This window comes from Coregonus clupeaformis, chromosome 11 (genome assembly GCF_020615455.1).
Source record: "Coregonus clupeaformis isolate EN_2021a chromosome 11, ASM2061545v1, whole genome shotgun sequence".
Taxonomy (NCBI): Eukaryota; Metazoa; Chordata; class Actinopteri; order Salmoniformes; family Salmonidae; genus Coregonus; species Coregonus clupeaformis.
The window spans coordinates 47,025,359-47,169,537 of NC_059202.1; positions in this window are offsets into that span (position 1 = coordinate 47,025,359).

A 144,179-nucleotide genomic window follows, 5' to 3' on the forward strand; every position below is an offset into this window, starting at 1 on the left:
TACTTTGGTCCCAGCTCTCTGCAGGTCATTCACTAGGTCCCCCCGTGTGGTTCTGGGATTTTTGCTCACCGTTCTTGTGATCATTTTGACCCCACGGGGTGAGATCTTGCGTGGAGCCCCAGATCGAGGGAGATTATCAGTGGTCTTGTATGTCTTCCATTTCCTAATAATTGCTCCCACAGTTGATTTCTTCAAACCAAGCTGCTTACCTATTGCAGATTCAGTCTTCCCAGCCTGGTGCAGGTCTACCATTTTGTTTCTGGTGTCCTTTGACAGCTCTTTGGTCTTGGCCATAGTGGAGTTTGGAGTGTGACTGTTTGAGGTTGTGGACAGGTGTCTTTTATACTGATAACAAGTTCAAACAGGTGCCATTAATACAGGTAACGAGTGGAGGACAGAGGAGCCTCTTAAAGAAGAAGTTACAGGTCTGTGAGAGCCAGAAATCTTGCTTGTTTGTAGGTGACCAAATACTTATTTTCCACCATAATTTGCAAATAAATTCATTAAAAATCCTACAATGGGATTTTCTGGATTTTTTTTTCTCAATTTGTCTGTCATAGTTGACGTGTACCTATGATGAAAATTACAGGCCTCTCTCATCTTTTTAAGTGGGAGAACTTGCACAATTGGTGGCCGACTAAATACTTTTTTTCCCCACTGTAACATGTGTTCTCTCTCTCTTCCCTGTGAAACAATATGCATGTGCCCTAGACCAAATTCGGGAGATTTCTAGAGATGCAGAGAAAATTGGCAATGCTAAAACAATTGCGTAAATTGGCTCTGCAAAACATAGAGGCTCTTGACTATCTTTTGGCAGGTTAAGAGGGCACTTGTGCAATCATTGGCGATGAATGTTGTACTTTTGTCCCAGATCACTCTTCTAATATGATTGCTCGCCGAATACATTGCCACTGTTGCTAAGAATAATTCCCCACAACCAGAGCGGACGCTTGCAACTTGGTTGGAATCGCTGTTTGGAAGTTGGGGATCCCAAGTTGCCAAATGGGCTGCAGGGGGTGTTTTCTTTGTTGGTTTGTCTAAATTGTGTTATTTCTCATGTTGTGTATGTGTGTGTATTTTGATAAATTCACTCCCGTTCATAGAAGTATAACCTTTATTATGATGATAGTATTACCATACTAATTAGATTGTATAACCCAGAATGAAGGGTTTGAAATGATGAAGTGTTGATTTCCCTTACTTTAATAGGGGTGTAGCTAAACTCTTAATGCTTACATAAAAACTGTATGATCATTATCACACAAGTGATAAGAGTTTGGAGTGTGATGGATATTTTTTTTTTGAGAACGAAAGATATCTGTTTCAAGGTCACAGCTTAGAGAGAAGAAGCCTCGTGAGGTATTGGTCTGTCACATGCATGACCCAGTATTGGTCGGTCACATGAATGAAGCAAACATTAATGATGACTTAATTATGAATAAGCTAAATCATGCAAATATGACTTGTCTGCGGTATATAAGAGAAATAACGGGACTGCCCCGGGAGAGCTCCTGACAGAAGTTCACTGTGGTGCATCAAGTTTGGTGGAACCTATCCAGCGCGCTGATAATAAAAAATGATTAATTTAAGATTGACTTTGAGTGTCCCTGTGTAGCATTTCCACGACGTGATATTTCTGTTTGTGATACAATTTCTAAAAACCTGTTTCTGCTTTGTAATTATGGGGTATTGTGTTTAGATTGATGAGGGGGGAAAACAATTTAATCCATTTTAGAATAAGGCAGTAACGTAACAAAATGTGGAAAAAGTCAAGTGGTCTGAATACTTTCTGAATGTACTGTATTATAATACGCTAAGCATTTTGAAGCTTTTCTTCATTTTAGGCTCAAAGGAAGCATGTGGTCATCTTACATCCGGCAGGCTACTATGACATCACTGAAGACAGTAGTTTTCCAAATTGAAACTGTCATTAATAATTATTGTATCATCATTTATCCCATGATGACCTCACTCCGCCCCCCTCAAATCAAATCAAATTTTATTAGTCACATACACATGTTAAGCAGATGTCATAGCGGGTGTAGGGAAATGCTTGTGCTTCTAGCTCCGACAGTGCATTAATATCTAACAAGTAATATCTAACAATTTCACAACCCAATACACACAAATCTAAGTTACATTTTTACATTTTTACATTTTTAGTCATTCAGCAGATGCTCTTATCCAGAGCGACTTACAGTTAGTGAATGCATACATGTTTTGTTTTTTTATTCATACTGGCCCCCTGTGGGAAACGAACCCACATCCCTGCCGGCCAAACCCTCCCCTGCCTTGGACGACGCTGGACCAATTGTGCGCCGCCCATGGGTCTCCCGGTCGCGGCCGGCTGCGACAGAGCCTGGTAAGGAATGGAATTAAGAATATATACACATATGGACGAGCAATGACAGAGCGGTATGGACTAAGATACAGTAGAATATTATAGAATACAGTATATACATATGAGATGAGTAATGCAAGATATCTAAACATTATTAAAGTTACTTGTGTTCCATTTCTTAAAGTGGCCAGTGATTTCTATAGGCAGCAGCAGCCTCTAATGTGCTAGTGGTGGCTATTTAACAGTCTGATGGCTTTGAGATAGAAGCTGTTTTTCAGTCTCTCGGTCCCAGCTTTGGTGCACCTGTACTGACCTCGCCTTCTGGATGATAGCAGAGTGAACAGGCAGTGGCTCGGGTCATTGATGTCAATGATGATATTTTTTGCCTTCCTGTGACATTGGGTGCTGTAGGTGTAATGGAGGGCGGGTAGTTTGCCCCCGGTAATGCGTTGGGCAGACCCCACCACCCTCTGGAGAGCCCTGAGGTTGCGGGCGGTGCAGTTAAGAGCATCCTGTCGGTGATACAGCCCGACAGGATACTCTCAATTGTGCATCTGTAAAAGTTTGTGAGGGTTTTAGGTGCCAAGCCAAATTTCTTCAGCCTCCTGAGGTTGAAGAGGCTCTGTTGCGCCTTCTTCACCACACTGTCTGCGTGGGTGGATCATTTCAGTTTGTCTGTGATGGGTACGCCAAGGAACTTGAAGCTTTCCACCTTCTCCACTGCAGTGCCGTCGATGTGGATAGGGGGGTGCACCCTCTAGTGTTTCCTGAAGTCCACAATCATCTCCTTTGTTTTGTTGACATTGAGTGAGAGGTTATTTTCCTGGCACCACACTCCCAGAGCCCTCACCTCCTCCCTGTAGGCTGTCTCGTCATTGTTGGTAATCAAGCCTACTACTGTTGTGTCGTCTACAAACTTGATGATTGAGTTGGAGGCGTACTTGGCCATGCAGTCATGGGTGAACAGGGAGTACAGGAGTGGGCTGAGCACGCACCCTTGTGGGGCCCCAGTGTTGAGGATCAGCGAAGTGGAGGTGTTGTTTCCTACCTTCACCACCTGGGGGCGGCCCGTCAGGAAGTCCAGGACCCAGTTGCACAGGGTGGGGTTCAGACCCAGGGCCTCAAGCTTAATGATGGTGTTGAATGCTGAGCTATAGTCAATGAACAGCATTCTTATATAGGTATTCCTCTTGTCCAGATGGGATAGGGCAGTGTGCAGTGTGATGGCGATTGCATCGTCTGTGGATCCATTGGGGCGGTAAGCAAAGTGAAGTGGGTCTAGGGTGACAGGTAAGGTAGAGGGGATATGATCCTTGACTGATCTTTCAAAGCACTTCATGATGACAGAGGTGAGTGCTACGGGGCGATAGTCATTTAGTTCAGTTACCTATGCTTTCTTGGGTACAGGAACAATGGTGGCCATCTTGAAGCATGTGGGGACAGCAGACTGGTCTGCGCATGCTCTGAAGACGCGGCTAGGGACGCCGTCTGGGCCGGCAGCCTTGCGAGGGTTAATATGCTTAAATGTCTTACTCACGTCGGCCGTAGAAGGAGAGCCCACAGTCCTTGGTAGTGGGCCGCATCGATGGCACTGTGTTATCCTCAAAGCTGGCGAAGAAGGTGTTTAGCTTGTCCTGAAGCAAGACGTCGGTGTCGGCGACTTGGCTGGTTTTCCTTTTGTAGTCCGTGATTGTCTGTAGACCCTGCCACATACGTCTCATGTCTGAGCCGTTGAATTGCCACTCCACTTTGTCTCTATACTGACGTTTTGCCTGTTTAATTGCCTTGCGGAGTGAATAGCCACACTGTTTACATTCTACCTTATTCCCAGTCACCTTGCCATGGTAGAATGCGGTGATTCGCCCTTTCAGTTTTGCACAAATGCTGCCATCTATCCATGGTTTCTGGTTAGGGTAGGATTTAAAAGTCACAGTGGGCACAACATCTTCCTATACACTTCCTGATAAACTCACAGTTTCAGTGTATTCGTCTAAATTATTTTCGCAAGCTACCCAGATCATATCTCAGTTCGTGTGATCAAAACAATCTTGAAGCGTGGATTCCGATTGGTCAGACCAGCGTTGAATAGACCTTAGCATGGGTACTTCCTGTTTCAGTTTCTGCCTATAGGAAGCTAGGAGCAAAATGGAGTCATGGTCAGATTTGCTGAAAGGAGGGCTCCTTGTAAGCATCCCGGGAAGTTTGAATAGCAGTGGTCGAGATGCAGTGCCTTAGACCGCTGTGCCACTCGGGAGCCCCTGGCCGCTCCGAGCTCGTCAACTTTTTTATCCAAAGACTGAATATTAGCGAGTAATATACTAGGAAGCGGTGGGTGGTGTGTGCGCGTCCTAAGTCAAACCAGCAGGCCGCTCCGAGTGCCCCTCCTCCGCCGGCGATGTTTTGGGTCGGCCTCTGGAATCAGTCGATTGCCCTGGGGAGAGCAAACAAAGGATCTGCTTCGGTAAAGTCGGATTCCTGGTCGTAATGCTGGTAGTTCTGGTGAGTTACCGCCGCTCTGATATCCAATAGTTTTTCCCGGCTATATGTGATGGTACAAAACATTTTCTAAGCTAATAATGTAAAAAATAATACATTACAAAACAAAATACTGCAAAGTTTCCTAAGAGCTAGTCGCATGTCCGCCATCTTCGTCGGCGTCAGGTTCATACCTACAGACCTATAAAAGGGACCCCGGCCCGTCTAAACATCATTCATAGTCTTATCTATCAATCACAATGTCCAGAAGACGTAGAGCATCAACCGAGCCGCCCTGTACGCAGACGCTCCCGCCCCAGGGTGTCCTGGCGTCGCAGGAGAGGAGGCCGCAGCAGGCGTTAGATAGGCAGTGTAATCTACCTGACTGAACCGCCCCCTCCCAGTTCTCCCTCCCTCCTTACTCCTGGTAGTGTAGAGATGTTAAAGTCTGCTTAAATAAAATATGGGCTTTTAACTAAAACTGTTACGACTATTAGATGGTTTATACAAGTTTTAGGCAGAAGAGTTAGTAGATAATAATTGCCTAATCTGTTAGGGATAGATACAATTAAAACATTGAAACATTGTATCTGTCCCTAACAAATAAATCAAAACATTAAAACAATGTATTTATTTAAAGGTGCAGTATGCAGAAATCGCTCTGCCATTTCCTGGTTGCTAAAATTCTAATAGTTCGCCTAATTTCAGTTTATGTGAAAAAACAAGTAATCTATAGTGTAGAGAATCCTTGTAAATTATCTTTCCTATAAAGAAAAATATTGAATTGTTGGCTGTTTGAAACTGGTGTTCAAAAAGTAAAAAAGAAAGTAAAAATGAAACTTAAATAGGTGAAGTGTGGAAATAGAGCACATAGAACAGATCTATTGCTTCTTCATTTCACGGTAATGTCTACACGTGTTGTATTTGGCGCATGTGGCAAATAAAATTTGATTTGATTTGATTAGACTTGCTTTCAATGAGAATGACATATATAAAATATAACTCAGATTTCTATGTGAATTTAGTCGGGACGCCCAAAAAGTGACATATTGCAGCTTTAAAACATTGACACATTCAGTCATCAACAGTCAAGTCACCATTATGGTTTAGTTTGTGGTCATTTGCGGCCTACAATCATTTCTTGATCCAACTGTTGGATTCAAACCATTATAAACGTCAACCATTAATTCATAAACATTTACTATAGCTATAACACTGCACAACATTGACAGACAACTAAGGAAGAGAATAAACACAGGAATATACATTGATAGGCTATTAGTTTAAAAGTATTACATTTATAAGATCATTTCAAGATCTAACCATTATAAACGGTAAATCATCTGCACTGAGTATTCAAAACATTAGGAACACCTGCTCTTTCCATGACATGGACTGACCAGGTTAATCCAGGTGCAAGGTATGATCCCTTGTTGTCACCTGTTAACACCACTTCAATCAGTGTGGATAAACGTGAGGAGACAGATTAATGAAGGATTTTTAAGCATTGTGATAATTGAGACATGGATTGTGTATGTGTGCCATTCAGAGGGTGAATGGGCAAGACAAAATATTTAAGTGCCTTTGAACGGGTTATGATGGTAGGTGCCAGGCGCACTGGTTTGAGTGTGTCAAGAACTGCAACACTGCTGGGTTTTTTACTCTCAACAGTTTCCTGTGTGTATCAAGAATGGTCCACCACCCAAAGGACATCCAGCCATCTTGACACAACTGTGGAAGCATTGAAGTCAACATGGGTCAGCATCCCTGTGGAATGCTTTCAACACTTTGTAGAGTCCATGCCCAGGCGAGTTGAGGCTGTTCTGAGGGCAAAGGGGGGTGCAACTTTATATTAGGAAGGTGTTCCTAATGTTTTGTACACTCAGTCTATATGATTATACCGTAAGCCTCTCAGCTGTAGGAAGTTCTACACCTAAAATTGAAAGTGCTGGTCCCATGTTTCATGAGCTGAAATAAAAGATCCCAGAAATTTTCCATACGCACAAAAAGCTTTTTTCTCTCAAATGTTGTACAAAAATGTGTTTATGTCCCTGTTAGTGAGCATTTTATGCTTTGTCAAGATAATCCATCCACCTGACAGGTGTGGCATATTAAGAAGCTGATTAAACAACATTATCATTACAAAGGTGCACCTTGTGCAGGGGACAGTAAAAGGCTACTCTAAAATGTGCAGTTTTGTCACACGACACAATGCCACAGATGTCTCAAGTTTTGAGGGAGCATGCAATTGGCATGCTGACTGCAGGAATGTCCACCAGAGCTGTTGCCAGAGAATTGAATGTTCATTTCTCTACCATAAGCCGCCTCCAGTACGTCCAATTTGGCAGTACGTCCAACCGGCCTCAAAACTGCAGACCACATGTAACCACGTTGAGTATTTCTGTCTGTAATAAAGCCCTTTTCTAGGGAAAAACTCATTCTGATTGGCTGGCTCCCAAGTGAGTGGGCCTGTGCCCACCCATGGCTGCGCCCATGCCCAGTCATGTGCAATACATAAATTAGGGCCTAATGCATTTATTTCAATTTACTGATTTCCTTATATGAACTGTAACTCAGCAAAATCTTTCAAATTGTTGCATGTTGTGTTCATATTTTTGTTCAGTATAGTTATATTTCAAACTTTTGCAACCAAATTATTTTACTGTGCCCGGTAAACCAGTGGTTTTAAAATGAGTAGCCTAACCATTATTTACATGGCCCCAGTTGCAATTGACAGTTGGGCAGTGACCAAAATAACTATCGATGTGAAGTTGACAATGACTTATTAATAGGCAGAAATGAATTGTATTTCTATGGTTGCAGTCCTCAAAGATTGAATTGCATTTAATCAAATTGATCAGATCCAATGATTTACCGCCCATAGGGCGGGGTGGCGCTAGTACAGTATATATGCCTATTTTGTCATTATCAAACTTGGCACAGAATCAGTTCCGTGAACACCATTAAGGAAAACTCTTCTGTCCGCAGTGTAGTCGACATTGGGATCCTTTCGGAATTGCTCTTTTTGGAAATGATTGTGACTGACAGAAATGGTATTGATCTACCTGAATCTGGTGGAGTCGGTGGACTTTTATACAGAGCCCCAGACCCACGTAGCACCTGAGACAATGTAATGCAAATGCATGCTGACAGCATGTCAACCAAGCGGACAACCGTAAACACTTTAAGTAGGTATTGATCTCTTGGTGACACTGGATTTAATAAGCTTTGCGGTTGTCGACAGAGCCACTCTGGAATTAGGCTTCACTTGTCCCTCTCCAAGCTCCCTCTCTAACTAAAATTTGATGAAAGCTTGTCTCAGTCCAAAATCTCTGCTATAGTTGGCAGTGAGCACAATCAAAATCTTTCCTTGTAATTTTCAAGAATTTTGTTTCTTCCGAATCTTTCATCAGGAGAGGGCTAGAGGTGTGCTGCCTGTGTCTCTTTGAGGGGCATTTGGGGGCTACCTAGCTAACAACAAAAGTTCCCACAACTTTAGAGAACGTTCTCTTAAGAGTCTCATTAGGTCCTTAACTAGGAATGTTCCTGTGATGTGCAAGGAATGTTTCCAAGAGACCATTCCCTTAATGTCAAATAGAATTTACCCAGAATGTGGTTACCATGTTCTCAGAACTTAGGATATTAATGTTCTAGACAGATTTTATGGGAACGTTGCAAGAACATTAATGTGTCCAGTTTTCTGTGGGTTAGGAGAATATTCCATCAACGTCCCACCAAACATACACAGAACATGGTTGCGCTGTTCTCAGAATGTAAGATATTAATGTTTTAGACACATTTCATGGGAACGTTGCAAGAACATTTATGTGTCTTGTTACTGTTGACGACCCAATGAAGCCCCTGATTGGTGAACCACTGATCCATTCATAGTTTGCAAGGTTAGGGATACACACACAGTGTTACTAATGTTTGGAATACTCAGTGTAAATCTATCTATTATGCGTGGGAATACTTTGGAACAGACTTCCTCAACTAAAATCACTTGGAGCTGATTGCTGGTGTTTTTACAGTCTTTTATGTTCAACAATATATATATGTTTTTTATATATACAGTGAGGGAAAAAAGTATTTGATCCCCTGCTGATTTTGTACGTTTGCCCACTGACAAAGATATGATCAGTCTATAATTTTAATGGTAGGTTTATTTGAACTGTGAGAAACAGAATAACAACAAAATAATCCAGAAAAACACATTTCAAAAATGTTATGAATTGATTTGCATTTTAATGAGGGAAATAAGTATTTGACCCCTCTGCAAAACATGACTTAGTACTTGGTGGCAAAACCCTTGTTGGCAATCACAGAGGTCAGATGTTTCTTGTAGTTGGCCACCAGGTTTGCACACATCTCAGGAGGGATTTTGTCCCAATCCTCTTTGCAGATCTTCTCCAAGTCATTAAGGTTTCGAGGTTGATGTTTGGCAACTAGAACCTTCAGCTCCCTCCACAGATTTTCTATGGGATTAAGGTCTGGAGACTTGCTAGGCCACTTCTTGAGCCACTCCTTTGTTGCCTTGGCCGTGTATTTTGGGTCATTGTCATGCTGGAATACCCAATCACGACCCATTTTCATTGCCCTGGCTGAGGGAAGGAGTTTCTCACCCAAGATTTGACGGTACATGGCCCCGTCCATCGTCCCTTTGATGCAGTGAAGTTGTCCTGTCCCCTTAGCAGAAAAACACCCCCAAAGCATAATGTTTCCACCTCCATGTTTGACGGTGGGGATGGTTTTCTTGGGGTTATAGGCAGCATTCCTCCTCCTCCAAACACGGCGAGTTGAGTTGATGCCAAAGAGCACGATTTTGGTCTCATCTGACCACAACACTTTCACCCAGTTCTCCTCTGAATCATTCAGATGTTCATTGGCAAACTTCAGACAGAGAGGCCTGTAATTTTCATCATAGGTACACGTCAACTATGACAGACAAAATGAGAATTTTTTTTCCAGAAAATCACATTGTAGGATTTGTTATGAATTTATTTGCAAATTATGGTGGAAAATAAGTATTTGGTCAATAACAAAAGTTTCTCAATACTTTGTTATATACCCTTTGTTGGCAATGACACAGGTCAAACGTTTTCTGTAAGTCTTCACAAGGTTTTCACACACTGTTGCTGGTATTTTGGCCCATTCCTCCATGCAGATATCCTCTAGAGCAGTGATGTTTAAGGGCTGTCGCTGGGCAACATGGACTTTCAACTCCCTCCAAAGATTTTCTATGGGGTTGAGATCTGGAGACTGGCTAGGCCACTCCAGGACCTTGAAATGCTTCTCACGAAGCCACTCCTTCGTTTCCCGGGCGGTGTGTTTGGGATCATTGTCATGCTGAAAGACCCAGCCACGTTTAATCTTCAATGCCCTTGCTGATGGAAGGAGGTTTTCACTCAAAATCTCACGATACATGGCCCCATTCATTCTTTCCTTTACATGGATCAGTCGTCCTGGTCCCTTTGCAGAAAAACAGCCCCAAAGCATGATGTTTCCACCCCCATGCTTCACAGTAGGTATGGTGTTCTTTGGATGCAACTCAGCATTCTTTGTCCTCCAAACACGACGAGTTGAGTTTTAACCAAAAAGTTATATTTTGGTTTCATCTGACCATATGACATTCTCCCAATCCTCTTCTGGATCACCCAAATGCACTCTAGCAAACTTCAGACGGGCCTGGACATGTACTGGCTTAAGCAGGGGGACACGTCTGGCACTGCAGGATTTGAGTCTCTGGCGGCGTAGTGTGTTACTGATGGTAGGCTTTGTTACTTTGGTCCCAGCTCTCTGCAGGTCATTCACTAGGTCCCCCCATGTGGTTCTGGGATTTTTGCTCACCGTTCTTGTGATCATTTTGACCCCACGGGGTGAGATCTTGCGTGGAGCCCCAGATCGAGGGAGATTATCAGTGGTCTTGTATGTCTTCCATTTCCTAATAATTGCTCCCACAGTTGATTTCTTCACACCAAGCTGCTTACCTATTGCAGATTCAGTCTTCCCAGCCTGGTGCAGGTCTACAATTTTGTTTCTGGTGTCCTTTGACAGCTCTTTGGTCTTGGCCATAGTGGAGTTTGGAGTGTGACTGTTTGAGGTTGTGGACAGGTGTCTTTTATACTGATAACAAGTTCAAACAGGTGCCATTAATACAGGTAACGAGTGGAGGACAGAGGAGCCTCTTAAAGAAGAAGTTACAGGTCTGTGAAAGCCAGAAATCTTGCTTGTTAGTAGGTGACCAAATACTTATTTTCCACCATAATTTGCAAATAAATTCATTAAAAATCCTACAATGTGATTTTCTGGAGAAAAAAAATCTCAATTTGTCTGTCACAGTTGATGTGTACCTATGATGAAAATTACAGGCCTCTCATCTTTTTAAGTGGGAGAACTTGCACAATTTGTGGCTGACTAAATACTTTTTCCCCCCACTGTATATGTGCTTTCTTGAGCCAGGGGGACCTTGTGTTATGATTTAACTGGATAGAACCCAAATGCAGACAAGTACACCAAGCCAGAGAAGTTTTAACAGGTTTATTATAATGTTCAATAGTCCAGGTTTCCAATAAATGGGGAAGAGCAAGTCCAGGTTACAGGGAGGGTACAGATCCAGGTCAGGGCAGGTGTGGTACCATAATGTCCTAGTGTCCGTGGTGAGTCCAAAGGAGAGGCCCGATAGTGGAGAGCAGGATGGTGGTGGCAGGAGTGAAGCGGAGGCAGGAGTCAGGTTCCAAATATCTGTGGCACAGGAGAAAAAGTAAATAAACAGTCCAAAAAACACAAGAGCGAAAACAGACAGGTTGAGTCGGCAGCGAGACTAACATGGTTGTCTTGACTATGATCTGACGATGAGTGGAAAGTTTGACCGGGTCTTAAAGGCTGAGGTGATTATGGTGAATGAGCTGCAGCTGGAACCCTGACTCCCGCACACCAGACTTCACTCCTGCAATCAAGGACAGACAGAGGGGAGGGGGAGAGCAGAGAGAGAGCTACCTAGCAGCAGTCGGCCTAACACCTTGCGGGCGCTGCAGGATTTCAGTCCTTCACGTCGTAGTGTGTTATCAATTGTTTTCTTGATGAATATGGTCCCAGCTGCCTCGAGATCATTGACAAGATCCTCCCGTGTAGTCCTGGGCTGATTCCTCACCGTTCTCATTTGCATTGCAACTCCACGAGGTGAGATCTTGCATGGAGCCCCAGGCCGAGGGAGATTGACAGTTCTTTTGTGTTTCTTCCATTTGCGAATAATCACACCAACTGTTGTCACCTTCTCACCAAGCTGCTTGGCGATGGTCTTGTAGCCCAATCCAGCCTTGTGTAGGTCTACAAGCTTGTTCCAGACCTCCTTGGAGAGCTCTTTGGTCTTGGCCTTGATGGAGAGTTTGGAATCTGATTGATTGATTGCTTCTGTGGACAGGTGTCTTTTATACAGGTAACAAGCTGAGATTAGGAGCACTCCCTTTAAGAGTGTGCTCCTAATCTCAGCTCATTACCTGTATACAAGACACCTGGGAGCCAGAAATCTGTCTGATTGAGAGGGGGTCAAATACTTATTTCCCTCATTAACATGCAATTCAATTTATAACATTTTTGACATGCCTTTTTCTGGATTTTTGTTTTGTTATTCTGTCTCTCACTGTTCAAATAAACCTACCATTCAAATTATAGACTGATCATTTCTTTGTCAGTGGGCAAACGTACAAAATCAGCAGGGGATAAAATTCTTTTTTCCCTCACTGTATATATTTTTAAACTTTGGTGGCAAAATAAAATCACCACCGCCAGTTGGGGAACTCTGGTTTATGGTTTATTCTGGACCGGGCTTAACTATACTGGCACAATAAGCACAATCCTTAGTGATATCCCTTGTTGGGACAGTGGTTAGGGCATTTGTTATTGGGGCTGGTGGCCTGGGTTTGAGTCATTCTACTCTCACATTCTTAGCAATATACAATACCTTTCAAAAGTTTTAGAACACCTACTCATTCAAGGTTTTTCTTTATTTTTACTATTTTCCACATTGTAGATAAATAGTGAAGAAATCAAAACAATGAAATAACACATATGGAATCATGTAGTAACCAAAAAAGTGTTAAACAAATCAAAATATATTTTTTTGAGATTCTTCAAATAGCACCCTTTGCCTTGATGACTGCTTTGCACACTCTTGGCATTCTCTCAACCAGCTTCACCTAGAATGCTTTTCAAACAGTCTTGAAAGAGTTCCCACACATGCTGAGCACTTGTTGGCTGCTTTTCCTTCACTCTGCGGTCCGACTCATCCCAAACCATCTCAATTGGGTTGAGTTCAGGGGATTGTGGAGGCCAGGTCATCTGATGCAGCACTCCATCACTCTCCTTCTTGGTAAAATAGCCCTTACACAGCTTGGAGGTGTGTTGTGTCATTGTCCTGTTGAAAAACAAATGATAGTCCCACTAAGCCCAAACCAGATGGGATGGCGTATCGTTGCAGATTGCTGTGGTAGCCATGCTGGTTAAGTGTGCCTTGAATTCTAAATAAATCACAGACAGTGTCACCCCCACACCATAACACCTCCTCCTCCATGCTTTGCAGTGGGAAAAACACATGCAGATATCATCCGTTCAACCACATCGCGTCTCACAAAGACTTGGTGGTTGGAAGCAAAAATCTCCAAATTGGACTCCAGGCCAGAGGACAAATTTCCAATGGTCTAATGTCCATTTCTCATGTTTCTTGGCCCAAGAAAGTCTCGTCCTCTTATTGGTGTCCTTTAGTAGTAGTTTCTTTGCAGCAATTCGACCATGAAGGCCTGATTCACACAGTCTCCTCTGAACAGTTGATGTTGAGATGTTTCTGTTACTTGAACTCTGTGAAGCATTTATTTGGGCGGCAATTTCTGAGGCTGGTAAATCTAATGACCGTATCCTCTGCAGCAGAGGCAACACTGGGTCTTCCTTTCCTGTGGTGGTCCTCATGAGAGCCAGTTTCATCATAGCGCTTGATGGTTTTTGCGACTGCACTTGAAGAAACTTTAAAAGTTCTTGACATTTACCGTATTGATTGACCTTCATGTCTTAAAGTAGTGATGGACTAACGTTTCTCTTTGCTTATTTGAGCTGTTCTTACCATAATATGGACTTGGACTTTTACCAAATAGGTCTATCTTCTGTACAGTGCCTTGAAAAATATTCATCCACCTTGGCGTTTTTCCTATTTTGTTGCATTACAACCTGTAATTTAAATGGATTTTTATGTGGATTTCATGTAATGGACATACACAAAATAGTCCAAATTGGTGAAGTGAAATGAAAAAAATAACTTGTTTCAAAAAATTCAAATAAATAAATAACAGAAACGTGGTGCGTGCATATATATTCACCCCCTTTGCTATGAAGCCCCCAAATAAGATCTGGTGCAACCAATTACCTTCAGAAGTCACATAATTAGTTAAATAAAGTCCACCTGTGTGCAATCTAAGTGTCTCATGATCTCAGTATATATACACATGTTCTGAAAGGCCCCAGATTCTGCAACCCGACTAAGCAAGGGGCACCACCAAGCAAGCGGCACCATGATGACCAAGTAGCTCTCCAAACAGGTCAGGGACAAAGTTGTGGAGAAGTACAGATCAGGGTTGGGTTATAAAAAAATATCAGAAACTTTGAACATCCCACAGAGCACCATTAAATCCATTATAAAAAAATGGAAAGAATATGGCACCACAACAAACCTGCCAAGAGAGGGCCGCCCACCAAAACTCACGGACCAGGCAAGGAGGGCATTAATCAGAGAGGCAACAAAGAGACCAAAGATAACCCTGAATGAGCTGCAAAGCTGCACAGCGGAGATTGGAGTATCTGTCCATAGGACCACTTTAAGCCGTACACTCCACAGAGCTGGGCTTCACAGAAGAGTGGCCAGAAAAAAGCCATTGCTTAAAGAAAAAAATAACAAACTCAGGGAAACATTTAAATGTCTTGGAATGGCCTAGTCAAAGCCCAGACCTCAATCCAATTGAGAATATGTGGTATGACTTAAAGATTGCTGTACACCAGCGGAACCCATCCAATTTGAAGGAGCTGGAGCAGTTTTGCCTTGAAGAATGGGCAAAAATCCCAGTGGCTAGATGTGCCAAGCTTATAGAGACATACCCCAAGAGACTTGTTTGTTTGTTTCACAATAAAAAATATTTTGGATCTGTGGTAGGCATGTTGTTTAAATCAAATGATTAAAAAAAAAAAATCCAGGTTGTAAGGCAACACAATAGGAAAAATGGGGGTGAATACTTCCGCAAGCCACTGTAGCACCCCTACATTGTGACAACACAATTGATAGGCTCAAACCCATTAAGAATGAAATAAATTCCACAAAATAACTTTTAACAAGGCATACCTGTTAGTTGAAATGCATTCCTGCTGACTACCTCATGAAGCTTGTTGAGAGAATGCCTTTAGTGTGCAAAGCTGTCATCAAGGCAAAGGGTGGCAATTTGAAGAATCTCAAATATAAAATATATTTTGATTTGTTTAACACTTTTTTTTGGTTAATACATGATTCCATATGTGGTATTTCATAGTTTTGATTTCTTCACTATTGTTCTACAATGTAGAAAATAGTATAAAATAAAGAAAAACCCTGGAATGAGTAGGTGTGTCCAAACTTTTGACTGGTACTGTATTTTCCTTTATTATTTTCCCCTAACCCTACCATCCTACCCCTTATTGGAGAAAACTAATGGACAACAACACTTAGGCTTCTACTTCCAGCTTATACTGTACTATATACATTTTACGGACACAGTATATTTTACATTAGTTATCTTGTTTTTTTGTGTTTTTGTTGTCCAACCCTTCAGCTCCCGTCAACCCTGCCCATCTATCTCTGAACACCATCCAGTTTTGATTTCTATTTGCCATATATTTTTCAACTGTGCTGTGATGTTTCACAAAAGTTCTGAACCTTTCTATTCTCATAGTTTTTACAGATTGTAAATGAAAGTTAAATTTTTTTGCTAAGAGTGTTATTATATTATTGATTGATTGACTATGACTTTTCAAATCACCCAGCAGTGCTATTTGCAGAGTTAGCTCCAGGTAAATGTTGCAATTCTTCAGCCATTCCTGAACCTGCGAACAAAAACAAGCTACATATGGACAGTACAAAACAAATCATCCAATGATTCTGTCTCTTTGCAGCAAAATCTGCAGAGCTGGGATGGTTGTATCCCCCCTATACTGTATACAACCTTCTTTTGGTTGCAAGAATTTTGTATAATTTAAATTCAAAAGCTCTAAGTTTTGAATCCGGCTTCGTTTTGTGTTTCAGTTCATAAACCATGTGCCAAGAAATCAGTACATCGAAAATCTCTTCCCAACAATTTAGCAATCTGTTTGGCACAGCTGTCAATTTTTTGGTCCTTAAATTCAACTGGTACACTTTTTTATTTATCACAATTTTCTTTAACCAATTTTGGTTTTTAATGCAGGGCCGACAAACAAGTTCCTTACTTTCTCCCCCTTCCAGCTGTCTCTTCCATTTTTTGTGGTAATGCTGCAATTAGTTGGTTGTAATATTGGATAGAGCAGACATTCCATATATTTTTGTTAGCTGCATGTATGAAAAAAACTCCAGTCTTATTTATGATATACTTTACAAAGATTATACAGTTTACACATTTTGTCCAAAAATAATGTTTAAGCATAATATTTGTTGTAATATTTGTTTTGTCCATTCTGGTGGATTAAACTGAAATTGCAACCAACTTTCTATGGCTTGTTTTAAAAATAGCTCACACTGTTCTCGGTCGAATTATCCCTTTCATGCATCTAGATACCATCTGTAGTCACCTTCACCATAACCTTGAGATGACAGATCAGAACAACAGTTTAGTTCAGTTCATTTCGGATTCAGGAAATCCAGAAGAGCATTAACTGTATGACAAATTATCACTTTTACCAATATTCTTAGTACAAAAAATTATAATAACAACACATTCTGTTGAAACCATTTTCCAAATTAGCTTATACTTCCTTATAATACTGTCGACCACATCGCAGAGTCACAAGGTCAGGAAGTTAGAGGGCTAATCCTTAGGTAGAAATCCCGATCATCCAGCAGACCCAATATGGTGAGATTTGTATCGAAACAAAACAAACAACACAACAATGCACTCCTTCATATATCACTCGATACACTCCTACATATCACTCAAGGTGTGTACAACCCCAATCCAAAAACCTTCAGAGGACTGGTAATTCCTCCATTTTGACATGACTCAAATCATGATTAATGTGTAAAAAACAACATTACTGGTTAAAAAATAAAACAATTCAACATAAGAAATCACTACCCTTAATAAATGCATTAAAAATAAGTTTTACCCATAAGATCGTTCAAGGAATAGAAAAATAGACTAGAGACAGGTCTATCCTTCTCGTGGTCCGAATCACACATATAACTATTAATCATAAACTTCTCCGTAATAATGAGTATTTACAAATGACCTTCATATCAGTATTACATATTGCCTTTAAATCATCACCCAACCATCTCTCGGCTTCCCAGTGAGGGTGATCAAACCACACTAGAAAGTCAGGACAGAGGTCAGAGGTCAATCAAACCCTTCAAATAAGTATTTATTTCTATATTATACTAATTATTTAAACAGTCAAACATTTCATACATTTCGTATCCAAGAGTTACAGTAAGTTTCTTCAGTACATTTCTTATCAAAAGAATTAACGTATTCAATTGAAACTCAGAAAATAAAACTTCAGAAAATTCAATTTGTGTGTCTCTTTAAGGTGCATTCTGTCTAACCTGTGAAAAACCCACTAACAAATATTCATTACAAGTGTGTTGTGTGTGAGTATTTGCAAACCATATGGCAAAAACAAACAAAAATGGCCATGGCTTATTTAATTTGGTACCTCCCTTTACGGCTGAATCCAGATACCTTTATACTTATAAACTGCCGAATTTCACTAACCGCTCTCCCAAGACAATAGTCCTGGGAAACATTTCAAAGAGAGAGAAAATGATTACCCCCATTCTCCTGGAAGAGAAAGTGTACATTTCATTGGTTTCCATTTTGCTAACTCTTAATCAGTCCAAACAATTCAAATTCTAAATTCTTATTTTCCAATGAATTTACATTCCTTTGTTACCTTCACTAGTCTACATCTCTGTTTCCTTTAACTCAGAAAGCCCTCAACAAAACTATTCGTGACCCCTCCTCCCTTTTGTCAATTCTATAATCTAGTTTAGAATAAAACAGAATAAAGTGTCTCACGAGATTAAAACCCCTAGGGTTTTCCTGAGTTGCATTGTTCCTACTCGATCACGTGTAATGTGCTTTGTGTCTTCCGAAATCGAAACCCCAAAATATGTTATCTCTTGTTTCGCTGGTTGTGCTTTCCAACATGATGCCTTGTGACCCCTCTCTAACAAATAGTTTACTAATGTGTTGATGTCTGGCATATCAGTTTCTTCGTCTTTTGACGCCAATAACAAATTCACTACATATTGTATCAACACAAAACCCTCAAATTTACACCCTTTAGCGATTGTTTAAATGTGGCGTGATACAAAGTTTGACTATTTGTAACCATCATTCGTGCTCTCGCCCATATATGCTGCCAATTTTAATATGTCAGCTTTTAGAATCCACTATCTTTGATTCTCACAAGGATTATCCAACCCCAAAATTGGCTTTCGAGTCTTCCCATTTTGATAACAGGTTTCAAACCTGCCATCAAAACATACGTTGGATAGCATATAGTTAATATACTAGCAAGTTTGATGCAATGATATGCAATGCGGTTCATAAGGATAGCGTAACCAACAGATTGTCATAATTAGTTAAAGCAATGAATTTTTATCCGCTTTCGCATATTTCCTGTCAGCAGGGAATACTGCCCAATGTTTTCCATGATTGGACTTTTCATATTCGAGCCAAATTGGTAGAATTCTGTTTCTTCTCATTACTTTCTTTCACCATTGTTCCTTTAACTTTCCTGTCGGACTGTCTTTCAGCTTCCCTCTCCCACTTTCTAAACTTACCCCCATCTATTCGACATCTTGCCTTTTCTAGTTTGCTCAAACTTCTCAAACGTATTTCTACATTCTGCTAATACAATTTTACACAATGTGCCTTTTAATGGAAAATGTGCTACTTTAGCCAGAGCGGTACCTGTTCCAGAATGTCTCTTCAGATCAGACTACAGGTCATAAAACAAACACTTGCAATTGTTGACAAGCATAATTTCAGTTCATGATTCAGTGATTCAAATATGACTCCATTCTCAGTAGGTTATTCCAGCAGACCATTAGGCAACACCAAAAGTTATTACCTCGAAATCGCCTCGCTATTCATGTTGAATAAATTAGCCTTTCAATTTGAACTAAACAAGCTGCTAAAACATTCAGTTTACATCTTAAAACAAACACTGGTTGCTGTATCTAGCTAAGAAAACCATGGCAATAGTTGAATTACAATTAGAAACCCAGATTTCAGTCAGTAACAGAGAACCCATGCTGTTGAAATTACAAAGAAATCCCGCAAATAACCCAATTATAATGGTTTGTAATCTTAACATCTGGCACCTAATAACGACACAATGACCAAGAAATAGCCTTAAAGTTTTTTCAAGTGTTTCTTTGCAAAGACTTCACATGCGCAAAGGGAATAAATTCACAATCATAGCAATCAAATGAATTAAATCGACATCCGTTGAAGGAAAAACAGGTCTTGCTCCTTTTAATAAATATGGATTAACTTGTCTCTTGCGACATATTGAAATGACTTTACTACATCACATTTGCTCCACAATGATAATTATCTTGATGGAAAAACCTAAGTTAGGCTTTGTACTACGTTATAAATTACGTTGAGATTCCATCGTAATTCGCTCTAACTGTATGGGAAAATGGTTTATTCGATAAATATAGCAACTCCTCTCATACTGCAGAAAAAAACTCATTTCAGGCCTTATGGGCAGTTTTATTTTGAATGTAGTACCCGGACGGAGAAAATCCCATAAGCGTTTATAGTTTAATTGGGCAAAAGTGGGCATATGCCAACATTTTCCTGAGACTGTCTCCTAGATCCTGTAGACAGACATATAATGCTTTAAACCTTATCTTTATCAAATGATCCATAAACGGGACCAACTCAGATAACTTTTATATTTTTCCCACCCCTGATGTACGTCTATTTCTCTTTTTTTTTCATATCTTCACAGAATCCATATATAACGTAGGAATCTTAGGTACTCACATTAATTAACCACTCCATGTGCGTTTCCAATTACTCTCCATCACCATACAGTTCCAGCTGTGCAGCCAAACTCTCATCGGAACCCTGGTCATGGGAATAATGCTCCACACGTATCCTCAACGGCTCTCTAGACTTCCAGAAATTATAGACTTGCCGCTACTTTCTAAAATAACATCCCGCGCTCAATACCACCCCGTGATATTATACGATGGGCAGTGATGGATGGAACCCCAAGATAACGCTACATATCTAAACGTATTATCCAAATTTAAATCAGCTTATTATACACATTTCTATATCTTATTATCCAAACTCAGATTAACACTTATTTCCACACTTACACAACTCTCATATCACATTCACAAACACAGGTGTAACACTCTGGCTCTATGGACGTTTATATTGAGCCAGGGTTGTTCATTTTCTTGTGTTTGGGTGTATTTCATTTGGTGGTGTTGGGGATGGGTGAGTTTCATTTTGTTTGTGTCATGTGGTGATTGGTCGATGACTCCCAATCGGAGGTAACGAGTGTCAGCTGTCGGCTCGTTATCTCTGATTGGGAGCCATATATATTCTGTGTGTTTTCTCCTTTGTTTTGTGGGTTATTGTTTCTGTGTTGCTGTTAGTGTGTTTCAGTATTTGAACTTCACGTTTCGTCATTTGTTGTTTTCTTCGTGGTTGCTTTAATTTAATAAAGTCATCATGTTCACTCGCAACGCTGCGCATTGGTCTCCTCCTTCAGACGATCGTGACAGAATAACCCACCACAAGAGGACCAAGCGGCGTAACAAGCGGCAACAGGACCTACCTACGCAGGATTTATGGACGCCTCCTAAGGATTTTTGGACATGGGAGGAGATTCGGGCTGGAAAGGGTCCTTGGGCACAACCGGAGGAATATCACTGCCCTCGTGAAGAGCTGGAGGCAGCTGCAGCCGAGAGGAGGTGGTATGAGGAGGAATATCACCGCCCTCGTGAAGAGCTGGAGGCAGCTGCAGCCGAGAGGAGGTGGTATGAAGAGGAAGCGCGGAGTCGAGGCTGGAAGCCCGTGGTTACTCCCCAAAAATTTTTTTTGGGGGGGCACATGGCTTGGGCGCCTGGGCAGCAGGAGGCTGCCACAGGTAGAGCTGGAGAGAAGGCTATCGGATTACGGGAGCCATTGGCGAGTAGAGGGAGGGAAGTTGTTGTGGCACGGCATGAGAGACTGAAGTGTGTTCCCAGTCTGGTCCGGTCCGTTCTTGATCCCCAGTTAAGGCCAGTGGTGGGTGTTCCGGTACGGACCGGTCTGTTCCTACTCCACGCACCAGGTCCACGATGTGCGTCGCCAGCCGGCCAGAGTCTGCCGTCTGCCCTAGGGCGTCTGAACTGCCCGTCTGCCAAGCGCTGCATAAGCCGCCCGTCTGTACTGAGCCTGCAAAGCCGTCCGTCTGCCATGAGCCTTCAGAGCCGTCCGCCAGACAGAATCATACACCTGCTATGGAATCAGCAGGAGCCGACGCAGCCCATACTAGACTGGAAGCTCGGGTTCGGGACCAGAAAGAGCAGATCCTGCAGATGGGAGCCGCCCTGCTGGAGGTGATGACTGCAATCCGAGGCTGGGGTCCGCCTCCACCACCAGCCTCCCAGCCAGCACCATCAGCTAGCCATGAGCAGCCAGATCCGTCAGCCAGCCATGAGCAGCCAGATCCGTCAGCCAGCCATGGGCAGCCAGATCCGTCAGCTAGCCATGAGCAGCCAGATCCGTCAGCCAGCCATGAGCAGCCAGATCCGTCAGCCAGCAATGAGCAGCCAGATCCGTCAGCCAGCCATGAGCAGCCAGATCCGTCAGCCAGCCATGAGCAGCCAGATCCGTCAGCCAGCCATGGGCAGCCAGATCCGTCAGCCAGCCATGAGCAGCCAGATCCGTCAGCCAGCCATGAGCAGCCAGATCCGTCAGCCAGCCATGAGCAGCCAGATCCGTCAGCCAGCCAAAAGCAGCCGGATCCGTCAGCCAGCCATGAGCAGCCAGATCCGTCAGCCAGCCGCGAGCAGCCAGATCCGTCAGCCAGCCATGAGCAGCCAGATCCGTCAGCCAGCCATGAGCAGCCAGATCCGTCAGCCAGCCATGAGCAGCCAGATCCGTCAGCCAGCCATGAGCAGCCAGATCCGTCAGCCAGCCATGAGCAGCCAGATCCGTCATCCAGCCAGGATTCGCCAGAGCCGTCGAGCCAGGATCCGCCAGAGCCGTCCAGACAGGATCAGCCAGAGCCTTCCGCCAGACAGGATCAGCCAGAGCCTTCTGCCAGACAGGATCAGCCAGAGCCTTCCGCCAGACAGGATCAGCCAGAGCCTTCCGCCAGACAGGATCAGCCAGAGCCTTCCGCCAGACAGGATCCGCCAGAGCCGTCCAGCCGAGATCCGCCAGAGCCGTCCAGCCGGGATCCGCCAGAGCCGTCCAGCCGAGATCCGCCAGAGCCGTCCAGCCGGGATCCGCCAGAGCCGTCCAGCCGAGATCCGCCAGAGCCGTCCAGCCGGGATCCGCCAGAGCCGCCCAGCCGGGATCCGCCAGTGCCGTCCAGCCGGGATCCGCCAGAGCCGTCCAGCCGGGATCCGCCAGAGCCGTCCAGCCGGGATCCGCCAGAGCCGTCCAGCCGGGATCCGCCAGAGCCGTCCAGCCGGGATCCGCCAGAGCCGTCCAGCCGAGATCCGCCAGAGCCGTCCAGCCGGGATCCGCCAGAGCCGTCCAGCCGGGATCCGCCAGAGCCGTCCAGCCGAGATCCGCCAGAGCCGTCCAGCCGGGATCCGCCAGAGCCGCCCAGCCGGGATCCGCCAGTGCCGTCCAGCCGGGATCCGCCAGAGCCGTCCAGCCGGGATCCGCCAGAGCCGTCCAGCCGGGATCCGCCAGAGCCGCCCAGCCGGGATCCGCCAGTGCCGCCCAGCCGGGATCCGCCAGAGCCGTCCAGCCGGGATCCGCCAGAGCCGTCCAGCCGGGATCCGCCAGAGCCGTCCAGCCGGGATCCGCCAGAGCCGTCCAGCCGGGATCCGCCAGAGCCGTCCAGCCGGGATCCGCCAGAGCCGTCCAGCCGAGATCCGCCAGAGCCGTCCAGCGGGATCCGCCAGAGCCGTCCAGCCGAGATCCGCCAGAGCCGTCCAGCCGTGATCCGCCAGAGCCGTCCAGCCGTGATCCGCCAGAGCCGTCCCGCCAGGATCCGCCAGAGCCGTCCCGCCAGGATCCGCCAGAGCCGCCCCGCCAGGATCCGCCGGAGCCAGCCAGCCAGGATCCGCCATCTAGTCAGGTGCTGCCCCTTAGCCCGGTGCTGCCCCTTAGTCCGGTGCTGCCCTTTAGCCCGGTGCTGCCCCTTAGTCCGGTGCTGCCCCTTAGTCCGGTGCTGCCCCTGAGTCCGGTGCCGCCCCTTAGCCCGGTGCTGCCCCGTAGTCCGGTACTGCCCCTTAGCCCGGTGCTGCCCCTTAGTCCTGTACTGCCCTTTAGTCCGGTACTGCCCGTAGTCCGGTGCTGCCCCTTAGTCCGGTGCTGTCCCTTAGCCCGGTGCTGCCCCTTATCCCGGTGCTGCCCCTTATCCCGGTGCTGCCCCTTAGGCCGATGCTGCCCCTTAGTCCGGGGTTGCCCCTTAGTCCAGGTGGGGTTAGGTGGAGGGTGGTCATTGGGAGGAGGCTACCGAAGCAGGTTGTGACTGTGGTGGGGTGGGGATCACGACCGGGGCCAGAGCCGCCACCATGGACAGACGCCCACCCAGACCCTCCCCTAGTCCTGATGTTGGTGCGCCCGGAGTTCGCACCTTTAAGGGGGGGTACTGTAACACTCTGGCTCTATGGACGTTTATATTGAGCCAGGGTTGTTCATTTTCTTGTGTTTGGGTGTATTTCATTTGGTGGTGTTGGGGATGGGTGAGTTTCATTTTGTTTGTGTCATGTGGTGATTGGTCGATGACTCCCAATCGGAGGTAACGAGTGTCAGCTGTCGGCTCGTTATCTCTGATTGGGAGCCATATATATTCTGTGTGTTTTCTCCTTTGTTTTGTGGGTTATTGTTTCTGTGTTGCTGTTAGTGTGTTTCAGTATTTGAACTTCACGTTTCGTCATTTGTTGTTTTCTTCGTGGTTGCTTTAATTTAATAAAGTCATCATGTTCACTCGCAACGCTGCGCATTGGTCTCCTCCTTCAGACGATCGTGACAACAGGACACACAGGGGAATGAGACAGACAAGAGGAAAAACTGGTTAGCGCTGTTTTTAGATTTCAGACCGTGTCTATATAAACCATTATCAAAATATTGCCTAATTAGTGGTCTCACAATGGGGTGTTGCATCCACACTGGGATATCGCCTACTGTGATTACTGTGGTATAGATTCTCTTACGTCTATCCAAATGTGCAAAACTACCTACAGAGTACCCATGCCTCCTACCTAACTATGTAACATGGTCCCAAAAATCCACGGGAAACTGGACACTCAAACTTTAGGGGTACATTATGGGTAACATTACAGAAATGTTCTCTGTTAGCTGATTAGAGACTAAAATACTGATGCAACGTTGCTCATACTGTAGCATCTGCAGCCAGATATATGAAGTACAGCGGTGCTGTGCAGCTTTTCTGCACTGCTTTTGCATAGCTTCATGCCCTACTGAGAACTAAAAATACAGGCCATAGCATGGGCTTTTGAGCATACATAAAACCTCTCTCCTCCTCCTCTCTCTGTTTTTGTTTCTCTCTTTTCCTCTTACTTTCCCTGGCGTTCTCATTTCGGTGATTTCTGTGTTTTACAGCATTATATATTAATGTGCAGCCAGTGCTTGTGCGCTGTTGGAGTCTGGGCTGAGAGTTAATTTGGCTGTGAAATATTTATCCCCCTGCTTAATGAATAACCCCCACTTCCAACAGGCACTGGAATATTACATGTCCCAAAGTGTTGGAATAATTACATGATGTAATGTGATAGCCACTGCCTCAGGCAGTTCAATACCACCTAAATTGTAGTCTTCGCTTTTTCAGGGGAGTGCCATTATATACACATATGAGAGCATGCATGTATGCACACACACACGCACGCACACACACAAATAAATCAGTAACACTTTATTTGACACCCAGTGTCATAACAGTCATAACCATGTCATAATATGCCATAACACCTAACATAACTTGTCATAACCTGTCATAATATGGTCATAACACTGTCATGACCCATATATTTATACCTGTTGTGCATTATTTTATGGCTGGTTATGACATCTATATAAGAGTGTCAAACCCACATTTATTCAAATTAGTTTTTTCCCTGCCAAGAAGTTTCCTTTCGTTTGAAAGTTTGTTGCTTAAATCCTTTGTTGTTGTTGTTGTAATGAATTCTTTACAGTCATGGTTTTTTTCCATCATATTTTAAATCGCTTGTAGAAAATATACTTTATGACACTGTCATGAAGCATTATGACCATATTGTGTCACTTTACTTGGATTAAGAAAATACACTATGACACTGTCAACAAGCATTATGACCATCCTGTGTCACTTTAGTTGGACTAAGAAAATACACTTTATGACACTGTCAAGAAGCATTATGACCATCATAATCATATAAGCCAGATAGGCCTATCACGTACATGCCCTTACATCAGTCATCAGTCAAAAAGAAGGTGTCTTGTCCTGCTTGTGAAATTTGCTCCTGCATTCATCACAGTCACCAGCAACAGCGCATTGGGGTAGGTGCATGTCTGACATCAATTTGTGCACAATTACACACAATGACAATTTAATATGGCTATGGTGTAATGGAATGTTTTGCCTTGTGTGGTAGGTTTTGTGGGTTTTGACCATATTTTAACAGGTTTTGACTAGTTATGTAATCTGTTATGACACATTATGACATTATTATGACTGTGTCATAACGTGTTATGACGCTGGGTTTCAAGTAAAGTATTACCAAAAATGATCAATCTTTTCGACGGGCAGTTAACCATAATTTGGCATCCTGCGGGACACATGGTTGTGCTAAGGATTGAAAAAGCAGCTCATGCCTCTTATAAACATTCATAATGCATGATGCACTTTCTTGTGGGGAAGGGAAGGTTAATGTGTTCAAATACAATATGAGAAGAACAAACTGACAGCAGAGAGAGAGAGGTGAGTTAGTGAAGATATTAAAGGCTGTAGGACATCAACAGTTATTCGTAAGGAGCAAACATAACAAGCCCTCTGTGGCTTTCCTTCCCTCCCGCCAAAGATTTAAGGTGCTCCACACTATTCATCAATTTCCCCATGGAATCCATTATTTTGCCTTCTTCCCTCAAGGTTGCGAGTGTTGTCGAGTTGAATGGGCCTCAACCCTGGCAAACAGTTAATTTTAGAAACTCATTAAAGTCCCTTCTCTCTCTCAGCCCTCAGCGTGGGATTCTTATAGAGTAGACATACCTGTACGGCAGATTTATGCTTTATTTCAAAAGCAATATCTGGAATAAATTATCGGGGTTATACTAATACATTATGGATATGTTGTTGTAAAATATTATTAACATGCGGAGTGACAACTTATATTAAAGGGAAACTTCACTGCAGACACTATTTGGGGTGTCTCCCTACATAATTATTAGTGAGACATTATGATTGAGCCTGCTGTCTGATCTAAAAATGAATGGAGTCATGTTTTGTAGCATTTATTGTGGCCTTTGTGTTTCGCCGATTGCACGATCACACGATCACACTATCACGCGAGTAGATATGGTTGTCCTTGTTCAATAGAGCCATTGGACTTGTCTTAACGATGTTCCTATATGCCAGGACATCACAGGATATCTAGGCTGACTCATTTTCCCTGGCTTTGTAAATACTACAGCCTGACTGGAGCCACACTTCCTTGTTCCCACCCTCGAAGGCAGGCTTTTCAAAATGGTGGCGGCACTTGCATCTACCTCTAGTTTAAACGGTTGTTCAAAATCTGGCGCAGCAAGAACAGGAGTACTACATAAGAGTGCTTTAGCAGTGTTGAAAGCAGTACGACAATCTTCAGACCATATACATTTTCTCGCCGGACTGAGCAAATCCGTTAAAGGAGCAACTACCGCAGAGAAATTTTTACAGAAACTACGGTAGTAGCCAACCATCCCTAAAAAGCGGTGTAGCTCTCTTCTGGTGGTAGGTGCGGGAAATGCATCTACAGGGCGCACCTGACCATGGCCGACCTGTTTACCGAGATAAGTAACAGTGGCCTTCCCAAACTCGCACTTTGCTAAGTTCAGGGTTAGAGAAGCGGCTGCTAGACGTTCACACACTACCCTTAGAGTGTTAACATGATCAGACCACTCAGATGAATAAATTACCAGATCATCAAGGTAAGCACTACAATTAGGAACTCCAGCCAATACTGTGTTAACCAGGCGTTGGAAAGTGGCTGGTGCGTTCCGCATCCCAAATGCCATGACAGCATATTGTAGGAAGTGATCTGGGGTCACAAAGGCAGAGATGTCGGAGGCACGTGAGGTTAACGGCACCTGCCAGTAACCTTTTAGAAGATCTAGTTTGGTTACATAAGTAGCAGCACCAACAGTATCAATACAGTCATCCAGTCTGGGTAACGGGAACGAGTCGGGCACTGTGACAGCATTTACCTTCCGATAGTCCGTACATAACCTGGATGTCCCATCAGGTTTAGGAACCAGAATGCACGGAGAACTCCAAGGACCTACAGGTTCACAGGAGCTACATTACCATGCACTGTCTATCCGAGACTGCTAAATAGTTAGCTACAATGGCTGCTTCTGATGATTCCTTTTTCCAAGAAGTGCTGGACAACAAAACATGTTTTGATTTTCTTTTACATAGGAACGTGCAGCCCTATTTATTTGAGCCGGAATACACTGAAGAGGAGTTGAGATGGCCAGGACTCAGGAGGGTAAATAACAAACGAGTAAGTTGTTCCGCTGTTGGAAGCTAGCTAGCAATATAAGCTATTTTTTAACCGAGGCAGTATTGTTCAGTTCAGCACAACTTGGTGATCGATTCGGCATGCTAGAACCACTACTAGCCAAGTTTAGCTAGCTAGCTGAGTTGTTTGCTATAACGTTACCTAAAATGTACTGTAGTCTAACGTTATAGCTATCTAGCTAACTAGCCTAGCTAGCCTTATGAGAAAACTGGAGAAATGTTTTGATGATGATGGTGTCAAGTAAAGAAAATACTTTGGCTTGATGACTCATATTAGTCTTGGAGTAACTACTGTATAGCTGTGTGTTTTAGTTAGCTAACTAACATGTGTCTGTGAGATGCCTCATATTCTACACCATACTGCTACAGAAGGAATACAGACAGTACACAACAGTGGAGGCTCCTCAGAGGAGGAAGGGGAGGATCATCCTCCTCAGTGAATTTGATACATTCTTAATTGTAAAACATTTTTAAAAAGTATCCTTTTTAGATAAAACTACCCTAAATATAATCACATGTCACCAAATAACTGATTAAAACACACTATTTTGCAAAGAAGGTCTACAGTAGCCTCAACAGCACTCTGTAGGGTAGCACCATGGTGTAGCCGGAGGACAGCTAGCTCCGTTCTCCTCTGGGTACATTGACTTCAAAACTAAACCTAGGAGGCTGTGTAACTGCTTACTGACTGTACACTGTAAGGTTACTGCATGATTGTAGCGGGTTTACTAACACGTTAGTTCTATTAGCTATGCTGACTATGACATTACTTTAGCTAATATGGTGACAACGATGTAGGCTGTGTGTAGCGGTGTGGCTTGGAAATGTTTTTTCGCCTGGTCACATACAGCTGATGTGTTGTGCATTTAAGTCCACAAGCGAAGGGAAGAGATGAGAGTAAGGAGAGTGCATAGGACGTGGCTGCCATGAAAGTGAACTATGTTTACGCGTGATCAGGGGTGTATTCATACCGCCGATTCTGTTGAAAAACGTTTCTTATACGGAAGCAAACTAATCAAAACGACACCTGAATTTGTCTAATAGAAACTCTTGTTTGCAACTGTTGGACTAATGATTACACCCTATATCAGATAGATTCAGGCAAGAGTGTGCAAGGCGGTATTGAATGTCACTGTCTGTCCATGTGTCACTGTCTGTCACCTCAAATTTGTCTCTCGTCCTGTGTGCACCTACATTGTAAACTTTCATTCATAGGCTAGATTGTAGCAACCTCATGATGGGTATAGGGAACATTTGAGTATCATGTAGTACCCTAAACCTATCACTGTTACATTGAACTGGGTGAATGGAATATGAATGACAGTCATCTGATATGCTGTAATAGAAATAAGGCCATGCTCATGAAAAAAAAATGGTCCTCCCTCATCTTAAACGGCACTGACCGCCACTGGTACACAATGATTTCCCATGAATGTGTAATAGAATTTTCATCTTTCCCTCACACACAATACCACTTGGATGCAAAGAAGTTGATGACTCTCAAGAGGAGATGTGAATGGTCCCATAACAACAAACTCCCCTTTTATCAAAGTGACTCCAAACACCTCACTGCATCACCCAAACACACCATATGCAAGTATTCCCTTTGTAGAATTGTAGTATTTATTATAAGCGTTAGTAATATATTTTTATTTTACTGTATGTATGTCATACATAACTGTTCCTGCATACTTCTGTGTAAACTCACCTCAGTCTCCAGAGCAAATAAACTTAGTCTTAAATACAAGCCATGTCTATTTTTCAAAACATGTTTACTTGTCAGCAAATTAGTTTAAATGATACACCAACTCCCTGCATCATTTTTAGCAGTAAGATTGAAGCTAGTTTATCCAAATTCATTTAATGAATATCACAATGAATTGATCAAGAAGTTGAAGTCAACACCTTATTGGTTTCTGATGCAGCCGGAATCATTTAGTCACTTGTCAGTACATGTGTGAAACATAACACTATTATATACGGTGCCTTCAGAAAGTATTCATACCCCTTGACTTATTCCACATTTTGTTGTGTTACATCCTGAATTCAAAATAGATTAACATATATTTTTCTCACTCATCTTTACACAATACCCCATAATGACAAAGTGAAAACATGTTTTTAAAAGGTTTTCAAATGTATTGAATATGAAATATGTCATTTACATAAGTATTCACACCCCTGAGTCAATACTTTGTAGAAGCACCATTGACAGCGATTACAGCTGTGAGTCTTTCTGGGTAAGTCTCGAAGAGCTTTCCACACCTGGATTGTGCAACATTTGCCCATTCCTCTTTTCAAAATTCTTCAAGCTCTGTCAAATTGGTTGTTGATCATTGCTAGACAACCATTTTCAGGTCTTGCAATAGATTTTCAAGTAGACTTAAGTCAAAACTGTAACTCGGCCACTCAGTAGCGTTCACTGTCTTCTTGGTAAGCAAGTCCAGTGTATATTGCGCCTTGTGTTTTAGATTATTGTCCTGCTAAAAGGTGAATTCATCTCTCAGTGTCTGGTGGAAAGCAGACTGAGAGAGGTTTTCCTCTAGGATTTCGCCTGTGCTTAGCTCCATTCTGTTTCTTTTTTATTCTGAAAAACTCCCCAGTCCTTAATGATTACAAGCATACCCATAACATAGCCACCACTATGCTTGAAAATATGGAGAGTGGCACTCAGTGATGTGCTGTATTGGATTTGCCCCAAACCTAACACTTTGTATTCAGGACAAAAAGTTAATACCTTTGCCACATTTTTTACAGTATTACTTTAGTGCCTTGTTGCAAACAGGATGCATGTTTTGGGATATTTTTATTCTGTACAGGCTTCTTCTTTTCTTCTTTTCACTCTGTCAAGTGGGATAGTATTGTGGAGGAACTGCAATGTTGTTGATCCAACCTCAGTTTTCTCCTATCACAGCCATTAAACTCTGTAACTGTTTTAAAGTCACCATTGGCCTCATGGTGAAATCCTTGATCCTTCCTTCCTCTCCGGCAACTGAGTTAGGAAGGACGCCTGTATCATTGTAGTGACTGAGTGTTTTGATTCACCATCCAAAGTGTAATTAATAACTTCACCATGCTCAAAGGGTTATTCAATGTCAGATTCTTTTTTCTTTTTTACCTATCTACCAATATGTGCCCTTCTCTTCGAGGCATTGGAAAACCTCCCTGGTCTTTGTGGTTGAATCTGTGTTTGAAATTCACTGCTTGACTGACGGACCTTACAGATAATTGAATGTGTGGGGTACAGAGATGAGGTAGTCATTCCAAAATCATGTTAAACACTATTATTGCACATGCAACTTATTATGTGACTTGTTAAGCACATTTTTACTCTTGAAGTTATTTAGGCTTGCCATAACAATACTTATTGACTCAAGACATTTCAGCTTAACATTTTAAATTAATTTGTCAAAATTTCGAAAAACATATTTCCACTTTGACATTATGGGGTATTATGTCCAGTGGGGGAAAAAAATATTTAGTCAGCCACCAATTGTGCAAGTTCTCCCACTTAAAATGATGAGAGAGGCCTGTAATTTTCATCATAGGTACACGTCAACTATGACAGACAAATTGAGGAAAAAAAATCCAGAAAATCACATTGTAGGATTTTTTATGAATTTATTTGCAAATGATGGTGGAAAATAAGTATTTGGTCACCTACAAACAAGCAAGATTTCTGGCTCTCACAGACCTGTAACTTCTTCTTTAAGAGGCTCCCCTGTCCTCCACTCGTTACCTGTATTAATGGCACCTGTTTGAACTTGTTATCAGTATAAAAGACACCTGTCCACAACCTCAAACAGTCACACTCCAAACTCCACTATGGCCAAGACCAAAGAGCTGTCAAAGGACACCAGAAACAAAATTGTAGACCTGCACCAGGCTGGGAAGACTGAATCTGCAATAGGTAAGCAGCTTGGTTTGAAGAAATCAACTGTGGGAGCAATTATTAGGAAATGGAAGACATACAAGACCACTGATAATCTCCCTCGATCTGGGGCTCCACGCAAGATCTCACCTCGTGGGGTCAAAATTATCACAAGAACAGTGAGCAAAAATCCCAGAGCCACACGGGGGACCTAGTGAATGACCTGCAGAGAGCTGGGACCAAAGTAACAAAGCCTACCATCAGTAACACACTACGCCGCCAGGGACTCAAATCCCGCAGTGCCAGACGTGTGCCCCTGCTTAAGCCAGTACGTGTCCAGGCCCGTCTGAAGTTTGCTAGAGTGCATTTGGATGATCCAGAAGAGGATTGGGAGAATGTCATATGGTCAGATGAAACCAAAATAGAACTTTTTGGTAAAAACTCAACTCGTTGTGTTTGGAGGACAAAGAATGCTGAGTTGCATCCAAAGAACACCATACCTACTGTGAAGCATGGGGGTGGAAACATCATGCTTTGGGGCTGTTTTTTCTGCAAAGGGACCAGGACGACTGATCCGTGTAAAGGAAAGAATGAATGGGGCCATGTATCGTGAGATTTTGAGTGAAAACCTCCTTCCATCAGCAAGGGCATTGAAGATGAAACGTGGCTGGGTCTTTCAGCATGACAATGATCCCAAACACACCGCCCGGGAAACGAAGGAGTGGCTTCGTGAAGAAGCATTTCAAGGTCCTGGAGTGGCCTAGCCAGTCTCCAGATCTCAACCCCATAGAAAATCTTTGGAGGGAGTTGAAAGTCTGTGTTGCCCAGCGACAGCCCCAAAACATCACTGCTCTAGAGGAGATCTGCATGGAGGAATGGGCCAAAATACCAGCAACAGTGTGTGAAAACCTTGTGAAGACTTACAGAAAACGTTTGACCTGTGTCATTGCCAACAAAGGGTATATAACAAAGTATTGATAAACTTTTGTTATTGACCAAATACTTATTTTCCACCATAATTTGCAAATAAATTCATTAAAAATCCTACAATGTGATTTTCAGGATTTTCTTTTCTCATTTTGTCTGTCATAGTTGACGTGTACCTATGATGAAAATTACAGGCCTCTCTCATCTTTTTAAGTGGGAGAACTTGCACAATTGGTGGCTGACTAAATACTTTTTTCCCCCACTGTATAGGCCAGTGAAAGAAATCTACATTTAATCCATTTTAAATTCAGGCTGTAACACAACAACATTTGGAAAAAGTCAAGGGGTGTGAGGCACAGTATATGTACAACAGCTAGCAATATATGTACCACAATGCAGTTGTGAGCATACTAGGCATTCTAAATTATACTACAACATCAGTCTAACTGAATATGTATGTTGCGTTGGTTGAATGAGTGGCGCAGTGGTCTAAGGCACTGCATTACAGTGCTAGCTGTGCCACAAGAGATCCTGGTTCGAATCCAGGCTCTGTTGTAGCCGGCCGCGACCGGGAGACCCATGGGGCGGCACGCAATTGGCCCAGCATCGTCCAGGGTAGGGGAGGGAATGGCCGGCAGGGATGTAGCTCAGTTGATAGAGCATGGCGTTTGCAACGCCAGGGTTGTGGGTTCGTTTCCAACAGGGGGTATGAAAAAAAATTATGTATGCACTAACTGTAAGTCGCTCTGGATAAGAGCGTCTGCTAAATGACTAAAATGTAATGATGTAAATGTAACATTCCAGGCAGGTTCCAGAATTGTATTCAGCTTGTGAACCTCTTCATGTGTTGGATAATGGCAGCTGGTTTAGCAAGCTTTGACGCTGTTGGCAGGGATGTTGTAGACAACCGGTCCTTTCTGCACTACACAGCCAGGTAGACAAGACTCTTGTACACTTTCTTCACCTCCCAGTGCTTCAATATTTGTTTATACTGCAAGTCTCCTAGAAAGACATGAAGACTGATCATGAGGATGTGTAACCATATAATAAACCATGTTCATCTGTAAACATAAAAGGGTACTGTAAACTGGTATGTGTTTTGTTACACTCAGAGTCAATAATGGGACACTGAGATGAGCTTTTAGCAAAGATGTGAACAGTTTGAGGGGCGCTTGACTTGTAGACAGTCTTGTCGTGTATTGTTGGGTATGAGCACCTACAGTGTTGCTGTTGAGTAGAGAAGCACTGCCAACAATAGAGTGAATAGGCTAGAAGAGTATACTAACAGCCCCTCTCCCCATGCCAAATAACTGACTGCAAGGGTGTGAAAAGTCTGAGGAGCACTTGTCTTGTAGGCAGTTGTAGGCCGTCATTGTAAATAAGAATTTGTTCTTAACTGACTTGCCTAGTTAAATAAAGGTAAAATAAAAAATAAATAATAAAAAATATTGGTGATTTTGTTTTCTCAAGAGGGTATTGTGCTTTCATAAATACCTTTGGCTGTCCTGGCTTGTTTCAAAGTCAGATATTGTTGAGCTTGAGCTTATTCCAGGGTGAAAGCTTTCATCCAATGGGTCTACAGGATCTGTACTACTAAAGCTGGTGTCAGGATCATCACCAGCAGCAGGATTAGTCTGTAGGACACACAGTAGTCAGTGATTAGTTACATTTTACTACTTTGACCCCATCAATACACACTCAAACAACATACTATATCCACCCACCCCCCTGATGTCAATAGATCATGCATACTAACCTTCACACAGAATACCCAACCCCAACAGACACCAGTCAGTCACCCACATCATACCCTACTTAATAATGTGATGAATGTGATTAGAAGGAGTCAGGCGCAGGAGGGTAAATCACCGAATACAGAGTTTATTCCGCCGTACACAGTTGCGCTGGATAGCGACAACAATATACAGGCACAGGGGAACAATCTACCCCGGCAATACAAGGTACGGGTAGCTCCAACAAAATACAGGCACAGGGGAATAATCTACCCCGGCAATACAAGGTACGAGTAGCTCCACTGAGCTACACTCAACTCACATAAAACAATCACCCTCAAGGACAAGGGGGCAGAGGGAACACTTATACACGGACTAATGAGGGGATATGAACCAGGTGTGTGTAATTGACAAGACAAGACAAATGGAATGATGATATATGGAGCGGCAGTAGCTAGAAGGCCGGTGACGACGAACGCCGAAGCCTGCCCGAACAAGGAGGGGAGGCAGCCTCGGCGGAAGTCGTGACAAATAATACCTCCTTTTCTCCAATTTAGACTTCAAGCCTTGCATGACCAATCAACTAAGCTTCCATAATACAGAGAAAACTACAGTATATTTATTTGCTCATCATGGAGTCATGGAAAGATTTAGTAGATTTTAGTACGATTTTAGAAAGTGACTTACACTAGTTCCTAGTGCTGAGCTTGATGTTGATGCCTCTGCAGAGGATGATGGTGGGGGGCTCTAAATTTAACACAGTCACGTTAGCCTCTGCGGTAGTTAGTTATCTAGCTAGCTAACGGTTAGCTAACATAACCTAACAAAGCTAACGTTAGCTTGCAAAGTTACAAATCACATCGGCAGATAGCAGCTGCCTAATGACATTGATATGCTTTGGAATTATGAAAGTCAGCTAGTCAAGGGGAGGGTTTAGGTATTTTTTATTGGTACATTTACAAACATATATAATGATAAATAGACTTGAAACTTGTATCTCATTATGGTGTATGGTGAAATAAGTATAGCCAGTTATAATTGTAATGGCTTAGCTGACAATAACAAAAGAAGAACAATATTTACATGGCTCAAAGAGAAGGAATATAATATCTATTGTATACAGGAAACTCATTCAACAATTCGAGATGAAGTTGCGTGGAAAAAGGAATGGGGGGGGAATATACTTCTCCCATGGGCAAAGAAATTCAAAAGGGGTGATGATATTAATTAATAGTAATTTCGATCCGAATGTGCAAATTGTCCAAATAGATACGCAAGGTAGATGGATTATTTTAAATATGTTATTGGACCATAAACAGGTATGGCTCATTAACCTTTACGGACCAAATAATGATGATCCACAATTCTTTGACAATATATATAATAAATTATCAACCCTGCAAGCAATTCAAGACAAAATTATTATGGTGGGGGATTATAATACTGATTTAAATAGCTCAATGGACCGTAAAGGAAATCACACCACAAACAATCACCCACATGCTCTTAAGGAAATTGTGAATGTCATGGATACATTAGAACTAGTAGATATATGGAGGCTTAAATATACTGCTCTAGAGGAGATCTACATGGAGGAATGGGCCAAAATACCAGCAACAGTGTGTGAAAACCTTGTGAAGACTTACAGAAAAGGTTTGACCTGTGTCATTGCCAACAAAGGGTATATAACAAAGTATTGAGAAACTTTTGTTATTGACAAAATACTTATTTTCCACCATAATTTGCAAATAAATTCATAAAAAATCCTACAATGTGATTTTCTGGATTTTTTTTTCTCATTTTGTCTGTCATAGTTGACGTGTACATATGATGAAAATTACAGGCCTCTCATCTTTTTAAGTGGGAGAACTTGCACAATTGGTGGCTGACTAAATAATTTTTTCCCCACTGTACATGGCGGAGACTGAATCAAGCTAGTCGTCTTGACTTCTTTCTTATCTAATTCTCGTTGGCAGCAAAAGTAAAAAAAAAAGTGTTGATAGGGGACAGAATGCGGTCGGACTATCATATACAGTGGGGGAAAAAATTATTTAGTCAGCCACCAATTGTGCAAGTTCTCCCACTTAAAAAGATGAGAGAGGCCTGTAATTGTCATCATAGGTACACGTCAACTATGACAGACAAATTGAGAAAAGAAAATCCAGAAAATCACATTGTAGGATTTTTTATGAATTTATTTGCAAATTATGGTGGAAAATAAGTATTTGGTCAATAACAAAAGTTTCTCAATACTTTGTTATATACCCTTTGTTGGCAATGACACAGGTCAAACGTTTTCTGTAAGTCTTCACAAGGTTTACACACTGTTGCTGGTATTTTGGCCCATTCCTCCATGCAGATCTCCTCTAGAGCAGTGATGTTTTGGGGCTGTCGCTGGGCAACACGGACTTTCAACTCCCTCCAAAGATTTTCTATGGGGTTGAGATCTGGAGACTGGCTAGGCCACTCCAGGACCTTGAAATGCTTCTTACGAAGCCACTCCTTCGTTGCCCGGGCGGTGTGTTTGGGATCATTGTCATGCTGAAAGACCCAGACACGTTTCCTCTTCAATGCCCTTGCTGATGGAAGGAGGTTTTCACTCAAAATCTCACGATACATGGCCCCATTCATTCTTTCCTTTACACGGATCAGTCGTCCTGGTCCCTTTGCAGAAAAACAGCCCCAAAGCATGATGTTTCCACCCCCATGCTTCACAGTAGGTATGGTGTTCTTTGGATGCAACTCAGCATTCTTTGTCCTCCAAACACAACGAGTTGAGTTTTTACCAAAAAGTTCTATTTTGGTTTCATCTGACCATATGACATTCTCCCAATCCTCTTCTGGATCATCCAAATGCACTCTAGCAAACTTCAGACGGGCCTGGACATGTACTGGCTTAAGCAGGGGGACACGTCTTGCACTGCAGGATTTGAGTCCCTGGCGGCGTAGTGTGTTACTGATGGTAGGCTTTGTTACTTTGGTCCCAGCTCTCTGCAGGTCATTCACTAGGTCCCCCCGTGTGGTTCTGGGATTTTTGCTCACCGTTCTTGTGATCATTTTGACCCCACGGGGTGAGATCTTGCGTGGAGCCCCAGATCGAGGGAGATTATCAGTGGTCTTGTATGTCTTCCATTTCCTAATAATTGCTCCCACAGTTGATTTCTTCACACCAAGCTGCTTACCAATTGCAGATTCAGTCTTCCCAGCCTGGTGCAGGTCTACAATTTTGTTTCTGGTGTCCTTTGACAGCTCGTTGGTCTTGGCCATAGTGGAGTTTGGAGTGTGACTGTTTGAGGTTGTGGACAGGTGTCTTTTATACTGATAACAAGTTCAAACAGGTGCCATTAATACAGGTAACGAGTGGAGGACAGAGGAGCCTCTTAAAGAAGTAGTTACAGGTCTGTGAGAGCCAGAAATCTTGCTTGTTTGTAGGTGACCAAATACTTATTTTCCACCACAATTTGCAAATAAATTCATTAAAAATCCTACAATGTGATTTTCTTGAAAAAAATATCTCAATTTGTCCGTCATAGTTGATGTGTACCTATGATGAAAATTACAGGCCTCTCTCATCTTTTTAAGTGGGAGAACTTGCACAATTGGTGGCTGACTAAATACTTTTTTTCCCCACTGTATAAATGCCTGGAGTATTTCAATTTTGGAGAATCTCTTATAAAATGGGTCAAAATCATGTAAAGTAACCCAGGTGTAAAATAGTAAATAATGACTATTTCTCAGAAAGTTTTAAACTGTCAAGAGTAGTGAAACAAGGTTGTCCACTATCGGCATATCTATTTATTGTGGGCATCGAGATGTTAGCTATTAAAATCAGATCCAATAATAATATCAGAGGATTAGAAATCCAGGGCTTAAAAACAAAGGTGTCATTGTACGCTGATGATTCATGTTTTCTTTTAAATCCACAACTAGAATCCCTCCACAGCCTCATAGAGGATCTAGATACATTTTCTAACCTCTCTGGATTACAACCAAATTATGACAAATGTACTATATTACGTATTGGATCACAAAAAATACAATTTTTACATTACCATGTAGTTTACCAATAAAATGGTCTGATGGTGATGTGGATATACTCGGAATACATATCCCAAAGGAAATAAATGATCTCACTTCAATACATTTTAATAGAAAGTTAGCAAAAATAGATAAGATCTTACTACCATGGAAAGGAAAATACCTGTCAATTTGTGGAAAAATCACCCTGATTAACTCTTTAGTATTATCCCAGTTTACCTATTTGCTTATGGTCTTGCCTACGCCTAGCAAACAGTTTTTTAAATTATATGAGAAAAAAATATTCAATTATATTTGGAACGGCAAGCCAGACAAAATTAAAAGGGCCTATTTAGGACAGAAATGATTAAATATTAAAGCATTAGACCTATCACTAAAAGCTTCAGTCATACAAAAGTTATACTTCAATCCGAACTGGTTCTCTAACAAATTAGTAAGATTGTCTCACCCAATGTTCAAGAAAGGCCTTTTTCCCTTTATTCAGATTACAACAACTCATTTTCGGTTATTTGAAAAGGAAATAATCTCCCAAATATCACTATTTCTAAAACAAGTCATAGAAAGTTGGTTGCAATTTCAATTTAATCCTCCAGAAACGACAGAACAAATAATGCAACAAATATTGTGGTTAAATTCAAATATACTAATTGACAAAAAGCATTTATTTTTTGACAGAATGTTTAAAAAAGGTATAATCTTCGTAAATTATATCATCGGTAGGACTGGTGGAGTTATGTTGCACATGCAGCTAACAAAAACATATGGAAATGTCTGCTCTACCCAAAATTACAACCAAATAATTGCAGCCTTACCGCAAAAGTGGAAGAGGAAAGTGGAAGGGGGAGAAAGTAAGGAACTTGTCTGTCGGCCTTGCATTAAAGAACATCATTGGTTAAGGAAAACTGTGATAAATAAAAAAGTATATCAGTTTCACTTAAGGACCAAAGGATTGACAGCCGTCCCATATAGATTGCAAAATAGTTGGGAAGAGATTTTTGACGTACCGATCCCATGGCATAGTGTTTATGAACTGACATGCAAAACGACACCGGATTCAAAAATTAGAATCTTTCAATTTAAATTATTATATAAAATTCTTGCTACCAATATAATGTTATTTATATGGGGGATACAATCTTCCCAGATCTGCAGATTTTGCTGTGAAGAGACAGAATCATTAGATCATTTGTTTTGGTTCTGTCCATTTGTAGCTTGTTTTTGGACACAGGTCCAGGAATGGCTAAAGGATTGCAATATTTACCTGGAGCTAACCTTGCAGATAGCATTACTGGGTGATCTGAAAAGTAATAGTCAATCGATCAATAATATAATAATACTTTTAGCAAAAATGTTTATTTTTAATTCACAATCTGTAGAAGCAATGAGAATAGAAAGGTTCAGAACTTTTGTAAAACATCACAGTACGGTTGAAATATATATGGCAAATAGAAATCCTATATGGATGGTGTTAAGAGATAGATGGGAGGTATTGAATGGAGTTGAAGGATGGGACTAATAACATATAACAACAAATAATAACAAGATAACTAATAATGTAAGCATACTGTGTCCATAATAAGTATATAGGTTGTATGTTGGGAGCTTTTGGGAAAGATCACAGTTAGAAAGATATGGCATATAGAAGCAAACCAGATGGACATCATGAAAATGATCGGAGAGGTTGAGAGTAGAAGATGTTCAGGAGCAAAAACAAAAAAAACTAATAAAATAGAATTATTGTAAAATTGACTGTGTCCATAAGGTGTAGATAGTAAGTATAGGCTGGAAGTAGAGGCCTGGGCATTGTTGTTCACTAATTTACCCCAAGTAGGGAAAGGATGGCGGGGTTGAAAAGTAATAAAGGGGAGTATATATATATAAAAAACATGGGGGATTGGAAGTGATGCAGACAATTACATTGATAGAAGTTACAATCTATCTGCAATATTAAGCAGATCTACCCACAGAAAAAAAAGGAAAAAAAAGGGGAGGGTTTAGTTTTAAAAAAATCTAGTCCAGGGGAGGGTCATGCAATTTGTAATTGATAAAATTTCCATATTTCTCAGTGTTTTAGAATTTGTATGTTGCACATCACTACTTCACAGAAGAGGCTTTTGAAAATGTTCTCATTTTTGTAGAAATGCCATCTGTAAATACGAATACACTTACTACATTACGAGCCTAGTTGGTTTAGCCACGGAAAAAGATGGGAACCTTCCCGCTAGCCATGATCGGCTGAGATAATGGATGGGCTGGACATGCCGAGAGATGAGTTCGGATTGGTCTGCTATGTAGCATGCTTCTGTCTATAACATGAGCTGCTCAGTATGTGTAGATAATCCTTGCTACTGCAGCTTTTTTAAAGATATCATGGAGAACTGCAAAAGTGTTGCTACCGCTCTCAACAACATTCCTGCCCTGAATTTATCAGGCGCTATTGACAAGGAACGGTGGGGAAAAGTTGTGATGGACTACTTTCTGGAGGACGATCGTGCCATACTGACTCTCTCTGACTTTGAAAATGAATAAAACAATGAGGAAATCCCTGACTTAGGTAAAAACATTTGAATTGATCCAGACATTGTAGAGTCTTCTGATGACAATTATGGGGAAGAAATGACAATCAAAGGTGTTGTTGTCACAGAATAATTTGAAATCAGTGGAAAGCCCGGTGGAAGCGGAGTATGATAAGGAGATGGAGAAAATTTGGGCGTTTGATTGCAAATGTGGAGGGAGTCGAAAAGAGAACACAGAAGGCTGTTAAAACAACCGTCTTCGGATTTCATCTTCAAACTAAGGGCAACCATGACATCCGCGACAGAGAGGGAGAAAGATCTGATGATTCTTATGGCATTGCACACGGTCAGTGTGAACCAGAGTGACTTGACATAACGTGCCAAGCAAGCTGTATAAACAGTGGTATAACTTAGTTGAAGGGGTTCCAATCTGCAGTGAAGCATTCATCCATGTATATGGGTAAGAGTCTAGCTACATTTTCAGATATTATAAGTTTCAAATTTAGTCAGAAAGTCGTTTTCATTGCATGTTAAAGCGTACACGCCTGACTGTCCTCCACCAGTCACACAAGGAGCATGGTCTAATGCCTCCCATCAAAAAGAGAGCCAGCCCAAGCAAGCATAGGTTACACCTGAAGCATGAGGACTTGCAGCGAGTTGTGAACTTCATCAACAACTATGCAGAGGATAATGCAAAAGTATTACCAGGACGCCACCCAGGACACAAATAATTTGGTGGAAAGCTGCTGCCATCTCATGTGACAAAGGCTGCAGTGTGGTGTCTCTACAAGGAATCGATGACAACACTTGGTATGTAAAGCATAAACAACATGTTTTGATTATTTAATTTACCTCCAACATGATTGGCACTACATTTATTGATCTTACGTTATTTGTGTATTTTCCATAGGTACATGCAGTCGGGCTGTCTTCCTTCAGGAATCTGTGGAGAAAACTGCTGCCCCACATCTCAAGCACTAAGCCAAGGACAGAGCTGTGCTGGCAGTGCCATAGGAACAACTATCAGGTCTTCAGATCTGCCTATCTGCCAGAAGCTGTTAAATCAGCCAAGCTGAAGACGCAAGAGCAGCATCTCCTGCTTGTTCAGAGTGAGCGGTCTGTCTACCAGAAGATGGTTGCTGACTGCAAGACCACTTTTCAAGACCTGCAGTTGTCTCTGGGGGGCCCTAGAACCAGCAAGCAAATACATCAGGATGCATTACAGCTTTGATTTTGCTCAACTGGTAAGCAACATTTCCTCCTTTATAAATGGGAAGCAGGCAGCGTCTTGCGCTGACCTGTGTAAAGACAGACTGACAGGGATGTGACAATTAATGTTCATTTCTCTAATGTTCTTTTGTTGTTGTTAGCAGGTGCACTATCATTCTGACCCTATGCAGCCAGGTCCCATCTACCTTTTAACTCCTCACAAGTGTGGCTTGTTTGGTGTCTGCTGTGAAGGAATACTACAACAAGTCAAATCAAATCAAATCAAATCAAATTTTATTGGTCACATGCGCCGAATACAACAGGTGCAGACATTACAGTGAAATGCTTACTTACAGCCCTTAACCAACAGTGCATTTATTTTAAACAAAAAAGTAAGAATAAAACAACAACAAAAAAGTGTTGAGAAAAAAAAAAGAGCAGAAGTAAAATAAAGTGACAGTAGGGAGGCTATATATACAATAGAATAAAGTGACAATAGGGAGGCTATATATACACAGGGGGGTACCGTTGCATAGTCAATGTGCGGGGCACCGACTAGTTGAGGTAGTTGAGGTAATATGTACATGTGGGTAGAGTTAAAGTGACTATGCATAAATACTTAACAGAGTAGCAGCAGCGTAAAAAGGATGGGGTGGGGGGGCAGTGCAAATAGTCCGGGTAGCCATGATTAGCTGTTCAGGAGTCTTATGGCTTGGGGGTAGAAGCTGTTGAGAAGTCTTTTGGACCTAGACTTGGCACTCCGGTACCGCTTGCCGTGCGGTAGCAGAGAGAACAGTCTATGACTAGGGTGGCTGGAGTCTTTGACAATTTTGAGGGCCTTCCTCTGACACCGCCTGGTATAGAGGTCCTGGATGGCAGGGAGCTTTGCCCCAGTGATGTACTGGGCCGTACGCACTACCCTCTGTAGTGCCTTGCGGTCAGAGGCCAAGCAGTTGCCATACCAGGCGGTGATGCAACCAGTCAGGATGCTCTCGATGGTGCAGCTGTAGAATTTTTTGAGGATCTGAGGACCCATGCCAAATCTTTTAGTCTCCTGAGGGGGAATAGGCTTTGTCGTGCCCTCTTCACGACTGTCATGGTGTGTTTGGACCATGATAGTTCGTTGGTGATGTGGACACCAAGGAACTTGAAGCTCTCAACCTGTTCCACTACAGCCCCGTCGATGAGAATGGGGCGTGCTCAGTCCTCTTTTTTTTCCTGTAGTCCACAATCATCTCCTTTGTCTTGGTCACGTTGAGGGAGAGGTTGTTGTCCTGGCACCACACGGCCAGATCTCTGACCTCCTCCCTATAGGCTGTCTCATCGTTGTCGGTGATCAGGCCTACCACTGTTGTGTCGTCGGCAAACTTAATGATGGTGTTGGAGTCGTGCCTGGCCATGCAGTCATGGGTGAACAGAGAGTACAGGAGGGGACTGAGCACGCACCCCTGAGGGGCCCCCCGTGTTGAGGATCAGTGTGGCAGATGTGTTGTTACCTACCCTTACCACCTGGGGGGCGGCCCGTCAGGAAGTCCAGGATCCAGTTGCAGAGGGAGGTGTTTAGTCCCAGGATCCTTAGCTTAGTGATGAGCTTTGAGGGCACTATGGTGTTGAATGCTGAGCTGTAGTCAATGAATAGCATTCTCACGTAGGTGTTCCTCTTGTCCAGGTGGGAAAGGGCAGTGTGGAGTGCGATAGAGATTGCATCATCTGTGGATCTGTTGGGGCGGTATGCAAATTGGAGTGGGTCTAGGGTTTCTGGGATTATGCTGTTGATGTGAGCCATGACCAGTCTTTCAAAGCACTTCATGGCTACAGACGTCAGTGCTACGGGTCGGTAGTCATTTAGGCAGGTTATCTTAGAGTTCTTGGGCACGGGGACTATGGTGGTCTGCTTGAAACATGTTGGTATTACAGACTCAGTCAGGGACATGTTGAAAATGTCAGTGAAGACACTTGCCAGTTGGTCAGCACATGCTCGAGTACACGTCCTGGTAATCCGTCTGGCCCTGCGGCCTTGTGAATGTTGACCTGCTTAAAAGTCTTACTCACATCGGCTACGGAGAGCGTGATCACATAGTCGTCCGGAACAGCTGGTGCTCTCATGCATGCTTCAGTGTTGCTTGCCTCGAAGCGAGCATAGAAGTGGTTTAGCTCGTCTGGTAGGCTTGTGTCACTGGGCAGCTCGCGGCTGTGCTTCCCTTTGTAGTCTGTAATAGTTTTCAAGCCCTGCCACATCCGACGAGCGTCAGAGCCAGTGTAGTATGATTAAATCTTAGACCTGTATTGACTCTTTGCCTGTTTGATGGTTCGTCGGAGGTCATAGCGGGATTTCTTATAAGCGTCCGGGTTAGAGTCCCGTTCCTTGAAAGCGGCAGCTCTACCCTTTAGCTCAGTGCGGATGTTTCCTGTAATCCATGGCTTCTGGTTGGGGGTATGTACGTACGGTCACTGTGGGGACGACATCATCGATGCACTTATTGATGAAGCCAGTGACTGATGTGGTGTACTCCTCAATGCTGTCTGAAGAATCCCGGAACATGTTCCAGTCTGTGCTAGCAAAACAGTCCTGTAGCTTAGCATCTGCGTCATCTGACCACTTTTTTATTAGCCGAATCACTGGTGCTTCCTGCTTCAGTTTTTGCTTATAAGCAGGAATCAGGAGGATAGAGTTATGGTCAGATTTGCCAAATGGAGGGCGAGGGAGAGCTTTGTATGCGTCTCTGTGTGTGGAGTAAAGGTGGTCTAGAGTTTTTTCCCCTCTGGTTGCACATTTAACATGCTGGTAGAAATGAGGTAGAACGGATTTAAGTTTCCCTGCATTAAAGTCCCCGGCCACTAGGAGCGCTGCATCTGGATGAGCGTTTTCTTGTTGATTAATGGCCTTGTACAACTCATTCAGTGCAATCTTAATGCCAGCATTGGTTTGTGGTGGTAAATAGACAGCTATGAAAAATATAGATGAAAACTCTCTTGGTAAATAGTGTGGTCTACAGCTTATCATAAGATACTCTACCTCGAGCGAGCAAAACCTTGAGACTTCCTTAGTATTTGATTTTGTGCACCAGCTGTTGTTTACAAATATACACAGACCGCCGCCCTCGTCTTACCCGAGTCTGCCGTTCTGTCCTGCCGATGTAGCGTATAGCCCGCTAGCTGAATGTTGTCATTGTTGTCGTTCAGCCACGACTCCGTGAAACATAAGATATTACAGTTTTTAATGTCCCGTTGGTAGGATAACCGTAATCTTAAATCGTCCATTTTATTCTCCAAAGCTTGAACGTTGGCTAATAGGATTGATGGGAGAGGCAGTTTTACTCGTTCGCCGTCGGATCCTTACAAGGCACCCGGATCTGCGTCCACGATATCTCCGTCTCTTCCTCACGCGAATGACGGGGATCTGGGCCTTGTCGGGAGTCTGTAGAATATCCTTCGCGAACGCCTCGTTGAAGAAAAAGTCTTCGTCCAATACCAGGTGAGTAATCGCTGTCCTGATATCCAGAAGCTCTCTTTGGTTATAAGAGACGATGGCAGAAACATTATGTACAAAATAAATTACAAATAACGCGGAAAAACACACATAATAGTACAATTGGTTAGAGGGCTGTAAAACGGCAGCCATCTTCTTCCGGCGCTGTTCTAAAGTCAACTACTTGATTGATGAAGGCATGTCATCCAGCAAAGGCAGCAGCGCAGTCATCAACTACATGCACCATTTCTTCACCAGCTACAGAGTTGGGAAACGTGTGGACCTGAACTATGATAACTGCAGTGGCCAAAACAAGAACAAGTTTGTGCTCTGGTATTGTGCCTGGCGGACCATGCACAAGCTCCACCACAGTCTGGACCTTCACTTCCTGATCACAGTCTGCCCCCGACTGGTGCTTCGACCTCATCAGGCAGCGCTTCAGAAAGACCAGAGTGAACACTTTGTCCGAGATTGGTGGTGTTGTGAAGGCCAGCACTGTGACAGGGGTCAACATCCCACAGCTGGTTGGACTGGAGGATGGTACAGTGCTGGTGGAAAGCTATGGCTGGCAACAACACCTGACTCCGTACTTCAGTCCGCTGCCACAGATCAAGCAGTACCAGCACTTTAGGTGAATATCATTTTTATTGCATTGTATGAGGTTATTCTTATTATCTAAACTTGGGAGGTAAATTGATGTAATGCAAGTTTGTAATGTCTTGTCAATTTTTTGTCTATTTTCCTGTTTTACAGCTTCGATGATCTGGAGCCTGGTGCTGTTGTCGCCAAGGAGCCTTCGGACTCAGTCGGGAACAGGTTTCAGCTGCTTGTTTATGTATGGTGCGGACGGACCAGTTCATTGCTGGGGGCGTGTTCCCAGTCATCCGGACTATCTGCAGTGTGTCTGCAGTGCGTCTGCAGTTCACATGACTCTCTCCTAACACACACACCATACATTGCTGCTACTATAAAAAAAAATATCCTGCTGCTCAGCCACTTTTCCCCTGATTGTATGCATGTAACTACCTCATCTATCACAAGTCTCACTGATATCGTTATTGATATTGTTCTTGTAGATACTGTATATTATTTTGCTCTTTCTCTACTGGCATTGACAAATGTTTTTTTTTTTTTTTTATATTGACACTTTCTATTTTTGTTATTGCTACTATGCAAATACACAAGTAACCATTTCGCTGTACCGTTTACATCTTCTGTAGAGACCCATCCACTTAGCTAGATGTGGCTGTGGGGTGGTTATAGCCTCTCTTTCACATGACCCATTAAGTTAGCCAGGTGTGTCTGGGGGTGATTACGGCCATATATTGTATTTCATGAACATTTGTACATGTCTAGACTGTCTGCTAAAGCTAACTCTCTCTCCTCTGCTCTTATCCTTCTAGACCTATCCGCTGCCTTTGATACTGTGAACCATCAGATCCTCCTCTCCACCCTCTCCGAGTTGGGCATCTCCGGCGCTGCTCACTCTTGGATTGCGTCCTACCTGACAGGTCGCTCCTACCAGGTGGCGTGGCGAGAATCTGTCTCCGCACCACGTGCTCTCACCACTGGTGTCCCCCAGGGCTCAGTTCTAGGCCCTCTCCTATTCTCTCTATACACCAAGTCACTTGGCTCTGTCATATCCTCACATGGTCTCTCCTATCATTGCTTGAAGAAAATAAAACGGATCAGATTATATAAAGTGAACTATAACATTTTTAACATTGATATCATTGTTTCGTTTCTTTGACATTCAGAGGCTGAGCTACAATTTATAGCCGAGGAGACAAAAATGTACTTGGGAAGTAATCTAATTCTGTCACTATCAATTGATTGAGCAATTCACTTTCTGTACAATAGAAGATCTTTAAACCCAGACAGCTTTTAGGGAAACACTTGTGACCTTCTCTTGTTGGGTTAAGCCACGGAAGAAGAGTAGCCAGCAGTTAAAATTTACATTTTTCTATGTCGGTAGGCCTACTCTGTCTGGGGTGGAAAGGTAGGCTTAATTTTTGAAAGTACCATGCTCAGATTCCTAATGACTTCTCAGATGTAAAAAATTGCAAACAGGGACAGTGTCGTTGCAAACAAGACACATTGATTTTGAGATATATAGGCTTAGCTCTCTGTCCATTCTTTGCCTGTAATTTCTGTAATTTGTGTGGTATTAAAATAGATTCTGCTAATATGTAAAATAACGTAGAATTGGATGACATTTTTATAAAAGGCTATTTTTTCTAGGTCCTACAAATACAATGATAGATACATGCAATGCTTTTACTATAACATAAATATTTCCACCCCACTCTTGTCCACGGTGGTCTGCGAACCCACAACCTTGTGCAGCCCTGTGCGCTATAAAAATGTCTGCGTTGCAATGTAATGCTTACAGGACAAAGAACAGTTTCTAAAACTGCTTATCTAAGGCTCTGGTCTGTCCAGGAAGTGAGGGTAAACAGTAGACATGTTCTCTGCTATCCACTTTATGTTTTAATTATTATTTTGAGTATAGGGGAGGGTCACTTTTTTTTAAAGTGTTCAGGGAGGGTTTAGGTAAAATATGTTTTGCTGAAGGGAGGGCCATCCATTTTAATTTCAGAGATGTCCGATTTTCTCCATGTAACCCTTATTATAAATAACGTTCACTCCCTTAGATAAACAAATGTAGTTCACTAGCTAGCTAGTTAGCTAGGTAACGTTAGCTACGTTACCTCAGCTTAACTTATTTTCTGCTGCGCTGATGTTGGCTGATCGGATAGCTCCCTCTTTGAAGTGAAAGGAAAAATGGATAAAATAGCATTAATTTTCAACTTTGGAAGACATGGTAACTCCATCAGTTGAGACCAATTCCGTTTCGAAATCCTCTGGCTGAAAGTGCTGGTGACAAACAGACACGTCCTGAAATCACAATGAATTCTAAATATTGTGGTTTGCCTACAACCAGGCACTGTAGCTGGCCCGTTTCTACCGGTGAGATGCAGAAACGCTCATATTTGCATGTAGTGAGGAAATTATACATTTTTATGACACATATGATATGTTAATAACATATTAATGGACATATATAGTGAAATAGAGCAGCGGTGAAATGTCCTATAAATGTTTGAAAGATAAGCAGAGAATAGCATATTTAACAAAGCATCTCGCAAAAACAAGAGCCAATCAGCTTTCTGCAAACAGTTCTCACGATCAGAGTCTAATTCAGACCCACAGCAAGTCACCACTGTTTCCCTACTGTGTGTGTGGGTGTCTGTGTGTGTGTGCAATGACAACAGCTGTTTTTCTATTTAGGTTCCTTGTTACTTCATGGAGGAGAGACACAGGAACACCGCTGGGCACCGGGTGTTCTTCATAGAAGAGGTAAGAGCCATAGTCATGTAGCATCCCTTTAAACAGGCCCTAGAGAGGTAAGGGAGGAAGATAAGACTTATCTTTACCACAGAGACAAACAACAGACTGAGAATTGGGTTTGGAAGAAGAAGATGAGGGGCCTACGGCCAAGTTGAAGAAATTGTCTGGAACTTGAAGTACGATTTCGTACATTTTCATTTTGGATGCGATTGAAAATCACATCAAATTCATCTGTGTGTGTGTGTGTACATTCTCATTCAGTTGTAATCCTATAAGTCTGTTCACTGGCCAACGCTCCAGTATTAATATTTTCCTGTTATTTTAGGAGAATGTTTAAGCATTGTGGAATTAACAATGGCTTAACCTCTTCATAAGATCCCTCTACAACCCCCTTTCTCATAGAAAGCCAAAGCCTGAGAAAATCTGAATGTGGATGTGTCAGTTTCTCTTACTCTATCTAGCCTAGTCCACAATGTGAACAAAAATGTTCACACACACAAACTAGATATCATTGTATACGTGATTAGTAGGCTAAAATGAAGTGTTTATTTTGTGAATGTTCACACAAACTAGATATCCTTATAAAAATGAGTGTGTTTGTTTTGTGAAGTACTTTCTTGTGAAATATTGATATCTATCCCAAAGCTTCTGCGTCTTTGGATTTTAGAAGAGCGCTACAAAATAATGTGTATTATCTCTTTATTTGAACTAAGAACTATGTATTATCCTTTATAGAGAATAGTAGGCTGGGCCTAACCTCTGACTGCTAATTCAGTAATGCTCTTTCTTTCTTTCTTTCTTTCTTTCTTTCTTTCTTTCTTTCTTTCTTTCTTTCTTTCTTTCTTTCTTTCTTTCTTTCTTTCTTTCTTTCTTTCTTTCTTTCTTTCTTTCTTTCTTTCTTTCTTTCTTTCTTTCTTTCTTTCTTTCTTTCTTTCTTTCTTTCTTTCTTTCTTTCTTTCTTTCCAGAGCAGATCACATTTCCCAGCCAGGATATGAGGTTTTAATGAGGCAGAAGATCCCTGTTAGCGATGACTTTTTAATTAACAGAAGGGCCACTTTCCTCCTCAGCAGACGTCCAGTCGAATAATGGTCAGGCCATAAAATCATTTCAAGATGATATCTAAAGAGCTAGACATTATGTTACTGCAAGAGAGGAAAGACTCACAATTACATTGTGTCTGGAACATTGATCAAATTGGGAAGGGGAGAGGAGCCAGGTTTTCTCAGACCCTGAACCATGGTGTCTGCTACTTTAAAGAATACATTTGCATCAGCAACAAGAGATACATACATTTGGAATAAAAATCACCTCCACAAGTATGCTTGGTGTGAATATGTGAGGTGGTAATTGAACAATAACACTTGGAAGACACCTGGGAAAGTGGGTGACAAAACTCACCTTTGATTTATGGTGCAACAGAAAGGTGGAGTTCTGATACAGATGTCACACGGCTACAATGCCTTGCAAAAGTATTCATCCCCCTTGGCGTTTTTTCTATTTTGTTGCATTACAACCTGTAATATAAATGGATTTTTATTTGGATTTCATGTAATGGACATACACATAAAAGTCAAAATTGGTGAAGTGAAATGAAAAAAACAACTTGTTTCAAAAAATGCTAAAAAATAAATAATGGAAAAGTGGTGCGTGCATATGTATTCACCCCCTTTGCTATGAAGCCCCTAAATGAGATCTGGTGCAACCAATTACCTTCAGACGACACATATTTAGTTAAATAAAGTCCACCTCTGTGCAATCTAAGTGTCACATGGTCTGTCACATGATCTCAGTATATATACACCTGTTCTGAAAGGCCCCAGAGTCTGCAACACCACTAAGCAAGGGGCACCACCAAGCAAGCGGCACCATGAAGACCAAGGAGCTCTCCAAACAGGTCATGGACAAAGTTGCGGAGAAGTCCAGATCAGGGTTGGGTTATAAAAAAATATCTGAAACTTTGAACATCCCACGGAGCACCATTAAATCCATTAACGAGCTGCAACCCTAAACCCTAAACCCTAAACGAGCTGCAAAGCTCCACAACGGAGATTGGAGTATTTGTCCATAGGACCACTTTAAGCCGTACACTCAACAGAGCTGGGCTTTACGGAAGAGTGGCCAGAAAAAAGCCATTGCTTTAAGAAAAAAATAAGCAAATACATTTGGTGTTCGCCAAAAGGCATGTGGGAGACTCCCCAAACATTTGGAAGAAGGTACTCGGGTCAGATGAGACTAAAATTGAACTTTTTGGCCATCAAGGAAAATGCTATGTCTGGCGCAAACCCAACACCTCTCATCACCCCGAGAACACCATCCCCACAGTGAAGCATGGTGGTGGCAGCATCATGCTGTGGGGATATCTTTCATCGGCAGGGACTGGGAAACTGTTTAGAATTGAAGGAATGATGGATGGCGCTAAATACAGGGAAATTCTTGAGGGAAACCTGTTTCAGTCTTCCAGAGATTTGAGACTGGGACGGAGTTTCACCTTCCAGCAGGACAATGACCCTAAGCATACTGCTAAAGCAACACTCGAGTGGTTTAAGTGGAAACATTTAAATGTCTTGGAATGGCCTAGTCAAAGCCCAGACCTCAATCCAATTGAGAATCTGTGATATGACTTAAAGATTGCTGTACACCAGCAGAACCCATACAACTTGAATGAGCTGGAGCAGTTTGCCTTGAAGAATGGGCAAAAATCCTAGTTGCTAGATGTGCCAAGCGTATAGAGACATACCCCAAGAGACTTGCAGCTGTAATTGCTGCAAAAGGTAGCTCTACAAAGTATTGACTTTGTGGGGAGTGAATAGTTATGCACGCTCAAGTTTTCAGTTTTTTTGTCTTATTTTTTTGTTTGTTTCACAATAAACATATTTTGCAGCTTCAAAGTGGTAGTCATGTTGTGTTAATCAAATGATACAAACCCCCCAAAAATCCATTTTAATTCCAGGTTGTAAGGCAACAAAATAGGAATAATGCCAAGGGGGGTGAATACTTTCGCAAGCCACTGTATATGCAATGTCTGGATAAATTGCCTCCCTTTTCCAATTCACAATTATTATTTTAGAATGGAGCTGAACTGATCCTGCATGCAGTTTGTCTGCATCAATGTTTAAAGTAGATGTTTGAATTTAGTGCATGGAATACATCTTTTTCATAGCCTAATTGCAAACATTTTGTATATAAGGCCTTCAGTCACTGGTAAACATGCTCTGCGGCTACATATCCAAGTATGAAGTGACTGAGGCAATGCATGAATATACAGTAAATAATCAATATTGATATTGATATGAATAATCAATGAACCGGTGTCATATTTATGTAATATTGTTGTGATATGTTTAACAACAAAACATATAAAACATTTACAGTAATAGGCCTACTGCAACACAATACATTCTGGAATTAAGATCCAACAAAACATGTGATGAAGTCATTTAGAAAAGTACAAAACACATTTGTTTAAAGAGACCATAACACTCCAATTGCAAAACAATACAGAAAGTTTCCTTCTTTAAAAACCTTTTTATGTGGATGACACAGTAGGCCTATATCCTCTTTTTATCTTAAAGCGGCAATCAGCAGTCGAAACAATAACAAAGCAATTTCCCTGCCACTGTTTCGCTAAACATCTGAGAGATGGGGCTAGAGAAATATAACCAGTGTCAAATTCATAGACAGAGCTATGGATGCAAGGACTGATTATCCATGATATTAACATTATATTTTTAACCATGTTTTGAGGCTATACAGTGTTTGTTTACGTTTACCTTGTTTACAAACTTTGGAGTAAAGCAAGATTATATTTTGGGTTCTGATGGTGTACGACGGTTGAACTAAGCTCATGAGGCATTTATAAGTTATATTCTTCAAGAATCAATGGCTATATATCATTAATGTATAATTCCAAAAATGTATGTAGCTACTACAGATTCACCTTTAAAGCTAGAATCCTTAGTTGCTACATATATTTTTGGACTTATAAATCAATGATATATACCCATTTATTATTGAAGAATATTGTAAGGGTTGGTGTGAGGTATGACCCAGGTTCCTTCTCTGCCTACTGCACCTGGTGCAGGATAGACAGTAGGCAGTAGGCAGAGATGGTGAAACAAGGATCTTTACTGGTGGTCCCAAAGCCAGGATACAAAACAACGGACTAAACACGATAAAATACATTTTGATCAAATAAGTCTCCAAAAACAGGCTGACAGCAAAAATAGGAAATAGTAACTACGATTGAAATAATAAATTAACAGGGAGAACACTTCGAGTACTTGTACACACTTCTCCGATCAGACACTGATTAGTACTGCTGAGCATAGAGAAACTAGCAGAGAAAATTGAGCAAGGGAACACAGGGAAGTGAGGGCATAAATACACAGGTGAACAGGTAGACACAGGTGACAACAATAGGATCATTATTAGTCCAGACTGTGAGTGAGAAGGTGCCTAAGGTTGTCGGAGGAGGACACCTAGTGGATCGCTCCGGAACTACGACCCCCTCCTGTAACAGATCTAAATTATAAATGCCTCAGCAGCTTAGTTCAATTGTTGTACCCCATCCGATCCCAAAATATAAGCTTGTTTACAACAATGTTTTACAACAATGTTAATGTAAACACACACTGTATAGCCTCAAAACATGGTTAAAGTTATAATTTTGATATCATGGATGGTCAGTCCTCACATCCATAGCTCTGTCTATCAATTTGAGAGTGGTTACATTATTCCAGGCCCATCCCTCAGCTTTTCACCAAAACAGAGGCGGGGTGTGCACTTTGTTATTGTTTCAACTAAGGAATCTAGCTTTAATGTGACGAAGATTCCAAACTTTAAAAAATATTTATATCAAAAGACTGAACAAACAAGAATCTGTATTTGTGAAAACTGTTTCCCTGGGTTATTTCCTCCAGTCTAAACCGTGTGGATCCGTCCCAAATGGCACCCTTTTCCCTATACAGTGCCCTACTTTTGTCGCGAGCCCTATGGGTCCTGGTCAAAAGTAGTGCACTACATTGGGAATAGGGTGCCATTTAGGATGCATGCAGTGTATTAAAGCTCACATTGTGATGGCCACCCACAGGACCATTCCTTTGAACATGTTTTCCTAAGCGCTTGTTTCTTGACCTTTTTTTTTTTTTGCATGTTTCTCTTCTGTACCAAAAATGAAAGAAGTAGAAAAAAGAGAGGCAAAAGTGTGCTAGTGTGTCTATGCTATGACGTCCAAACATAATGCACTGACTAGGATGGTACACTGCAGTATGCCTAATATGACTACAGGGCTTTGCAACACACCTTTCAAAGAGAACACTCATCCCTGTCACAAACATGTCACATACAACCAGAGGTAATGTAGTGCAGCCATGTACCCATGATGTAGGATGTGAAAGTGGTCCATAAACTAAGATGACACACCAGGTCAGTGTCCCAAATGGCACCATTTTTCCTATAAAGGGCCCTGGCTTTCCATGATGCCAGCTGTTGCGATAATTTTGTGGATTTGGCTATTTCAGCCACACCAGTTGCTGACAGGTGTATAAAAACGAGCACACAGACATGCAATCTCCATAGCCAAACATTGGCAGTAGAATGGACTTACTGAAGAGCTCAGTGACTTTCAACGAGGCACCGTCATAGGATGCCACCTTTCCAACAAGTCAGTTTGTCAAATTTGTGCCCTGCTAGAGCTGCCCGGTCAACTGTCAGTGCTGTTATTGTGAAGTGGAAACATCTAGGAGCAACAATGGCTCAGCCGCGAAGTGGTAGGCCACACAAGCTCATAGAACGGGACAGCAGAGTGCTAAAGCACGTAGCGAGTAAAATCATCTGTCCTCGGTTGCAACACTCACTACCGAGTTCCAAACGACCTCTGGAAGCAACGTTAGCACAATAACTGTTCATCGAGAGCTTCATGAAATGGGTTTCCATTGCCGAGCAGCCGCACACAAGCCTAAGATCACCATGCGCAAAGCCAAGCGTCGGCTGGAGTGGTGTAAAGCTCGCCGCAAATAGACTCTGGAGCAGTGGAAACGCGTTCTCTGGAGTGATGAATCATGATTCACCATCTGGCAGTCCGACGGACGAATCTGGGTTTGGCAGATGCCAGGAGAACGCTATCTGCCCCAATGCATAGTGCCAACTGTAAAGTTTGGTGGAGGAATAATAATGGTCTGGGGCTGTTTTTCATGGTTCAGGCTAGGCCCCTTAGTTCCAGTGAAGGCTTTTTATTTATTTTATTTTGTATTTTACCCCCTTTTTTCTTCCAATTTAAATTACGATCTTGTCTCATTGCTGCAACTCCCCAACAGGCTCGGGAGAGGCGAAGGTTGAGTCATGCATCCTCTGAAACATGACCCGCCAAACCACGCTCCTTAACACCCACCAGCCACACCAATGTGTCAGAGGAAACACCATTGAACTGACAAACGAGGTCAGCCTGCAAGCGCCCGGCCCACCACAAGAAGTCGCTAGAGCGCAATGAGCCAAGTAAAGCCCCCCTGGCCAAACCCTCCCCTAACCAATTGTGCACCGCCCTGTGGGATCAAACCCAGGTCTGTAATGACGCCTCAAGTACTGCAACGCAGTGCCTTAGACCGCTGCGCCACTCGGGACGCCTAAGTGAAGGGAAATCTTAACCCTACAGCATACAATTACATTCTAGACGATTTTGTGCTTTCAACTTTGTGGCAACAGTTTGGGGAAGGCCCTTTCTTGTTTCAGCATGACAATGTCCCTGTGCAAAAAAGCGAGGTCCATACAGAAATGGTTTGTGGAAGAACTTAACTGGCCTGCACAGAGCCCTGACCTCAACCCCATCAAACACCTTTGGGATTAATTGGAACGCCGACTGCGAGCCAGGCCTAATCGCCCCCAACATCAGTGCCCGACCTCACTAATGCTCTTGTGGAAAGCAGGTGTCCGCATACTTTTGGTCATGTAGTGTCGTTTTTAGTATGATGCAATTAAATAAAACTCCTCACTCTTTCCTGCAAGTTCCCCTATCGTTGGTTATGTTACGCTGGACTTTGCTTCCGCTGCCTTTTATCCAGTTGCAAGTTTTGAAACATTCATTCCAGCAACATAGCACCTTGCATCCTACTGCTGGTTGACATCTGAAGTTAAGCAGGTTTTGTCCTGGTCGATCCCTGGATGGGAGACTGATTGTCTTGGTCGATCCCTGGATGGGAGACTGGAAGTGGTGAAAAATTAACATGTAGATTTTGTCAAAACGTTTTCGCAAAGGTAGAAACTGTTACATAGGATGAGATCCTATTACGACATTCTCCTGTCTGAGCGCGCGAAGCATCACTGGTCCACGCGCCACCTTCAGTTTCCTCGCAGTCGAAGGGAGGAGAGCTAGACAATAGGCAGCAGCACCTCCATCCATGTAGTGATGCTAGTGTAGTAGACTATTTGTGTTTCTGATATTGTATAATTCTCTAATTCCTCCTGAGAGATTAGATCATATTTAGACACTCAGAACACGTCGGCGCACCTAGCCTACGGCAGCAATGAATTCACGCGGTTTCCGGTTTTCTTCGTCGCTATCTGAGCTGAAGAAGACTGTAGCTATAGTAGCTACAGTAAGCTAGAGCAGTCGACTGTTTCCATACCTGGGTTTGCAGAAAAGTAAATCATGACAACGTCCGCGGGGTAAAACTACGACTGACCACAATATGTTATGAGGTGAGTAACCTCTTTACATGTGTACTATAGCCTACAGTAATAGCTGCATTGTTTTCCGGATGTAGGCATATGCTCCCACGTTGTGGATCCTAACTGTATACCCTATTTAATTATAAGAAATAACGTAATAGGCTACCTTAGTCCAATTGTCTACACACAATGTACACACAAATAGAGCTAAAACTTTTCTTACTTCATATCCCTGGTTTATCCTTTCATGGAAAAACTTAAGCTACTTTAAATTCAACTTCAACATGATCAAATGGCATTGTACATTTAAACGTTCGTGAATAAATACTAGCCTACTGTATATTTCTACTATGTAGTTTCATTAGAAGAAGCAACCTGTAACAATGTTACATCAAAGCACTGCATTGACAGATGTCAGGCAAACTGTTTTGAGAAATTGTTAAAGGAAATTACAGAGAGCACAATGGTAACCGAAAAACAAAATATATTAATTGCAGTAGTAAGCATAGTAGTTCATAAACTGCCATAGGTTTTCCTTATCTTGTAGAACAGCTCCTGTCCTGGGGTGAGCATGACAGCTCCATGGGTCCACAACCTGGTCTCAAAGCATTTCATATTATTCTGGTCCTAAATCCGAGACACTCCATATAGTACGATACACTATATATACAAAAGTATGTGGACACCCCTTCATATTAGTGGATTTGCCTATTTCAGCCGCACCCATTGCTGACAGGTGTATAAAATCGAACAAACAGCCATGCAATCTCCATAGACAAACATTGGCAGTAGAATGGCTTTACTGAAGAGCTCAGTGACTTTCAACGTGGCACCGTCAAACAAGTCAGTTCGTAAAATTTCTGCCCTGCTGGAGCTGCCCCGGTCAACTGTAAGTGCTGTTATTGTGAAGAGGAAACGTCTAGGAGCAACAACGCCTCAGCCGCGAAGTGGTAGGCCACACAAGCTCACAGAACGAGAGATGAAGCGCGTAGCGCGTAAAAATCGTCTGTCCTCGGTTGCAACACTCACTCCCGAGTTCCAAACTGCCTTTGGAAGCAACGTCAACACAATAACTGTTCGTCGGGAGCTTCATGAAATGGGTTTCCATGGCCGAGCAGCTACACACAAGCCTAAGATCACCAAGTGCAATGCCAAGCGTCGGCTGGAGTGGTGTAAAGCTTGCCGCCATTGGACTCTGGAGCAGTCGAAACACGTTCTCTGGAGTGATGAATCACGCTTTCACCATCTGCAGTCCAACGGACATATCTGGGTGTGACGGATGCCAGGAGAACGCTACCTGTCCAATGCATATTGCCAACTGTAAAGTTTGGTGGAGGAGGAGTAACGGTCTGGGGCTGTTTTTCATGGTTCGGGCTAGGCCCCTTAGTTCCAGTGAAGGGAAATCTTAAAGCTACAGCATACAATGACATTATAGACGATTATGTGCTTCCAACTTTGTGGCAACAGTTTGGAGAAGGACCTTTACTGTTTCAGCATGACAATGCCCCCGTGCACAAAGCGAGGTCCATACAGAAATGGTTGTTCGAGATCGGTGTGGAAGAATTTGACTGGCCTGACCTCAACCCCATTGAACACCTTTGGGATGAATTTGAACGCCGACTGCGAGCCAGGCCTAATCGCCCAACATCAGTACCCGACCTCACTAATGCTCTTGTGGCTGAATGGAAGCCAGTCCCCGCAGCAATGTTCCAACATCCAGTGGAAAGCCTTCCAAGAAGAGTGGAGGCTGTTATAGCAGCAAAGGGGGGACCATCTCCATATTAATACCCATGATTTTGGAATGAGATGTTCGACAAGCAGGTGTCCAAATACCTTTGGTCATGTAGTGTATGTTACTTTTCGTATGGTATGTATTAATTTATTGATGTCCATCACCCATTTCGTATGACATGTTACGAATCATAATTCTATATATACAGTACCAGTCAAAAGTTTGGACACACCTACTCATTCCAGCGTTTTTCTTAATTTTTTACTATTTTCTACATTGTAGAATAATAGTGAAGACATCAAAACTATGAAATAACACATATGGAATCATGTAGTAACCAAAAAAGTGTTAAAAAAAACTAAATATATTTTATATTTGAGATTCTTCAAATAGCCACCCTTTGCTTTGATGACAGCTTTGCACACTCTTGGCATTCTCTCAACCAGCTTCACCTGGAATGATTTTCCAACAGTCTTGAAGGAGTTCCAACATATGCTGAGCACTTGTTGGCTGCTTTTCCTTCACTCTGCGGTCCGACTCATCCCAAACCATCTCAATTGGGTTGAGGTCGGGGGATTGGGGAAGCCAGGTCATCTGATGCAGCACTCCATCACTCTCCTTCTTGGGAAAATAGCCCTTACACAGCCTGGATTTGTGTTGGGTCATTGTCCTGTTGAAAAACAAATGATAGTCCCACTAAGCCCAAACCAGATGGGATGGCGTATCGCTGCAGAATGCTGTGGTATCCATGCTGGTTGAGTGTGCCTTGAATTCTAAATAAATCACAAACAGTGTCACCAGCAAAGCACCCCCACACCATAACACCTCCTCCTCCATGCTTTACGGTGGGAACTACACATGCAGAGATAATCCGTTCACCCACACCGCGTTTCACAAAGACACGGTGGTTGGAACCAAAAATCTCAAATTTTGACTCCAGACCAAAGGACACATTTCCACCGGTCTAATGTCCATTGCTCGTGTTTCTTGGCCCAAACATATACCCAATACACACAAAACTAGTAAGGAATGGAATTGAAGAATATATACATATATGGACAAACAATGACAGAGCGGCATGGACTAAGATACAGTAGAATATTATAGAATAGAATACAGTATATACATATGAGATGAGTATTGCAAAATATGTAAACATTGTTAAAGTGACTAGTGTTCCATTTCTTAAAGTGGCCAGTGATTTCAATTGGCAGCAGCAGCCTCTAATGTGCTAGTGATGGCTATTTAACAGTCTGATGGCCTTGAAATAGAAGCTGTTTTTAATTATCTTGGTCCCAGCTTTGATGCACCTGTACTGACCTCGCCTTCTGGATGATAGCGGGGTGTACAGGCAGTGGCTCGGGTAGTTGATGTCTTTGATGATCTTTTTGGCCTTCCTGTGACATCGGGTGCTGTAGGTGTCTTGGAGGGCGGGTAGTTTGCCCCCGGTAATGCGTTCGGCAGTCTGCACCACCCTCTGGAGAGCCCTGCGGTTGTGGCCGGTGCAGTTGCCGTATCAGGCTGTGATACAGCCCGACAGGATGCTCTCAATTGCGCATCTGTAAAAGTTTGTGAGGGTTTTAGGTGCCAAGCCAAATTTCTTCAGCCTCCTGAGGTTGAAGAGGCTCTGTTGCGCCTTCTTCACCACACTGTCTGCGTGGGTGGACCATTTCAGTTTGTCTGTGATGTGTATGCCAAGGAACCTGAAGCTTTCCACCTTCTCCACTGCGGTCCCGTCTATGTGGATAGGGGGGTGCACCCTCTGCTGTTTCTTGAAGTCCACGATCATCTCATTTGTTTTGTTGACGTTGAGTGAGAGGTTATTTTCCTGGCACCACACTCCCAGAGCCCTCACCTCCTCCCTTTAGGCGGTCTCGTCATTGTTGGTAATCAAGCCTACTACTGTTGTGTCGTCTGCAAACTTGATGATTGAGTTGGAGGCATGCTTGGCCACGCAGTCATGGGTGAACAGGGAGTACAGGAGGGGGCTGAGCACGCACCCTTATGGGGCCCCAGTGTTGAGGATCAGCGAAGTGGAGGTGTTGTTTCCTACCTTCACCACCTGGGGGCGGCTCGTCAGGAAGTCCAGGACCTAGTTGCACAGGGTGTGGTTCAGACCCAGGGCCTCGAGCTTGGAGGGTACTATGGTGTTGAATGCTGAGCTATAGTCAATGAACAGCATTCTTACACACAGTCCCCTCTGAACAGTTGATGTTGAGATGTGTCTGTGACTTGAACTCTGTGAAGCATTTATTTGAGCTGCAATTTCTGAGGCTGGTAACTCTAATGAACTTATCCTCTGCACCAGAGGTAACTCTGGGTCTTCCATTCCTGTGGCGGTCCTCATGAGAGCCAGTTTCATCAAAGCGCTTGATGGTTTTTGCGACTGCCCTTGAAGAAACGTTCAAAGTTCATGAATTTTTCCGTATTGACTGACCTTCATGTTTTAAAGTAATGATGGACTGTCGTTTCTCTTTGCTTATTTGAGTTGTTCTTGCCATAATATGGACTTGGTTTTTTACCAAATAGGGCTTTCTTCTCTATACCCACCCTACCTTGTCACAACACCTCTGATTGGCTCAAACTCAATAAGAAGGAAAGAAATTCCACAAATTAACTTTTAAGAAGGCACACCTGTTAATTGAAATGCATTCCAGGTGACTATCTCCTGAAGCTGGTTGAGAGAATGCCATGAGTGTGCAAAGCTGTCATCAAGGCAAATGGTGACTATTTGAAGAATCTCAAATATAAAATATATTATGATTTGTTTCACACTTTTTTGGTTACTACATGATTCCATGTGTTATTTCATTGATGTCTTCACTATTATTCTACAATGTAGAACATAAAAAATAAAGAAAAACCCTTGAATGTGTAGGTGTGTCCAAACTTTTGACTGGTACTGTATATCTTATATGGTACAAATTTGCAAAACGTATGATATGTTACGAATTCTAGCTAGGTGGCTAAGTGCCTAACGTTAGCTAGCTGTCTAATGTTGGCTAGGGGTTAGGGTTAGGGGTTCGGGTTAAAGTTAAGTTTAGGAGTTAGTTGAAAGGGTTAAGGTCAGGGTTAGGGTTAGGAGAAGGGTTAGCTAAAAAGGTTACGTTTTAGGATTAGAGGAAGGGTTAGCTAAAAAGGTTAAGGTTAGGAGAAGCGTTAGCTAACATGCTAAGTAGTTGCAAAGTAGCTAAAACTTTGTAAGTAGTTGAAAAGTTGCAAAAATTGTCTGTGATGAGATTTGAACTCACAACCTTTGGGTTGTTAGACTTTGCCGTTATACGTCTACCCATCCACCCAAACTACCCGACTTTTATGTTTGCCTTAAGTAACCATACCAAACTTAACATACTAATTTGAGTGTTGCCGTATTTACATGTACTATGTTCCGTCTAGTCTATGAGACCAGGCTGGGCTCCAGGGCCTGTGGCCAAACAGCTACTCATTACAGGTACAGACCATACAGCAGCAACAGCTCTGGTTTCTGTTGGCTGGAGAATGCATGTGGCTCATTATTAGGGGTCACTGTGAGTAGTGCTTCATGATACAACTTTGTTACTTAGACATACTGTAAAGTTATTAAAATTATCGTTTTATTCTTTATATATTCCAAAAATCAATAACAGATCATTGAAAACATTCAATACAGCAGTATTACAAGTTTTCTAGAAGAGTTGTCTCTTAATGCTGTATCCTAGCCTGTGATTGATTATTAAGCCCCCACATAAACGGTTCAGTTAGGTGTAGCGTCAGGCAATGATGAACATGATGACTCACCACAATTTCAAGCAACAGAGCTTCTCACTCACATTACATGTTAAATCAAATCAAAACTATATTTCACAGACATGTTGCAACACACTTCATATAAAAAATATGTATAACTTAACACTAAAAGGTTGCAGTTTCTCCTCTTTAAAAACAAGACTGACATTTTGTTCTACATATTCTTAATTGTTGACTATCCAAGTGTCCACAGACATTAGCCAGCTTGTGAGGAATCACAGCAGCCATCTAGCTGAACTGGGTGGGGCACCAGTTATCCAGTATCTTTCTGTGAAAGGTTAGACAAATGCCATAATTAATTTTCCAGAGCAGTTTCCTTATAATGTATCTGTATTGGCGTGCCACTGTGATTATCTCAGGGGGATAAGATCAGTAGGGCCTCTAGTCTGCCTTGCTTGCAGTGTATGTGTGGACACCATCAAGCTTACTGTAACAGTAAGGATGTGAGACTGTGAGGCGTAATCATTGGCAACTGAAGACTGTCTGTGACAGTGAAAGTGGGTTTCTGGTTGCACCTCTTGTTTCTGTGTAGACAGCAACTGCTGCAAGTGTCCCAAACGGCACCATTTCCTTATATAGTGCACTGATTCCAGTCAAACGTAGTGCACTATATAGGGAATATGGTGCCATTTGGGACACATTGTCTGTGTAAAGAGGCCTTAGAGCCAGCTGTTGACAGACTGACTGTATGAATGAATGGACTGTGTCTGTGTTGACTCTGCCATGTTAAGCGGGATGACTACATTAAGTGAAGCACCAATGCCAAAATGAGTAGCGGAAAGCAAGGCTGCATCCCAAATGGCACCATATTTCTTATTTAGTGCACTACTTTTGACCAGAACCCTCAAACGTAGTGCACTTTATATAGGGTTTAGGGTGCCATTTGGGATCAAAACCCAAGACTCGTAGTACTTTAGGCATGGATCCAGCTTCCATCTTGGTGGGATCAGAGATGCTGCTCTGATGGTGCAGTGTGGCCGTCAAGTGCTTAGCTGGTTCACTAAGCATCATGCTGATGCAGGGCTTGAATTTCATGTTTTTTCAAAGAGGGAGGAATCGAAAAAGAACCAGCTGTATGCCCTCCGCCCATGCTTTTGTCTGTCTTGAGTGGCGGTGGGCGAAGCTTCCCAAAGCTGTATCCTTAGATACAAGATTTTCAATATAAAACCCCCCACCTTTTCATCAAATTGGCTTTTCATTAAGGTAGCAATTTTATTCCAATGTATAGTTACTGCTGCACATTGTATTTTCTTTCAAAGATTATCCTATTGAATTACCCTTTCAATTGAAGACCTTATTTTCAAACTTGTTGGCCTCGTGTTCTATTATCCAAAAACGAAGTTGTGAGCCACAAGCTGTAACAAGGTGTGAGTCAACTGGCATTTATTTTGTTCCCATAAAACGGATGGAAGTAATTATCTGGGAGATGCTATAGTGTTGGAGACATTCCAAAAAGAGTCTAAGTGTTTATGGCCTCATAAAGTTCCTTTTCTTCTGCAGTTTGACATCAAAAGAGGGTTTGTTGATATCGTCTGACAGGCAATTAACAGCATGCTAGTCCAAGACATTCCATTAGAGAGAATGATAATTAGATGTCTGTTTTTTATCCACTGTAAATGTGATAGGAGGGCTCATAGTTGTCAAACTGCTGGCACTGTGGTCCTCTGTAGCTCAATAGGTAGAGCATGGCGCTTGTAACGCCAGGGTAGTGGGTTCGATCCCCGGGACCACCCATACGTAAAAATTTATGCACACATGACTGTAAGTCGCTTTCGATAAAAGCGTCTGCTAAATGGCATATTATATTATAATTAGGACAAAGTCTGCGAGGAATTGAGAGGCACAGGTGGAATTTTTTCTGTACTACCGATCATTTCACTTTTCATCAGGCAGTCTGAGATTCTGAACTTGGAGCTAAAATAAAACATATTTTCAATAAAACAAAAATTGTTGTCCAACATCATTGATATGCTCAAGGTATCGTTTTACATCTCGAAAAGTTGACTTTTGACCACTTTCACCCAAAATGGCCAAAATTCCCTAGTTTTAAAGTTTTCTCATCATGTCCTAAAGAGATATTGCAGATCTTGTGGCTCATGCTTATGGTAAAGACCTCTGTAGTTTACTCAGTTTTGTTTTTATGACTGCATAATTCTGTCACAAGAGAATTTAGCTGGAGTGAGAAAAGTCAGTGGCATCAGCTGGAGCTGTGCACTAGATGAGGGAGGCGCAAAGAATATTTGGAAAATATCAGGAGTTGAGATAGTAACATGGTGGCCAAATGTTATCATTATTTGCTGTTAAAAATGAGTCTTTATCACCATAGAAACATATTGTTGAACACTGGGGAGGCATTGCTGTATTTCTGCATTGATCTGAGTGCTATTGTCATGAGGGAAAGTTGTTCTGAAGCTTGTGCTCTTTTACCATCGTTATAATGTAATGTGCTGTGAGTCACAGATGGGTTATTATTTGTTCTACTGGCATCGTTGATGGCGTAGGGGGTACTGTAAGGAGAGAAGCATGTTACAAAAATTCTGGAGAGTGGAGGAGGGAGAAATGAGAGGCAAGTCAATGAGCGGCAGGGTGTACAGAAACAGTTAGTGACACTTTGGTGAGGAGTTGGGCTGTGGGGGGTTGCGAAAGAGAGAGTAAGTGAGATAGGGAGGAGGATTGCGAGAGAGAGGGAGAAAGCGAGATAGCATGGCTACCGATTGCCATTGTTTACAGCAGTTTATTTGAGAGCCAACCTAGATAGCACATAACGTTCTGAGAACCATATATTTCTTAGAGCTGGTGAGTGTGTGGTTGTCCTATGGTTATTTTGTATACAACCTTCCCACAACATTCTGGAAATGGTGCAGGATAGTTGCTTTGCTTTGGAACATTCTCAGCACATTTAAGGAACTTGACAAAATAAAGTTATTTTATTGGTATTTCATTACTTTACAGAACGTTTCCTAAAAGTTGGTTACATTTAATAAATTTTTTGGTAATGTTCTAGGAATGTTCTCCAACTGGTTTGACATTGGTAATGTTCTCAAATAGTTTAGAAACAACGTTCTTCTGTGGGAATTTCAGTACTTCAGCATAACGTTTTCTACAGGTTTCCTCATGGTTCTATTTAAAGTAATGTTCTCATAACATAAAAACCACAAGAAAACATTAGTAACATTCAAAGAACGTTCTAAGAATGTTATTTAAAAACATATACATTCCGTTCTCAGCGTCAACAAAATTCACTTGTTAAGTGTGTTCAGGTGTGTTGGCCGCTCCCACTAATTGGCCACACCTGATCTTAATGAGTACTTGTTTCCTTTGAAATGGGGTCTGTTTCGCTATTCCGAGTGGCGCAGTGGTCTAAGGCACTGCATCGCAGTGCTAGCTGTACCACCAGAGATCCTGGTTCGAGTCCAGGCTCTGTCGCAGCCGGACGCAACTGGGAGACCCATGGGCGGTGCACAATTGGTCCAGCGTCGTCCAAGGTAGGGGAGGGTTTGGCCGGCAGGGATGTGCATTCACTAAATGTAAGTCGCTTTGGATAAGAGTGTCTGCTAAATGACTGAAATGTAAATAGACTAAAATTATCAGCTTTGTATGAATTTAAAAAAAACATGGCATGCTAGCTCCATCCTGGTGGTGCAGTGGACTAATTCCATGGATAGATAACAGAAGTTCATAGATTCAAATCTCTCTGTCGCTGGGCCACAATAAAAAAAGAAATGTGTTTGCATGACTAATGCCTAAGCAAATTAATTTCCATGTGTCCTAACTGTGCTTGGAGTTCAAAACAGTTAATCCAAAGTTATTGAAACGTTCAGTGAAAGTTTTAAGGAAGTTATTAAAAAACCTCCAAATAACCTTTACATTTCGTTGAAAACATTCACACCATTTTGAGATTGTTCTCAGAAAGTTATTTAATTACCTTCAAATAACCTATAATTTCTGTTCTCAGAATGTTAATAAAACATCCCAGGAAAGCTTTCAGGGGACTATAGTAAAACGTTCTCAGAACCTCCCTGCAACCTAAAAATGAACCAACATTTTACTTCGGTTCTCAGAACGTTTAAATAACTTTTACCGGTCAGGAAACTTATGGCTTCCTTCCCACAACCAATGTTAACCAAAAATGTTCCCACAACTTCCAAGGATCCAAATGTGCTAGCTGGGAATGATCTTGTGTGAGTCATGGAGATAATTTAAACTGGTGGCAGCATACAGCACAGAGCATTGGCAGAACTCCCTCATGCTTCTCAGACAGACACAGACAGAAGAACGAGCAGAGAGAGATACTTCTTAAACATACAGCAGTACAACAGGCAGGTGAGTGTAGCTGCCTGTAGCTGGGCTATTTTAGGGTTTGCTGTGTAAAGCTAGAGTATCATGTGTGCTCTCTCTGCTGCTAGCAACTTCAGGTGATCACAATCTCTTTTCAGCATGCTGTTTTGTGTTGTTGTTAGAGGTAGACCTAGAGGCATATCTCGTGCTCTTTCTCTGCCACTTTCTGTGCATCTTTCTCTCTCTCTCTGTGCATCTTTCTCTCTATCTCTCACTGTCACTCTCCCTCCTGTCTCTCTCGGTCTCATTCTTGTCCCTGCCTCGCCTTTCTCTCTCTTCCTCCCTCTCTCCCATCGCTGCACTCCTCCTTGACAGAGAGTTGTCTCGCCTCGTGTACACAGGATCCATTAAAATGTATGTGGTCTGGTTGAATTAAGCAATTTCAAGTGTGTGGGGAGGAGTCAGTCAGGGCCGCTGCATGTGGTTCGCCTGCCGTGTGGTGTGTGCTGTACAGTACTTGTATTTCTCCAACTTTTGCAGTGTATTGCCACTCAGCACCTAATTTCAATGCTTTCTAACAGTAACTACCTACCCCGCCACACTGGCAGCCTCACAACAAAGCTATGTCTCAATCTAACAATTTAGGGTTGGGCGGTATCCAGATTTTCATACTTTGATACCGTTTCTGTCCCATACTGAGGTATAAGGTATTACCGAATGTGCACACAAGGGGCGCTATTCCCCCAGCCCCCCGCAATATGTTTAACATATTTTTTTCAAATGGTATTGAATATCATACCGCCGGTATTTACAAATATCCCGGTATACGGTATAAACAGTATATCGTCCAAGCCTATATTCAACATGCTGTTAAGCAGGGTTGGGGTCAATTTGTAATTTCTGAATTTAATTCAAACAATGAGCATTTTGCATTGAATGAAACATGAAAGTCTCATTCATTTGACAAATATTTTATCAAAAGGATATGCCACTTAATACAAAGAATACACATATGATTTCAAATATTAGTTTGATTATTACTCAAAGATTTCCGTTTTTTTCTTTGATGTTAGATTGTTCCCTTCCATACTGCAGTGTTTGATCTAATGCATTCTGGGAAATGTCTTCTGATATTTAAAAACATGAAGGGAATTATGAATTATTATAGACAACCCACAACATGATCTTAGAATATTTCCAGACCACTGTAATTATTTTAAATTGTTTTAGGAGAATGAGTTTTATTGAATTTCACTAAATTATACTTCCTTTCATTCAAATTCAATTCAGATTCTGCTTCCTGTGGCGTGTGGCCAATTCAAATTCAATAATTTAATTCAAATTAAAGAGCAATTTACTCAATTCAGAATTGACCCCTGCTGTTAAGTTTTTTTTAAGGAGAAGGTGCATGTCACTCCAAAACCACACACACAGCTATAGCCTCAACCTACAAAATTACAGCTGCAGGGGGCACACAGTGCCATAGTCTCCTATTGTGACTCATACATAACATTCTGGTGTGCTCAAGGCATCAGTCTACACCGACTGGGCACAGACGTCAATTCAATGTCTATTTCACTTTGGTTCAACATCATTTCATTTAAATGACGTGGAAACAACTTTGATTCAACCAGTGTGTGGTTCAACCAGTGTGTGGGCAGTTGGGACAGGAGTTGTTGAGATTACTCACAGGTAAACAATGAATGCACTGTTGGCATGTTTTAATGGCTGGAATGAATAATGCTCTGCTTAGCGTTATTGCATACTATTGTCCGTCTTCTCATTGTGATTAACTACCATTCCTGCAAGGGCTGGGAATTGCCAGGGACCTCACAATACGATATTATCACGATACTAAGATGCCGATACGATATGTATTGCTATTCTCACAATTCTTACGATTCTATATGTATTGCGATTAGGGCTGTCCCCGACCAAAAAATATTGGTAGATCAAGAGTTGTCTGTTCTTTCAACCAATCGATTGGTCAACATTTTCAAAGGTGTATTTTTCCATATATAGACACATCCTATGTGTTTTTCATTTTTTTTTGGGGGGGGATAGATCAGCTTTAATATTGCAGATAGATTGTAACTTCCATCAATGAAATTGTCTGCATCACTTCCAATCCCCCATGTTTTTTTTTTATATACACTGCTCAAAAAAATTAAGGGAACACTTAAACAACACAATGTAACTCCAAGTCAATCACACTTCTGTGAAATCAAACTGTCCACTTAGGAAGCAACACTGTTTGACAATACATGTCACATGCTGTTGTGCAAATGGAATAGACAACAGGTGGAAATTATAGGCAATTAGCAAGACACCCCCAATAATGAAGTGATTTTCTGCAGGTGGTGACCACAGACCACTTCTCAGTTCCTATGCTTCCTGTCTGTTGTTTTGGTCACTTTTGAATGCTGGCGGTGCTTTCACTCTAGTGGTAGCATGAGACGGAGTCTACAACCCACACAAGTGGCTCAGGTAGTGCAGCTCATCCAGGATGGCACATCAATGCGAGCTGTGGCAAGAAGGTTTGCTTGTCTGTCAGCTTAGTGTCCAGAGCATGGAGGCGCTACCAGGAGACAGGCCAGTACATCAGGAGACGTGGAGGAGGCCGTAGGAGGGCAACAACCCAGCAGTAGGACCGCTACCTCCGCCTTTGTGCAAGGAGGAGCAGGAGGAGCACTGCCAGAGCCCTGCAAAATGACCTCCAGCAGGCCACAAATGTGCATGTGTCTGCTCAAACGGTCAGAAACAGACTCCATGAGGGTGGTATGAGGGCCCGACGTCCACAGGTGGGGGTTGTGCTTACAGCCCAACACCGTGCAGGACGTTTGGCATTTGCCAGAGAACACCAAGATTGGCAAATTCGCCACTGGCGCCCTGTGCTCTTCACAGATTAAAGCAGGTTCACACTGAGCACATGTGACAGACGTGACAGAGTCTGGAGACGCCGTGGAGAACGTTCTGCTGCCTGCAACATCCTCCAGCATGACCGGTTTGGCGGTGGGTCAGTCATGGTGTGGGGTGGCATTTCTTTGGGGGGCCGCACAGTCCTCCATGTGCTCGCCAGAGGTAGCCTGACTGCCATTAGGTACCGAGATGAGATCCTCAGACCCCTTGTGAGACCATATGCTGGTGCGGTTGGCCCTGGGTTCCTCCTAATGCAAGACAATGCTAGACCTCATGTGGCTGGAGTGTGTCAGCAGTTCCTGCAAGAGGAAGGCATTGATGCTATGGACTGGCCCGCCCGTTCCCCAGACCTGAATCCAATTGAGCACATCTGGGACATCATGTCTCGCTCCATCCACCAACGCCACGTTGCACCACAGACTGTCCAGGAGTTGGCGGATGCTTTAGTCCAGGTCTGGGAGGAGATCCCTCAGGAGACCATCCGCCACCTCATCAGGAGCATGCCCAGGCATTGTAGGGAGGTCATACAGGCACGTGGAGGCCACACACACTACTGAGCCTCATTTTGACTTGTTTTAAGGACATTACATCAAAGTTGGATCAGCCTGTAGTGTGGTTTTCCACTTTCATTTTGAGGGTGACTCCAAATCCAGACCTCCATGGGTTGATAAATTTGATTTCCATTGATAATTTTTGTGTGATTTTGTTGTCAGCACATTCAACTATGTAAAGAAAAAAGTATTTAATTAGATTATTTCATTCATTCAGATCTAGGATGTGTTGTTTAAGTGTTCCCTTTATTTTTTTGAGCAGTGTATACATATATATATATATACAGTGGGGAAAAAAAGTATTTAGTCAGCCACCAATTGTGCATGTTCTCCCACTTAAAAAGATGAGAGAAGCCTGTAATTTTCATTATAGGTACACGTCAACTATGACAGACAAAATGAGAAAAAATAATCCAGAAAATCACATTGTAGGATTTTTAATGAATTTATTTGCAAAGTATGGTGGAAAATAAGTATTTGGTCAATAACAAAAGTTTCTCAATACTTTGTTATATACCCTTTGTTGGCAATGACACAGGTCAAACGTTTTCTGTAAGTCTTCACAAGGTTTTCACACACTGTTGCTGGTATTTTGGCCCATTCCTCCATGCAGATCTCCTCTAGAGCAGTGATGTTTTGGGGCTGTCGCTGGATTTTTGCTCACCGTTCTTGTGATAATTTTGACCCCACAGGGTGAGATCTTGCGTGGAGCCCCAGATCGAGGGAGATTATCAGTGGTCTTGTATGTCTTCCATTTCCTAATAATTGCTCCCATAGTTGATTTCTTCAAACCAAGCTGCTTACCTATTGCAGATTCAGTCTTCCCAGCCTGGTGCAGGTCTACAATTTTGTTTCTGGTGTCCTTTGACAGCTCTTTGGTCTTGGCCAGAGTGGAGTTTGGAGTGTGACTGTTTGAGGTTGTGGACAGGTGTCTTTTATACTGATAACAAGTTCAAACAGGTGCCATTAATACAGGTAACGAGTGGAGGACAGAGGAGCCTCTTAAAGAAGAAGTTACAGGTTTGTGAGAGCCAGAAATCTTGCTTGTTTGTAGGTGACCAAATACTTATTTTCCACCATAATTTGCAAATAAATTCATTAAAAATCCTACGATGTGATTTTCTGGAAAAAAACATCTCAATTTGTCTGTCATAGTTGACGTGTACCTATGATGAAAATTACAGGCCTCTCTCATCTTTTTAAGTGGGATAACTTGCACAATTGGTGGCTGACTAAATACTTTTTTCCCCCACTGTATATATATATATACACACATACACACACATACATACATACACAAACATATCCTTAAAAAAATGTTATTACTTTCCATCCCCGCCACCCTTTCCCCTACTTGGAGTAAACTAGTGAACAACAACTTCCAGCCCATACCTACTATCTACATTTTATGGACACAGTCAATTTTACAGTAATTATATTTTGTTTGTTTTTTCTCCTGAACTTCTTCTACTCTCAACCTCTCCGATCATTTTCATGATGTCCATCTGGTTTGCTTCTATATGCCATATCTTTCTAACTGTGCTCTTTCACAAAAGCTCCCAACCTACAACCTATATACTTATTATGGACACAGTATGCTTACATTATTAGTTATCTTGTTATTATTTGTTGTTAGTTGTTATTAGTCCCATCCTTCAATTCCATTCAACACCTCCCATCTATCTTTTAAAACCATACATATAGGATTTCTATTTGCCATATATATTTCAACTGTACTGTGATGTCTTACAAAAGACTCATTGTTTCTACAGATTGTGAATTGAAAATAAACATTTTTGCTAAAAGTATTATTATTTATATAATCATTTTTATTGAAAAATTCTACGTTTTGAATCCGGTGTCGTTTTGCGTATCAGTTCATAAACACTTTGCCATGGGATCGGTACGTCAAAAATCTCTTCCCATCTATTTTTGCAATCTATATGGGACGGCTGTCAATCCTTTGGTCCTGAAATGAAACTGATATACTTTTTTATTTATCACAGTTTTCCTTAACCAATTATGTTCTTTAATGCAAGGCCGACAGACAAGTTCCTTACTTTCTCCCCCTTCCACTTTCCTCTTCCATTTTTGCGGTAAGGCTGCAATTATTTGGTTAGAGCAGACATTTCCATATGTTTTTGTTAGCTGAATGTGCGACATAACTCCACCAGTCCTACCGATGATATCATTTACGAAGATTATACCTTTTTTAAACATTTTGTCAAAAAAAAAAAGTTTTTTTGTCAATAGGTATATTTGAGTTTAACCACAATATTTGTTGCATTATTTGTTCTATCGTTTCTGGAGAATTAAATTGAAATTGCAGCCAACATTCTATGGCTATCCTATATATTTTAATTAAATCAACTATATGCACTGAGCTTGTCTGATGCTTTAACGAACGGTTTGATTAATTAATTAAGACACACAAATGACTGGAGGGAGTCCGACCGTAATGTATTTGATTGTCCCGGGCCTGGCTCAGACTTGCTGCTCTGTGTTAGAAAAAAAAAAAACTGCAAGTGACTGTGTGACTAGCACCCGTTGTCTCTCTCTCCTCCCTTCTGCAGTGACCAACCGGTGCCCCCGCACATTGACTCCGTACCGGTACCCCCTGTATATAGCCTCGCTATTGTTATTTTTACTGCTGCTCTTTAATTATTTGTTACTTTTATTTCGTATTATTTTATATTGTATTTGTGTGATTTTTTTGGTATTCTTTCTTAAAACTGCATTGTTAGTTAAGGGCTTGTAAGTAAGCATTGCACTGTTGTATTCGGCGCATGTGACATTTTTATTTATTTTCTTTTATTTGACCACCATAGAACATCAACAGTGTGTATCGCGCTGTCCGTGTTGCTGAAGCTGCAGCATAATTACAGCCATTTTTGACTCAAACGTTATGTTACTGAAATCCCAAATTTGTTTAGGAAAAACATTTCCCTCAACCCTTGCTCTATTTACGTGACACATGTATGCATCGCATGCACGTGAACAATAGGGCCTGACCTATAGCATATCATAATCACGTCAATAAATTGGTTGCAACAAACTTTGAATGAATAACATGTGACAGCAAAATGGAAGCAGAGGATGTGACAAATAAATTAGAAATGGGGGAATGTTTACTGGTTGCTCAGCAGGTAAAGGGGAAGTCAGATGTGTGGAATAAATCTGACTAGTAAATACTGGAGATCAAGAAAAATAAGGTAAGGAGCAAGCACTGCATGCAAATTATGTGTGCCAAACAGGTGTTGTTAGATTACAATATAATGTTTCTGACAGTTTGGAACAATGTAAACAACACTGAATAAATTATAAGCGTACCAGAGAGTCTGTTGTAAATTTTTTTGTATTTCTTTGCAAAGCCTTTATTAGAGGAAAATAGTCGCATTCATTAGTGAGTGCAATTTCTGAAATGTAACGGTTTAATCCTATTTATTGTTTTCGCTAATTATGCAATGGTCACTTTGTTATTTTATTTTATAACTAAAATGCTTGATTGCATTTCAAATCATGAAGGACTCTGTGTGATGGCATGAACTAATAAAGGTTTGATTGATACAGTAGCCTATATAGGTATTGGAATATAGGCCTAAGTAAGTTACGGTATTAAGAATAAACTGGATGCGCTCTTAGGCCTACAGCTCGATGGTAGTTATAAAAGGCTGCTATACTAAGCCTAGTAATAATAATGATTTATTGTTATAATGATGATCATAATAATATATCATATAATAATAAGCAATAAGATAAAAAACAGCTGAATTTGTGAAGTTGTTTATCCGACATGAGGTTGCGTGAGGCTTGGTGCTCACGGAATCAGTAGGCTATTAAACAAACACTCAAACAGGCAACCGAAGCAGGATCTGTCTTATTTCTGTAGATATACAGTGAAGGAAAAAAGTATTTGATCCCCTGCTGATTTTGTACATTTGCCCACTGACAAAGAAAATATCAGTCTATAATTTTAATGGTAGGTTGATTTGAACAGTGAGAGACAGAATAACAACAAAAAAATCCAGAAAAAATGCATGTCAAAAATGTTATAAATTGATTAGCATTTTAATGAGGGAAATAAGTATTTGACCCCCTCTCAATCTGAAAGATTTCTGGCTCCCAGGTGTCTTTTATACAAGTAACGAGCTGAGATTAGGAGCAGTGCTCCTAATCTCAGTTTGTTACCTGTATAAAAGACATCTGTCCACAGAAGCAATCAATCAATCAGATTCCTAACTCTCCACCATGGCCAAGACCAAAGAGCTCTCCAAGGATGTCAGGGACAAGATTGTAGACCTACACAAGGCTGGAATTGTCACGCTCGTCTAGAACAGATGAAGACCAAGGCGCAGCGTTGCAGACGAACATACTGAACTTTATTATCTTCAGTGATAAATAAGCACAACAAAACGATAACGGGACAGTTCACGGTCTAACACAAACCAACTCGAAACAAGATCCCACAAACACTAAGGGAAAACCGACAGTTTAAATATGGCTCCCAATCAGAGACAACCAGCCACAGCTGACACTCGTTGCCTCTGATTGGGAGTCACTCAGGCCAACAAAGAAATAAACAAACTAGAACTCCCAACAAAGAAATACAACACATAGAATGAACACACCCTGGCTCAACATATAGAGTCCCAGAGCCAGGGTGTGACAGTACCCCCCCCTAAAGGCGCGGACTGCGACCGCGCCTCAACTAGAACAAAACAGGGGAGGGCTGGGTGGGCATTCCTCCTCGGCGGCGGTTCTGGCTCCGGGCTTGCCCACCACCCTCCAATAAACCCCCCATAGCGCCCCTGGTCCGGTCTGGCCCCGCTGGCTGGGGCCGAACTGGACGTAGCAGGAGCGGTTAGCTTCAGCTCCGTTGTGGAGCAGTTGACCGGTACCTGATTAGGCACCGGTGACCCAGGCACGGGTTGTGCTGGACTGACGACGCGCACCCCTGGCTTGGTGCGTGGAGTAGGAACGGGCCGGACCAGGCTGACGATGCGCACCCCTGGCTTGGTGCGTGGAGTAGGAACGGGCCGGACCGGGCTGACGATGCGCACCCCTGGCTTGGTGCGTGGAGTAGGAACGGGCCGGACCGGGCTGACGATGCGCACCCCTGGCTTGGTGCGTGGAGTAGGAACGGGCCGGACCGGGCTGGCGACGCACACCGTAGGCTTGGTGCGTGGAGCAGGGACAGGCCGGACTGGGCTGGCGACGCACACCGTAGGCTTGGTGCGTGGAGCAGGGACAGGCCGGACCGGGATGGCGACGCACACCGTAGGCTTGGTGCGTGGACCAGGGACAGGCCGGACCGGGCTGGCGACGCACACCGTAGGCTTGGTGCGTGGAGCAGGGACAGGCCGGACTGGGCTGGCGACGCACACCGTAGGCTTGGTGCGTGGACCAGGGACAGGCCGGACCGGGCTGGCGACGCACACCGTAGGCTTGGTGCGTGGAGCAGGGACAGGCCGGACTGGGCTGGCGACGCACACCGTAGGCTTGATGCGTGGAGCAGGGACAGGCCGGACTGGGCTGGCAACGCACACCGTAGGCTTGGTGCGTGGAGCAGGGACAGGCCGAACCGGGCTGTGGAGACGGATAGGAGACCTGGAGTGAAGAGCGGCCACAACCCGTCCTGGCTGAATGCCTACCCTCACACACTCTGTGTGAGGCATCCGCACAGGACGTACAGGGCTGTGTACCCGTACTGGCATAACAGCACGTGACACTGGAGCAGGATATCCGGGACCGCGGAGAGGCATTGGAGACCACGAGCGTTGAGCAGGCACACTCCGTCCTGGCTGCATACCCACCTTCGCACGACACGTGCGGGGTGCTCGCACAGGACGTACAGGACTATGCCGGACCACTCGTGGCACAGTACGCCGCTCCGCATACCGCGGAACCTGCCCCGTCCCATGATGCCATGCCTGAGTACGGGAAGTTGGTTCCGCTCTCCATCCAGGCTCCGCCAACCTGCCTTCTGGCCCCCCTAACCCAGTGGCCTCCTCTCCAAATCGCCCTGTGGCAGCCTCCTGCTGCCCAGCCGCCCATGCCGTGTGCCCCCCCTTAAATTTTTTTTGGGGTTGCCTCTCGTCCGTCCGACGATGACACTGCTGACGCCGCTGCTCCTCTCTCGCCAGGGCCTTAATCCTAGCCCATGGCCCTTTGCCCCCGAGCATGTCCTCCCAGGACCACGATTTGCCCACCTGGGCCATCGCCAACCTCTCCATCTCCTTTCCCGGCGCTTCCTCCCATGTCCAGTCTGCCTGCTCCTGGACATGCTGCTTGGTCCTTGTATGGTGGGATCTTCTGTCACGCTCGTCTAGAACAGATGAAGACCAAGGCGCAGCGTTGCAGACGAACATACTGAACTTTATTATCTTCAGTGATAAATAAGCACAACAAAACGATAACGTGACAGTTCACGGTCTAACACAAACCAACTCGAAACAAGATCCCACAAACACTAAGGGAAAACCGACAGTTTAAATATGGCTCCCAATCAGAGACAACCAGCCACAGCTGACACTCGTTGCCTCTGATTGGGAGTCACTCAGGCCAACAAAGAAATAAACAAACTAGAACTCCCAACAAAGAAATACAACACATAGAATGAACACACCCTGGCTCAACATATAGAGTCCCAGAGCCAGGGTGTGACAGGAATGGGCTACAAGACCATCGCCAAGCAGCTTGGTGAGAAGGTGACAACAGTTGGTGCGATTATTCGCAAATGGAAGAAACACAAAATAACTGTGAATCTCCCTCAGCCTGGGGCTCCATGCAAGATCTCACCTCGTGGAGTTGCAATGATCATGAGAACGGTGAGGAATCAGCCCAGAACTACACGGGAGGATCTTGTGAATGATCTCAAGGCAGCTGGGACCATAGTCACCAAGAAAACAATTGGTAACACACTACGCCATGAAGGACTGAAATCCTGCAGTGCCCGCAAGGTCCCCTTGCTCAAGAAAGCACATATACAGGGCCGTCTGAAGTTTGCCAATGAACATCTAAATGATTCAGAGGAGAACTGGGTGAAAGTGTTGTGGTCAGATGAGACCAAAATCGATCTCTTTGGCATCAACTCAACTCGCCGTGTTTGGAGAAGGAGGGATGCTGCCTATGACCCCAAGAACACCATACCCACCGTCAAACATGGAGGCGGAAACATTATGCTTTGGGGGTGTTTTTCTGCTAAGGGAACAGGACAACTTCACCACATCAATGGGACGATGGACCGTCAAATCTTTGGTGAGAACCTCCTTCCCTCAGCCAGGGCATTGAAAATGGGTTGTGGATGGGTATTCCAGCATGACAATGACTCAAAACACACGGCCAAGGCAACAAAGGAGTGTCTCAAGAAGAAGCACATTAAGGTCCTGGAGTGGCCTAGCCAGTCTCCAGACCTTAATCCCATAGAAAATCTGTGGAGGGAGCTGAAGGTTCGAGTTGCAAACGTCAGCCTCGAAACCTTTAATGACTTGGAGAAGATAAGCAAAGAGGAGTGGAACAAAATCCCTCCTGAGATGTTTGCAAACCTGGTGGCCAACTACAACAACAAGAAACATCTGACCTCTGTGATTGCCAACAAGGGTTTTGCCACCAAGTACTAAGTCATGTTTTGCAGAGGGGTCAAATACTTATTTCCGTCATTAAAATGCAAATACATTTATAACATTTTTGACATGCGTTTTTCTGGATTTTTTTGTTGTTATTCTGTCTCTCACTGTTCAAATAAACCTACCATTAAATATATAGACTGATCATGTCTTTGTCAGTGGACAAACGTACAAAATCAGCAGGGGATCAAATACTTTTTTCCCTCACTGTATATGGATGATTTATCAATCCAGGCACATTTAACAGTTAGGCTATTGATTATAGACCTAATTAAGGCATGGGCTGTTTTCTCTTCCCCTAACTCCTAACTCCGCCGCATTGTTCTCAACACCAATATGCTGGTTAACTTTGCTATTATGTACATAGCAACATGGTCTAGGAAAAGGCGCCAATTCAACAGCGCACTGATACGTTTCAGAACCGCGGACAGCGAATCAGACAGGTGTCTTGTACACCATTAATTATTATTATTATAATTTTTTGCTACTGCTCGACTAAAGAAATCTGGGTCGACCAACAGCCTATCGACCAAACAGTCGACCAGTCGACTAAATGGGGTCAGCCCTAATGGTGATTCGATAAGTCAAAATTAGTTTTGATCAGTCATGGATTAAAAGAGCTGAAAACATGTTGGTTCACTATTTAAAAAGAAGATGGAGGGGGCCTCCCGAGTGGCGCAGCGGTCTAAGGCACTGCAGACCTGGGTTTGATCCCAGGCTGTGTCACTGCTGGCCGTGACCGGGAGACCCATGAGGCGGCTCAGAATTGGCCAAGTGTCGTCCGGGTTAGGGGAGGGTATGGCCGGCAGGGATTTCCTTGTCTCATCGCGCTCTAGCGACTCCTTGTGGCGGGACAGACGCCTGAAAGCTGACTCCGGTCGCCAGCTGGACGGTGTTTCCTCCGACACATTTGTGCTTCCAGGTTAAGCGAGCATTCTGTCAAGAAGCAGTGCGGCTTGGCAGGGTCGTATTTCGGAGGACACATGGCTCTCGACCTTCGCCCCTCCCGAGTCCGTAGGGGAGTTGCAGCGATGGGACAAAGTACCGATATAATATCGTCCAAAATAATATTGCAATATGTAACTATCGATTTTTGTCCCCCAATCACTAATGCCTGCCCTGTAATTTGTTTGAGGAGGATTCTGCTGCTTTGTGCTGAGGTATCATTTACAGTAGCCTGTGAATGGCGATTGGACTAAGTGTCTGCTGTGTGTGCAGGTGCATGTGTGAATGCTAAGAGGTGTAATGTACAGTAGCCTGTAGATGGCTCAGAAAAGACTAAGTGAATCGTATGGGTGTCTGGTAGCCTGCCAAGGATTGGAGGGTCAGCTGATCTGCTTGGAGGTGCAGGAGATTTATGACCCCCCAGAACAAAGCTGTGTCTGCCATGGGACTATAAACCATAAATCACAAAGAACTGGGTCAGACCGGGTCAGCAGCTCCTCTGCTCTATGTGTGTGGCGTGGACGTGTGTGCGTGTGAGAATGTGTGTGTGTGTGTTTAAAAGTGCTTTTAATGCTTTCCACTGAAAATTGCTCTCCCTGTCTCTGATGTTTGTTGACATAGATTCAAGTGGTTTCTCAAGTGGCTATATATTTACTAAGGGAAGATCTGAGCTTTTGTGTGTTACGGACGTATACAATGCTGTGTTCCATGTGGATCACAGTGGTTCATGTTCCTTGAATTAATATTGTAATGTTGTTTCCCTGAAGTCTTTGCCGTCTAGATGTATTCTGTGGGATGATTGCAAAACTTTTAGGTGTCAATCAAAGCTGATAATGTATTTTCTTTTTCTAAAGCCAAAATGCCACTGGCTTTTCTTTTGAAATTACCTCAAACTATTTTATGCTAATTCTATTATTAACCTTCATTCATCCAGCCTTTATCCAGGCTTTCCACTGACATGAAGCATGTATTTTGATATAGACTGTAATATATTAATGGCAAATTATGTTTTAGGTTTAGTGTAAGGTTGTAATTGAACTAGCAAAGTGTTTGCCTGTCTGTATCTTTCAATGTTATGGTGGTTGGTTTAGTTTCCCAATCTGCTGTGCCTATGGGGATCGAGGCTAAAGGTGAAACATGGATTTATGCAAGGGTAGTGAGGGAGATCTTGCCATTGACATGCTTTCATTATTGTGATGAGGTGTGAATGACGGAGTCAGGCGCATGAGGTAAAACACAGACATCCAGAGTTTATTCAGTGTACATGAATAAAGCGCATTAAGCGTCAAAACGAAACTAGCACAAGGGAAAAATCCACCTTGGCTACATACAAGGAAAGAGTAGCTCAACCGAGCTACTCACTCTCACAATGAACAATCACTCACAAAAGGACAAAGGGGCAGAGGGAACACTTATACACAGACTAATGAGGGAATGAGTACCAGGTGTGTGTGATTGACAAGACAAGATAAGACAAGACAAATGGAGTGATGATAAATGGAGCGGTAGTGGCTAGTAAGCCGGTAACGACTTACGCCGAAACCTGCCCGAGCAACGAGGAGGGGCAGCCTCGGCTGAATTCATGACAATTATACTTTAATATACAGAACTCAAAAAATCTAAATCTCTTATTGACTTGTTATACAACATTTTAGAGATACACACGTGTCAAGGCAAAGTAGCCTAAAATGTGTAGCTAAGGCAATTCAGTTCTAGAGGTGGTGTAATCTCAGTAAGCTATGTCAGTAAGTTTTTTTTTTTAAGCTGGGATGAATATAGAGATAAATAATCTGTGTCAGGAATAGGAAGTGAGGAGAGAAAAAGATGGATCTTAATTTAGTTGCGTCTGTATTGTTGCTCAAAGAGGCATCGAGCCGCTGCTGGAAATCAAACAATTGCAAATGCCTGCTGTGTTGTGGAATGGAACTTATAGTGTCAAATTGATCTCCAAAGTTGAGCACGCTTGAGATGGCGCTGTCAAGCAAAATAAAACATAATTGAGCAAGCAAACACTGAGTCAAGAGTGCAGAGGATGGGGTCCCGCGAGCAGAGGATGAGTGCCGCGAGCGGACAGGCCAAATTTGAGAGCTTGCAGGTGTGACTTTGGTCGAGCAGAACATCATTGTTGCAGATTAAAAATAAAAATGTCTGAATGCAAAAATATTGAACCGTTAGCAAAGAAACATGGTTCAAACATGTACAAATAATTTAAAGCATCAAATGGCTGTCCAGTTTTTCCTCTCAATTTCAGAAGTTGCTCTCTTTCCACAAAGTGTATGTTATGTGTTTGCTTGATATGAGGGAATGAACCCCAATGAATTAAACAATAGGTGGAGTATGGGCATAATAGGGCTGTGAACACGTTCGTTCATCATACACTAGGTCCTGGACATCATTTCATATAGCTAAATACGCTGCTCAAAAAAATAAAGGGAACACTTAAACAACACAATGTAACTCCAAGTCAGTCACACTTCTGTGAAATCAAACTGTCCACTTAGGAAGCAACACTGATTGACAATACATTTCACATGCTGTTGTGCAAATAGAATAGACAACAGGTGGAAATTATAGGCAATTAGCAAGACACCCCCAATAAAGGACTGGTTTTGCAAGTGGTGACCACAGACCACTTCTCAGTTCCTATGCTTCCTGGCTGATGTTTTGGTCACTTTTGAATGCTGGCGGTGCTTTCACTCTAGTGGTAGCATGAGACGGAGTCTACAACCCACACAAGTGGCTCAGGTAGTGCAGCTCATCCAGGATGACACATCAATGCGAGCTGTGGCAAGAAGGTTTGCTGTGTCTGTCAGCGTAGTGTCCAGAGCATGGAGGCGCTACCAGGAGACAGGCCAGTACATCAGGAGACGTGGAGGAGGCCGTAGGAGGGCAACAACCCAGCAGTAGGACTGCTACCTCCGCCTTTGTGCAAGGAGGAGCAGGAGGAGCACTGCCAGAGCCCTGCAAAATGACCTCCAGCAGGCCACAAATGTGCATGTGTCTGCTCAAACGGTCAGAAACAGACTCCATGAGGGTGGTATGAGGGCCCGACGTCCACAGGTGGGGGTTGTGCTTACAGCCCAACACCGTGCAGGACGTTTGGCATTTGCCAGAGAACACCAAGATTGGCAAATTCGCCACTGGCGCCCTGTGCTCTTCACAGATGAAAGCAGGTTCACACTGAGCACACGTGACAGCTGTGACAGAGTCTGGAGACGCCGTGGAGAACGTTCTGCTGCCTGCAACATCCTCCAGCATGACCGGTTTGGCGGTGAGTCAGTCATGGTGTGGGGTGGCATTTCTTTGGGGGGCCGCACAGCCCTCCATGTGCTCGCCAGAGGTAGCCTGACTGCCATTAGGTACCGAGATGAGATCCTCAGACCCCTTGTGAGACCATATGCTGGTGCGGTTGGCCCTGTGTTCCTCCTAATGCAAGACAATGCTAGACCTCATGTGGCTGGAGTGTGTCAGCAGTTCCTGCAAGAGGAAGGCATTGATGCTATGGACTGGCCCGCCCGTTCCTCAGACCTGAATCCAATTGAGCACATCTGGGACATCATGTCTCGCTCCATCCACCAACGCCACGTTGCACCACAGACTGTCCAGGAGTTGGCAGATGCTTTAGTCCAGGTCTGGGAGGAGATCCCTCAGGAGACCATCCGCCACCTCATCAGGAGCACGCCCAGGCGTTGTAGGGAGGTCATACAGGCACGTGGAGGCCACACACACTACTGAGCCTCATTTTGACTTGTTTTAAGGACATTACATCAAAGTTGGATCAGCCTGTAGTGTGGTTTTCTACTTTCATTTTGAGGGTGACTCCAAATCCAGATGTCCATGGGTTGATACATTTGATTTCCAATGATAATTTTTGTGTGATTTTGTTGTCAGCACATTCAACTACAGTGGGGGAAAAAAGTATTTAGTCAGCCACCAATTGTGCAAATTCTCCCACTTAAAAAGATGAGAGAGGCCTGTAATTTTCATCATAGGTACACGTCAACTATGACAGACAAAATGAGGAAAAAAAATCCAGAAAATCACATTGTAGGATTTTTAATGAATTTATTTGCAAATTATAGTGGAAAATAAGTATTTGGTCAATAACAAAAGTTTCTCAATACTTTGTTATATACCCTTTGTTGGCAATGACACAGGTTAAACGTTTTCTGTAAGTCTTCACAAGGTTTTCACACACTGTTGCTGGTATTTTGGCCCATTCCTCCATGCAGATCTCCTCTAGAGCAGTGATGTTTTGGGGCTGTCGCTGGGCAACACGGACTTTCAACTCCCTCCAAAGATTTTCTATGGGGTTGAGATCTGGAGACTGGCTAGGCCACTCCAGGACCTTGAAATGCTTCTTACGAAGCCACTCCTTCGTTGCCCGGGCGGTGTGTTTGGGATCATTGTCATGCTGAAAGACCCAGCCACGTTTCATCTTCAATGCCCTTGCTGATGGAAGGAGGTTTTCACTCAAAATCTCACGATACATGGCCCCATTCATTCTTTCCTTTACACGGATCAGTCGTCCTGGTCCCTTTGCAGAAAAACAGCCCCAAAGCATGATGTTTCCACCCCCATGCTTCACAGTAGGTATGGTGTTCTTTGGATGCAACTCAGCATTCTTTGTCCTCCAAACACGACGAGTTGAGTTTTTACCAAAAAGTTATATTTTGGTTTCATCTGACCATATAACATTCTCCCAATCCTCTTCTGGATCATCCAAATGCACTCTAGCAAACTTCAGACGGGCCTGGACATGTACTGGCTTAAGCAGGGGGACACGTCTGGCACTGCAGGATTTGAGTCCCTGACGGCGTAGTGTGTTACTGATGGTAGGCTTTGTTACTTTGGTCCCAGCTCTCTGCAGGTCATTCACTAGGTCCCCCCGTGTGGTTCTGGGATTTTTGCTCACCGTTCCTGTGATCATTTTGACCCCACGGGGTGAGATCTTGCGTGGAGCCCCAGATCGAGGGAGATTATCAGTGGTCTTGTATGTCTTCCATTTCCTAATAATTGCTCCCACAGTTGATTTCTTCAAACCAAGCTGCTTACCTATTGCAGATTCAGTCTTCCCAGCCTGGTGCAGGTCTACAATTTTGTTTCTGGTGTCCTTTGACAGCTCTTTGGTCTTGGCCATAGTGGAGTTTGGAGTGTGACTGTTTGAGGTTGTGGACAGGTGTCTTTTATACTGATAACAAGTTCAAAAAGGTGCCATTAATACAGGTAACGAGTGCAGGACAGAGGAGCCTCTTAAAGAAGAAGTTACAGGTCTGTGAGAGCCAGAAATCTTGCTTGTTTGTAGGTGACCAAATACTTATTTCCACCATAATTTGCAAATAAATTCATAAAAAATCCTACAATGTGATTTTCTGGATTTTTTTTCTCAATTTGTCTGTCATAGTTGACGTGTACCTATGATGAAAATTACAGGCCTCTCTCATCTTTTTAAGTGGGAGAACATGCACAATTGGTGGCTGACTAAATACTTTTTTCCCCCACTGTATGTAAAGAAAAAAGTATTTAATAAGATTATTTCATTCATTCAGATCTAGGATGTGTTATTTTAGGGTTCCCTTTAATTTTTTGAGCAGTGTATAATGACTCCATTGCTGCGAATAACATGTGGGTACACACATAATAATGACATAACGATGATACCATTGAAAGAAAGGAAGGACTAGTGGGCTAGTTTACAAAAAGTGCAGGTATTGAAATGAAGGCATGATCCAATATTTAGGGTATTTATTCATCCCAAGGGCACTCACAACACATGGGGATTTTGAATTATATGGAGACATGAATGGGAGAACCTGCTACATTAATACAATACATAACCAGTGCCAAATAATGATAATGTAAACTGAAATGAATATGATTAACCGGCTAAACGCAGGTTAACATGTCATCATGGTACACTCAGATTTCAAAGGAGGACTGAGGTCAAAGCAACGCCATGCATTCACCAAACATTTAACTGAGGAAAACAGATTTGTTTTATTGTAATTATCCGATTGGGAACTACCATTGTCTATCAAATTACATTGTCAAATTATTTAAATTTGGCATTGGAAGTTTTATTGAGTACATGGAGTAATAAAGGATTCAAATCGCATACAAAGTCTCATCGAATCAAATGTTATCAGCAAGCCAGAGCCATCTGTAGAAAGAGCACAAGTAGAACAAAGATATACAGTGCATTCGGAAAGTATTCAGACCCCTTGACTTTTATTATGTTACAGCCTTATTCTAAAATTGATTAAATTGTTGTTTTTTTCTCATCAATCTACATACAATACCCCATTATGACAAAGCAAAAACAGTTTTTTAGAAGTTCTTGCAAAATATAAATAAAATAATAATGAAATATCACATTTACATAAGTATTCAGACCCTTTACTCAGTACTTTATTGAAGCAGCTTCAGCAGCGATTACAGCCTCAAGTCTTCTTGGGTATGACGCTACAAGCTTGGCACACCTGTATTTGGGGAATTTCTCCCATTCTTCTCTGCAGATCCTCTCAAGCTCTGTCAGGTTGGGTGAGGAGCGTCACTGCACAGCTATTTTCAGGTCTCCAGAGATAATCGATAGGGTTCAAGTCCGGACTCTGGCTGGGCCACTCAAGGACATTCAGAGACTTGTCCCGAAGCCACTCCTGCATTGTCTTGGCTGTGTGCTTAGGGTCATTGTCCTGTTGGAAGGTGAAACTTCTCCCCAGTCTGAGGTCCTGAGCGCTCTGGGGTAGGTTTTCATCAAGGATCTCTCTGTACTTTGTTTCGTTCATCTTTCCATCGATCCTGACTAGTCTCCCAGTCCCTGCAGCTGAGAAACAACTCCATAGCATGATGCTGCCACCACCATGCTTCACCATAGGGATGGTGCCAGGTTTCCTCCAGACGTGACGCTTGGCATTCAGGCCAAAGAGTTCAATCTTGGTTTCATCAGAGCAGAGAATCTTGTTTCTCATGGTCTGAGAGTCCTTTAGGTGCCTTTTGGCAAACTCCAAGCGGGCTGTTATGTGCCTTTTACTGAGGAGTGGCTTCCGTCTGGGCACTCTACCATAAAGAGTGCTGCAGAGATGGTTGTCCTTCTGGATGTTTCTCCCATCTCCACAGAGGAACTCTGGAGCTCAGTCAAAGTAACCATCGGGTTCTTGGTCACCCCCCTGACCAAGGCCCTTCTCCCCCGATTGCTCAGTTTGGCTGGGCGGCCAGCTCTAGGAAGAGTCTTGGTGGTTCCAAACTTCTTCCATTTAAGAATGATGGAGGCCACTGTGTTCTTGGGGACCTACATTACTGCATACATTTTTTGGTACCCTTCCCCAGATCTGTGCCTTGACACAATCCTGTCTCTGAACTTTACGGACAATTCCTTCGACCTCATGGCTTGGTTTTTGCTCTGACATGCACTGTCAACTGTGGGACCTTATACAGTGGCTTGCGAAAGTATTTACCCCCCTTGGCATTTTTCTTATTTTGTTGCCTTACAATCTGGAATTAAAATTGTTTTTTGGGGGGTTTGTATCACTTGATTTACACAACATGCTTACCAATTTGAAGATACAAAATGTTTTTTATTGTGAAACAAACAAGAAATAAGACAAAAAAACAGAAAACTTGAGCGTGCATAACTATTCACTCCCCCCAAAGTCAGTACTTTGTAGAGCCATATGTTTGGGGAGTCTCCCACATGGCTTTTGGCGAACACGCTTATTTTTTTCTTTAAGCAATGTTTTTTTTCTGGCCACTCTTCCGTAAAGCCCAGCTCTGTGGAGTGTACAGCTTAAAGTGGTCCTATGGACAGTTACTCTATTCTCCGCTGTGGAGCTTTGCAGCTCCTTCAGGGTTATCTTTGGTCTCTTTGTTGCCTCTGTGTCATGAGCACTCTCTCTCCCTGGTAGCAACATTAATTGCATTCAATTATCTTCCACTCTGCTCACCTCCCTCTCTCTACTCAGCCTAACTAGCTCCACCTGCCCTGCTCTGCTCTTGTTACCTGGCCAGCTGCACTGCATTTCCCACTCACCATCCTCACCTTGCCTCACTCTGTTCTAATTACTCTGCCAGCTGAACTGCATTTCCCCACTACCTCTCCCAGTATATCAAGCCCTGGTTTTCAGCCAAGCCCTGTCAGATCGTCTTCAAACCCGGACCAGTAACCTGCCTGTCTGCGCTCTGACTCCTGTTTGTGATACCGATCCTTTCTTGACTGCCTCCTTGTTCTACTGCCCCGTCTATCCCAACCTGCCTTCTGGACCTCGACTACTCTCCGATCTTCAGCCCCTCCGGTCTCCGACCACCAGATGAGCGTGCCCAGACGTTTCACCACCCTCAGCCCGATACGCCGCTCCATCACTGGGGAACACACACACTAAGCACTTGGACTGGACACCCCCGGACATTTGGTGACCCCCGAGCACAGGTACCCACAGGAGGACCCTGAAAGACCCCTGACACCCCTGGGACTCCTCTTCCCGCCTGTAACCTTGAATAAAGAACTCTGAATTTGAACTTGCGCTCTTGGGTCCTCTTCTGTACGTGACAGAACGATCTGACCATCATGGACCCAGCGCACTCCCTGACCACGATGGAGGAAGAGCCAGAGAGGACTGCCCTACAGCGACTGGAACGCTCTGAGGGAGACATAAATCGGATGGCTGGCGACATCGCTTCCCTTCTCCAGCTATTCAACCAGCAGCAACAACAGTTCCAACTGCAGCAACAACAGCTAGCCCAAGCCCTGCAACTACTCTCAAGCCCGGCTACTCCACCTGCACCCCCCTGGTCCTTTTGTTCCTGTACCACCGATACTCCTTCATCCCTCCGCTGGAGGTCCCAATGCTGCAGGCCCGGCAGTGCTGCCACCAGATCCCCACGCTCCTGAACCAAGGATTGGGAACCCGGAACGCTTTTGATGGCAACCAGAAGCAAGTAAGACCATTCTTGAGCAGCTGCCGAATCCAGTTTGCACTACAGCCCAGGACTTTCTCAACAGAGGGAGCCAAGGTGGGGTATGTCATCACACATCTCACCGGTCGAGCTCGGTTGTGGGGAACGGCGAATTCGACCGGCAAACCCCAGCCTGTGCCTCCTTCAGTGCCTTTGAGGAGGAGATGTTAAAGGTCTTTGACCTAGGCTCGCCAACAGCCGAAGCGTCACAAGCTCTGCTCACCATCCGTCAGGGCAATCGGACAGTGGCAGACTTCTCCATTGACTTTCGTACCCTGGCCAGTCAAAGCTCGTTTAACCCAGAGGCACTGGTGCAAGCCTTCCTCCATAGCCTGGCGGACTATATCAAGGACGAGCTTGTTTCCCATGACCCGCCCTCAACGCTTGATGCCGCCATTGACCTTGCCGTTCGCATTGACCGCCGTATACAGACCCGGAGGAGGGAGAAGGGCCGTCTCAGTCAACCTGCCATCCGTACTCGGGTCGATACCGCTTCTGTCCAGCCCCTGCCTGTCAAGTCCCATAGCCAACTCAATCAGCCTGAGCCCATGGAGATTGGCCGTGCCTCTCTGACTCCCGAGGAGCGTCGGCGCCGTCTAAGCTCCAACCTTTGCCTCTACTGTGGTGGCGAGAATCACCGTGTCGCTACTTGTCCGGCAAAAGCCGCAGCTCACCAGGTGTAGGGGAGATCCGGGTGAGCTCAACAAGCCTTCAGTCTCCCTCCATCCGAAAGACCCTGCTTCATCTCCGCCTTCAGCTTTCTGACAAGACTCATACATTGGCCGCCCTTGTGGATTCCGGAGCCGAAGCAAACATCATGGACCCTGAGCTTGCACAGCAACTGGGCGTGAACCATCATCAACTGACACAACCCATTCCTGCACGAGCCCTGGATGGGCATCATCTTGGCACTGTCACTCATATCTCCGCCCCTGTGACAATCCTGCTGTCAGGAAACCACCAGGAGTCCATCCAGTTTCACCTCCTACACTCACCTGGCCAACCACTCATTCTTGGATACCCGTGGCTCCGTCAGCACAACCCCCACATCGACTGGGAGACAGGAACAGTCCGTGAGTGGGGAAGGAGTTGTCACCAGACCTGTTTAAGGGGGGCCACCCTGCCCGTTCACCGGGAAGGATCTAGCGCTACCTCCGACATATCCAATGTTCCGGCCTGTTACCACAGCCTGAAAGAGGTGTTCAACAAATCCAAGGCGACATCTCTACCCCCACACAGACCCTATGACTGCGCGATTGATCTCCTGCCTGGCACAGCACCTCCCAAGGGTCGTCTGTATTCACTGTCAGCCCCGGAAAGAAAGGCCATGGAGGACTACATTAATGACTCTCTTGCCTCCGGGATAATTAGACCGTCGTCTTCCCCGCAGGAGCCGGGATTCTTCTTTGTCGGCAAGAAGGACGGTTCTCTTCGTCCATGCATAGATTACCGGGGTCTGAACGACATCACGGTTAAGAATCGCTACCCACTGCCCTTACTTTCGTCTGCCTTCGAACTGCTGCAGGGAGCCACTGTATTCACTAAGCTGGACCTTCGCAATGCCTACCATCTGGTGCGGATGAGGGAGGGAGACGAATGGAAGACAGCGTTCAACACACCAACCGGCCACTATGAATATCTCGTCATGCCCTTCGGCCTCACCAATGCCCCAGCAGTTTTTCAAGCCCTAGTGAATGATATCCTCAGGGACATGCTAAATACGTTCGTATTTGTGTACCTTGACGATATTTTAATATTCTCAAAGACTCTGTCAGAACACACGCACCACGTCCGGTTGGTCCTGCGCCGCCTGCTGGAGAACTCTCTTTTCGTGAAGGCAGAGAAGTGCGAGTTCCATGCCAAGACCGTTTCATTCCTGGGGTATGTGGTGACCGAGGGCAGCATTCAGATGGATCTCACGAAGGTGTCGGCTGTCACTTCCTGGCCAGTTCCTGAGTCTCGGAAGAAGTTGCAACAGTTCCTGGGCTTTGCCAACTTTTATAGGAGATTCATCAGAAACTATAGCACAGTGGCTGCACCCCCTCACGGCGCTAACCAGCACTAAACAACCGTACCAATGGACATCAGCTGCTGATAAGGCCTTCAATATCCTCAAGACATGTTTCACTTCTGCTCCCATCCTCCAGATGCCAGATGCAGCAAGGCAGTTTGTGGTGGAGGTAGATGCTTCGGACGTGGGAGTGGGTGCAGTGCTTTCTCAAAGAGCAGCTGAGGATGGCAAGATGCACCCCTGTGCCTTCTACTCCCGTCCGGCTAACCCCTGCCGAATGCAACTACGACATTGGGAACCGCGAGCTGTTGGCTGTCAAGCTCGCCCTTGAAGAATGGCGGCACTGGTTAGAGGGGTCAAAGGAACCATTCGTAGTGTGGACAGACCACAAGAACCTGGAGTATATCCAAACAGCCAGGAGGCTGAACTCCCGTCAACAGCGGTGGTCTCTGTTCTTACGCGCTTCAATTTCACGCTCTCCTACCGCCCGGGATCTCGCAACATCAAACCTGATGCTCTTTCCCGGATGTTTCAGAAGGACGAGACCACCGCCATGACAGCTCCCATTCTTCCCAGCCACTTGGTCGTAGCGGCCCTCACCTGGGAGATCGAGAAGCAGGTCATGGAGGCTCTTCGGGACCAGCCAGGTCCAAGCACCAGCGCCCCCAACCGTCTGTTTGTTCCAGCAAATCTCAGGTCACCTGTGATTCAGTGGGGGCACGAATCCCGTCTGGCCTGTCATCCCGGCATCACTCGCACCCTTCATCTGGTCCGCCAGCGGTTCTGGTGGCGGGGGATGAGACGGGATGTCCGAGAATTCATCCGAGCTTGTCCCACTTGTAACCGAAACAAGACTCCCAACCAGCCTCCTGCTGGGTTGCTGCAACCCCTACTCATACCCAAGAGGCCCTGGTCCCACGTTTCACTGGACTTTGTTACGGGCCTTCCGCCCTCTGACGGACACACAGTCATCCTTACCATTGTTGACCGCTTTAGTAAGATGACCCACTTCGTGCCCCTTCCCAAACTACCCTCTGCTAAAGAGACCTCCCAGGTGGTCCTGGAACATGTGTTTCGTATCCATGGCCTACCCCAGGATATAGTGTCAGACCGGGGCCCGCAATTCTCAGCAACCTTTTGGAAGGAGTTCTGTCATCTCCTTGGGGCCACCGCCAGCCTATCGTCTGGATTCCACCCGCAGTCAAACGGCCAGACTGAACGCATGAACCAGGAGCTGGAGAAGGCACTGAGGTGTGTGGCTTCCCAAAATCCCCGGGCCTGGGCTCAACACCTGCTCTGGGTGGAATATGCCCATAATTCACTCACCAGTTCCTCCACCGGGCTCTCCCCCTTTCAGTGTGTCTACGGGTATCAACCTCCACTGTTTGCCAGCCAGGAGGCGGATGCCACCTGTCCGTCTGCTCTTGCGTATGCCCGCCGCTGCCGCCGCACTTGGGCCCAGGCTCGCACTGTGCTCCTGAAGTCTGGAACCAGCTACGCCGTCGGTGCCAACCGACGGAGGACCCCAGCACCTACTTACCGGGTTGGTCAGAAGGTCTGGCTGTCTGCCCGGGATCTGCCGCTGCGGGTTGTATCACGAAAGCTGGCCCCCTCGCTTCATTGGTCCTTTTCCTGTGCAGAAAGTCATCAGTCCAACGGCGGTCCGACTTCAGTTGCCCGCTTCCATGCGGGTCCACCCCACCTTCCACGTCTCCAAGGTCAAGCCGGTCCATGAAAGTCCCCTGGTCCCTGCAGCTCCGGCGCCACCTCCTCCGCGCCTCGTAGATGGCGGTCCTGTCTTCACCGTCCGGCGGCTGCTCCGCTCTAGGCGAAGGGGTAGGGGTCTCCAGTACCTCGTTGATTGGGAGGGATATGGTCCAGAGGAGAGGACCTGGATCCCGGCCAGGAGGATAGTGGACCGGACCCTTATCACTGACTTCCACCGACTACATCCTGATCAGCCTGCAATCCGTAGGGGCCGTCCAAGAGGGGTTCCTAGCCGTCCGGCCCGCCCTGCTCCTGTCTCAGTGCCTGTCCTGTCTCCCCGACCGTGACCCTCCAGCTCCTTCTGAGGATGAGGAGATTCACTCGGACCGCTCGGAGGAGTTCTGACCCGCCGCCTGCTCCCCTCCACCCTCCCGGCATGATGTTGTTCTTGGGACTTCTGGGGCCGTCCCTTGGAGGGGGGGTCCTGTCATGAGCACTCTCTCTCCCTGGTAGCAACATTAATTGCATTCAATTATCTTCCACTCTGCTCACCTCCCTCTCTCTACTCAGCCTAACTAGCTCCACCTGCCCTGCTCTGCTCTTGTTACCTGGCCAGCTGCACTGCATTTCCCACTCACCATCCTCACCTTGCCTCACTCTGTTCTAATTACTCTGCCAGCTGAACTGCATTTCCCCACTACCTCTCCCAGTATATCAAGCCCTGGTTTTCAGCCAAGCCCTGTCAGATCGTCTTCAAACCCGGACCAGTAACCTGCCTGTCTGCGCTCTGACTCCTGTTTGTGATACCGATCCTTTCTTGACTGCCTCCTTGTTCTACTGCCCCGTCTATCCCAACCTGCCTTCTGGACCTCGACTACTCTCCGATCTTCAGCCCCTCCGGTCTCCGACCACCAGATGAGCGTGCCCAGACGTTTCACCACCCTCAGCCCGATACGCCGCTCCATCACTGGGGAACACACACACTAAGCACTTGGACTGGACACCCCCGGACATTTGGTGACCCCCGGAGCACAGGTACCCACAGGAGGACCCTGAAAGACCCCTGACACCCCTGGGACTCCTCTTCCCGCCTGTAACCTTGAATAAAGAACTCTGAATTTGAACTTGCGCTCTTGGGTCCTCTTCTGTACGTGACACTCTGATTAATGCCCTCCTTGCCTGGTCCTTGAGTTTTGGTGGGCGGCCCTCTCTTGGCAGGTTTGTTGTGGTGACATATTCTTTCCATTTTTCAACAATGGATTTAATGGTGCTCCGTGGGATGTTCAAAGTTTCGAATATTTTTTTATAACCCAACCCTGATCTGTTCTTCTCCACAACTTTGTCCCTGACCTGTTTGGAGAGCTCCTTGGTCTTCATGGTGCCACTTGCTTGGTGGTGCCCCTTGCTTAGTGGTGTTGCAGACTCTGGGGCCTTTCAGAACAGGTGTATATATACTGAGATCATGTGACAGATCATGTGACACTTCGATTGCACAGAGGTGGACTTTATTTAACTAATTATGTGACTTCTGAAGGTAATTGGTTGCACCAGATTTGTTCATTTCACTTCACCAATTTGGACTATTTTGTGTATGTCCATTACATGAAATCCAAATAAAAATCCATTTAAATTACAGGGGGATGAATAATTTTGCAAGGCACTGTATAAACAGGTGTGTGCCTTTCCAAAATCATGTCCAATCAATATAATTTACAACAGGTGGACTCCAATCAAGTTGTAGAAACCTCTCAAGTGGCGCAGTGGTCTAAGGCACTGCATCGCAGTGCTAACTGTACCACTAGAGATCCTGGTTTGAATCCAGGCTCTTTCGTAGCTGGCCGTGACCGGGAGACCCATGGGGCGGCACACAATTGGCCCAGGGTAGGGGAGGGAATGGCCGGCAGGGATGTAGCTCAGTTGGTAGAGCATGGCGTTTGCAACGCCAGGGTTGTGGGTTTGATTCTCATGGGGGCCCAGTATGAAAAATAAAAAAAATAATGTATGCACTCACTAACTGTAAGTCGCTCTGGATAAGAGCGTCTGCTAAATGACTAAAATGTAAATGTCTCAAGGATGATCAATGGAAACAGGTTGCACCTGAGCTCAATTTAGGGTCTCATAGCAAAGGTTCTGAATACTTATTTAAATACATTTGCAAACAATTCTAAAAACCTGTTTTCACTTTGTTATTATAGGGTATTGTGTGTAGATTGATGAAGAAAAAAAAAAGAATTCAATCCATTTGAGAATAAGGCTGTAACTTAACAAAATGTGGAAAAAGTCAAGGGGTGCGAATACTTTCCGAATGCACTGTAAGTGCCAACAGATAACAAATGTATCACTCAACATAAGATGCCACCTAAAACAATGACATGAGCTCTGTTCCAACTAATCTCAGCTCAACTCCTCACTTCCTCTCTACTCACATCCTTCTCAAGACCCATTGGAGGAGGTCTGAGGGGAGGAACCTTGGCTCCTCTCCTCCGATTGGGTTTTAGAAGGGGGCTTTGAAAAAGATGCAAGGAATTGAGGAAAGATAAAATGGCACAGAGCTGTTGCATGTTTGCTTCAATATGGAATGGTAGACGTCACTATGTGGGACTGAGCAGAGGTGTACAATCCACGCTATTCGTCAGTATTATCGAGCCATTAGAAAACTACCTTAGACCTTTAGTTAACAAACACATAAAAGAGCATACAAGTATGTTTAAAGGTGTTTCAGCAGTCATACATGACTGTTGGGAGTGCGGTGTCCTACCTTTAGCTCCCTGGTGCAACAGAGCTGACACGCTAAAGATGAATTTGCGGCAGGTGTACAGTTGATGTCGGAAGTTTACATACACTTAGGTTGGAGTCATTAAAAGTCATTTTTCAACCACTCCACACATTTGTTGTTAACAAACTATAGTTTTGGCAAGTTGGTTAGGACATCTACTTTGTGCATGACACAAGTAATTTTTCCAACAATTGTTTACAGACCGATTATTTCTCTTATAATTCACTATTACAGTGGGTCAGAAGTTTACATACGCTAAGTTGACTGTGCCTTTAAACAGCTTGGAAAATTCCAGAAAATGATGTCATTGTTTTAGAAGCTTCTGATAGGCTAATTTACATCATTTGAGTCAATTGGAGGTATACCTGTGGATGTATTTCAAGGCCTACCTTCAAACTCAGTGCCTATTTGCTTGACATCATGGGAAAATCCAAATAAATCAGCCAAGACCTCAGAAAAAAAATAGTAGACCTCCACCAGTCTGGTTTATCCTTGGGAGCAATTTCCGAACGCCTGAAGGGACCACGTTCATCTGTACAAACAATAGTACACAAGCATAAACACCATGGGACCACGCAGCCGTCATACCGCTCAGGAAGGAGATGCGTTCTGTCTCCTAGAGATGAACGTACTTTGGTGCGAAAAGTGCAAATCAATCAATGTGAAGATGCGGGAGGAAACAGGTACAAAAGTATCTATATCGACAGTATAACGAGTTCTATATCGACATAACCTGAAAGGCCGTTCAGCAAGGAAGAAGCCACTGCTCCAAAACCGCCATAAAAAAGCCAGACTATGGTTTGCAACTGCACATGGGGACAAAGATCGTACTTTTTGGAGAAATATCCTCTGGTTTAATGAAACAAAAATAGAACTGTTTGGCCATAATGACCATCATTATGTTTGGAGGAAAAAGGGGCAGGCTTGCAAGCCGAATAACACCATCCCAACCGTGAAGCACGGGGGTGGCAGCATCATGCTGTGGGGGTGCTTTGCTGCAGGAGGGACTGGTGCACTTCACAAAATAGATGGCATCATGAGGAAGGAAAATTACGTGAATAGAAAATGTGTGGGCAGAACTGAAAAAGCGTGTGCGAGCAAGGAGGCCTACAAACCTGACTCAGTTACACCAGCTCTGTCAGGAGGAATGGGCCAAAATTCACCCAACTTATTGTGGGAAGCTTGTGGAAGGCTACCCGAAACGTTTGACCCAAGTTAAACAATTTAAAGGCAATGCTACCAAATACTAATTGAGTGTATTCTGAGCCACTGGGAATGTGATGAAATAAATTAAAGCTGAAATAAATAATTATATTATTCTGACATTTCACATTCTTAAAATAAAGTGGTGATCCTAACTGACCTAAGACAGGGAATTTTTACTAGGATTAAATGTCAGGAATTGTGAAAAACTGAGTTTAAATGTATTTGGCTAAGGTGTATGTAAACTTCCGATTTCAACTGTACGTGGAGCAGGTTGACGTTTATTGTCTTGCCCTGGAGGCAGCACTGAGGTTTCTGCTAGATGGGCCAGTTGCAAAGTCTCAATTGTCTAAACATTCATGAAAACAAAAGTGAGCTTTTTGGTCTTAATTTAAGGTTAGGGTTAGCCATTAGGTTTATCAGTGTGGTTAAGGTTAGGTTTAAAATCAGGTTTAAAATCAGATTTTATGACTTTGTGGCTGTGCCAACTAGTGGCCACTTTGCACAGCTGGCTCTATTACATAAGTCATCTCAATAAATTCCAACCTGCGTCTCTGGAGGGGGTCTTCACTACGCTCTGATGGTTCTCCAGACAGTGGTAACGCTGGAACGTGTCCCAGGCACTGTTGGTGGCCAGGTCACCTCCCTCAGAACCAGTGAAGTTCTCCTAGTTCCTACAGTGGGGCATCAGCCCAATCTATAGAGAGGACAGAAAGATAGAGAAGATGGAATAAAATGTATTATGGAGTCAAAGGGCTGAATCAAAACTTAAAATCCTTGTAGCTCTCATTTTTATTCAAGTGACATTAATGCATGATTTACGCAAAAGTCTCTGTTGTGTCTAGGAGCGTGTGGGAACTAACCGAGTCGATGAGTGTGTATGGGATCTGGACATCGCTGAGTACAGAGGCAAGCTCAGATGAACAGTGTAGTCCATCCCTGCCTCGAAAAACTGGTCTGGGGAGCACCACATTTACATTTTAGTCATTTAGCAGACGCTCTTATCCAGAGCAACTTACAGTTAGTGAGTGCATACATTTTTCATACTGGCCCCCCGTGGGAATCGAACCCACAACCCTGGCATTGCAAGCGCCATGCTCTACCAACTGAGCTACAGGAGGGCACATATCACCACGTATCTGAGGAGACGAGAGAGAGGGAAGTCACAAAACATTGCACAAAATCACACACAAGGAAAGTGTGTGCAAAAAATAACACAGGCATAAAATACAGTGTGTATACGGACTCAAAGTAGACTCATATAGTGTAGTGAATACCTGACACTAGACCAGGGGTCGTGTTAGGTTTCAAAAGTCTGCATTTTCAAAACGTAGACCCTCCAAAAATCTGTGTTTTAATACACTGAACAAAAATATAAACGCAACATGTAAAGTGTTGGTCCCATGTTTCATGAGCTGAAATAAAAGATCCCAGATATTTTCCATACGCACAAAAAGCTTATTTTCTCTCAAATTATGTGCACAAATTTGTTTACATCCCTGTTAGTGAGCATTTCTCTTTTGCCAAGATAATCCATCCACTTGACAGGTGTGGCATATCAAGAAGCTGATTAAACAGCATGATCATTACACAGGTGCACCTTGTGCTGGGGACAATAAAAGGCCACTCTTAAATGTCACACAACTCAATGCCACAGATGTCTCAAGTTTTGAGGGAGCGTGCAATTGGCATGCTGACTGCAGGGATGTCCACCAGAGCTGTTGCTATAGAATTTAATGTTAATTTCTCAACCATAAGCCACCTCCAACATTGTTTTAGAGAATTTTGCAATGCGTCCAAACGGCCTCACAACCGCAGCCCACGCGTAACCACGCCAGCCCAGGAACTCCACATCCGGCTTCTTCACCTGTGGGATCGTCTGAGACCAGCCAGACAGCTGATGAAAACTGTGGGTTTGCACAAGCAAATAATTTCTGCACAAACTATCAGAAACCGCCTCAGCAACCTCATCTGCGTGCTCGTCGTCCTCACCAGTGTCTTGTACTGACTGCAGTTCGGCGTCATAACCGACTTCAGTGGACAAATGCTCACATTCGATGGCCACTGCCATGCTGGAGAAATGTGCTCTTCATTGATGAATCCCGGTTTCAACTCTACCGGGCAGAGCGTTTGAGCGAGCGGTTTGCTGATGTCAACATTGTGAACTAGAGTGCCTCATGGTGGCGGTGGGGTTATGTTATTTGCAGGCATAAGCTACGGACAACGAACAAAATTGTATTTTATCAATGGCAATTTGAATGCACAGAGATACCGTGACGAGATCCTGAGGCCCATTGATGTGCCATTCATCCGCCGCCATCACCTCATGTTTCAGCATGATAATGCACAGCCCCATGTCGCAAGGATCTGCACACACTTCCTGGAAGCTGAAAATGTCCCAGTTCTTCCATGGCCTGCATACTCACCAGACATGCCACCCATTGAGCATGTTTGGGATGCTCTGGATCGACATGTATGACAGCGTGTTCCAGTTCCCGCCAATATCCAGCATCTTCGCACAGCCATTGAAGAGTAGTAGGACAACATTCCACAGGCCACAATCAACAGCCTGATCAACTCTGTGTGTAGGAGATGTATGCAAATGGTGATCACACCAGAAACTGACTGGTTTTCTGATCCACGACCCCTACCTTTTTAAAAAGATATCTGTGACCAACAGATGCATATCTGAATTCCCAGTAATGTGAAATCCATAGATTAGGTACTAATGAATTTATTTAAGTTGACTGATTTCCTTTTATAAACTGTAACTCAGTAAAATCTTTGAAATTGTTGCATGTTTTCTTTACCCTATGTCATTATAATTACATACAATAATAATTCATTTGAAAGATATTATGGCTTTAATATGCTTGTAGCCAAATCGGCATTGTAAATGAATTAGGAAAGGGTGCGTTGGAAAAATGACAAGCTCGCGACATGCACATGATTAATTCATTATTAATAGGATTTATTTGATTTCATTCTTTTACATTCTTCATTGTAACCACAATGTAACAAATAATCTAACTCTGGTTTGAACTTTAGCAAACAAACTAGTGTGAAAACGGCCACATAACAAACAAGCTTTTATTTCATTCATCACATTCCCAGTGGGTCAGAAGTTTACATACACGCAATTAGTATTTGGTAGCATTGCCTTTAAATTGTTTAATTTGGGTCAAACGTTTCGGGTAGCCTTCCACAAGCTTCCCACAATAAGTTGGGTGAATTCTGGCCCATTTCTCCTGACAGAGCTGGTTCAATATATCCACATAATTTTCCTTCCTCATGATGCCATCTATTTTGTGAAGTGCACCAGTCCCTCCTGTAGCAAAGCACCCCCACAGCATGATGCTGCCACCCCCGTGCTTCACGGTTGGGATGGTGTTCTTCAGATTGCAAATCTTCCCCTTTTTCCTCCAAACATAACGATGGTCATTATGGCCAAACAGTTCTATTTTTGTTTCATCAGACCAGAGGACATTTCTCCAAAAAGTAAGATCTTTGTCCCCATGTGCAGTTGCAAACCGTAGTCTGGCTTTTTTATGGCGGTTTTGGAGCAGTGGCTTCTTCCTTGCGGAGCGGCCTTTCAGGTTATGTCGATATAGGACTCGTTTTACTGTGGATATAGATACTTTTGTACCTGTTTCCTCCAGCATCTTCACAAGGTTATTTGCTGTTGTTCTGGGATTGATTTGCACTTTTCGCACCAAAGTACGTTCATCTCTAGGAGACAGAACGCGTCTCCTCTCTGAGCGGTATGACAGCTGCGTGGTCCCATGGTGTTTATTCTTGCGTACTATTGTTTGTACAGATGAACGTGGTACCTTCAGGCGTTTGGAAATTGCTCATAAGGATGAACCAGACTGGTGGAGGTCTATAATTATTTTTCTGAAGTCTTGGCTGATTTATGTTGATTTTCCCATGATTTCAAGCAAAGAGGCACTGAGTTTGAAGGTAGGCCTTGAAATACATCCACAGGTACACCTCCAATTGACTCAAATGATGTCAATTAGCCTATCAGAAGCTTCTAAAGCCATGACATCATTTTCTGGAATTTTCCAAACTGTTTAAAGGCACAGTCAACTTAGTGTATGTAAACTTCTGACCCACTGGAATTGTGATACAGTGAATTAGAAGTGAAATAATATGTCTGTAAACAATTGGTGGACAAATTACTTGTGTCATGCACAAAGTAGATGTCCTAACCGACTTGCCAAAACTATAGTTTGTTAACAAGACATTTGTGGAGTGGTTGAAAAACGAGTTTTAATGACTCCAACCAAAGTGTATGCAAACTTCCGACTTCAACTGTACATGTGTATAGACCCTTTACTCACTCTGCAACAAACATACACAGAGAGAGAGACTAGGTGTGTGTTTACCCTGATCCAGGGTGGAGGAATATCATCTGGTTGTCATCATCAGACGTGGGGTTTGCACAGCGGCTGTTTGTTGAGATCACACTTGGTTGCATTACTGTCATCAACACCTCTCTCCCATTGGTCCGGTAGCTACACCAACACAACAGGTATATAGACATTGGAATTTGACACCCCTGGTCAGGACTCCACTGAGGAAGGTGGAGGGATACATACACTGAGTATACCAAACATTAGGAACACCTTCCTAATATTGAGTTGCACCCCCCCTTTTGCCCTCAGAACAGCCTCAATTTGTTGGGGCATGGACTACAAGGTGTCGAAAGCGTTCCATAGGAAGCTGGCCCATGTTGACTCTTAACACTTCCTACAGTTGTGTTAAGTTGGCTGGATGTCCTTTGGGTTGTGGACCATTCTTGATACACACGGGAAACTGTTGAGCGTGAAAAACCCAGCAGCGTTGCTGTTCTTGACACAAACTGGTGCGCCTGGCACCTTCTACCATCAGTGCTTAATTTGAGCCGGATCCTGTCGGAACAGGATCCGGCACCTCTCAGTTTTGGACTGTTTTGTTCCGGAACCTATTTGGCCGGATCCGGAACCTCTCATTGCATGGAAAATAAATTTCACTTTTTGCAATGTAACATTTCTAACAAAAGCGATCAAAGTTCATTCGTATGACCTCTTTGTTCATTCTCCTGCCCCCACAAAAAACCGTTGTGTGAAAAAGTTGATTTTCAGCCCGGGCCTAATATTCTAAGAGTTGATTCAGGTTGGGCCGGCCCGGGTTTATAATTTTCGCAACATTGTAACCTATGTTTGAGACCAACGCCTGTCTGTGGAATCCATTGCATGAGTCAGTGAAACTGGCAATAATTTTAGGACTATAATTTTTTCCTCATTTTGTAGCCTACAATATGTGTCTCCACACACCTAGGCCTAGGCTATTGTCAGTGTCAAAGTACCCTGCCATTTAAAAAAGATTCTGCCAAAGTCTCCATTCATATAAAATGACGTAGAATTGCATGAAATGCGTTTATAAAAGGCCAACATTTCCCCGGACCCTAGGCTACTAAAAATTTTCCCCATATGTGCAACTTCTGTAAGTGCCTCTACTCTACTGCTCTATGCCACTAAGCAAATGCAATGATATGCATGCAATGCTTTATTATAAAGGTGATTTTTTTGCTAATGTGTTCCGGTACCTCAGAACTCCCTAGGTCACCCGCCTCTCGTGCTCACTTTTTGTTCCGGCATCTCCCGATTGACAAATTAAGCACTGACTACCTGTTCAAAGGCACTTCAATCTTTTGTCTATTCACCCTCTGAATGGCACACATACACAATCCATGTCTCAATTGTTTCAAGGCTTAAAAAGCCTTCTTTAAGCTGTCTCTTCCCCTTTATCTACACTGATTGAAGTGGATTTAAAAAGTGACATCAATAAGGGATCATAGCTTTCACCTGGATTCACCTGGTCAGTCTATGTCATGGAAAGAGCCTAATGTTTTGTATACTCAGTGTATTTGCTGATTTGTTAGGTAAAAGATGAGTTAATGAACACCCATTACCCCAAAATCCTTAGAAGAAAGTCGGGGTCCTCTGCCTCGTAGGTGTAGGTGTAGTGGTCCAGGTCAATGAAGTAGAAGCCTTACTCCACCTTGTCAAACATATGTTCTCTACACACACACTGACCCGTCTCCTGAGAACAACTGCAGTGAGAGAGAGAGTAGAAATATGATGTCAGGAAATGGCATTCAATTGGAGTTTAAAAGTTTTAACATCTTAGTGTTGCATTCAAGGTAACAGTCCATTTTAATACTGCTGCTGTATCAAAAGAAGCAACTATGAATAATCGTTTAGCCAAATAAGTGATAACATACTATGTGGGACTGAGCCTAGCTATACCAATCCACACCACTCGTCAGTCAGCATGGCTCAGTATTCAACAGCCTGCTGTCATTTCATGTCCAACCCTTGTCGTGAAGAGCTATCCTCCTATAGGTATTCACTTCATCTCTTATCTAACCTACTTGTACACATTCACTATAGAACCATCGTCTTTATAGAATCATCTTTCTAACCAATAGACAGCAGTTGGTCAATGTCAATAACATGTCATCCTCTCTACGTGACAAATGACTTAATAAACAATGCCTCCAAACAGTGTCAAAGCAATTAGAGGAACTCTTAGTACCACTAATGATTACGTTACGGGGTTGATTGATGGAAGTCATGGTTACCTGCAGGAAGTCCACAGAGTGCTGTGCATAGAGGAGGGCCAAGGTACTTGGAACAGAGTGGACTCCTGTACCTCCTTCTCCTATCTCTGTCAGCGAAGCAGAGAACAACTTCCTCACCACATGTGAAAGTGGGCCTGCATGGAGAGAGAGGTGGTTAGAGGTAATTCTCTTTTATTGTAACTGCACAAAAACTGCCAGAGTAAAAGTAACCAAATCTGTATTTCAAATAGACTGTGTCTCAAAGTATGCAGTTAGCAGTTTATAATATTGGCTATTTAGTTTGGTGTTTGATCTCTCTTGGCTCCCCCTCACCCCATCTCAATCAATGGCCTCTTCCCCAGTGAGGGCCTTCCCTGTCTGTTCTTCTCACCCTGCCCTTCCCTCCTCCGCTACTCCCTCCAAGTCATGATGGTCTTCCAAGCCCTCCTTCATTACAGCCCCCTCGTTAACTTGTAGCTAGCTAGCTACAATGTTCTTGGTTAAACCAAATATACTGGTAGCATTTATATGTGGTTAAACTTTAGCTAGTGAACTAGCTAGCTAGCTAGCTGACGCTAACCTAGCTTGTCTAATCAATAACCTGCTTTAATAACAGAAGACCAAATAACTACTTAGCTACTTAAATTTCAATATTAAAGTCATAGTTGGTTGGACAGGTTCTCAACTCAAAAACTACAACGCTTATTGTCGGCCATTGTCCCTACTTCGCCACCATCATCTTGCCTTTCACTGTCAAAATCCAGTTAGAGAGCAGTCAAGTCGTGATTTGTCCAGAAACCTGACGAATTGCGTTTCAGTAGAATGCTACTGGCTATGCTCATTGGCTAGAATTTTCACCTGTAATAAAATGATAGTAAAAGATTGCAGTTGCGAGAGCAAGATTTTTGGGAGTGATAGGAGAAATCCATGTAAGGATCAAATGTATATAAAATCAAATCAAATTTTATTTGCCACATGCGCCGAATACAACAGGTGTAGACATTACCGTGAAATTCTTACTTACAGCCCTTAACCAACAATGCATTAATTTTTTTATAAAAAATAATTATAAAACAACAAAAAAGTGTTGAGAAAAAAAGAGCAGAAGTAAAATAGAATAACAGTAGGGAGGCTATATACAGGGGGGTACCGGTGCAGAGTCTTGACAGGTAGTAAGTATCTCTGCAAAACAAAACACAAATCTCTGCTGTCTAATTTATATTTTGCGTGCAGCAATGATATTCTGCTCGCTCAAAGTCATTTGTGCGCCCTCCGCTGCCTGTGTGCTCGATTCAGTACTTGCTCGACTGGCCTGTGTGCTCGCGGGACCCCATCTTCTGCTACTCTCGACCAAATTTCTGCGGTTTCGACTGGTCTGTGTGGTCGCGGAACTATCCTCTGTTCATGGAACCCGGCCTCTGCACTCTCGATGAGGTTTCATCTTGCTCGACAGTGCCATCTCGCAGGTGCGCAACTATGGGGTAAAACAACCGATGTGTGCGCAACTATGGGGCAAAACAGACGAGTTAGCTTCGATTGTTGATAACATGTATAATATATAACTATATTTAGTCTCCAATGTTTATTGAAAACATAAATAAAGTTGCACAACAAGCACTTGTCTCTCAAATACATAGTTACAGTTTTTGGCTAGCTAGCTAGCAATGTTTTTTGCCATATTAGCATAGACGTGACATCAGTCAAAACACCTCAAAACAAGACATGGTATCAAGAATAAGATCAAACGAGCTGAAAAGAGCCACTTACGATTCACCACATGGCAGTTTCTTGACATTGTTGCTAGCTATCTGGCCATCCAGAACCATAACAACACATGGACTTCTGCCCCTTTGAAGCACGGCCATCGTTTTCGTGACATTGAGAGCTAACCCGTCTATAGGAACTGTTTCGGAACATCTGATGCACTTCAAACTGAAACTGCCATAACAGTTGGGATTTAGTTGGATTTAATCCTTACAATATGATTAATGTGGAAAGATTTTCATGTGCAAAAAATATATATTTAAAAAATGTATGAAATGAAAATATGTTCAAGTTATTTCACTCTTAATAGGCAGGAAAACATTTACTGAGGTCACTGGTGTGAAATCTCTAGTTTATTTTATATTTATAGGCCTACTTTTTTACTTTAGTTTTGGTGCTTGCGCATTGCTTTGTCTCCCTGGCCTCTGCCTGCCCGTTGATCCCATGCTCGTGCCAAGTGCACATGATCCTCTGCTCACCATTTCAGCTAACAGCCAGCTTTGAATAGAAACTACACTGAACAAAAATATAAACGCAACATATAAAGTGTTGGTCCCATGTTTCATGAGCTGAAAAATATCCCAGAAATGTTCCATAAGCACAAAAAGCTTATTTCTCAAAAATGTTGTGCACAAATGTGTTTACATTCCTGTTAGTGAGCATTTCTCCTTTGCCAAGACAATCCATCCACCTGACAGGTGTGTCATATCAAGAAGCTGATTAAACAACATGATCATTACACAGGTGCACCTTGTGCTGGGGACAATAAAAAGCCACTCTAAAATGTGCAGTTTTGTCACACAACACAATGTCACGGTTCTCTAAGACCGAACCCAGAAGCAGACCAGGACAAGGTGAGTTGAACGAATGAGAGTGTTTATTTACAGGGAAAAAGATGCAGAATAGTCCAGTAGACGGAGCGGGTGGCGGAGATGAGTAGGTGGTGGTGAAGTAGCAGATGAACTGATGGCACGGCAGGGGTTGGGTGAAGGTTCCGGGAGAATGACTGTAGACAGAACAAACGGAGGTAAGTACAAGGCAGGTCAACAAGATGCAAAAAACAACAAAACTAACGCTAGTACTCTGAGGCTGATACGCTGGCAAAACATACTGTTTATGGCTAACGATCCGGCAGGGAATGGATGTTAGGCCAGAGCCTAAGAAGGGTGATGATCAGGACCAGGTGTGCAGATTGCTGATGGGATGCAGGTGCGGAAATCAAGAGAGCTCCCCGGAGCGTTCCAGAACCCTCGGGAAACTGGAGATCACGAACATAAAAACTAGTCCACAGACAGGACCCGACTCAGACTGCCGGGATCGTTACAGTACCCCCTCCGACGAACGCCACCGGGCGGACTCCCGGAGCGCCAGGATGGAGGCGGTAGAAGTCACTGATGAGGTCAGCATCTAGGACCTGTCGCCGCGGAATCCAACTCCTCTCTTCAGGACCATACCCCTCCCAGTCCACGAGATACTGGAAACCCCGGCCCCGCCGTCTGGAATCCATGATGCGACGCACCGTGTAGGCAGGACCACCTCCGATCATCCGAGGAGGAGGAGGAGGAGGCGGAGGAGGCAACAGAGGACTGAGGAAAACAGGCTTGAGGCAGGAGACATGAAAGGTGGGATGGACTCTGAGCGTCCTCGGGAGTTTGAGTCGAACTGCCACCGGATTGATCACCTTCTCCACCACAAACGGACCAATGAACTTCGGTAACAACTTCCTAGACTCAGTCCGTAAAGGAAGATCCCGTGTGGCCAACCAGACCCTATCTCCGATGGTGTAGGTGGGAGCGGGGATCCGGCGACGATTCGCCTGGAGCTGATACCGGTCCGAAACTCTAAGGAGTGCTTTTCTGGCCCGATGCCAGGTCCGGTGGCAACGACGAATATGGACCTGAACAGAAGGCACTGAGAGCTCCTTCTCCTGAGAAGGGAACAAGGGAGGTTGGTAGCCATACAGGCACTGGAAGGGAGACATCCCAGTGGCAGATGTAGGGAGAGTATTGTGGGCATACTCAACCCAAGGCAACTGAGAGACCCAGGAGGTGGGGTTGGAAGAGGCCAGGCAGCGTAGCGTGGATTCCATCTTCTGGTTGGCTCTCTCCGCCTGACCATTAGATTGGGGGTGAAAACCAGATGTGAGACTGACTGTAGCTCCAATGGCCAAACAGAAGGACTTCCAGACAGCAGAGGTAAACTGAGGGCCACGGTCGGAAACGATATCACTGGGCAACCCGTGGACCCTGAAAACCTCCCTAACCAGGATCTCGGACGTCTCCGAGGCAGAGGGAAGCTTGGCAATTGGCACAAAGTGGGCGAACTTGCTGAATCTGTCCACGATAGTCAGAACGACCGTGTTCCCCTCAGAAGCGGGCAACCCAGTGACAAAGTCCAGGGCCAGATGCGACCATGGTCGCCGGGGAATAGGAAGGGGGTGAAGTAGTCCAGAGCTGGGCCGATTGGTACTCTTATTCTGCGCACACACTGGACAGGCAGCAACATAACCCCCGAGTATCCTCGGCCATGGCAGGCCACCAAAAACGTCTGCGAAGAAACGCCATCGTCCGAGCCACGCCAGGGTGACAAGCCATCTTGCTGGCGTGGGACCATTTGAGGACCGCAGGACGAACCGACTCAGGCACAAACAACCGACCGGGTGGACCGTTACCGGGACCGGGCTGCGTCCGAAGAGCCGCCATCACCTCCTCCTCAATCTTCCACCTAACAGCTCCCACGACGCAGTTCCGGGGGAGAATTGTCTCGGTCTTGGACCCACTCTCCTCCGTCTTGGAGAACATCCGAGACAAGGCGTCCCGCCTTGCCGTTCTTAGATCCAGGTCGGAACGTCAGGGAAAAAATTGAATCGTCCGAAAAACAACGACCACCTGGCCTGACGGGAGTTGAGACGCTCTAGCCGATTGCACGTAAGCAAGATTCTTGTGGTCAGTCCAGACAATAAACGGCTGCTCCGCCCCCTCCAACCAGTGGCGCCACTCCTCCAAGGCAAGTTTCACCGCGAGAAGCTCCCGGTTACCCACATCGTAATTCCTCTCCGCAGGCGAAAGGCGACGAGAGTAGTAGGCGCAGGGATGGAGTTTACTGTCCGTGGAGCATCGCTGCGACAGGATGGCGCCAACTCCCACATCGGACGCGCCCACTTCAACGACGAACTGACGGTCCGTGTCCGGTTGAGAGAGAATCGGTGCGTTGGTGAATCGCCTCTTCAAATCCAGAAACGCTCGATCCGCCTCCGGATTCCACTTGAAGCTCCTGATACTGGAAGTCAAGGCCGTTAACGGAGCGGCCACACGGCTGTAATCCCGGATGAATCTGCGGTAGAAATTCGCAAACCCCAAAAATCTCTGGAGCTGCAATCTCGTATCGGGCTGGGCCCATTCCAGAACCGCTCTAACCTTCTCCTGGTCCATCCTAATCTCTCCCCTGGAGATGATGTACCCGAGAAAGGATGTCGTGTGGGCGTGGAACTCGCACTTCTCGGCCTTCACGAACAGGCGATTCTCCAACAATCGCTGCAGAACCTGCCGGACATGCTGGACGTGGTCGGAAGGTTCCTTCGAGAAGATCAGAATGTCATCCAGGTAAACAAACACAAAGAGACCGATCATATCTCTCAGGACGTCGTTCACCATACTCTGGAATACCGCTGGAGCATTGGTCAGTCCAAACGGCATCACCTGATACTCGAGTGACCCATCGGTGTATTGAAACCCGTCAACCACTCGTCTCCCTCTCTGATCCGGACCATGTGATACGCATTGCGTAGGTCTAGCTTGGTGAACACCGTAGCACCCTGTAAGGAGTCGAAGGCAGAACTCATCAAGGGCAGGGGATACTTGTTCTTGACCGTGATGTCATTCAACCCCCGATAATCAATACACGGTCGAAGAGAGCCATCCTTCTTACCCACAAAGAAGAATCCTGCCCCCAGGGGTGATGACGAGGGACGAACGAGACCAGCAGCTAGGGACTCCTTGATGTAGGTCTCCAAAGCCTCACGTTCAGGGCGGGAGATACTGTATAACCTTCCCTTGGGGTAGACAGCTCCAGGGAACAGGTTGATGGCACAATCATATGGTCGGTGGGGGAGGGAGTGACAGAGCCTTCTGCTTACTGAACACTTCCCCCAAATCGTGATATGTCTCGGGAACCAGGGACAAATCTGGGGGTTTAGCCTCAATCACCTGACTGGGCACCGAATGGGGACAGGCAGTCTTGAGACAGTTAGCATGACAATCAAGGCTCCAACTCGTTACCTTGCCCGTCACCCAATCGAACGTGGGATTGTGTTCCTTCAGCCAGGGGTATCCAAGGACTAGAGGAACATGGGAAGACGGCAGAATGAAGAATGAAATCATCTCCGAATGATTCCCCGACAACAGCATCTTAACCGGTTCAGTCCTCATCGTGATACGTGCCAGACTACTGCCGTTCAGAGTGGTCGCTTCAATGGCTTCCGGCAATTGCTCCTTGGAAAGCCCCAGCTGTTCCACCAACTCGGCATCAAGAAAGCTTCCATCGGCACCTGAATCGACAAAAGCGTTAATCGCTAAGCTCTGATTCCTGTTCACAAGGGTAGCCGGGAAACGGGGTCTGACAGAGGTACTGAGAGGTTGAAACTGGCTCGCTAAAAGTCCTCCCAACTTTAGCGAGCCGGGCAGTTTGACGACCGCCGGGAACAAGTGGAGATGTAATGTCCCGAGCTACCACAGTAGAGGCAACAGTTGGTCTTACGTCTATGTTGACGCTCCTCCTTGGTTAACCCGTGCCGCCCCACTTGCATGGGTTCAGAATCGGGAGAGAGAACCTCTCCAATAATCCTTTGTGGTGGAGAATGATCGACGTGTTCTGGTCCACCACCCGACCCGACTGGGAACTGAGAAGCTGATCGATTGGACGGACCCCATTGCTTCTCCCTCCTTCGCTCTCGGACTCGATTATCCACCCGAATAGACAAGGCTACCAAGCTGTCCAGGTCACTAGGCTCCGGATAGGAGATCAACTCATCCTTGAGCTGCTCCGACAGACCCTGGTAAAAGGCCGCTTGCAGAGACTCCTCATTCCACCCACTCTCCACAGCCAACGTCTTGAACTCGATCACGAAGTCGGCCACGCTAGCGAGTTCCTTGGCGAAGCGAAAACAGGCGCCTAGCTGCGTCCCTCCCTCGGACGGAATGGTCGAAGAGCTTCCTCATCTCGGCCGTGAACCCCTGGTATGACGCCATGCAGGGATCCTGTCGTTCCCAAACGGCTGAAGCCCACTCCAGCGCTCGACCACGCAGCAACTCAATCACAAAGGCTATCCTAGCCTTGTCTGTGGCATAAGAGTAGGGCTGTAGATCGAACACTAATCCACACTGCATAAGGAAGGAACGGCATCTTCCCAGCTCCCCCTCATATTTATCCGGCGTCGGAACCTTGGGCTCACGGAAGGACACAGCTCCAGAAGCGGCAGGCGAGATGGGTGAAACCGGTAGTGGATCCTCCACCGGAGACTTGCGTTGGTTCTGGACCTCCGTCAGACCGGTAGAAAGGTTCCGAACTGACAACGCGATCTCCTGTAGTACCGTGCTATGATGGCCCAACATCTTCTCCTGATGGGTAATGGCATGGCGAACAGAGTCCAGGTCCGCTGGGTTCATTAATGGCCGGATCGTTCTGTCACGGTTCTCTAAGACCGAACCCAGAAGCAGACCAGGACAAGGTGAGTTGAACGAATGAGAGTGTTTATTTACAGGGAAAAAGATGCAGAATAGTCCAGTAGACGGAGCGGGTGGCGGAGATGAGTAGGTGGTGGTGAAGTAGCAGATGAACTGATGGCACGGCAGGGGTTGGGTGAAGGTTCCGGGAGAATGACTGTAGACAGAACAAACGGAGGTAAGTACAAGGCAGGTCAACAAGATGCAAAAAACAACAAAACTAACGCTAGTACTCTGAGGCTGATACGCTGGCAAAACATACTGTTTATGGCTAACGATCCGGCAGGGAATGGATGTTAGGCCAGAGCCTAAGAAGGGTGATGATCAGGACCAGGTGTGCAGATTGCTGATGGGATGCAGGTGCGGAAATCAAGAGAGCTCCCCGGAGCGTTCCAGAACCCTCGGGAAACTGGAGATCACGAACATAAAAACTAGTCCACAGACAGGACCCGACTCAGACTGCCGGGATCGTTACACACAATGCCATAGATGTCTCAAGTTTTGAGGGAGTGTACATTTGGCATGCTGACTGCAGGAATATCCACCAGATAATTTAATGTTCATTTCTCGACCATAAGCCACCTCCAATGTCGTTTTAGAGAATTTGGCAGTATGTAAAACTGGCCTAACAACCGCAGACCACGTGTATGGTATTGTGTGGGTGAGCGGTTTGCTGATGTCAACATTGTGAACAGAGTGCCCCATGGTGGCAGTGGGGTTATGGTATGGGCAGGCATAAGCTACGGACAATGAACACAATTGCAATTTGTCTATGGCAATTTGAATGCACAGAGAGATCCTGAGGCCCATTGTCATGCCATTCATCCGCCGCCTTGACCGCAAGGATCTGTACACAATTCCTGAAAGTTGAAAATGTTCCAGTTCTTCCATGGCCTGCATAATCACTAGACATTTCACCCATTGAGCATGTTTGGGATGCTCTGGATTGACATGTATGACAGCGTGTTCCAGTTCCCTCCAATATACAGCAACTTCGAACAGCCATTAAAGAGGAGTGGGACAACATTCCACAAGCCATAATCAACAGCCAAATCAACTCTATGCGAAGGAGATCTGTTGCGCTGTGTGAGGCAAATGGTGGTCACACCAGATACTGACTGGGTTTCTGATCCACGCCCCTACCCTTTTTTAAGGTATCTGTGACCAACATATGCATATCTGTATTCCCAGTAATGTGAAATCCATAGATTAGGGCTTAATGAATTTATTTCAATTCACTGATTTCCTTATATGAACTGTAACTTAGTAAAATATTTGAAATTGTTTCATGTTGCGTTTATATTTTTGTTCAGTATAGCTATGGATCAATGGCTGAAACACACTGTTCCAAGCAGCAGCAGCAGCGCTAGCTCCAGCTCAAGTTACCCGTGGAAAAAAGAAAGAAAGTAGACAAGTCAAAATATCCTCAATTTCATGAAAATGATGTCCTCTTCGGTTTCACCTCAATACATACGAGCCGCCTCAGCCAATGCTCTCAAATAATAGCATGAAACCAGCTAATTTACAATGGCACCTCAGTACCAAGCATCTTTCCTGTATGGGTAAGACAGCAGAGTGTTTCCATTGAAAGCTGTCAGAATTTAAGTGAAGTCAAGAGAAATTAAAGAAAGTGACTACAGTGTCAACCAAAGCATTGGAGGCTTCATATGTTGTGTTGCTACTTGCGGCTAAGTCAAAAAGCCATTCATAAAGAAGGTATAACCCGACATTGAATGGAATCTCTATCAATCACAGGGAGGTATTGGCCAGCAAGAAAATGAGTTCTGAGTTACATGTTTTGAATGACGCATTGAAAGTGATTAACTTCATCCAGTCCAGGCAGGCCTCTGAATCACTGACTGTTTGAAGGCTCTGTGATGACAGTAGAACTCAGCACCAGCAACTACTGCTTCACACCGATGTCAGCTGGCTATCCAGAGGGAAAACACTACAGAGGCTTTTTGAGCTGTGTGACGAAGGGATTTTCTGTCTGAGCACTCACACCCCCTTGTGGCTGTGTTCGTGGACACACACTGTATAGCCTGCCTTGCCTTTCTTGCTGATGTGTTCAGCAAACTGAACAACCTGAATATAACTCTGCAAGGTAATGACACACATTCTAAACGTGTATGACAAAGTGTGGATTCATTAAGTAGATCAAACTCTGGGAGAGGAAATGTGAAGCTGGGGATATAAGTTGTTTCCAGTAGCTTGACACCTACCTTTCTACAGCCGATGTTGACAGAGGTCCTATGTTGCAAATAGTAAGTTCACAGTTATAGTCCTACTTCCCTGACATTGAAAACAAGTCTGCCAAACTTGACTGGGTGCATAATCCTTTCATGACTGACAGTACCAACAACGACACACAATCAAAAGAGATCTGGGTAGCTATTGGTAAACTATTTAGTTAACTATTTAGCAGTCTTGGAGGTAGAAGCTGTTCAGGGTCCTGTTGGTTCCAGACTTGGTGCATCGGTACTGCTTGCCGTGTGGTAGCAGAGAGAACAGTCTGACTTTTGTGGCTGGAGTCTTTGACAATTTTTAGTTCCTTCCTCTGATACTGCCTGGTATAGATGTCCTGGATGGCAGGGAGCTAGGCCCCAGTGATGTGCTGTCACAGTTCTGGTGTGATGTGGAGAAGGAATATCCTGATTTGGGGAAACATGCACTGAATGAACTACTGCCCTTTGGCTCTTCATACTTACAGTATGTGAAATAAAAAATGTCATCCATGACCCTAATCAAGACCAAGCACAGGAACAGACTCGACATGGAGAAATGCCTGATCACTGCTGTTGCCTCACTTCCCCCAAGACTGACAGAGCTTATGAGTGAGAGACAGTCAAGTTTCTCATTGATTGGTGAGTCCTAATGTTTCATAAATATGGGTTACATGTATTGGGCAGTGGTGTAAAGTACTAAAGTAAAAATACTTTAAAGTACTACTTAAGTAGTTTTTTTGGGGTTTCTGTACTTTACTATTTATTTTTTTGACTACTTTTACTTTTACTCTGCTACAGTCCTAAAGAAAATAATGTACTTTTTACTCCATACATACAAAAGTACAGGAAAATGGTCCAATTCATGCACTTATCAAGAGAACATCCCTGCTCATCCTTACTGCCTCTGATTTGGTGGACTCACTAAACACAAATGCTTCATTTTTAAATTATGTCTGAGTGTTGGAGTGTGCCCCTAAGTATCCGTAAATCTAAAAAAACAAGAACATTGTGCTGTCTGGATTGCCTAATATAAGGAATTTGAAATTATTTATACTTTTGCTTTTGATTCTTAAGTATATTTAAAATCAAATACTTTTGGAATTTTACTCAAGTAGTACTTTACTGGGTGACTTTTACTTAAGTATGACAATTGGGTACTGTATGTGTATAACATGTAATCTTTGTTTTTGTATAATTTGTCTGAACACTTGAAGATGTGAACAAATCCTATAAAAAAAAAGATTAAACTGATGTTAAGAGTACATGAGTAGTATTATAGTAGTACATTATCATTATTAGCAGTTAAATGACAGACATAGACAAATAATATTGAAACCTTATCTAGGAATCACGTACTTCAGGCAGGTCAAAGTGTTTTAGAGGTACAGTATCCAATTGGGCCTATGCTATGAGGCCCTGTTGGTTGCTTGCTTGCTTCATTGGTTAGGTTTCAATACATTACAAATTTGTCCATCTGTCTTTGTCTGCTAATTTGTCTGCTAATTGGTAGAGCATGGCGCTCGTAACGCCAGGGTAGTGGGTTCGATCCCCGGGACCACCCATACGTTAAAAAAAATGTATGCACACATGACTGTAAGTCGCTTTGGATAAAAGCGTCTGCTAAATGGCATATTATTATTATTATTATTATTATTTGTCAAGACTAAACAATCTCTATTACGTAAAAAAGTACTTATTACTTTGGAAAACATCTATGAATTGTGACCATAGGATCATTCTTACTTTTCCACATCAAGCAAAAACACCAGTGAGAGTGAAAAAGCAACAATGACCTTTAATTAAATTTTATTTTATACACTGTATGAAAAGAGCGTGTACTGAATGGTTAGCTAGCTACTGAATCCAGAGCAGCATTAGTCCCCTGGTCGCCTTCTGTGGTTGTTTACATGTGGATTATGTACAGATTATGTACATCCCTCTATGGTCAGTTATTATTAATGGTTTACCAGTATATTCGTGGCTTGTACTATGGTCTTAGTTATAGCCTGTTTGTAGGTCGCTCTGCTCAGGACTCTCTGTCTCCCACTCTTGTCATTCTGAGTGCAGCATAAAAGGGCTTTGAATTTCTCCTGTCGATGCCAGCAACTCATCATTGCCAAGCAGCTGTTCCCAGTAAAATTGCTCTTACTGCGATTAACGCTACAATCAGCTGTTGCAACAATAACAAAGCATACTTCCCGCCCATGTTTTGGTAAAAAGTTGAGTGATGGTGCTGGAGAAATGTAACCACTCTCAAATTCATAGACTGAGCTATGGATGCAAGGACCATCCATGAGATCAACATTATAGATTTAACCATGTTTTGAGGCTACATTTATTTTGTTTACAAACATTGGAGTAAAATAAGCTTTTTTGGGGGGGTTCTGATGGGATACGACAGTTGAACTAAGCTCATGAGGCATTTATAAGTTATATTCTTCAAGAATCAATGGGTACATATCATTAATTTATAAGGCCAAAGATAGATGTAGCAGCTGCAGATTGCCACATTAAATAAATTATTATTTTATAATGCACATCATGTTGTTTTTTATGGTTGCTTTTACTGCTCGCTGAATGAGAATGGCAGTAAAATGTACTGTATATGCTTCAACATATGTCCACTAATTACCACCTAACGTTAGCGGATTCAATGTTTCTTAGATTATCCATGTCTAAAAGGGATGTCTACTCTCTTCAGTCTCTCTGACTGAATTCTGCAGGAGAGAAATATTCATTTTGTCACAGTCAGACACTAATATGATAATATTCCACATACAGTGCCTTCAGAAAGTATTCATACCCCTTGACTTTTTTCACATTTTGTTGTTTTACAAAGTGGGATTAAAATTGATTTAATTGTTATTTTTTGTCAACAATCTACACAAAATACTCTGTAATGTCAAAGTGGAAGAAAATTGCTAACATTTATCTAAAGAATAATCAATCAATCAATCAATTTTATTTTATATAGCCCTTCGTACATCAGCTAATATCTCGAAGTGCTGTACAGAAACCCAGCCTAAAACCCCAAACAGCTAGTAATGCAGGTGTAGAAGCACGGTGGCTAGGAAAAACTCCCTAGAAAGGCCAAAACCTAGGAAGAAACCTAGAGAGGAACCAGGCTATGAGGGGTGGCCAGTCCTCTTCTGGCTGTGCCGGGTGGAGATTATAACAGAACCATGCCAAGATGTTCAAAAATGTTCATAAGTGACAAGCATGGTCAAATAATAATCAGGAATAAATCTCAGTTGGCTTTTCATAGCCGATCATTAAGAGTTGAAAACAGCAGGTCTGGGACAGGTAGGGGTTCCATAACCGCAGGCAGAACAGTTGAAACTGGAATAGCAGCAAGGCCAGGCGGACTGGGGACAGCAAGGAGTCACCACGGCCGGTAGTCCCGACGTATGGTCCTAGGGCTCAGGTCTCTCAGTTGGCTTTTCATAGCCGATCATTAAGAGTTGAAAACAGCAGGTCTGGGACAGGTAGGGGTTTCGTAACCGCAGGCAGAACAGTTGAAACTGGAATAGCAGCAAGGCCAGGCGGACTGGGGACAGCAAGGTGTCAGCATGCCCGGTAGTCCTGACGTATGGTCCTAGGGCTCAGGTTCTCAGAGAGAAAGAGAGAACGCAGAGAATTAGAGAGAGCATACTTAAATTCACACAGGACACTGGATAAGACAGGAGAAGTACTCCAGGTATAACCAACTAACCCCAGCCCCCGACACATAAACTACTGCAGCATAAATACTGGAGGCTGAGACAGGAGCGGTCCGGAGACACTGTGGCCCCCATCCGAAGAAACCCCGGACAGGGCCAAACAGGAAGGATATAACCCCACCCACTCTGCCAAAGCACAGCCCCCGCACCACTAGAGGGATATCCTCAACCACCAACTTACAATCCTGAGACAAGGCCGAGTATAGCCCACAGAGGTCTCCACCACAGCACAAACCAGGGGGCGCCAACCCAGACAGGAAGATCACGTCAGTAACTCAACCCACTCAAGTGACGCACCCCTCCTAGGGACGGCATGAAAGAGCACCAGCAAGCCAGTGACTCAGCCCCTGTAACAGGGTTAGAGGCAGAGAACCCCAGTGGAGAGAGGGGAACCGGCCTGGCAGAGACAGCAAGGGCTGTTCGTTGCTCCAGAGCCTTTCCGTTCACCTTCACACTCCTGGGCCAGACTACACTCAATCATATGACCTACTGAAGAGATAAGTCTTCAGTAAAGACTTAAAGGTTGAGACCGAGTCTGCGTCTCTCACATGGGTAGGCAGACTGTTCCATAAAAATGGAGATCTATAGGAGAAAGCCCTGCCTCCCGCTGTTTGCTTAGAAATTCTAGGGACAATTAGGAGGCCTGCGTCTTGTGACCGTAGCGTACGTATTGGTATGTACGGCAGGACCAACTCGGAAAGATAGGTAGGAGCAAGCCCATGTAACGCTTTATAGGTTAACAGTAAAACCTTGAAATCAGCCCTTGCCTTAACAGGAAGCCAGTGTAGGGAAGCTAGCACTGGAGTAATAATGAAAAATATAACACTAATATCTTGATTAGATAAGTATTCAACCCCCTGAGTTAATACATGTTAGAATAACCTTTGACAGCGATTACAGCTGTGAGTCTTCCTGGGTAAGTCTCTAAGAACTTTCCACACCTGGATTGTGCAACATTTGTCCATTATTCTTTTCAAAATTCTTCAATCTCTGTCAAATTGGTTGTTGATTGGTATTTGCTATTTAATTAGGATCCCGATTAGCTGCTGTCCACACAAAACATGAAACATGACATAATACAGAACATTAATAGACAAGAACAGCTCAAGGACAGAACTACATTAATAAAAAAGATTTTAAAAATATGCACACGTAGCCTACATATCAATACCAATACATACACAAATTATCTAGGTCAAATAGGGGAGAGGCGTTGTGCCGTGAGGTGTTGCTTTATCTGTTTTTTGAAAGCAGGTTTGCTGTTCATTTGAGCAATATGAAATGGAACGGAGTTCCATGCAATAATGGTTCTATATAATACTGTATGCTTTCTTGAATTTGTTCTGGGGACTGTGAAAAGACCCCCGGTGGCATGTGTGGTGGGGTGAGTGTGTGTGACAGAGCTGTGTGTAAGTTGACTATGCAAACTATTTGGGATTTTCAACACATTAATGTTTCTTATAAAAAGAAGAAGTGATGCAGTGAGTCTCTCATCAACTCTTAGCCAAGAGAGACTGGCATGCATAGTATTTATATCAGCCCTCTGATTACAATGAAGAGCAAGACGTGCTGCTCTGTTCTGGGCCAGCTGCAGCTTAACTAGGTCTTTCCTTGCAGCACTCGACCACACGACTGGACAATAATCAAGATAAGACAAAACTAGAGCCTGAAGGACATGCTTTTTGGAATGTGGTGTCAAAAAAGCAGAGCATCTCTTTATTACGGACAGACCTCTCCCCATCTTTACAACCATTGAATCTATATGTTTTGCCCATGACAGTTTACAATCTAAGGTAACGCCAAGTAATTTAGTCTCATCAACTTGTTCAACAGCCACAGTATTCATTACCAGATTCAGCTGAGGTCTAGAATTTAGGGAATGATTTGTACCAAATACAATGCTCTTAGTTTTAGAGATGTTCAGGACCAGTTTGTTAGTGGCAACCCATTCCAAAACAGACTGCAACTCATTGTTAAGGGATTCAGTGACTTCATTAGCTGTGGTTGGTGATGCGTATATGGTTGAATCATCAGTATACATGGACACGCATGCTTGTTTAATGCCAGTGGCAGGTCATTGGTAAAAATAGAAAAGAGTAGAGGGCCTAGAGAGCTGCCCTGCGGTACACCACGGTTTACATGTTTGACATTAGAGAAGCTTCCATTAAAGAAAACCCTTTGAGTTCTATTAGATAGATACATCTGAATCCACAATATGGCAGAGGTTGAAAAGCCATAACACATATGTTTTTTCAACAACAGGTTATGGTCAATAATATAAAAGGCTGCACTGAAATCTAACAGTACAGCTCCCACAATCTTCTTATTATCCATTTCTTTCAACCAATCATCAGTCATTTGTGTCTGTGCGGTACATGTTGAGTGCCCTTCTCTATACACAAGTTTACGCGCTGTATCCCGGTTGGCGCCATAACTCTACACAAATGCATTTAATTTCCGCCGGAAGTTGTTTGCACAACGTCTGCCGGTGTAAACACAGCGATGTCGACGCTAGCTTGGGATGGGAAACAAGTCACTTGCAGAATTTTTGGCAACAAAGAACTGCGAAATCACAACTGTGGCAAACGGAGATAGAGTAGATTACCATATTGCCTGCAATGGTCCAAAAGGCTACTACATGCAGGTACAAATTGGGATGCACTGCACAGGGCTTCAGCACTCCAAGTTGGTGATCTGGAACAAAACTGAGCACCTAGAAATCGAAGTACCCTACGACCAAGGCTTTGTCCAGGGGCATATCATAAGGCTGCGCACATTCTACTTTGCCCACATGCTCCCGAAAATTGTTGATGATTTTGTTGAGGGAAGGTTACAGTTCTGCAGTAAATATCTCAGCATTTTAAAACCAAAATAAACTGCCTTATTTAGGTCATGCCCACAGGAGCCAACAGATGTCCATTGTTTACATGATCTCTTTATGCTGTGCAATATATCAGTGTGCCTACTGTTTGAGTGAAAATAAAGTTTGATGTAATTTCAATCCTTAGAGTGCTACAATTTATTTTAACACAGTTCATAATTCATAGTAAGCTCATACTGTACATAAATAACACTGGATTAATTAATTGTTTTGAGGAAACTAAACAAATGGCTTCAACAAGAAAGATTGCGTGTTTAATCTTAACAGGTATTAAAAAATAAAATACAAAAGCAGCCCACACAATTACATCACTATGAAAATATTCATATATAATATAAAAAAATACAATGCACGCAGTATTTGTTGTGTTTATCTGTATTTAATGAACAACATTGCTGGGTGTTGGTAGACAGGGACACAGGGCAAGATTCTAAACCTCACTGATCAGTGGACTCTTCAGGTTAACTAGGCCAGCACAGATGGTTAAGATGTTGTCCAGTTTCGGTGCCATGCTGATGGGAACAGTTTGGGATAAAATCTTAAACACCTTCAGTCTCTGGATTGCTCTTTCCACATGTATGCGGACATTGGCTACTCGCCTGGTGCGTGTCGTCTCCTCATTGGTCAACTGATTGCGCCTGTAGGTGAAAGCAGGGATGTTCAAACTGACCCTTCTCTCATCAAGCAAGTCTCGAATGGTGAACCCACGGTCCGCCATGACCTCATCACCAGCCCTCAGATTGTCTAGGAACCCACTGTCCATGGTGATAAACTTATCGCTGCTTCTGCCAGCATAGGCATCAGATATAAACATGATTAGCCCATTAGGGGCCACAGCGACGAGATATTTCACAGTGTTGCGTGATTTATACTGGCTGAAAGTGTCACTCCTTGAGTCGTGGTTTGTGGCTCTCTGCATGGCACTTTCGGCACAGTCAATGATGCAGGTGGTTCGAGGGTAGTTCCTCTGAAACGACAAGGGCATGGTGGCACGAATGGTCTCTCTTGGAAGCCAGGGGATCAGGACTTTGAACTGTTCACCCATCACGTCAATCCAGTGACTAATCACAATGCTTGCCATGGATGTAGACACATTGAAGCGGTGAGCAATATCTCCTAATATTAGGTTTAGTTTTAGTTTCATCAACGTCATAAGTATTTGGTCAACAACAGGAAGGGTAATTGATGGCTTACTGAAAGGCAACAACACCGTCACCAGGGTGAAGAATTGAACCATAAACACTCCTGTATACAGCCGGGACCTAGCATCATCAATGACCGTGGTGCTGGTCACAGTAGGACCCATTTCTGCCTCGCACTGTGTGGCCTTGTCTACTTTAACAGACTGTGTTGTTGAACAGTAAATGTGATCAATATGTGACGGATCCTCCCATTGGGTCTGGGCATCTCGAAATTTTGGTGTAGCAGGCTCGGCCTCACAGACAGGCTGACAGGTTTCTGGAGCATCTAAAAAGGGGAAGAGAAAACATGGATGGAGCAAAATTAATGCAGGCATAGAGTCCTCTCACTACAAACATCACAATGGAAAAATGTGTACTACAACATTGCACTCACACGCACACACACAATCATCATCACAACAGCCTGCCACCTTGCATTGTATTTATGATGTAGACTAAGGCACACGCAGGCAGGCACACACACACACACACACACACACACACACACACACACACACACACACACACACAATTAATGATGTAGCTATCGTGGGCATTGTTTGTCCCATCTCCAAAACAATCAACTGCCTTAGCAAAATACCGGGTAGCAATGTTAATGTATGACAACTTCTTCATAATTAACAGTATTGTCAGCTTCATAGCTAAAGTTGCTGAACTTACCCTCAGATTCAAGTCTGCGTTTCTTTATCTGGGGGGAGGCAGTGGTCCGCTGGGTGAGTTGACGCCTCTTTGGCTGGGGAGGGCGATTGTATCCCAACCACAACTCTGGGAAAGGATTATCCTTGGTAGGTTTTTGGTCAACAAAGTGATAGGAACAAACAAAAACGTTGAGGGGTGGTTTCTTTAGATTCAATGCCTTCAGCCAGGTCCTTGATTCCGAAAAAATGTAAACAATGGAGCGCATGGACATTGCCTCTTCGTAGCTGGTTTGTGGTCGTAGCACTCTCTATCTAACCACTCGTTCAGGTGCTTTCTCGAGTTTTTTCAACCAACTACCGCACACGTCGTTCCCGAACCACTTTTCTTCATGTTGTAATTGTAATTTTTATATCCTCTTTGTCACTGCGATATCAGTGCTTTGTCGGCACAACGGAGCTAGCTAGCAAAACAAACCCAGCCCGGCAGAACGGAAGTGGATTGCATCGACGGGAGGAGTTCAGGAAGTAGAGCGGAAACGGCTCAAAAACTTGTGTATAAGCATGCTGAAAGTCTGTTGTTAATATGTTTACAGAGCAATAGCATTGTATTTGTTCAAACACAGTTTGCTAAGAGCTGGCAGCAAGCTTATAGGTCTGCTGTAAGAACCAGTAAAGGCCGCTTTACCACTCTTTGGTAGCTGAATTACTTTGGCTTCCCTCCAGGCCTGAGGACGAAGACTTTCCTCTAGGCTCAGATTAAATATATGACAGATAGGAGTGGCTATAGAGTCAGCTACCATCCTCAGTAGCTTTCCATCTAAGTTGTCAATGACAGGAGGTTTGTCATTATTGATCGTTAACAATAATTTGTCCACCTCTCCCACACTAACTTTACAAAATCCAAACTTGCAATGCTTTTCTTTCATTATTATATATATTTTTTGCATGAATATGATGGCTCACTGTTCGTTGTTGGCATTTCCTGACTAAGTTTGCCCACTTTGCCAATGAAGTAATCAATAAAATAATTGGCAACATCAAATGGTTTTCTGATGAATAAGCCATCTGAAAGATGGAGTTGAATTTGTCTTTCTACCCATAATTTAATTCAAAGTACTCCAAAGTTATTTTTCCCTCATTCTTTTTTTTTTTTATGGGGGTAGATCAGCTTAATATTGCAGATAGATTGTAACTTCTATCAATGTAATTGTCTGCATCACTTCCAATCCCCCATGTTTTTTATATATATATATACTCCCCTTTATTACTTTTCAACCCCGCCATCCTTTCCCTACTTGGGGTAAATTAGTGAACAACAATGCCCAGGCCTCTACTTCCAGCCTATACTTACTATCTACACCTTATTCTCTCATTCTTTATATCATTGATCTTGGCTTCATAATACAGTTTCTTATTTTTTGTTGTTGCGTTTAGGCACATCATTTCTCAATTTGAAGTAAGTCAGCCAGTCAGATGTGCAGCCAGACCTATTAGGCACTCCTTTTGCCCCATCTCTTTCAACCATGCAGATTTCAATTCCTCATCAATCCATGGAGCCTTAACAGTTCTAACGATTAGTTACCGGAGTGTAACTCCAGTTCTATGAGTGGAGCGGAGCCCCATAGGGGAGCTCTGCTCCTAGTGGTTTACCCTCTGCCCTAAGGCAGAACAGCCTGAAGCAAATTTATGCACACACCTGCAGCCAATGGGAGCACAGGTGTCCCTATAAGAGGGGACACATCCCCTCAATCAGCCTCCCGAGACATTATCTTCAGCGAGACTAGAGAGGGTCGGCAGGGCCTTAAGTCCTATGGGGCTCCGCTCCACTCATAGAACTGGAGTTACACTCCGGTAACTAATCGTTCTATATCGTGGAGCTCCGCCCCATAGGGGAGCTCTGCTCCTAGTGGTTTAAGGCGGAGCGTAGCGCTCCAAAATGTACTCCCTGCCGAGCCTAACACTTCCCATTAAAAAATGAAAAGGTCAAGCCTAGCAATGGCCGTAACCAATTCCTGCAGTACTGCAACTAAAAACCCCTCCGGGCGTCACAATATACCGCGTCATCGGTTAAAGACCCACCCCATCTAGTTCAATGGCAATGCCAATGACTAGTGGGCAGATCATCAGAATAGAAGCTACACTAATCTGTACTAGCAGATAGATGTGCCTCAATATCCTGTGAAAACACTACCGACCACTAATGGAATGACACCAAGTGTCACTCTACATTATGTGCCCAGTAGACCACCTCACTCACTCAATGGAACCCAGAGATTAGTAGGCAGGAACAAAATATAAGTCATACTAAACTGAACCATCAGATAGATGACCTCACATTCTGTCAATTCAATACATGTCTCTACTATACTGACCCTGTCAGTCAAGAGACATGCCACAAGATATACTTTCCATCCAAAGCGGACCTGATAGAGACCTGTGTCCATCGTCCTGCTTCTCTCTCCTCCAGCTCAAGATTCCCCTTCAGCTATGCTGAGTACAATCGAGCCAGAGAGCTAGAAAGCCTATCTATCAACAAACATGTTTTCCTAACCAAAGCGGACCTGATTGGAACCTGCCCATAGTCCTGCTTTATCCTCTCTTCCTGGCTCAAAATCACCTTTCAGCTTTGCTGAGTACAGACCGAGCCAAAGAGTTAGAAAACATATCTGTCCATAATATGTCCTCCTAACAAAAGCGGACCCGATGAACACCCATGTCCACAGTCCTGCTTTTTTCCTCTCTTTCTTGCTCAAGATCTCCTTTCAGCCACGCTGAGTACAGATCGAGCCAAAGAGTTAGAAGGCATATCTAATAGATAGAACAGAATATATCTTCCTAACAAAAGCGGACCTGATGGACACCCATGTCCACAGTCCTGCTTTTCCCTCTCTATCTTGCTCAAGATCTTCCTTCAGCCACGCTGAGTACAGATCGAGCCAAAGAGTTAGAAGACATATCTAATAGATAGAAACGGATAAATGGAGACGGCGTCGACCATGACGCTGCTCTACAAATATCCTCTACCCCTGTTCCTCTGAAGAGGGCAGTAGAAGCTGCTACTCCACGAGTGGAGTGAGCTCTGATACCCTGAGGCAGTTGTCGCCCGCTGCCTCGTAAGCTGTCTCAATACCTTCACAAAGCCAATGAGACAATCGCTGTTTTGAAAGTGGTCTACCTAATGCAGCCGCACCGTGACACACAAACAGCTGAGGCGATGACCTAACCGCTGCTGTGCGCTCAACGTAACACGCCAAAGCGCGCACTGGGCACAGACAATGAAGCTTTTCCTCACTCCTCTCCCCATGAGGAGGGGGAGAAAAAGCCCACAACTCCACGGTCTGTGATCTATATGCACTGCTAATAACCTTCGGCACAAACGCCGGGTTAGGACGTAACACCGCTCTGCTCAGATCGCCATTAATGGCAAGGCAGTCGGGTCTCGTCGACAGGGCACACAAATCACTGACACGCTTAGCGGTAGTCAAGGCGAGCAACAGTGCCGTCTTGATAGACAACACCTTGAGGGGTATTTGATTCAATGGCTCGAACGGCGACTTACATAGCGCTTCGAGAACCAAGGCCAAATCCCACTGGGGCAGCGTGGCTCTAGGCATTGGCCTAAGCCGCCGCGTTCCCAATAAGAAACGTTTCACTAATGGGTGACTGAACACGTTCTTTCCGTCAAACCCCCTCATGACCAGCTGAAATTGCCGCTGCAAACACCCGAATGGTGGAGGGCGATTTCTGCTTATCAAACATAAACTGCAGAAAAGAGAGCACACTCTCCACCTGACAGTTCATGGGGTCTACACCCTGTGTGTCACACCATCGTGAGAAAACGTTCCATCTGCTGGTATACATCCTAGAAGTGGAACCGGCTCGTGCACCTTGTATGGTTCTGATCACTGCATCAGATAACCCACGGCGCCTCAACCTGTCCCATTCAGGAGCCAAGCCTTCAGTGGTTGGCCGATTATGGGCCACTGCCCTATCGAGCCTCCCGCCTGGGTCAACGCGTCTCGTCGATGTGGAATTGGCCAAGGTGGCGCAATCAACATCTGACTCATCTCCGCAAACCACGGAGCCCCCGGGCGATCGGGCGCTATCAGTATCACTGACAGCTCCTCTGACCTCACCCTGGCTAGCAGTGGGAGAATGCAAGACAGCGGAGGGGAATGCATACAGGAGAACTTTCGGCCACTGGTAGTGCGCGAATGCGTCTCTTCCCAGTGGTGGCTCGTCCTGTTCCCTCAGAGAGAACCATAGGGGACATTGCGCGTTCACGCGTGACGCGAACAGATCCACCTCGGCTCTCCCGAACTGTTCCCAAATTCGGAGAACAATGTCCGGATGCAGACACCACTCGTCGTCTCGAGGACCCCCTCTTGACATGAGGTCTGCTCCTACGTTCAAGTAGCCCGGAATGTGTGCTGCTCTCAACGAGCGAAGGTGCTTGTGAGCCCACAGCCACAATTCCTCTGCCGCCCGGTGGAGGGCAGGTGACCTGACCCCTCCCTGGCGATTTATGTGGGCCACTGTGGTCCGGTTGTCTGACCAGACCAGCACATCGCGACGCCGAAGGGTAGGCGCGAAGTGGGTCAAAACCAGTCGAACCGCTTCCAACTCCAAGAGGTTTATGTGACGACCTGATTGAGGCCATACACCTCCTATCGCTTGAGTCTGACATGTCCCTCCCCATCCAGTCAGAGAGGCATCTGTAAATACTGGAATGTAGGATGACACCTTGCCCATCGGGACTCCGTGCGTGAGAACGCTCGGGTTCCTCCAATAGTCCAGGTCTGCTCTTAGCGAGAGAGGAACCACCACCAACCGATGACGTTGACGCACTGGGTCTAGTCTTAGTTGGGCGAACCATCGCTGTATTCTGCGCATGTGCAGAAGTCCCAGCGGGACCACAGAGTGGGCTGACGACATGAGACCCAAAAGTGACATGATCGATAGCGCCGTCACTGTGTGATTCGGACGGCACTTCCTCAGGGCTAGCAACAATGCTACCCTTCGAGGGTCCGAGATTCGAGCCCTCATCATTACAGTGTCTAGCTGTAGCCCCAGGTAGACAATCTGATGACTGGGCCAGGGTGCGCTCTTTTTCCAATTCACAGCGAACCCCAGACGCGTGAGGTGAATCACTGTCTGTGTTGTGTGAGTGAACGCCAGCTCTGCTGACGGGGCGAGAACCAGCAGGTCGTCTAGGTAGGCTAATAGCCTTATCCCTTGACGACGTAGCGGCTCCAATGCCGCCTCTACACATTTGGAAAACGTTCGAGGTGCCAGGGCGTACCCGAATGGCATCATCGTGAACTCGTACGCCACCCCTTGAAAGGCGAACCGCAGAAACTTCCTGTGACGCGATTGTATCGGCACATGGAAGTACGCGTCCTTTAGGTCTATGCTTGTACAAAAGTCTCCTTTCTGGACACATTCCAGTAGACGTTTTGTCATCAGCATTCGGAAGGGTCGTTTGGTTATTCTCTCGTTGAGAGTGCGTAAATCCAAAATCGGCCTCACTCCCCCCGTCTTTTTGGGCACTAGGAAATAAGGCGAATACAGCCCTTTGTTCCTTTGCTCCCGGGGAACTACTGTGACCGCCTCCTTCGCCAAAAGTTCCGTAATCTCTGACATCAGAGCGGCTACTTTGTCCGGCGTTTTCATCACCGTCTCCACCACTCCCCTGAACGGGGGTGGGGTTCGATGGAATTGGAGGGCATAACCCTTCTGCAACGTCTGTTCTAGCCAGCGTGAGAGGGTACAGCTTCGTTGCCACTGCCAGCAATGCAGAGAAAGCGGGCACGCACGAAGCTGTGGTGCATCCAGTAGGAAGGACCTGTATTCCTCTATGGCCCTCGCCGCCGCTATTCCCCAGCACTGGGTTGGTGGAATAGCCCAAGGCGGGCCCCCCTCGAAAGGGAGAGGAAACATCAGCTCGTTCTGAGGGAATCGGAGGCCTTGATACGTCAGTTACATCCGTAACTCTAGTATTCCGGCCCTCCGTGAACGCAGCACGGTTTTGAGCTGCCCTGACTGAGGTGTTAACCTGAGGCAGAGCGCCCTCCCCGGATAGCAATTGCGTCATCATGTCATTGTCTGACTGAGACTGCTGCTTGTCATGAGATCCGTCCACTGCAGTACTCAACAGAGTCTGGAAAGTGTGGTCTCTAACTGGTACCACAAGGTGGCGCCACAATACCTCTTTTTCACTGGTCTCATGAAGCTGCTCAACAGCACACTCTGGGTGTGGTGAGCTGCACTCAGAGTAATGGGCATTGTTACGTTCTGAATTAGCCGGGGGCGCCCATACATTGGTTACACCTGTAACTCTAGTATTCCCGCCCTCCGTGAACGTCGCACGGGTCTGAACTGCGCTGGCTGAGGCATTAGCCTGAAGCAAGGCGTCATTCCCAGCTAGCGGCTGCGTCTTCATGTCATATTTAGACTGAGACGGCTGCCTGCTATGTGAGACCTTTACTACAGAGCTCCTAGGAGTCTGTAGTAAAATATCTTTATTAGGTGAGCTAAGGCTACGCCTTGCTACCTTTTCTCTTTCCTCTCCTGAGTGTGTTCAACTACGCACCCTTGGTGGGTTGAGCTACACTCAGGATGGTGAGAGAAATTCATAGGACGTGAAGTACTCTGCAATGTGTCATGGAAGACAGGCCCTTTTGTGACAATGTCAGTGAGAGCCAGCTCTTTATTCACACAACAACAATAAACATTTCCCTCCATGCCCTGAACAGTAGGGTGGGGGGGAACAGTGGGCTCTGTCGCGTCTTGCGCCGAGCCGTCATCCGTCCTCTCCCCCTCGTCCCGTCATTGACGCCGTCTTTTCTGGCTGACCTTCTGGTGTTGCCAGGACGGTTTCGTGACGACCTCTCTCGCCGGCGGAATCGTCGCCACCACCGTCGTCGCTGGAGGGGCCGAGCCCGCTCGCCTGCTGTCGGTGGTAGGCGCCTGTCGCCTGGCCCGTCGCCTCCCTGTAGTTCTACTGGGGGCGTTGGAGGTTGACGGTTTGGTTGAGGCCCTGCTAAACTTGCAGGTGTTTAGCCAGGTGCTTCTTCTCCTCGTCCAGCTTACCAAAGCGTTCCGTCGCCTCTTTAACGGCGACCCCAAAGAGGCCCTCGCTAGAGACGGGAGCGTTTAGTAGCGAGGCCCTGTCCGTCTCCTTCATGGCTGTCATTGACAGCCAGAGGTGACGTTCCATGACCACCGAGGTGGCCATGGACCGGCCTGCGCATATCGCTGACGCCTGTGTCAAGTGAAGAATAGCGGCAGAAATCCTGGACGCCTCTTCAATCTCATCGCTGGTCAACTCTGACCTACCCGTTGTTAGACGGGATAGGGAGGCCGCGAGGAGGGCGATGTTGTTAGCCGCTGACACAGCCTGGGCTCCCAGCGTGAAAGACTTCTCAGCCAGCTGTGCTGTGAGTCTGTCTTTTTGTGCTGGTAAGATGGCTTTCTTGGAGGCCGCCCAGGGACTCGAACCCGGCACTAGATACGCCGCCATGGCGCTCTCGAGCTTAGGGATTCCCTTAGCCGCCCACTCACGTCCAGCCACTCTCGTGAATGGGATGTACACCTTGGCCGGCGAACGCGCCGCCAGGGGTGTGTCCCACGAGCCCTCAACATATTTCCCAAGGGAAGGCATAGCCGGAGCCATCGGCTCAGCTGCCTTCCTTGGTTTAGAGTAGGGGCCGCCCTCCATCAAGTCAACCTCCACAGGGGGGGGAGCTGGGGGTAGCGCTATCTCTAGTCGATTGGCAGCTTTCTCAATGAGTTCGGGAAAGTCCGAACGCAGAGAGGCCGCTGCGAAGGACAGGGCTGCTGACGTAACAGAGCCCGTGTCGTCATCGCATAAGGAGCCTTCAGACCTCGTACTCCCCATAGGGAAGGGGGTCTTGAAGGTTGGCGCCAGAGGGTCGGATTGTTCCATTGGAACATCCATCTCTGCGTCTCCCTCCTTATCATCCCCTGAGCCAGCACTGTCCGACGACGCCTCTGAAGCAGAGGCGAGAAGAGACAATACATCCTCTAGGGGGATATCCTCCCTAAAAAACGCCCAACGCTGCTTCCTCTCCTTCATAGGAAGGAGGGCGCAGGAGGCGCAATTAGGGGGATTGCCGGTTCCTTCCTTGGCATGCTGCGGCCCCAAGCACACAAAACAAAGGTCGTGGGGGTCCGCAGATGTCATGGCGGTACATCGGCACTGAGCCCTGAAAAGGGCTTTTGGGGGTGGAAAATCTCCTGGTGTGCTCATTTAGAAGACGTCGATGGCTGGATCATCGACGGCGATTTCTTCCTGAGTCTTCTTCTCTTCTTGGCTTCTTCAGTCTAGTCGTCCAGTCGCTGAAGATAAAGGGAGGCTGATTGAGGGGATGTGTCCCCTCTTATAGGGACACCTGTGCTCCCATTGGCTGCAGGTGTGTGCATAAATTTGCTTCAGGCTGTTCTGCCTTAGGGCAGAGGGTAAACCACTAGGAGCAGAGCTCCCCTATGGGGCGGAGCTCCACGATATAGAACAGTCAGTTTCTCAACAGGTGCATGTTTATCAATAATTGGAAGAAGCAATTTTATAAATTCATCAAGTGCAGCATCTGGATGCTCCTTATTAATCACATCAGACCAACAAGTATTTTTTACATCATCCACATAAGAGTCACAGCAAAATATTTTGTAGGATCTCTTATACACTATTTTAGGCCCAGCTTTTGGAACTTTGGCTTTCCTGGATATAGCCACAATATTGTGATCACTGCATCCAATTGGTACAGATACAGCTTTAGAACAAAGTTCTACAGAATTAGTAAAAATGTAATCGATACATGTGGATGATCTTGTTCCTGTAGTGTTTGTAAACACCCTGGTAGGTTGATTAATAACCTGAACCAGATTACAGGCACTGGTTACCGTGAAAAGCTTCCTCTTGAGCGGACAGCTTGATGAAAACCAGTCAATATTCAGGTCCCCAAGAAAGTAGACCTTTCTGTTTACATCACATACACTATCAAGCATTTCACACATATTGAGATACTGACCGTTAGCACTTTGTGGCCTATAGCAACACCCCAAAAGAAAAGGCTCTAGATGTGGCCTCCTGTAGCTCAGTTGGTAGAGCATGGCACTTGCAACACCAGAGTTGTGGGTTTGTTTCCCACGGGGGGCCAGTATGAAAAATGTATGCACTCACTAACTGTAAATCGCTCTGGATAAGAGCATCTGCTAAATGACTAAAATGTAAAATGTGCCAAGTGAACCTGCAACCACAACACTTCAATAACATTTGACATAAGATCTTCTCTAAGCATTACAGGGATATGACTCTGAATATATACAGTGAGGGAAAAAAGTATTTGATCCCCTGCTGATTTTGTACGATTGCCCACTGACAATGAAATGATCAGTCTATAATTTTAATGGTAGGTTTATTTGAACAGTGATAGACATAATAACAACAACAAAACCAAGATGAACGCATGTCAAAAATGTTATAAATTGATTTGCATTTTAATGAGGGAAATAAGTATTTGACCCCCTCTCAATCAGAAAGATTTCTGGCTCCCAGGTGTCTTTTATACAGGTAACGAGCTGGGATTAGGAGCACACTTTTAAAGGGAGTGCTCCTAATCTCAGCTTGTTACATGTATAAAAGACACCTGCCCACAGAAGCAATCAATCAATCAGATTCCAAACTCTCCACCATGGCCAAGACCAAAGAGCTTTCCAAGGATGTCAGGGACAAGATTGTAGACCTACACAAGGCTGGATTGGGCTACAAGACCATCGCCAAGCAGCTTGGTGAGAAGGTGACAACTGTTGGTGCGATTTTTCACAAATGGAAGAAACACAAAAGAACTGTCAATCTCTCTCGGCCTGGGGCTCCATGCAAGATCTCATCTCGTGGAGCTGCAATGATCATGAGAACGGTGAAGAATCAGCCCAGAACTACACGGGAGGATCTTGTCAATGATCTCAAGGCAGCTGGGACCATAGTCACCAAGAAAACAATTGGTAACACACTACGCCGTGAAGGACTGAAATCCTGCAGCGCCCGCAAGGTCCCCCTGCTCAAGAAAGCACATATACAGGCCCGTCTGAAGTTTGCCAATGAACATCTGAATGATTCAGAGGAGAACTGGGTGAAAGTGTTGTGGTCAGATGAGACCAAAATCGAGCTCTTTGGCATCAACTCAACTCGACGTGTTTGGAGGAGGAGGAATGCTGCCTATGACCCCAAGAACACCATCCCCACCGTCAAACATTGAGGTGGAAACATTATGCTTCGGGGGGTGTTTTTCTGCTAAGGGGACAGGACAACTTCACCGCATCAAAGGGACAATGGACGGGGCCATGTACCGTCAAATATTGGGTGAGAACCTCCTTCCCTCAGCCAGGGCATTGAAAATGGGTCGTGGATGGGTATTCCAGCATGACAATGACCCAAAACACACGGCCAAGGCAACAAAGGAGTGGCTCAAGAAGAGGCACATTAAGGTCCTGGAGTGGCCTAGCCAGTCTCCAGACCTTAATCCCATAGAAAATCTGTGGAGGGAGCTGAAGGTTCGAGTTGCCAAACGTCAGCCTCGAAACCTTAATGACTTGGAGAAGATCTGCAAAGAGGAGTGGGACAAAATCCCTCCTGAGATGTGTGCAAACCTGGTGGCCAACTACAAGAAATGTCTGACCTCTGTGATTGCCAACAAGGGTTTTGCCACCAAGTACTAAGTCATGTTTTACTGAGGGGTCAAATACTTATTTCCCTCATTAAAATGCAATTCAATTTATAACATTTTTGACATGTGTTTTTCTGGATTTTTTTGTTGTTATTCTGTCTCTCACTGTTCAAATAAACCTACCATTAAAATTATAGACTGATCATGTCTTTGTCAGTGGGCAAACATACAAAGTCAGCAGGGGATCAAATACTTTTTTCCCTCACTGTATACAGCAACACCTCCCCCATAAGCATTTCTGTCTCTTCTATAGATGTTATATCCTTGTATTTCTACTGCTGTATCATAAAATTAATTATCTAAGTGAGTCTCAGAAATGGCTAATATATGAATGTTATGATGTTAGCAAGTTAATGATTTCATGAACCTTATTTCTATGGCTACATATATTAATGTGGGCTATTTTCAGCCCTTTCCTGGGAAGCTTATCAGAGATAGACATAATATGGAAAAGAGCAAACAAAGCAAAGAAAGCAAATATACGTTCAGCAGTCCATTAATCAATTGGTGTGTGTGTGCTGCGGGGTTGAAGTTACGAACCCATAGGCTTGGCTCTCTCATCCCTTCCAAGCTTCTGGGAGGGAGGGTGGACAATGAGCCTGTCATAGCGGATGTAAGCAATGTCCCCACGCGCTCTGGCAGCTTTCATGGCTGGGATAAGTTCTTTCCTCTTCTGGTGCACAGCTTCAGGATAGTCCTCGTTGAGGAAGATATACGCTCCTCTCAAGTTCTTGGCTCTTTCCAGAACAGCTACCTTGTCCTTGAACCCCAGGAACTTGACCACTATCAGCCTGGGCCTTTCACCTGGGCCGGTGGGCGGTTTTCCAGTCCTGTGGGCGCTCTTCACCTCAATCTTCCGGTGGTCCATCTTCAATTTCTCAGAGATCATTTCCCTCACTTTGTCCTCAGACTCCTTCCAGGTCTCATGTGGAGATTCTGCAATTCCGTCCACAACCATGTTGTTCCACCTTGATTGTCCCTTGAGATAGTCTGATTTATCTGTCATCGTTATCATGGAGTCACACACAGAACTGATGTCCTCTCTCAATGACTTACAGATTGCTGTCATCTTGCCGTTCTCTTGTTTCACCTCATCGAGCTGACCCTGGGAGAACTGAAAACAGTTATTCATTTCCTAGACTCTGGTCAGGTCGTCCATTATTTTATTAGTTGAATCGACCAGTATTTGGACAAAACACTTGAAGCTATTTTCTTGTTGTTGTAACAACTGCTTGTAGAACTCTTTATGTTCGTTTATAATATCCTTCACCTGTGATAGAGAGACACCACTGTCCTCAACGGTACTCCTGCCAGCTTTGGTCTTTGTCATGGTAGCTAGCAACGTAGGTTACGCTGTTACTCCTCGCAGTTGCAGACAGGGCAGGTCACAGGGAAGATTGAACACAACAAACAGCAGGGATCTAGACAGCCACAAACCAGGGACAATCCACTGTCCCAGCCACAATGGCTAACTGTGTCGCGGGCTGCGTTCAAGCCCTCAAGAAACCCCTCTAGCTTGATAGGCATCTAGCTAGCAGCTAGGCTTCTACGCCTAATAGCTCCTCAGACCCGACCTTGGTCGGCAGGATCACTGGACAGAGAGTAGCAGTCCCAGCAACTGATGCCAAATGCGTCGCGGGATCCAAACTAAAAAGTTAGCTAGCTACTAAGAAACTTTCCAATACACTTTCAAAACAACAAACCTTTCAAAACAACAAACCGAGCTCTCACTCATTCTGCGTTTAACAGGAAGTGTTCAACAGGTAGTGACGAAGTGGGTGATCATTGCTAGACAGCCATTTTCAGTTCTTGCCATATATTTTCAATCAGATTTAAGTCAAAACTGTAACTCGGCCACTCAGGAACATTTACTGTCTTCTTGGTAAGCAACTCCAGTGTAGATTTAGATTCACTGTTGCTATCGAAGTCATTCCAAAGGGTAGGTTTAACAGAGCAAATGAAATATGACCACACTTTATCGCTCATATATCATCAATGATACTCTTTAGGCCTATATAGCATTTGCAAAGTCATCAACAGCTATTGTTTTAAATTCAACCCAGAATTCAACAAAAAAGACAATAGGCCTAGGGTTTCAAGCTCTGGTTGATTTAAAATGTAATGATATTGAATTGTGTTTGGTTGTCAACGCAACCAAATATCAACATTTGAAAAAGATTCATCTTCTGCTTGGTTCCGTCTGTGCCACTGACATAGACTGGCTTTAATTCCATTTTGTCTCCAAATTAATAATTGATATGTTGGATTCACGTCTCCATCTCAACCAAAAATCTAAGTTAAAGAATAGGACTAAATGAAATAAAATGTTATTTAAAATGCATAACGTTTGATGTGATTTAGACCTATTCTTTAACTCAGATTTTTGGTTGAGATGAAGATGTGAATCCAACATATAAATTATTAATTTTTAGACAAACTGTAATTAAAGCGAGACTAAGTGGCATAGATGGAACTAAGCAGAAGATACATCTCCTTCAAATGTTGATATTTGTTTGTCTTGACAACCAAACAATTAACTTATTAAGTTTATTAACTTGTCGACAAGTTAACAAATAATATGTTGGATTCACGTCTCCAACTCAACCAAAAATAAAAGTTAAAGATGCATTGTCAATCAAACACAGTTCAATATTACTTTTGTAATACAGTAAATAGCGTAAAGTTAAGGCTATCTTACAAGATAATGTAACATTCAACCTTAAAATGAGTAACACATCCATGGCCACATTTTGAGTAACTATAAATGTATTCTTATGTAATCATATAAAGCGTGCATGTTCAAGATAGCATGCATAGGTCGTCGCAGGTCTGTGAATATCTTCACAAATGGTGTAATAATCTGCACAGAATCTTTTAATGTAATCTCAACTGCAATCCAGGTCATTTGGTTCTGCTATTAGATGAAGCACAGATAACACATTAATCTGTTGTATAAATAAACAAAATATCTGACATTGTATTCACATTTTAACTTTGCTGTGCTTTTAAATGGTTGAAAGCGCAGTGATAAACATTTGGGTGACAACTAAACCAAAAATCTGACATTGTTTTTCCATTGGAATTTGGTTGTGCTTTTAGGTGGTTGAAAGCATAGTGATAACACATTGGAAATTCAACTGACCTTTGGCTGTGTTTTTGAGTGGGTGAATATAAATCTCATTGATCAACATCTCAACCAAATATTACCCTATTATCCACATTGAAATGACATGGTCTGCCCAGTGAGTTGATTGTGGCCACTAGTTCTTCCAATTATACCCCACTTTGAGTGGCTCTGTTCTTTCTGTGTAGGCTATTTATAAAGCTGTGCTCTTGAGTCTCATACTGTACAGTACCACTCGTGGTACTTTTATTTAGTTAGTGCTGGGTCCTCTCCCTGGTACTCGAGACCTAGTACCTACTCTATGGTCTCAGTTTTACCATAACCTTTTAAAGCTTTGAAAAGGGCTTAATTAACTACATTGTACACTTTAACTTAGATTTTAATGACACGAAGAAGAAAGAGCAGGCTAGTCATTACACTGCGTCAAAACAAAGCATTACTGTTACTAGAAACAGTAGACAGGGCATGTTAGACAATATTATGTTTTGTCATTTAATGTTCTCTTTTACATTTTTACATTTGATATTTTAGTCATTTAGCAGATGCTCTTATCAAATCAAATTTAATTTGTCACATACACGTGTTTAGCGGATGTTATATGCTTAAATGTCTTAATCATGTCGGCCATGGAGAAGGAGAGGCCACAGTCCTTGGTAGTGGGCCTTGTCAGTGGCACTGTGTTATCTTCAAAGCGGGCGAACAAGGTGTTTAGCTTGTCTGGAAGCGAGACGTCGTTGTCAGCGACGTGGCTGGTTTTCCTTTTGTAGTCCGTGATTGTCTGTAGACCCTGCCACATACGTCTCGTGTCTGAGCCGTTAAATTGCGACTCCACTTTATCTCTATACTGACGTTTTGCCCATTTAATTGCCTTGCGGAGTGAGTAGCTACACTGTTTGTATTCTGCCATATTCCCAGTCACCTTACCATGGTTGAATGCGGTGCTGCCATCTATCCACGGTTTCTGGTTAGGGTAAGTTTTAATAGTCACAGTGGGCAAAACATCACCTATACACATCCTGATAAACTCAGTCACCGTTTCAGTGTATACGTCTAAATTATTTTCGGAAGCTACCCGGAACATATCCCAGTCCGCGTGATCAAAACAATCTTGAAGCGTGGATTCCGATTGGTCAGACCAGCGTTGAATAGTCCTTAGCACGGGTACTTCCTGTTTTGAGTTTCTGCCTATAGGAAGGGAGAAGCAAAATGGTGTCGTGGTCAGATTTGCCGAAAGGAGGGCGGGGGAGGGCCTTATAACCATCCCGGAAGTTTGAATATACAGAGCGACTTAATGAATAAAGATTGACAAGTCTCCAAATTGACAAATAAGACATTAAATAGACCAATACAAATTATGTTGAGAAAACTAATTTCCCCATTTTTCTAATGAAGAGTAGACCTAGTAAAACTCACTCTTCTCTAACGAAACCTTGCAGCCCCACGGTAGTGAATGATGGCTCAATAGCCCAGGTTTTATCATGGCTTTGCCTGGTGAGCGCTCAACGCTGCAGCTCAGCCGCTGACACAAATCCCCCTCCTCTCAGCCATATCACTGCCTTGGTCAGTGGTTCGTTTTGTGAGCATGTATATCATGCAAAGCCTATGATGCACACAATCTTTCTACAGACCACAAAATGCATTTTCATGCTTCTCAATATTGGAGCATCTCCTAATCAAATTACATAATCAACCACTTATGTCGCTTATTCCTGGAGCCGGCCCTGATTGTGTGGCCCAGGCTCTAGATAGACACATACCTACTTCAAACTAATTTCTTTGAGCCATGGTACCCTAAACGTAATTATTTTGTCTATGGTATGGAATGTATTGTGTGAATGCAGGAGTTGAGCAGAATGAATGGAAGGTAGTAGGGGGTGAGCTAGCTAACCCAGCGCTGAGGTGGACCTGAGAGATTAGCTGGGAAATTGACATTGACAAATCTCATACATTAACATTAGAACTGCCATAGGCCAACGGCCACTGACATTTCATTTTGTAAATAAAAAAACTTAGCCCACAAAAAAAGCTATGTCCTGCTCATTCCCTGACTTTTCCTAAATGTTTGTATTTAACACTGCTGATTTGTCAGAATTTTGAAATCACAAACAGAAAAGTATTTAGAGCCTTTTTACCTGATTTTTTCACACCTATTCCTAACTTCACCCGCCAAGACAATGTGCTGTAGGACGTTGGTACCCAGCCAGGCGCTAATGCGTCTCTCTTTCCTAACTGATTAAATGACAAATGGTTGAATGCGATAATTGTGCAACTTACTTCACAATTGAATTTAAATGAAGCCTAACTGAATGATAAGGAGGGTGAAGAGGTTGATGTAATTTAGACAGACAATAGTGTAATGATGAGTTTGTATTATGCCTATTTATCAGCAGCAAATAATTTGACCGCTCGCCTTGGGGGTTGATACCATTCTCTTTTACGTTTTACTTTGTAAAAATAAACTGTTATGGGACTTTTTTTATTTACTATAACTATATTACTAATCTAATTTATTGTAAGGGAAACAAAAACAGGCTCCATGTTGCAGTAGGCTTTTAGAATCATGCTAAACATATCCTTAACTCTATCCAGCGAAGCAAACTATGCTTGCCCACTGAATGAATGACAATTGGATGGAATGGGCGATAATTGTGCAAGTTACTTCACAATCTAATTTAAATGAGGCCTAACTGAATGATGAGGGTGAAGAGGTTGATTTAGTTTAGAACAACAATAGTGTAATGATGAGTTTGTGTTGTGCCTATTTATCAGCGTTGGCGCTCATGTTACTAATTTGACCAAGCGCCTTGCGGGTTAATCCATTCTCTTTTATGTTTTACTTTGTAAAAAGAAGCTGTTACAGGACTGTTTTATTTACTGTAACAATTACTAATCAAATTTATTGTAAGGGAAATCAAAACATGCTATGTGTTGCAGTAGACCTTTGGAATAATGCAAAACATTTCCTTGACTCTATCCAACTTGATGAGCGGGAAACAAACGATGCCAGTCAGCCTGCACAGCCGGCCCATCAAAACTACACCTAAACTCTACCGAAACTAATTTCACACACAATAAGAATTAGCCTATAGACAATATTAAATTGACAATAATCTGATGAGTGACAATATTAGGCCTATCAGTTGTCAACTTGTATATGAAGAGATGGGCGCATCTTGTAATTTATAGATGCAGGGAAAGGATCATCACTTTATCAAATTCTTCTTCAGAGTCACATGCAAGTAATACGTTTTGATTTCTATATAGTATCAAAAATAGCATAATCTGCAGTTTCTATTACACTTACCTTTGTCAAATAACTCTCATAATTCAAGAGGTGCAGCTCTATTTCCAAATGTCCCTTTTTCCAAGAATATCCGTGCTGTCCATGCATTGCTCTGGATACTAAGCAAAAACGAGTAACATAATACACTTAAAATTAAATATGCTCTTTATTTATGCAATTCATCCTTCAACAATTGTTCATGCACTGGTGCTTTTCTTTAGGAATACAGCAAATTATTTCACCTGTGCATCTGGCAGGTTATATTATTATGATCTTTTTAATTTCTACTTTATCAAAAGCTGTAACTGGACTTTATTAATTATTATAACTATTACTAATTGAATCTACAAATAAAGCTGATCAAATGGATTACACTGTAACATTCTTATTGTAAGGGAAATGAAAATAGGCTACGTTTTTTCTAGAATTAAACAAAACATATCCTTGACTCTATCTAAACTAACCCTATTTAAAAATATATATATATAGAGATACAGTGGGGGAAAAAAGTATTTAGTCAGCCACCAATTGTGCAAGTTCTCCCACTTAAAAAGATGAGAGAGGCCTATAATTTTCATCATAGGTACACGTCAACTATGACAGACAAATTGAGATTTTATTTCTCCAGAAAATCACATTGTAGGATTTTTAATGAATTTATTTGCAAATTATGGTGGAAAATAAGTATTTGGTCACCTACAAACAAGCAAGATTTCTGGCTCTCACAGACCTGTAACTTCTTCTTTAAGAGGCTCCTCTGTCCTCCACTCGTTATCTGTATTAATGGCACCTGTTTGAACTTGTTATCAGTATAAAAGACACCTGTCCACAACCTCAAACAGTCACACTCCAAACTCCACTATGGCCAAGACCAAAGAGCTGTCAAAGGACACCAGAAACAAAATTGTAGACCTGCACCAGGCTGGGAAGACTGAATCTGCAATAGGTAAGCAGCCTTGTTTGAAGAAATCAACTGTGGGAGCAATTATTAGGAAATGGAAAACATACAAGACCACTGATAATCTCCCTCGATCTGGGGCTCCATGCAAGATCTCACCCCGTGGGGTCAGAATGATCACAAGAACGGTGATCAAAAATCCCAGAACCACACGGGGGGACCTAGTGAATGACCTGCAGAGAGCTGGGACCAAAGTAACAAAGTCTACCATCAGTAACACACTACGCCGCCAGGGACTCAAATCCTGCAGTGCCAGACGTGTCCCCCTGCTTAAGCCAGTACATGTCCAGGCCCGTCTGAAGTTTGCTAGAGTGCATTTGGATGATCCAGAAGAGGATTGGGAGAATGTCATATGGTCAGATGAACCAAAATAGAACTTTTTGGTAAAAACTCAACTCATCGTGTTTGGAGGACAAAGAATGCTGAGTTGCATCCAAAGAACACCATACCTACTGTGAAGCATGGGGGAGGAAACATCATGCTTTGGGGCTGTTTTTCTGCAAAGGGACCAGGACGACTGATCCGTGTAAAGGAAAGAATGAATGGGGCCATGTATCGTGAGATTTTGAGTGAAAACCTCCTTCCATCAGCAAGGGCATTGAAGATGAAACGTGGCTGGGTCTTTCAGCATGACAATGATCCCAAACACACCGCCCGGGCAACGAAGGAGTGGCTTCGTAACAAGCATTTCAAGGTCCTGGAGTGGCCTAGCCAGTCTCCAGATCTCAACCCCATAGAAAATCTTTGGAGGGAGTTGAAAGTCTGTGTTGCCCAGCGACAGCCCCAAAATATTACTGCTCTAGAGGAGATCTGCATGGAGGAATGGGCCAAAATACCAGCAACAGTGTGTGAAAACCTTGTGAAGACTTACAGAAAACGTTTGACCTGTGTCATTGCCAACAAAGGGTATATAACAAAGTATTGAGAAACTTTTGTTATTGACCAAATACTTATTTTCCACCATAACTTGCAAATAAATTCATTAAAAATCCTACAATGTGATTTTCTGGAAAAAAAATGCTCATTTTGTCTGTCATAGTTGACGTGTACCTATGATGAAAATTACAGGCCTCTCTCATCTTTTTAAGTGGGAGAACTTGCACAATTGGTGGCTGACTAAATACTTTTTTCCCCCACTGTATATTTCCACTAATATTTATTTATGCAATTAATCATTTAATATAATGGTTTATGCCCTATTAATATAATAGTTTATGCCCTATTTATCAAACATTGGCGCTTATGTTTGCTCACTTTGTGGGTTGATAAGCATCTGATGCATATCCTAAACGGGACACCCGGCAACATTCTCTAGCGGATACTTATAGGCTGAAAGGCGGTTCTAGTGTTAAGGCTTCCTGGGCGGCCTGGCAGCTATCACTAGAGGAGGAGACGGAAGAGGAGCAGGAGGGGGAGGAGGAGAGGAATGTACGCAGCTATTGCTAGAGGAGGAAGAAGAGGGAGGAGGGGGAGGAAGAGGAGGAGGGAGAGGAAGGTAGCCTATTACTGCACCACATCCCATGAATGGCACTGTATCTGTTTCTTTAATACTCTGCCAACCAGCAGCATATTAGAAAGCAAAGCGAAGAAAGACACCTCACTTTCGTCCATACATAGCACCACAGTGAGAAGAAGAAAGCAAAGTCAGTTGTGCTCAGAGACTCTTCATTTGACTAATGTGTTTATAGCCAGAGTAATGAATCGAGTTAAGGAAACAACAGAAAATAATTAATGTGAGTTGTTCATGCTAAATAACAAAGCAAATACGGGCAAAACTGTTTTATTTCCCGTTGGAGCGAGCTGGTGGAGTTTTTCTCCTCTCATCTCATTTAATTAGCTAAAACCAGACTTTTTCAGTTGGGAGACCTATTTATTGTTCTGTTCGGCATTATGCTTATTTTTTTGTTTTATTTTTGTGAAGTTTTCTGAGGGTGTTTGTTTTAAAATGTTGTTCATTATACAGTGGCTTGCGAAAGTATTCACCCCCCTTGGCATTTTTCCTATTTTGTTGCCTTACAACCTGGAATTAAAATGGATTTTGGGGGGTTTGTATCATTTGATTTACACAACATGCCTACCACTTTGAAGATGCAAAATATTTTTTTTGTGTGAAACAAACAACAAATAAGACAAAAAAACTTGAGCGTGCATAACTATTCACCCCCCCAAAGTCAACACTTTGAGCCACCTTTTGCAGCAATCACAGCTGCAAGTCTCTTGGGGTATGTCGCTATAAGCTTGGCACATCTAGCCACTGTGATTTTTTTTTTGCCACCGTTCTTCAAGGCAAAACTGCTCCAGCTCCTTCAAGTTGGATGGGTTCCACTGGTGTACAGCTATCTTTAAGTCATACCACTGATTCTCAATTGGATTGAGGTCTGGGCTTTGACTAGGCCATTCCAAGACATTTAAATGTTTCCCCTTAAACCACTCAAGTGTTGCTTTAGCAGTATGCGTAGGGTCATTGTCCTGCTGGAAGGTGAACCTCCGTCCCAGTCTGAAATCTCTGGAAGACTGAAACAGGTTTCCCTCAATAATTTCCCTGTATTTAGTGCCATCCATCATTCCTTCAATTCTGACCAGTTTCCCAGTCCCTGCCGATGAAAAACATCCCCACAGCATGATGCTGCCACCACCATGCTTCACTGTGGGGATGGTGTTCTCGGGGTGATGAGAGGTGGCAACCGAACGGATAGAACAAACGATCAGCCGGCTTGGGTAGCAACCCAAGATTTGTGTCGGGACTATATATTGTGGAAGGATGAAATAGTATGAAAATATGTCAATCATTATTTGAATATGTTGGTATGCCATTATACAAAAGTGATAATGCCAGAGAAGCCAGTATTTAGAGGATATATTGGCACGGTTTGCCGGCCCATATATCCTCCAAACACTTTTTCTCGGGCCTAACAACACCGTTTCTCAGGCATTATCACTTAATTATACCATTTCATTGTTGAATACTTGTTTCTGAATGGCTTGATGGGCATTCTTGAGCGTGCATTATTTCCCTATAATAACGCACGGTATATTTGCACGGTAGAATTCAATGGCTATAGTTCATTCTTACAAGTTCTATGTTTGAGCTGCTTTTGAAAGCAAAAGTCAAATTAAAAACATTGGCATTGTTGAATTTGATTTTCATAATTGCAAGCTAGGACTGATGGTTTTCTTAGCTAAACTAGCAAGTCTGTTTGTTTGGTTACCACAGCAACTACTGTAGCTATCTAGTAAACTTGCTAGCTACTTCAGTGGATGTTGAACACATTTCTAGTGGCAAATGTGTTAAATTATGGCCATGGTATAAAAGGGATATCAACTCAGGGCTCTATGCGTTCTCTGGAAAATAATTTTCCATAGAACGCATATCCACTCGTTGATTATCCCTTACTTATTTGTTTTGTACACTGAAGTTGTTTCCCTGAAAAGAAACATGGTTGCCTCGCTCGCTGTTGCCTAGCAACATAATAGTGCTCCATGTGACTTGCGATCCACATACCAGCTGCCTTGGAAAAATGTCCCCCTTACACATGTTTGTTTGTAGAGTTTGTTTTAATAGAGAGTCCAATAGAGTTCAGGGCATTGAAAAGCAATAAAGTCATACACATAAACACAACCTGTTTTCTATCTGTTAATAAATTCATTAAATGTGTTGGCATGTATTTGTTTATGATGGTGTGGCGGTGATTGTGTGTGTGTGTGGGTGAGTGTGTATTGTTTAGCCAAAATACTGTACTATACATGGAGCAATTGTGATGAATCCACTGAAACATAAAGAATACATTACACTTTAAAAAATTTTTTTTTTTACACAGACCATTAAATTCATCAGATTTATTTTTGGTGGTTCATCAAGGAGCCGAGCTGTTGAATATTCATCATGGCCGCTGCCTAGCTCGTGTTCTTAAAATAAGGCTCATTAGCACTCCCAGCCCCTCCTCCTTCTCTCTCTCTCTCTCTCTCTCTCTCTCTCTCTCCTGCTCTCTCTCTCTCGCTCTCTGTCAAGTTCTTCTTCAGAGCTGTTGTCACACTCCAAAGAGAAACACAAACATGTTATTCATCTCTGTCTGAATTCACTGTCTGTATATCCACCCGTCATCAGCAGTGAGCTTCTTCTCTCTTTGTATCTTTTCAACATAGTTATCTTTTGTTGTGAATAGGCTATTGCGTGTTGTGTACCTATTACCATATTCACATGAATAATGAAGATATTTAATTAATGAAAATATATATATATTTTAAATAATACAATGAAATCATTAATATGCCTACTAAAATACTGAGCATAAAAAAGCTTAAATAATGTCATCTTACGGTCAGTTACTGTAAATTAATGTGAGCTTCATTCAAGAAACATGATACATACAGTTAACTGCATTGTGAGACACTGTGGGATATAGATATGTTTTCAACAATTCTTATGTAGCCTACATTTCATACAAAAAAGATAAATATTAAGAATGAATACCACTGTGAATAAATACATGTAAATTATAATATCAGTAACACTACATTTTAATGCAAAGTACATACAGTGGGGAAAAAAAGTATTTAGTCAGCCACCAATTGTGCAAGTTCTCCCACTTAAAAAGATGAGGGAGGCCTGTAATTTTCATCATAGGTACACGTCAACTATGACAGACAAATTGAGGGAAAAAAATCCAGAAAATCACATTGTAGGATTTTTAATGCATTTATTTGCAAATTATGGTGGAAAATAAGTATTTGGTCAATAACAAAAGTTTCTCAATACTTTGTTATATACCCTTTGTTGGCAATGACACAGGTCAAACGTTTTCTGTAAGTCTTCACAAGGTTTTCACACACTGTTGCTGGTATTTTGGCCCATTCCTCCATGCAGATCTCCTCTAGAGCAGTGATGTTTTGGGGCTGTCGCTGGGCAACACAGACTTTCAACTCCCTCCAAAGATTTTGTATGGGGTTGAGATCTGGAGACTGGCTAGGCCACTCCAGGACCTTGAAATGCTTCTTACGAAGCCACTCCTTCGTTGCCCGGGCGGTGTGTTTGGGATCATTGTCATGCTGAAAGACCCAGCCACGTTTCATCTTCAATGCCCTTGCTGATGGAAGGAGGTTTTCACTCAAAATCTCACAATACATGGCCCCATTCATTCTTTCCTTTACACAGATCAGTCGTCCTGGTCCCTTTGCAGAAAAACAGCCCCAAAGCATGATGTTTCCACCCCCATGCTTCACAGTAGGTATGGTGTTCTTTGGATGCAACTCAGCATTCTTTGTCCTCCAAACACGACGAGTTGAGTTTTTACCAAAAAGTTATATTTTGGTTTCATCTGACCATATGACATTCTCCCAATCCTCTTCTGGATCATCCAAATGCACTCTAGCAAACTTCAGACGGGCCTGGACATGTACTGGCTTAAGCAGGGGGACACGTCTGGCAATGCAGGATTTGAGTCCCTGGCGGAGCAGTGTGTTACTGATGGTAGGCTTGTATGTCTTCCATTTCCTAATAATTGCTCCCACAGTTGATTTCTTCAAACCAAGCTGCTTACCTATTGCATATTCAGTCTTCCCAGCCTGGTGCAGGTCTACAATTTTGTTTCTGGTGTCCTTTGACAGCTCTTTGGTCTTGACCATAGTGGAGTTTGGAGTGTGACTGTTTGAGGTTGTGGACAGGTGTCTTTTATACTGATAACAAGTTCAAACAGGTGCCATTAATACAGGTAACGAGTGGAGGACAGAGGAGCCTCTTAAAGAAGAAGTTACAGGTCTGTGAGAGCCAGAAATCTTGCTTGTTTGTAGGTGACCAAATACTTATTTTCCACCATAATCTGCAAATAAATTCATTAAAAATCCTACAATGTGATTTTCTGGATTTTTTTTTCTCAATTTGTCTGTCATAGTTGACGTGTACCTATGATGAAAATTACAGGCCTCTCTCATATTTTTAAGTGGGAGAACTTGCACAATTGGTGGCTGACTAAATACTTTTTTTCCCCACTGTACTTGAATTGTGGACATATTTATTTTGGGTATGATGAGTTTTGATGTAGTACTCTGCTCTGCTCACTCCTC